Raw genomic sequence first — 110,676 nt, 5'->3', positions numbered from 1 at the left:
TAGAAATCCTTTCCAAAGGCACATGCAAATGCTGTTTTTGGCCAGCTATGTAAACTCTAACATTGAGTGATCTCACGAAATGTGTTCAATTTGTTATAGGCTATTCTTATTTATCTTCTGTCTCTTAATATGAACGTAATCTCAAAGTAATCCGATTACTGAGTTTGAATAATCAAAAAGTGACATTACTGATTACAAATGTGGAATAGTAACTTAGAATTGTAACTGATTACATTTAAAAAGTTTCTTACTCATCCTGCTTCTGGGTAGGTATCCCATTTCTCTTATGTATATGCTTACATTTAGGGCTTGATGTCATCATGGAATGGGATAGCCCGCCTTGAAAATCAGACCTTTGGTTGCTCATGTAAATGTTTTACAATTTTCAATTACAATTCTTAATTGTTTTTTAAGCAAGTGCACATTTTAATCGTTTAGTTAAAATGTTAATTTGCTTTCAATGGCTGAAACCTACCAGAAATGCCTGGGGTCCAGCAGGGGGTGATTCATTTCACAAAAATAAGGCGTGTCTGTAAGAAATTGGTATAACAAATATGAAAACATTGCTTCTATATTTAATAAACTATACAAGTTAACCTGAACTGCATAGTTTGACCTGCTGACAGCGAATTATGCCAGCTAGTTAGCTATCAGTGGCTCAAGAGACACAACACAACTCTTTGGACCATAAACGCAAGCCAGCAAGTCTCGGTCTAGGGCACCTCTCAGTGAGACAGGAACAATAACCAGAACAGAATGGTCCTGACAGTATCAAAAAATAACAAGCGCATGACTGAATTGGATGTCTCCTTTCCTTACTGTCAGTAACAGGCTTCCGTTGTCCCAAATAATGAGATGCGACCCGTACCTGCACCAGTATTCTCCCTAATGTGTCTGGTTACTGAGGACACATACAGCCTCTTCTCACAATGCCAGTCCTCCTCCTTATCAAAGACCACTGGCCTGGAAACGACAAGACATCCACCCTATTCAAACAATCTGTTCATCTGTCCAGCATCCATCGGTCCGAACAAGACCTTAGATCTGACCGAATCAAATCAACACTTGATTTGGTTGAGTGGGAAAATAAGTAGCCTGCTAACATTAGAATAAAAACAAATCAGTGTCTAGAAATATAAACAATTAGGGAAGAAATAATCAGGAGTAAAAAGGAAATTGAGAACAATTCAAAAGGACTAAAATGTACCATGCCACATGTCTATGGAAACGCCTGGTCTTCACTTTCTTGTCAGATGTAATCAAAGATGCCTGAATCAGCTTTATTCTTGTCACTTTCTGGTCAGATGTAATCAAAGATGCCTGTATCGGCTTTATTCTTGTCACTTTCTGGTCAGATGTAATCAAAGATGCCTGTATCAGCTTTATTCTTGTCACTTTCTGGTCAGATGTAATCAAAGATGCCTGTATCGGCTTTATTCTTGTCACTTTCTGGTCAGATGTAATCAAAGATGCCTGTATCGGCTTTATTCTTGTCACTTTCTGGACGGGTGTAGCCTTGATGGCGTTCTTAACAGCATTCTGACAGGATGAATGTTTATGTACAGGGATGGTTTTGACAGCATTCTTCTCCAGAGGTTTCTGCACACCCCTGGTCTCCAACCCTTTGTTCTGAGGCGACGTTGAGGGTCTGAAGTTGCTGTGCAGCTGTACCCCGGGAACCACCACTACTGACCTCACCTGGACATTAGACATGTACAAATGCTGAAACGTAATAAAACAATGTCCGTTAAAATGGAACACTTCAAATGAAGAAGGCACCATTTGCTTCCAGATATTTCTTGGAACCTACCGATGCAGCTAACATCAACTCACTAAATCATAATACTTTCTGATAAGTAATGGAGCCTTAATGGACAATATGCTGATATTTCAATGCTTATTGACAACATCAATCAATCAATCAAATGTATTTATAAAGCCCTTTTTACAACAGCAGTTGTCACAAACGTTATTAACTAAGGGGAATAATCACATAATGACCACATTTAAATGGCTAGAATCGGTTCTCTTATGGTGTTCAAAAACAATAATTGGTTTGTAAGGTATGATTTTTCAGACTGAAGGAAATTAGATGATTACTTGACTGTTGTTCCCCTTTAATATCAGTAAATTAAATTATCTTTTGTTGAATTAGTAACATGCTGAACTACTGCTAAATTGTGCTAACCACTCCAGGAAAATGTTTCTTCTTTGCCAGGATATTACAGGATACTGCCTGTTGCAAATTAGGCATGCATGGGCATGAATGAGACACAATGTCCAAGCATGACCACCTCTTGGTAACAGCAAATTATCCTTTCTCTGTGCTATACAATGCATTGCAGTTTACTTCTGCAGAAGACAGAAACAGCCAAACCAGGTGGTCGTGGAGGATGTGAGGATGAACTCATTGACTGATGTGGAACTGGGTAAGGACCGACTTTTTTTTTTTACCAGGAAGGTATGACTATGAACACATTCTAATTTGCACCAACAATTTGGAACAATTAGGGTTAACTCCCTTGCTAAGGAAATACATTTCTCACCTTGCAGACTCTGGGATTCAAACTAGCAACCTTTTGGTTACTGGGCTTTGGGAACCCTATGGGACAGAGGGGTTCACTCTTTCGACCAAACATGTGGCCTCTGTAGCAACTCCCTCCCTCTGACCAAAGGATGGGCGATAAGTGGGGCTGCAAGGCCTTTGCAGACTGGGACATTTATTTTCCTGATCTAATTCCTTCAATGTAGGACCTGGAGACATAGATATCACTCATACCATCCTCTTTCTCTTTTTGGCTTAGCTCATCCTTGCCCTGTTCTCTTCCAGCCATTATCTCCCCTCCTGCTCTCTCGTCCCCACCCTCATTATGAGCCATGGGAGGCTTTGTTTGGTGGATGTCTCGTTTTCTTTTATCACAGGCCTTGTCCTCATGAAAGTTGTTAGCGCTATCGACAAAGGCTTCAAGGTCCTCATCGCTCCCCCTGTCACTGTCAATGGGCCTCAGGCGGATGATGTCGTCCACATCAAAGTAAAAAACAGGCTCCAAGTCCATTATAACTTTGTCATGGTCATGGCTTATGCTCTTAGACCAAATGTCTGTCTCGTCTGAAGATGGGCTTCTTGAAGGGGTAGTAACATACCGTCTACTGTCTGCCTTTCTTGCTGGAACTCTCTGAACTTTGTCTTTGACTGTATCGTCCACAGTACATGGCACATCTTCTGAGTCAGTTGTAGAGTAGACCGTGGCCACATCTAGAAGGCTATATGAACCTACAACACAAGCCCAGTCTGGGGAGACGGCATTTGGACTGAAAAGCTTTTTGAACTGAGTCTTGTACGTGTCATCAAGACAGGAGTCATCCAATCGTCTCTTGTGACTTGTCAGGGCATTGTTGTTGAACGGATTGGGTGAATTTCATGAGTAGCTACTGCTGCCAGGACTAACTATATCTTTTTCACATATAATAATAATAGCTAAAACTATTATTATTATTATTATCTCTACTTGGTTTCTCGATAACAAGTGTATTAAAAACTGTTTTCAGAGGCTGGTTGGGCAACTCTGTTGCTAGTGATAACAGCTAACAACAGGATGAAGACCTCTTTTTGACATTTTCCTACAGGGGAGAAAATAAACATGTGAGCAGGAAGCCACTAATTGTATACAGACAAACAAAGTTAGCAACAGAAATTCCTAATAAATTACTTGCTGTAATAGCTAAAGCAATATATTTATTTTTCATTGTCTTTCATTTAAATGTATTCGTAAACATGCAACGCACCAACCTTACGGACAAAAATGACTATACTTTTGTGTTTGCTATGACACCAATAATTTGCTTATAATGAACTAGTGGTAATTTACAAACAAGCGGGAAATAGTATATTTCCCCGTACTGAAGAGAATAAGCACATCTCTAGCTATGCAAACATTAGAATGTAGTAACACTTTCCTAACTCAAAGCCCTTTAGAATACACAGTTCATATGGTGATATAGTACCAGATCACTATATACAGTGGGGAGAACAAGTATTTAATACACTGCCGATTTTGCAGGTTTTCCTACTTACAAAGCATGTAGAGGTCTGTAATTTTTATCATAGGTACATATCAACTGTGAGAGACGGAATCCAGAAAATCACATTGTATGATTTTTAAATAATTAATTTGCATTTGATTGCATCACCTACCAACCAGTAAGAATTCCGGCTCTCACAGACCTGTTAGTTTTTCTTTAAGAAGCCCTCCTGTTCTCCACTCATTACCTGTATTAACTGCACCTGTTTGAACTCGTTACCTGTATAAAAGACACCTGTCCACACACTCAATCAAATAAACACCAACCTCTCCACAATGGCCAAGACCAGAGAGCTGTGTAAGGACATCAGGGATAAAATTGTAGACCTGCACAAGGCTGGGATGAGCTACAGGACAATAGGCAAGCAGCTTGGTGAGAAGGCAACAACTGTTGGCGCAATTATTAGAAAATGGAAGAAGTTCAAGATGACAGTCAATCTCCCTCGGTTTGGGGCTCAATGCAAGATCTCACCTCGTGGGCCATCAATGATCATGAGGAAGGTGAGGGATCAGCCCAGAACTACACGGCAGGACCTGGTCAATGACCTGAAGAAAGCTGGGACCACAGTCTCAAAGAAAACAATTAGTAACACACTACGCCGTCATGGATTAAAATCCTGCAGCGCACGCAACGTCCCCCTGTCAAGATGACGGTCAATCTCCCGCATGTCCAGGCCCGTCTGAAGTTTGCCATTGACCATCTGGATGATCCAGAGGAGGAATGGAAGAAGGTCATGTGTCCTGATGAGACAAAAATAGAGCTTTTTGGTCTAAACTCCACTTGCCGTGTTTGGAGGAAGAAGAAGGATGAGTACAACCCCAAGAACACCATCCCAACCGTGAAGCATGCAGGTGGAAACATTATTCTTTGGGGATGCTTTTCTGCAAAGGGGACAACTGCTAAGAGTATCATGACATGGACAGATGCCGGGTGTTTTCACAGGAAGGGAGGGGGAGCAGCATGGTAACAGACAGGGGCGCCATATATGGGGGAAAAGTTAGGACAGAGTGGGCCCAATTAGATTTTTTGTCATGGGGCCCAAATTTCCTGGCGGAGCCCCAGGTAACAGGTGCAGGCGGACTCCGGGGCTCAACCATTTTACGTGGAAGGGGGACTCAAAGATATTGGAGCGGTTTACCGTAGAGGAAAGTAGAAAGAATATAATACTGTTCAATAAAATTAAGAATATATTATAGCAGCTACTCCTGACAACTGGGAAAGGAAATTGTGGAAGGAATGGGAGAAACGTGATAAATATTATAATAAGTACATATAAAAATATGTATGTGTATTTTTACTATGAAGAACACCACATCTTAAAGGTTGCATTAACCTTCTGCACCCAGCAGATGACGCTGTAATCCTTCAGATACAACAATAGTCAGTGAGGGTGAAAAGTGTAAATACAAATAGATTACACCGGCATTAGAGAAGCGGTGGCAAATGTCATGTTCCAGGAGCGTAGTCAAGACCAAACATGACAGCATGGATGTTAGTGGGTCAATATGAAGTCATACAATTTAGGGTAGCAACTCCTCTCTTTTAGAGACTGCGATTCATTTAATATCTCAAATTGGCAATGTTCTTCCCATGATAGGGTTTGGATTCTTATGGGCATTCATTTCTCTATTCTGATTTTATATCCAGTAAAGGTAACAAAACTATATAATCGGAATACAATATTGGAGTTAAGTTATATACAGGAGGATGTCACCTGCAAAGGGAGATCATTTAATTTGGTAACCATGTTTTGCAACATCAAACCTATGGCTTGAGTGAGATGCTTTTACCTGATATAAAAACAGTATCCCAATTGACTGACCACTCCCAATGCAAATCAGTTAATCCACTGGAAACCAGCTCGGTACTAGAATGTGGCCAACCGGGGCTATTGGGCCAAGGTTTCCTATCAAAACCATGGGAAGTACCCCTGACAAGATTGTGAATGTGATATTTAGCAGTGCCTCTTCAACTTGATCGAGTCACATTGCTCGATCGAGTCACCAATTAAGAATTTGATATGCTGCCAAAAACCAATAGGTTTCGATCATCCATCAGGCGTGCAGTACTATGGCAGATGGACATGCGTCATCCATACATTTATTCCCAGCATCCCTTAATTTTCCAGCAGCTATACCTGATTGGTACTTTTGGAGAAACTTATTCAAGGTTTGCTATGAATTATCCTTCCTCTTCATGATGTATTCTTTGTTAGGAACTGTACTACTTATCAGTGGTGGGACCACCCAGAGACAGGGGTATTTACACTGAAGGCAGCTCATTCCTTGTCACCTTGCCTCAGTTCTGCGGAATATTGATGGCTTTGTACCTTTTGAGATGTGGAGATGAAGATCAATTAAATCATATATGCAATATATGCAATGCAATATTAAACAGTTGCCAATTTCTTGTATCCAGAATATGAGTTTGTCCTATTATAAATGCAATTGGACATGAAGAGCTAGAATTTGGAGGCAACATCAACCAATTCTCATATGGCGAAGTGTAAGTGATTTGCTCAGACCAACCCACATGAGTCTCGAATCAGCAAACAGCTGAACTTAAAGACAAGTCACCCATAAAGAACCATTGCGGCAACGATAATTCCTTAACTCACGGGCAGGCTACTGGATTATTGTATAGTGTAAGTGCAGCTACCACCTTTTCACACCGGTATGGTCTGGCCGTCAGAGATTATTATACACCATACTGTTTAGGAAAATCCAGTGGACTTCATTCTTAAAATTAATAGGGCAAGGTAAGCATCAGATCAGGGGGAATCCCACACAAGCGGGATACAGATCAGGCCTCAACGTTAAAAGATTTAGCCACAGGCCCAGTGAGTTTGAAACCCACTGGCGGCAAATTTGTTTTGACAGTCCTTTTTTCCAAAAGTTGTAGGGCGAGATGGGGTAACTAGTCCCCCCTGAAAACATCGTCTACTTGCGGACACAAAAATGTTAATGTTGGGGGAAAAAATGTATGTGGATGATGACTAGGCTTAGGTGAATAAACTATTGTTGTTTTTAAAAAACTTGTTTTGTACTAGGGTAACAGGGGGGCTAGCTACCCCAATAAGGTTTTTACACATGTATTAGAATCAATTTAATCTGTTTTATGCATAATTATTTTGTAATTAATACAAATTACTAGTTAGCAAGCACAAACTGAGCTCATGATTGTACAAATGACATACATAAACATAAAGGGGGTAATTAGCCTCTGGGGGCCATTTACACCTTGTAGAAGGGGGCCAGCTACTCCCAACACAATCATCCGACATATTACTATTTTATTTAAGATGTGGATTATTTATCTGAAGTGGATTATTTATCTGAAGGCTTTAGTACTTGTACATCAAAAATATATAGATCTGACTTAATTGAAACATACAGTGGGGAGAACAAGTATTTGATACACTGCCGATTTTGCAGGTTTTCCAACTTACAAAGCATGTAGAAGTCTGTAGTGTGTGCAAACTAATTACTTAAAAATCATACAATGTGATTTTCTGGATTTTTGTTTTAGATTCCGTCACTCACAGTTGAAGTGTACCTATGATGAAAATTACAGAATTCTACATGCTTTGTAAGTAGGAAAACCTGCAAAATCAGCAGTGTATGAAATACTTGTTCTCCCCACTGTATCTGGAAATCTTTAAACATTTCAAAAAATCTGATCAACTTACATCTGATTTTTTGTGGAAATATGTCCAAAGGTTGTGATGACAGAGAACATTTTTAGTTAAGCAAAATCAGTGGCATTCAGGGAAAGTGTTGGTTACTCCTTGGGGGATTTATGTGAATTACATGGGGGGCAAGTTACCCCCTACTACCCTAATTTAGCAGAATTACAAAATAAAACCAAATACTTTTGTTACTTAACATTTTGAATCCTTTATTAAATCCATTCTGGATATATAAAACATAAAAATATATATATTTCTTTCAACATTCACATTTCTAGTTATAAAAATGTATATAAAGTCAACAAAACATTTCACTTTTAAAGCGCCCCCCCTGATGGCCAGTACGGTCAAGGTCCCTGAAGACGGATTGTCAGCCACCCACTTGGTAATATAATACAACCCTGTTTCTAAAGAAGTTGTGACACTGTCCAATGTCACATGCAAAGAGTTTGGGGAACTCTATCTACGATTCATAATATCATTAAAAGATTTAGAGAATCCAGGGAAATCTCTGTACGCAAGGGACAAGGCCGAAAACCAATATTGGAGGGCTGTGATCTTTGGGCCCTCAGACGGCACTGCATTAAAAACACCCACAATTCTGTAGTGGACATCACTGCATGGGCTCAGGAACACTTCCGAAAATCATTGCAGTGAACACAGTACATCGCTGCATCCACAAATGCAAGTTAACTCTGCCATGTAACGAAGAATCTGTATATAAAAATGATCCAGAAACACCAACGCCTTCTCTGGGCCCAAGCTCATTTAAGATTGACTGAGGCGAAGTGGACAACTGTCCTGTGGTCTGACAAATAAAAAATGTCTTTGAGAATCATGCACGCCGCAACCTCCGGACTAAAGAGGAAAGGGACCATCCGGCTGGTTATTAGCACAAAGTTCAAAAGCCAGCATCCATAATGGTATGGGGGATGCATACAGAACAAAGCCTGGGTGGCTGTGGTTTTTGATTATGTTCCGTGTTTTTCTCCGGCATTGTGTATTGTAGATGCCTTGCACGGAGGGAAGATGGCAGCCGATGACGCGCTCTGCAGACTTTACCACCCTCTGGAGAGACTTGCGGTCTGCAGCAGAGGAGCTGCCGTACCATTCACTAATGCAGCCTCAGGGGATGCTTTCAATGTTGCAGCTGTATTATGTCAAATTTCTTGAGTCTCTTCAGGAAGTTAAGATGTTTTTGGGCAGTTTTCACTGCCGAGTTTGCTTGCCTGGACCAAGTGAGGTCATCTTTGTTGAACACATCGAGAAACATGTCGAGAAAGCTCCATAGATGTGTATGCACATGTGCCACTTCCTGAGGTCCATGATCATCTCCTTAGAGGTTGTTTTCCTGGCACCATGTAGCAATTCAAGAGAACCTCCACAGCCCCACAGAAACGGTTTATTAACGAAAATGGGTGGATGCCATTGGTTTTAAAAACGACATATACTGTAGCAGATACTGTAGCTAGTATTTCGTTTTGGTTGATAGCAATAGCTACTAAAAACATATTACGTATTAACTGATCGAGAGTAACTATAAGGCTGAGACTGAGCGATCCTTGACAGCGCTATATTTTTTCTCATACTGTCTGATAGACATTGAATGTGACATTACAGATTTCCTCCTGTTCTTGTACTAGTAAAATTTGCTGTTCGTCCCACGTGTTGGTTAGGTCAGTGGCTCCCAACCTTTTTCAGGTACTGTACCCCCAAAAAGAATTTGCACTGCTTGGAGTACCCCTGAAGTACCCCCTCATGTTCATTTCACTAGTAAGTCTATGGTGTCTTGAGTGTTTTCAAGTACCCCCTGTGGAAAGGCCAAGTACCCCCAGGGGTCCTAGTACCCCTGGTTGGGAACCACTGGGTTAGGTTATGGACTATTCAGTATTGTTGTACCTCCTACAAGCTTTCATATTGGGAATTGGTGTGGTACCGCTTTCTGACCGGTGAGTAAATGCAAAATGCTTTTTTGTTTTACTGAACAAAATCATACCTAGTGCAGATAGGTAAAATGTTCATATTTAACAATTTCAGCTATTTAAGTAGCTATCTGGCTAAAACATTGCCACCATGCAACCAAAACAAAGAGCACAGAAATGGAAAGACAAATATAAAAGAGAACGTCAAAACGTGTAGCAGTAATGGCTGATTGTGAGGTTATGAATTGAAAATATAATATATTACCTATGTTGAAAACAAAGTGATTTGAATGTGTCCTAGTTATGAACTAAAACATTAAACAAAATGTTAATGACCTGTTTTTTGGACAGTAATATCATTACTATTTATATTTTGGCCTGTGGTTTGGGTCATAAACATTAGATTCTGTCCCGGGCCCTTGGACTCCTGTGGGAATCCATGCGAGCATGTAGCATATCGTTCAGGAATCACTATTCAAGAGTTTCACATGTACACACAAAGTCAATAATGCGCAACCCTGTTGCTTACTTTTAACAGCTGAGGAGATGGTCAAAAGACCGGACAAGATCAATTGAGTGGTGTTGCAGTTTAGCTAACCTAATCTACAGTATGTTTGGGATAGCTTTCGTTGTGCGTGTTGCCATTTAGCTGCCATTAATTGTTTGGGATGTAGGTGTCAGTGAGTGATGTGTGTGTGTGTTTCTTTAAAATGTATTTCTTTTAAAATGTCTCATTTTATGTTTTCTGACCTTCCCCCTTCCTACCATGTTAAAAGATTAATAAGGACGTTTGGCATGTGTCACTTCATATTTACACCCAGTGAAACAGGTCAGAGATGACCAAGTCACAGTTGTCAGTGATTGAGATACTTCTATTAGATTTGGTTCTAAAGCATTTCTAGGTGACATGAGAAAAATTAATTTCTTGAATAACTTTTTTTTTTTGCAATTCATTTGTTTTAAATAAAATACTTTGATTTTTCACTTATGAATCAATAATTCTGGAGGACATTTTTTATGAACAAAACCATATCTCACGAGTAGATTTAAAACATACCTGCAATTGACGAATTAAATTGTTTAATATAAATATCCTATAAAAGAATATTGCTTCAAAGATGAATACACGTTATTGAATTCAATGAAAGTAACAAACTACAATTTATTTAAATAAAATGTCAAAACTATCAAGAAATGTCAGAAATATTAACACTGAGCCTTGACCATTATTCAAACCACCATATCTCTAAAAGAAATGGCCAAAGAGAAAAGCACAAAGAAGATTATAGACAATACAGTGGTACATGTAAAACTGCAATGGTTATTATAACAATCCCCAACATGAAATTATGTGCTTTGGAGAGGGATTAGCGGAGTGTGCAAAAATAGATCTTGCAATACAAAAAATAAGATTGTCCTCTTTATACATAAACATACATATAAACCACACTTTACAGTTACAGTATACACAAGTTGTTCATGTTCAAGCCAATATACCCAATTATTAGAGCCTTTGAGCACAGAGTGGGTGAGTCACCCTCACTCAATATTATTAGTTTAGTTTCATGGCAGACATTCCCTTTTGCTGGTGGCTTTGAATCCATCAACAGTAACATTTAGGGAACATTACTAAATTGCCCTGGATTAAATTGCCTGCTAAAATGGTAATGTGTAATAACAATCGAAGCATTATCCCCGACGCTGCATCAAACACTGACCATGGATGTGTAAACTTTTCATGCATATCTATACTTTTTTCCCCCAGCACCTAATGTGGCATTTCCCAAATGATGGGGTGCGACCCCATGTGGGCCCACCCAATTTGAAAATGGGATTGTGACAGAAACAGAAAATAAATCTTACATAAAACAGGGGTTTTGCCTGTAAACTCCCGTAGCCATACAACGTTGGGTAGCCACAAAATGTAGTTGTATGAAACAGCGGGTTCTGTTCTCTTCCTGAAATTGCAGCTCTAACAGTACAAGCCTGGGTTTCTCAACCACCAGGCCTGATTAGTACCGGGTGGTGGAGAGTCTAATAACAGGACGCAGGTCCTTGATGTAAAAAATATCAATATTAAAGCTACAAATGAGACATTATTTTCAAAGAACAGTGAGAGAGTAAATTGCCTAAGCCAGGGTTGTTCAATCTGGTTCCTGGAAAGCTACTATCCTGTAGTTTCGCTACAACCGAAATTGAATTGAACACACCTAATTCTAATAATTAGCTGAATGAAAACTAAAATCAGGTTAGTCACAACCGGTGTGGGAGAGAAACCCTATAAGAAGGTACATCTCCAGGAACAAGACTGAGCAACCCTGGCGGAAGCAGCAATCTTACATTAACATCACTGATGTATAAGATGGGCATCTTATAGACATTTTAGAACATTAATTAAGTTGGTGATCAGTCAGTAAAATAATTAAAAAAAAAGACCCTTGTTTATTTTAGCAGGCCAGCATCAGAGATGGCAGGGATGCAAGAATGATGAGTTAAAATGTAAAGGTTTTTGGGAGTTAAAAATAAATTTTACACAGCAGATAACACTTTCTCTAAGTTTGGGAACCCATGGTTTATACTAATAAATATTATAACCTTATTCCTCCAAGGACTCATCTTCTGATTTATTCAGAACCCCTTGAAACAGATCGGAGGAGAAAGGACTGGAAGCGAAAAAGAACATCAATGATGTCTTCCTTGATGCATTTCAAAGCATACTTACTTCTGATCATTTTGAGAGACCTTTATAGCTCCAATTTAGAAAGTTTACATAAGTAATAGAATACATCGCTTTTTAACTTTGGAAATAAAAGTTCAATCAAATTGTGACACCAGCAAAACTAATTTTGGAAAAACATGTCAAGCAACTGGTGAAGGGTGCAGTTACAAGTTATAAATTATAGCATCATTTTTCAGCATTTGTATACTGTACATAATTTGGTACACACACACACATACATACAAATAGTGGGCAAATAAAAACAATACAAATTAATAATCTGTTGAATGTAACAAACATTTTAAAAATTATTTGAAAAGAAGCAAATGGTTATATTGCTTTGGTCTGACTTCTGGAGTCTCTTAGTTCAGGTAGGTCTTGCTGAGTTTGTCAGATAGTCTGGTAATGCATCTAACTGTCAAATACCTCTAGATGACGCCACTGAGTGAACTTTCAGGGAGAACCAAACTCTGTTACTTTTCTTTCTCAAATTCCTGCTACTCTTCTGCTTTCACCCACATCCTTCTTACTCTCCATTCTTTTCTCTCTCCCGCAAATGCCTTCCATCCAGTGGCTCTGTCCTTAGAACCCAAACAGGTCGTCTTTTTCAGCGCTGCCTGAGTCCATTTTGTCCCAGTTGGATGGAGATAGGCACTCTTCAGTGTTGAAATCCTGAGGGTTTACCCCAATGTCCAGGACCTGGGGGTTAGTGCGAGACTCAGCGAGTCTGATGGGTGAAGAAAGAAAATAAATTTATACTGCACTCCTGTGTCACTTACCGCATTTATCAGGCAAAAAGACACAACAAAAGATAGAATGACAACACTCAAAACATTAAAATTAAGATGAATGTATTCAACTTGACTACGTGCAACTACAAAAACTAAGTTGACTTTGAGTTACTCTACAGACAACAAAAAGACGTGACAACAAATGACCAAAATCACACGCCAGACTTGTCGTTTAACCTCTCCACATCTGCCCGAGTAACACCAACTGGCTCACCATTTCATCACTCATTCAGTGATGTGGCAACAACGGTGAAATGGCTGATGACATAAAGCAGAAACACAGAACCAAGTTCACGAGGGCATGGACACAATGAGAGAGAGAGAGAGAGAGAAAGAGAACCTCTCCCCCTCCTGGTTTGAGTTATGCATCACCCAGCCACTGCCTCTACATTGGGGGTGTCTAAAAGACTAGGTCCTGGGAAAGGGATGGTTCTACAGGGAGATCCAGCTACATGGTTGTAACCTACACATCCACGCTCTGACAGATGGGCTGGATGTGGTGGTGGTTTGGGGGCTGTGAGAGTCGGGGTGAGGGTGGTGAATGGAGTGACTGGGTGAAAAGGGACACTGCACATCCGACGGAGGATGCCATTACCTGAGTAGGATTCAAAGCTATCCAGACTGCGGCTGAAGGGTGCAAAGGAAATATGAGTCAGACAGCTGTTGTAATTGTCACCATGACGAGCACCACCAATTACCAGTTATTTTTTAAAGTCATCTGGCTTTTTATTTCTTTTTTGTAGAAAAAGAAATAATAGAACAGACCAATCATTGATTTGATTGTTGACTTCTGTTCATTTAATAATATTTAAAGGCATTTATTGTTATACAAGAGACAATATCCAGAGGGATATAAAAAATAAAATAAAAATGTGTCTGGAAAGCTGCAGTAAGCAGCAGATGTAACTGTAATCCTTGTGTTACAGTGAAGACAGTGTGGTCAGTTTTAGTATTCGGAGGTCGACTCCTGGGCACCATATTACTGTCCCTGATGATTAAACCGGTTAAGGGGACTGTAGACCAATCTGTCTGAATATCACCACAGGTGTCCTATGGCTTCCAGAGCTCTGGTACCCCAAAACACCACGCACAGCTTGTTTGAGGGACAACAGCCAATTTGCAAATAAACTCCCTTTCACAGAGAGTTCTTTCCTCTAGCTCTGAGGAAAATTCTGACCTCACTTGACCCCATTCCCCAAGCTAAAGAAAGGAAATAAACATTAACAACAACCAAAATATCCTTGACTGTCAATACACAGGCATCTTATAAATAGCCCAAGTTTAGAAAACCCCTATAGTCCAACCAAAAACTAAAGTTATCACAGTTTATAACTTAAAAAAAATAAATAATAATAATCCATACTTAGTTCTTATAGGTGGTTATTTTAGAAATTCCAGCAGCAAACTGCCCCTTCAAGTGTCATCACATAGTTAAAAACAATCATCCCTACTGGTACTGGCTTTAAGCATGCATCTCTATAAAGGTGAAGTGAGTTTGCAAGTATTGACATTAACAGAACCTTATTTTAAGGCTTGTTTGGAAATAGATGTCAGTCCGTATGGCACTGAATTACTTTAGTTGGACATAGAGATACTTAGTGACAAAACTACATCACAACTCTGTAAAAGTATTGCAGATCAATAAGCACATTTTTATAGAAAGACTTGAACGAGTTCCTACATGGTTCTCAATCTTTTTAAATAGGGGAATTTTTCCTAAGAACTTCTACATACATGGTTATTTCATCCCTGCACAGCAGGCATTTGGTGAGACATTTTATGGAAGAACTGAATTTAAAAAAAGTAAATCACAGTATCATATTGCCAAGTGCCCAAGTACTGTGATATACGTCTTATTGTGAGATCCATGGCCAGCCCTAACAGCCCATCCCATCTCCATGGGGTTCCTACGTTAATCATAGCAGCAGAGATGAGTCATTACAGCGTGCACGCAAATACTCAGTGCTATAATGGCCTGTTGACACTTGATTCCTGTGTCTCTAAAGCACCCTGTCCCTTCTGGCAGACAGCAGTTAGTTATCTGACAGAGTTGCCTAACAGGAGAACAATGAGTCTGGGCAAAATGAAACAACATAAGAGTGGAATTTGACAGAGCGATAAATAAAATCTTAGCAAAGTTTTCTGTTGTGATGTGGCAAACTGAAAGGCCACTGAATGTCATGAAAGAGGATGGACTCTGCGGAGCTCGGCGTGAGTTGCGTTGGCTTAAAATGAGCCCCTGGATCTGTCCAATAAACCTCTGCTTGCTGTTTGTGTGTAACTGAAAACCAGCGCTCTGTGTATTTATCCTTCAACCACTACCAACTGTAGTATTCAAGCTGTAATCCAGGCAGATGAACCTACTGTTAAATCACTGCATGTGGGGGCTTGGCCAATAGAAAGAGAGGCTGAGAAAGCAGAATATAACCAAGTGTGGTGTTGAGGCTGGTAAACTAAACAGAACTTGTTTCTTGGTTACGAATCCCGCATGGGCCCAACGGTGAGCCAACAAAAGGGTGTGTCAGTATTTATGAGACAAACCCAAACCACTGGGCTATTTCCAGAGCTGTGTGTGTGTGTGTGTGTGTGTGTGTGTGTGTGTATACAGTCAAAAGCTAGGACACACCTACTCATTCAAGAGTATTTATTTTTACAATTGTATACACTGTAGAATAATAATGAACACATCAAAATTATGAAATAACACATGGACTCATGTAGTAACCAAAAAACTATAATATTCAACATACATTATTTGTTAAATTTTTTGGAGCAGTCACCTTTGCATACTCTTGGCAGTGAGTGTGTCCAAACTTTTTACTGGCACTGTGTGTATATGTACTGCAAAGTGACTGGATGAACCACAGTGAAATTACCCACCTTGAGAAAGCTTCATCCAGACCATCCTCAAGCTCCTGCAAGACAAAAACAGGTGAGGTCAGGTAAAGAACATACTGGATTATGTAGCCATTCTGTTTTGTGTTTATTTTATCAAACTCATACTGTATAATGTGGCCATTTTGCTTTGTGTCTATTGTATCAAACCCATACTGTATAATGTAGCCATTCTATGTGCCCATTTTATCAAACCTAATGTAGCCATCCCCCACTTTGTGTTCATTTCTAATGTAGCCATTCTGCTGTGTGTTTGCCATCAAACCCATACAGTATTGTAGCCATTTTATTGTTTATTTTATCAAACCCATAAAGATACTCTGGGAAAATATTATGATCTCCAAGCCTCAATTCTCTCGTCCATAAACATGCTCCTCTTATCAAGCCTGTGCAGCTACAGCAGTTCCATTCTCTTACCCATACAGTATTGTTGTTCTCTGTGGTGGGGTCGTGCAGCATGAAAGGATCCGGTTCACTCTCTTCTGTCACAGAGTTGACAAGCGCCACGTTCGCCCCCTCTGCCAAGTCTAGAAGGTTCCCTGTGGCCACTTCTGTAAAACAGAGAGAAATATTTACATTTATGTAATTTAGCAGATGCTCAGTTCTAAGTGCATACATTTACATATTAAATCTCAGAGGAAAGAACTGGACCTATTTAAGATCCAACAGCATTGGTAAAATTCTGTATTAGATCGCTTATTTTCATAATGCCACCAAACCATATTTCCCTTATACATTTTGCAAAGGCACATACTTAAATTGATATTGCAAGATGTTGGCATCCAAGCAATTTGTTTTCTAACCCACTGTCAGACAGACTCATGAATACAATTTTGTATGTATTTGCAAGCCCTCTGAAAGCACAATGACTGACATTGTGTGGGTACAGCAAGGTTTGCCACTGCTGCTGATAACAGTCTAGTGGAAACACTGCCCATGCACACATTGCATCAGATGCAAACATGACGGCTACATAACAACAAGACGAAGAATCTTTTATTACACCTCCTAATGTGTGTCATTAATATGCCCATCTGTTTCTTAGTTACCATCTGGTTGATAAGCGGCCATGGAACAATCCCCAGACACAATTACACCTCATCATGATAATGACTGTCCTGTAATGGGATCATCTCTTACGGCTGCTGTTGACGCAGCTGTTTAATAGGGTTCAAAGTCAGCAGTGTGTGTCTGTTTGTCTTGGTTTTACCCTGCTTGTGAGTAGTGCTTGACTTGGGATGAAGTAGGTACAGGAGCTGTTATTAGACTAGGGAGCTGTTTTTAGACCGGGCATAAGGCCCCCTCCTTTTCCCCTACATCAAAGCAAGGTGGCTAAGAGAGGTTTATCTGCAAACATTAATCATGGACGATTTACAGTATTTGCAAAACATAGTAGTTAGGCTAGTTCAGTTCTCCCGTTTGAATATTTTTACATTGGTGGAAATTGGACTGCCAATGACGATAGCTTGTGGCTGCTTATTGGCTCCCTGGTGAGACAGACTTTTTTAATCTCTTGAAAAGAGAAGTTTCCATCAAGTTCTTTAAATCTAATAGCAGTATTTGTGTCCATTAAGCACCTCATATCCTTCCTCCTCAGCACACCATTTCTCAACATGACAAAAGTAACTGGTGAAGACAGAGGGCAACAAAGTACATAGAAATTCTGGAACGTGCTGAAGACTGCAAGAGATCTGGGATTCATCTTTCAGCAGGACTGGGACATTGATGTCTTTTTTTTGTTGCCACTCCAATTTGCCATAGGCTGTTTGTTTGGGGTCAAAGCTGGGACCACAATCCAATTGGGAATATGTGGAAAGAGCATGAGCATTTTTGCAAAGAATGGGCAGAAAAATTTGTTTTCTGATGTTCAAAGCTGGTAGAGACTTTGCAAAAGCCAGTAGAAACTACGCAAAAGCCAGACGATACTGCTGCCAAAGGAAACTTTACTAAATATTGACAAAAAGGGGTGACTTCTAATGAAATCAATCATTTTCTGTTCTGTATTTACATTCTTTTTTAATTTTCACTGACAAAATTAACTTTACCTGAATAAATCCACTTTGATTTCATCAGGTAACACAGAAAATGTGCAGAAAATCCAAGGGGGTGAATACTAATGATGGTCAGCATGAACGACAAACTCAGCATGTCGCAGCAGTTCCCCTCTATCAATCAACACGGCCTCATTGACATGTACTGCATCTTCCCTTTTACTGGGAAAGCAATTATCAGAAGGTGATTAGTTGTCTGTCCTGTCTGTCTGGGACAGGGAAGGATGCAGCGCCGCAGAACTGTACTTCAGCACATTGGGGATGGGTGTGTGGCTGTGTGCGGAGTTCTTAGGTTGAGACTGGGATGGGATGGGGGGGGGGGGGCGGCAAGTGCTCGGAGAGGATCCGGGGTCTGTGCACCATCTGGCAGGCCTGCCCCAGGGAGTGAGTGGCAGACTGAGCCAGGAGTATCATTTTACTGACCTCTCAAACTACATCTTCCAAGTAGAGGACACAGGAGCACACATTTACAAGCACACACACCAACACACACACACACAAGTGATTGTGACCGGTATGGGAAACAAGCAGACTGACAACGCCATCATGTCTCCTACATAAAGCTGAATAGCCTCTAGCACTTTGCATCTGTTAATACCTCTATATCACAGGAATACCCCATTTCACTATGGCTCAAGGACAGCCAAAAATATTCAACAGGGACAGTTCTGCAATCTCCTTACACCAAGCCTCTCCGGTATGAAAGAGGATTTCCAGGTTAACGGTTTCACGCTCCTCTCTAGAGGGGGTCTGTAAAAATCACAGAACCAGGAATTGCCCAGATCTAGTTGTGATCCAGAGCTGACCCAGGACCACACAGGGATCACAATCTAGTTGGCTAGGGTCCACCTGGCCAGATGAGGGGACGCATGACCAAGCAGATGTTTTCAGGCTACTCTGTATGCATCAGTAGCCAGTTTTGTAGGAAGCCCCCACTTGCCTCCAGGAATTTCAGAATTCTCCAGGCAATGAATTATTTTGCAACAGAACATTTCCATTGGGATCTTTATCCATGCTGAGATAATGGAATCACGTAGTTGCTGCAGATTGGACAGCAGCCAAGTTGAATGCATGGCAGGGGAATTGCCATCAGCACATGTACAAAACCTGTGCAAGGAGACAACTCATGCATTAAGAATAACCGGGCACAGTTGCCATACATAATTGCATAAATAGGTTCACAAGGGCATGCAAAAGATGACCCAAGCTGAGACACCAGGGAAAACTTGTCAGAAACGGTGGAAGTACTGCTGGAAGCCAGGTCAGATGGAAGCATTCTGTTCTTGGGCACATTCTTAGTGGTTAATAGTTGGCAGAATTAAACAAGCAAAGGTTGAGCCACTGTAACAAAACTTAGAACTCAACAACTACTTGGAAGACTTTGTCAATCCCATTGTAGCTTTCAGTAGCCCTACCAAACAAACGCACTAGCAGTGTTTTAAAAATATTTTTAAAACACTGCTAGTGGTTTTTCATGTGCTCCCATATATATATATATATACACACATACACACAAAAAAAATGCACTGTAACAACTAAGGCCACAATTACAGTCAAGGTAAGTGCACTTCTCTATAATGGACAGTTAAATTCAAAGCTAGTAGTAACAAAATCACAATGTTTGCAAGAAAAGCTTGAGGCTTAAGTGAAATGAAGGGCTGAGCTGTGATATCACCTGGGAGGGCGGGACTTTGATTGGCTCAAGCTCCCTTGGCTTTGAAAGGTGTGATTATCAAGTGTACTCAGGTGGGGTGATGACAGCACACTGAATGACTACTGAAAGGGACTAGTAACTTGTGTGAGTGAAGCACAGTGGATTTGGGCTAAGCTGGATTTCTAGACAAGGGACACTCAATATGGATATCAACACTTGCTCTAGGACATAAAAACAGACTCCCCTCCCTGAGGCCCTCTGGCACAGAGACGTTACGTTGGTGACTCACCTCCACCCTTCTGACTGCCCAGGCTGGCCGAGCCCTCTGACTGGAAACTACTGGCTGCTTCCCCATCCGACCCAGACTTCACACGCTTCTCTTTCTCTGTAGGAGGGAGAGGGAGAGACAGGGAGAGACCAATCAGAGAGGATGTTTGTAGAACTAGTTGGTTTGTTTGTTGTCTGTAAGAGTCGTTACATGCATTATACCAAACAGCACATGTTGGACAAGAGGGATTAAAAATACCACTAAGACCACATTAACATGCCAGTCAGTAGCCACTGAAAAGATGACTACCAGAAGCAGGGTTTACACTGCACCGCAAAGCACCGGGCAAACACAATATTACCCTTGCATATACACCCATTACCCTGTGTGGTTAAATGTGACATTCTTTGTCAAATGTCCACACACAGTTGGGATGGCCTCTAGCAAACCAAACCATACAAAGCAGGTTTGATAAATTCTTCAAAGGCCTGGCTGATGACTTACTATAGCTACTTTTCCCACTACTTTTAATGTGAATATTAAAAGAACATCCAAGCTTGTCCCTCAAGGGCATGTTACATTAAGTCCTTTTTATGGTTCCTTAAACATGTCTGGCCCTGCCTGTGAGTCCTGTTCCCCAGCAGAGCCAAGGTGGCCCAGAGGTGGCGGGGGGCGCAAACTATCCCCTGGGTGGCTGTGCCTCATCTTCCCTCCATAGGGACCACTGCACTGGACAGCCCCAAGTCATGGTGTTAAGAGAGTGCCTTCAGGCTTTTAAACAACTCCCAACAGCCAACATCAGAGCTGCACTAGCTAGTTATGTTGACTATAAATACACATCAAATGAGTACATCTCATGCATAGAGATGAGAGCGTATAAGAATGTTTGCCAGATGCGATGTAGAGAAACTTGATAGGGGTGGAAGGGGGAGCCCGTGTCGGTCTGTCTCTTTTTCTCTCCTACTTCCTTTGATATGCACGCGCACACACACGCTCGCCAACCCAATCTTCCACAATGTGTGGAAAAGGACAAGACGTTGCGCCTAGCAAATTACAGGGGTTAGAGCTCTTATGGCTCAGCCTCTATGTAAACTGATGAGACAAAGAGATAGGGAGACAAAGGGAGAGAGGTCGGCACTTTTTTTTCAACTATCGTTAATTTCTGAAATGCAGAGATGCAGGGGAAAAGAAACGGCAAACTCTCAGCTGCCTTGATCTCTGGAAAATAATTAAATATTAAAATGGAAATGATTCAGGAATAAAACACTATCAAAAGGCTGTTAAGATCAACAATCATCTAATATCTAATCAGGCCAACGAACCCCTGAAAAACGTTGCCATACCCCCAGGAGTTGTCATTTCCATAGAAGTCATACATGCAGTAAATTCCATTACATGTTCTGCTGCCCAGTGAAAATCGTGCATGGCTGTGACACAGACTCCCCTGCACAGCACTTTCATTGTGTAGAAATTCCGTCTGTTTAGCCAGGCGAAGAGCATAGAAGCTCAGTCTGTCTTTACATGCACAGGCACACTAGAGCACATAAAATTAAATGTACAAACTAGAATCAGTCCTGCTCTTGCACTACAGGCTCATGTTACAACAGCCCACAGTATTAAAACAGGACACAGGACAGACTGACTGAAGGCTTCCCATCCAGGCCTCAGGGAATGACTCACTGAGCCCCGGTCAACATCCACATCAGCCTTATCCAGACTTATCATCCTGTAATAAAGTGGCTTTACTCAACAAAGCCAGGTAGTCCTTTCTGGCCGGGATGGATCTACAGGGGAAACATTCCTGTTCTGCTCACTGACAGGCTGGACCGTCCCAGTGGCACTCTACTATTTCACATGCCACTAAGGGGTCATCGTCGAGGCCAGTGAGGACAGGGGAATATATGTTGCTACGTGGTACAGGAACTACACTGGGATTCAGCAGCTCCCCTCTATCAATCCTCTCTCATTCTGCTGCTGTAGAGAGGAGCTTCATTTAGCCTGTACTGAGAACAGAATAAAGAGCTGGTGTAGAGGCCACAGGTAGGGCTGTCGCAATTATTACATAATTGCCTGATCGCAATATTTGAGCCAGTTTGCAATACATTTATGACAATTTTTGATACCAAAATAATATGTTTCTAATCTGAATAAGGGTGCTTTACTCCAAATGTAAGAAACGTCTCAACGAATAGGCCTACCAGGTGATTTACGTCCATTTCATTTAGTTAGGATGTCTAGCCCAGGGGTGCAGCAGAGCGTGTGACAGCTCTGCGGAAAGTTAGAGGCACAAAATGTGCTTCTTAATTTCAGTGTGTTTAAATCCACTTTGGAATTGTTTTGCAATGCCATGTTGTGATTTCACAACATTATTAGTTTATAGACAAAGCGTTTAAGACTCCTAGTTGTCATATCAACAAGAAAACAACACAAGGGTGTGTACCTAATTTTTTACTAACTTTGTAAGTAAAATGTGGTCATTTCCATCCATATTTCCTAATTAGATAATGCGCATTAAAATGCATATATAGAAATATCTGTTGTCCCATTGCATATTTAAGCTTACTTTTGAAAATAAAATGATTCATCCTTGTACATGTTTGACTGAATCAACTGAGTGTTGAAACACGTTTTGCTACGTTAGGAATGCCTACATAATAGTTTTAGAATGAGCTATTTCAAACAACTAACCAATGTGCAGCAGAGCTAGAGGTGAAATGTTACATGCACAGGAACATCTTATTGTCATTGCTTTGCGATTAAATTTTGTGAAGAGCAATCATTAACATTTAGGAATTTAGTGTAAGTTCCAAAGCCGAACACAGCTGCACGGCTCTGGGCGCATTGTGTTTCAAAGCCAAATGAAGCAATTATTTGGAGAAGCCGAATTGTCTGATTTTCTCCAGAAAGGTGGTGATCAAAAGCGCAAACACCAGAAATCTGAAGAACCATCACCAGGTGTATTTTGACAATATTATTAGGCTTACACTATGATAAAACAAATCGTTAATCGCAATAAATCGTGTGACAATCGTCAACTAAAATGTCAATCATGACAGCCCTAACCACAAGGTGAAAACATAAAAGACTAGGAGGGAAGGAAAGAAAGAGAGGGAGGAGGAAAAGGAGTATAACAGATACACAATGTGACATCTGTCAAACTCCTCCGGTCAACTGGGCTGACCATGCCTACCTTCTTTGGCGGCCTGCCAGAACTCAAACGCCACTCTGAAGGCCTGGGCCACTGTTAACGTCACTGCCTGGGCCTGGAGGGAGAGAGGGAGAGAGGGAGAGAGGGGGAGAGAGGGGGAGAGAGGGAGAGGGAGAGAGAGAGAGAGAGAGAGAGAGAGGGGGAGGCAGTGAGAGAGGGACTACATTTTGTGACATACAATTATTAACAGAATGCTATATATACAGTATGAACTCTTATGATTATAGTAACATTGTAAAATGCTTTGGCAATATTGTTCAGTTGTAACTTTCACGCCAATAAAGCCAATCTGAATTGAATTGAGAGGAAGGCAGAGAGAGAGACAGAGCCAGCCAGACAGAGAGAGAGACAGAGCCAGCCAGACAGAGAGAGAGACAGAGCCAGCCAGACAGAGAGAGAGACAGAGCCAGCCAGACAGAGAGAGAGACAGAGCCAGCCAGACAGAGAGCGAGCAAGCGAGCCAGACTGAGCAAGCGAGACAGACAAGAGTGAGACAGACAAGAGTGAGACAGACAAGAGTGAGACAGACAAGAGTGAGACAGACAAGAGTGAGACAGACAAGAGTGAGACAGACAAGAGTGAGACAGACAAACACAGGAAATAGGCCTTAAGATGTTGTCTGAGTGTTTTCAGAGAAAAACATCAATGACAGATGATGAGAACTAGAAACTAAGACAGGGAGGGGTCACAGCACATGCCCCCAGAGGAAACTCCTTCTAGAATCACACTTAAAGAAGGAACATGAAACTCTGTTGGTCCCTTCAGCTCAGATAAATGTCTCATCATTACAAGTTGTTTATGTAGCTATGAGGAAGTGTGGCCTTTGGACAAGAGCTAAATTAGCAAGGGGAAGGAAAGAGGAGTGGCACAGTCATACAGAAACCCCCCTGGGAAAGAGACTCACATCCACACATCCAAAACAAACGTTAACACAGACTCACCACTTTCCTCTTGGTGCAGAGGTAAGCGTGGCACTCAAGAGTTTCGTTTTGTTGACTCTGAGCGATGTAGGCAAAGACTTTGTCATGCATCTTGTCTGCTGTGCAGTAGGAAATCCTGCGGGGAGGTCATAGAAAGACACCGTTTTAATAAAACCTCAGTCCAAGCAGGTCGTGCCGGGCTATCGCAGTGCAATCTTCATTAAGCCTTTAAGCCCAGTACAATCAGATTGAGACCTCTCATTTCCACACCACATAAAGCCATCAAATAACACACACACACACACACACACACACACACACACACACACACACACACACACACACACACACACACACACACACACACACACACACACACACACACACACACACACACACACACACACACACACACACACACACACACACACACACACACACACACACACACACACACACACACACACACACACACACACACACACACACACACACACACACACACACACACACAATGAATTTCAACTTGAGTACATCTGCTTGTGGTTTGAACCCAGTTTGAGCCATGAAGACTGTCCACCCAGTCTGCCGGGGCCGTTTGTAAATTAACAGACTGGACCAGGCCTCCTAACTACAGGTCTGGTTTTCCTCAACACTGGCCCATGGAACATGCGTTGTTCCACAGATGTTCAGAGGTATGACGTTGTCGGTGACGTCAATCGGTTTTCAGGGTGATGACGAGAGGGTGGATCAGTCCGACCAAGCGGCAAAAAACAACTCTGAGGAGAACAGCTGTCAAACAAATGATTCAGTGACATAAAAAGCTTTCTATAAAAGCTCACAGACACATGACAAAGGGCTGGGCGAGTTAAGACAGATGTTGGGAGTAAAAGGCACTGTGAAACTGAATGTCTACACAACGATTTGCTATACTGGTCCTCCATCATCTCTGGCAGTCGCCTGGAATGGAGGACTCCCGTGAATGACAGTACTGACCAAAACCGTAACCGGCACCACTGGAGTTACAGCTGTTTAGCAACAGGCTGTCCAGTCTCAGAGAAAGAGGGATATGCAACGGCGTGATAAAGCTGAGCAATGTGATTGTCCTCAGTCTGCCAAGGCCTCCCTGTGTGACGACAAGTCGTCCACGGTCATTGTTCCCTTTACAGAGTCACACAGCTCCCGCTCAAACTCCACTCCTCCAACCCTGTTAACCACTTACAAGCCAGCTGGATCTGTGAAATATGAAAGGGAGGCGTGTATACAGGAGCTGTCGGGTGGCTCACAGAGCTGTTGTAGAGGCCTCCTGATGAAAAGGAGACTGATGAGGAGCGCTATTCAGGCCTCCACCCCCGCCCCCCACCCCCGTCCTTCAGATCCCTGAAAACCCCAACAGTCTTAGGCTCAATATGATGGATGAGGCGGTTTCGAAGGAAAGAGGGGGGGTGGAGTTGTAGTTTTGTTTTATTGCAAGCTGAAAATGATCAACTTGGCCTGACATTTTTCAAATATGGGCAGGGTCTTATTAGACAGTGAAAAGGAGACTAGTAAATGTAGAGGCTAACCTGTAAATGGAGACGTTCTCGATCAGCTGGTTAGAGGCACAGTCGTAGAGGATAATTCCTCGAGGGGACACTTTTAATGTAACTTTCTGGAGTTTCTTGCCGCTGGCTTTGGCCTAGAAGAGAGCAAAGAGAGACATGAAAAACTGTGTGGAAGGCAGCAAGAGATGCAGATTCAGAAGGAGGTGGAATGTTAATAATGCAGTCATGGAATCAATGCTTATGCAATCACACGCCACTGTGCAATCCTGTGATAAAGATCTGCGTTGTCCATTTGCATTTTAGCTACCTGGTCTGGTGCTGACAGAACTAGACAAAACACAGCCTTCACACCAGCAGGCTTTAATCAAACCTTCACGCCCCTAGTCTAAACACAAATCCCTCAGAGAAACAAAACACACGATTTAGAAAAATCCCTGGGGGCAGATAACAGCTTTCTAACCACAATATATAATTATACTGGAGAAATTGGAACTATTAGGCAACTCCACACCACAGAACGAAGGGATGCATCTAGACCACTCGGCAGGAATCACTGCACTTAGCCAAACCAGGGCAAAAGGTTCCCAACAACACACAGCGAAAAAACCAGCAGCGCGTGAAGAGTTTCAGAACACACACCGGACTCAGGAACCCAACGATCACAGAGCCCTGGGCTGCGCGGGCAACAACACTGTGTCACTGTTCACACGCAGGAAAGAGAACGAAGGACAGCGGTGGAGAGACTCGAGGCTGCTGTTGTCATCCAAGCCAATCTCTCAAATCCAGCATTAAACCACTCAACACAATAACATCGCCACCTAGTCTGTGAAGCGTCAGGACCTTGTCTGGTTCCGTCGGCAACAGTGAGCCGCCTGTTACAACACAGCAGCCTTCTTCGTACCATATAACAACCAGGCCACAGATAAATTAGAACTAACTTCATGTGGTTGAAATGCCACAGTAGGTTTGGGGCACTGAATGATGCAGCAGGTTGACTTTTAATGAAGGCTAAGATACTAAGACTAAATAGGAAAGTAAATGTGCTTTGAACAGTGGTAGGGTATTGAAATATTAGCATTATAACACCCACTGACTGGTTGGCATAGCTTTCAAAAAGGCCCTAAACAAGGTCAGGTTATTAGGGCTGGGCGATTAAGTATGTTAACTAGATGAATTATGTTTTTTTCTTTGTGCAATATGCAAATTGTCTCCATCATACTAATCCATTAATATCTATTAATATTTTTTCATGTGCAGGATGCTTTATAGGCAAAACAGCATTGCTTATAGTTGTTGTCAGGACATTTTGTAGCACAGCACTTCTTGGTCACAGCATGAACAATCATGAACAATAATGAACAGCCTTTCACATCTGCGTTGCCCAGGATGAGGACTGAAGAAGCAGTCAATCTCAAAATGGATATCAGTGAAACAAAGATCAAATAATATCCAGAAAAAAGCACTAGTCAAGTTGAGAAGCTGGTGCCTCGAGCAGGTCACAGTCTGCAAATCACTGGCACCAACAAATAACAGATGACATGCTGTATCACCAAACATATGGTTTGTGCCTATACAGTGAAAAATGCTGTTCAATAAACATCTGCTCAATACAATTGACACCAAGCATCAGTCACCAGACCTCAAGCATTTAGCAAAGGAAGCAACACTGTGACCATGTTGCTAAACGCAGTACAGTAACCAGTAAAACTGCAAACGTGTCAGAGTAAAATACCACAATGGACACGCTCAACCATAATTGTTCGATTTAAAAAGATCTACATTGAATATGAAAGTAAATTAGTAAGTATCAGCTACATCGGTAAAAGGTTCCTACAACAGCCTGTGAGCTGTCAATCTATAGTAACGAAAACTGCTGGAAAAAACAAGATATTGCTTTTGGGCAGTACAGCCCAGCCCTAAAGGAAATCTACAAGAGTTTGTGGGGAAGGCTGGGGGCTGGGAGTATAGGTCAGGTGTGTGTGTGTGTGTATGTGTGTGTGTGTGTTGCTGACCGTGGTGACGATCCTCTTGACAGCGGCTGCTGAGAGCTCCTCTCCTTTGGGCTGCTCCACCAGCGTAACGCCCAGGTACTTGAGCTGGAACACCATGCCCTCCATCAGGGTCTCCCGCGTGTCTGTCCAGTTCTCCGGCAGCTCTACGGGAAGAGAGAACAGGACACGGGTCACATATGAGGGGGAGGAGGGGGGGGTGGAGAGACGTACCGCCTTTGTGCCATCTGTCTGGATCTGGTCGAGGTAAAGGAACAGGAACCGGACAAACTGTGCTCCCCGAGCGGAGACAGTGGCACACGTCCACAGGTTGTGTGTTTACCACTGTCACAGTACATCCACGTGGCGGACCTTAAGACCCAGCAGCAGCCCTGTGTGGCTCGTGAGCGCGGGGGAATCAGTCATGATCGTGAACGCCTTAGCGGGCTAATCACCTCGCTGTCCTCTATAATAATGGCGCCCGGAGCTCAACGCAGGGAGGACGCCAAGGAGCTGCTTCCAAGCAGACTTTTTGCGCAAGATGGAGACAAGCGATCGTCGTCAAAGTAATCGCTCCTATTAATGCAGGATTATTATGCACCAGACGCTTGTTGGACGAGATAACCGTTGGCATGACTCAGGCTGTCCTCCTCAACGAGTTAAGGAAGGCTGCCATTGCAAGTCCTGCGTCGCCCATTTCCTGTGTTACTTGAATTGCGTGTTTTGAACCCTCTAGTTTGCATTGTTTTCTTGTTCTCTCAAAGACCTTTTCTCTCCAAGACGGAGAATGAGATTACCTTTGTTTTTGTTCAAAGTGAGTTTTGTTTGTACCCAATCGTAACACCTGTGGTTGCCCTTTTCATCGCATATCTGACTCAATCTCAGTCCTTCTCCCACAAAACGCTAATGTTCAGTTAATCAAATACTGCCTCGTTTTGACATTAATATGAGCACTGTCATTACATTTCAGTAACACTTTTTCCTCCAGAATGCAGTGTAAGCAGCTCAAGGACACTCAATCTCAGTATTCTGTGTCACCAGAAAGCATGAAGCATTCAGTCACAAATCAGACAACAGTTACTAGGTTATACTAGGATACAGAGTAACTAGCTGTAGCAGACATTTGTTCGATTTCACAATTTTTGGCACTGTTCTCTCAATACATCAGCATTTTTTTACTCATGTTTTTTGTCCTGAGATCAAGGTTCCGAATAAATAAATGTACCCCCCCTCGCCCTCAGCGTGAGACCTCTCTCTACCAAAGGAACAAGGGAATCCTCATGCAATACCCCAGCAATAAGCAATACGCACGTCGAAATCTTCTGTCTAGTCACCACCGCAACATAGCTGCTTGTGCGTGACTTCACAAGCTCTAAGCAGCAAGCTTAATTACACTGACTTAATGGGCACTCTTACAGGCCCAGATATGCAAGGCAGGCCAGTACGCTGCAACTAAACCAGCCCATTTCCTGTTTTAGGGTCCAGAGGAATGACAATGATGGTTTTGCACAGCCTTCATTATGACCTCTTTTTTTTTTTTCAGCACTTCCTCAAATCTGTAGAAATGGAAATATAATTACATGAGAAAACATTTTGAAGTCAATTTCTTGTGTTGTGCACACAAACAGGCATATTTAATAGGGGATGTGGCAAGCATGTGTTCCTAGTTCTGAATTCAGAAACTGCAGTAATAAAGTCATTAGGCAGACAATGAAGTACACACAGCTAGATTCACAACAGCTAGGATGCTATTTGCACACTCACGCACGCACGCACACACACACACACACACACTAAAAGTTTTATTGACTTCTCACTCCAGGGACTGGCTTTCACAGAAACCACAGTGCTCGGTTCTGTCAGTCAGAGACCTCCGTGAGACATAGCCACCTGTTCCCTGGCCAGTGCCTCCCCCTTGGGAGGTCTTTAGCATGTTAATGCTGTGGTCTTGAAAGCAGACATGATCATGCAGCCAACTGTAACGGTCACCAGGCTGCCATTAAATTCAGAGCTTTGGAAAGGGCACACCCATGGATGGGAATCCATCGAGGCTACAGCCAGTTCCCCTGCAAAACAATGAAGGCTGTGATTCTCACGCCATCTCCCAGTAAAGCCACAGTCATATTCTACCTGTGTAAATGCCTAAAGTTTAGCCTGGCATATTTTGAAAGAAGCTTATGATTCCTGAACACAGGAATTTTGCGAGCATAAATCTTCAGAAATGTACAGCACTCTGCTCTGAATGTAGGCAGACTACAAACAAAAACACTACAAACATTCTCGAAAAATGGAATCTGTTAATCCAATCTATCCCACCCTGAGTGTCCAGCCCTCAGTAAATACAGGCTTTGTCCTTTCCGTGACCCTAGATCCTTCCATACCTCCGTTTTACACTAATGCCCCCCCCCCCCCCCCACAACACACCCCTCCTTTCCGAATCATCTAAACGCAAGCAGGGTTTCTAGGATAACGAGGGACATGGGATGACCTGTAATGGTCTAAATGGGAGGTAACGTGAGCCTATAGTTACCTGACAGGAGAGTTTGCTGAACGCCCGTGACGGAGGTCAAGAGCCCACAGCCACTCAGGCCGGTTAACGTCATTCCAACACCGGGGCTGCATTAAGGACTAACGGACTTCGTGCACTTTACGGTGTAAAACGCCTGAAAGCTAATGACGCTCTTTATTGCACGGAGGCAGCTACGCCGACAGACGTGTCCACTGTGGTGGTGTAGCTTTTCATTTTTACAAGGAGGTGTAGTCACTTAAACTCATTATACAGGCAAAATGCCAGCAGAGACTTAAACATTCTGAATGTGTGTTTGATAGCAGACAGACTGCCAACTTCCACAGATAATTTAATGAAGAAGGCTAAATTCACTTTGTCAAGAGGGTTCCATGATTTAAGATAGGTAAATCAAAATGGCACTGATCTGATCAGAAGGGTCCTAAAAGCTCTAGGCCATTACATGAAAGGACATTAGAAACGATAATAATTCGCCTGAAAAGGCACTACGTTCACCAGCTGTCTCTTTTCAGGCGACTGGCATATCAGACCTACGAAACCAAGTGGGACATTTCCAGTTAAATGTTCGGTTTAGACCTGTGGGACATTTCCAGTTTCTTTCATCTCAACACAAGTCTGCTGCATGGTTCATTGGGACCAATCCCCAGAAGAGGCAGCGGGGTTGACCAACAGTTCACATGCTGAACCTCAGTATAATCCTGCAGTCTTTGTCTTTCTGAGCACCATGTAAATGGCTCCGCTCCTCCTCTTCCCTCGCTCGACCTCATTTTTGCACTCTCCCTCTAAACTTCTTAAAGGAAACCATAGGAGCAGCCTGCCGCAGGGTAAGAGATAGCCGAGTAGAACGAAATCAAGTACAAAATTAAATAACGTTCACACGCTTTCATGCCTAAAATTGCGTGATAGAGCCCATTCTCAATGTGCCAATTACTTCTGAAATAGCAACAAACACAACCACCCTTTGAAGACAAACTCAATGTTTGAGAGCGAGGTGAGCCAGTCTTATTTTTATTTATTTTTACACACTAGCTTACACTGAGGGAGCTACTTTGTGTGGATGATAATACCCCTCTCCCAGCAGAGGCAGTGGTGATTAGGGTGCACTTAGAAGCCTGCCTTCACTTGCCGGTCAGCCGGGTTGCCTGTAGATGAGCTGGGCGATGGAACCCTGCTGCATGTTGGGAGGCCCAGTGGTTTGGCAGCCAAACTGAGGACCACAGCTGCTCCCGCAGCAGGTGTTCCAAGTGTGGTCGGTCGGCTGTTATTCAAGCCTGGATAATGGAATGGTACCAGGCGTGTATACTTATGGGTTCGGAGGCTCTCAGGGACTGGAAGGGAAGGGTCTGGTTCTGCTCCCACGGGACGACAAAGAACAGGCCTCAGCACAACTTATTCAGGAGACAAAGCACAAGGGAAGGTTTCATTAACCAACGGCAGCAACTGCTCAGGTACGCCACGCACAGGGACTGAATGGTCGTGTTAACGCCGCAGGGGCAGATGGACAGTGGAAGTAAAAATCGTGGTACGTCTCGAACATGCCAGTGTACATTCGAACATTACGGAAATGATCATGCAAACTAAGCCTGTCTAGCATTTTATTCCCTCGTAATGTTAACAAGCCTTATTTTTAAGTAGCATTATCAGGCACCACCCCCACAAATAATCAATAGGCCAGTTACAGAAATAGGGAACGTAGAATCTCAGTGAATGTACAGAGTGTCTTCAAGCAGTAGGATGTGTACTGTCTATGTTATAGTGGGAACCCAGTTCAGTTTCTTCTCTCCCATCAGTCAGAGCAGACGGAGCGGTGCTGCTCTCAGAACCATGGCAGTGAGCCTGGTGTAGGTGTCAGACTTATCCCACAGAGAAGAGAGAATAATACAGAGAGAGAGAGAAAGACAAGTGGAGGGAGAACGAGAGAGAAAACAACAGAGCAAGAGAGAATACAGAGAGGCGGTGGGGGGGGGGCGGGGGTTATCCACTGGTGTTTTGTGCAATTAAAAACAAAGAGCACTCCGTGGACACGATGCACTCGTCAGCTTGAAGACACAGTCCCAGCTGCCTTACATCAGGTTGCAAATCACCTGGGGCTGACCAGAAAATATTCTGGGCTAGAGGCCCGTAGAACAGGTCTGGTGACGACCCTGAGCCATAGTCCAATGTACCTCACTGTCTCGTTGTGAGGGAAAAGCTGAAAATGTCGCATTTCGCTAGAAGTGAGATAAAACCTGTGAATATCAATCTGATTTGAATTGGTGGAAAGCATTCCTTTGGATTGCCGTTAGGCCAGGCAGCCAGTGACTGATGATGGACAGTGAGGTCTCTATGTCTCTCAGTAAAAGTAGTAACAGCCTTTGGCCGCCGTCTGAGCCTCTGTATTCCATTTGACGTGAAACCGGGAGAGATCAGCACAAACAACATGAGCTCAGATTCCTCTGCAGCACCAATGTCAATGTCTCACTCCAAAATTATTTGAGTTGGGTCATTCCGATGTCCTCACATTGCACCTTTGCTAGACCCTAGCCTGCCTAATGCAATGCTTCTGAAAATACAGTCGTGTCAAAGCATTAGCACACTTGTACTTTATTGAAATAATGCACCATTTGTTATCCAAATGTATTTCTTTGGTAAGCAATTGAACAAAAAAACTAAGAAATCATGAAATGGCCTAAACAAAATTATTGGTACCTCCTTGAAGTACACAGATATAATTAAGATTTTAAGCATGAGATTTGTCTTTACTTTGTATGGTGTGTTGCAGGTGGCTGCAAGATGAAAATCACTCATTCAAGCAGTTTGAATAGAGACTAATTATCCTGTTTTGTGTCACTGTGTGTACCATAATGGATGGAGAAAAGAAAACCAGAGAATTGTTTCAGGTCAGACAAGATGTTAGCCAAGAATGGACAAATCTAAAACCTACAAGACCAATCTCCTTGGACAATGGAGCAAGAGAAACCTTGATGGAAGATTGCAGTGATGAATTGTCTGAATGTTTGTGAAAGCATGTCAGTCACAACTGCCACACAGATTCAAGCTGATCTTTAGACAAGTTTCAACTCGCACCATCTGCCAGTGTAAAGGGGTTGTATGGCATAAGACCCACTGCTGAGACAGAAATCAAGCCTGGCCGGAATATGCCAAAACATACCACAATCCTTTTGGGATTTCTCCTGGGGACAAAGGAAACAAAAGTAAAGCTTTTTGGTAAAGCACACAAAACAACGATGAGCACTTTGTCAAACAAAATGAAGCCTTCAAACAATAGCACCCTTACAACAGTTCTACATGGAGAATGTTCAGTGATGTTTTTAGGTAACATTGCTACCTTAACAGAACACCAAGGCATTTTGAAGCAAAATGTCATAACCTGTGTCTGAAAGCTGGGTCTCCATCAAAGACATGGGTCCTCCAGCAGGAGAATTACCCGAAACACATTTAAACCAGACCCAAGAATGCTTCAAGACAAAACGCAGGACAGTTTTGAAGTGGCCAGCAATGAGTCTGCATCTAAATCCTAATGAAGACCTGTGGAGAGATCTGAAAACAGCAAATGGGAAGCACCCTTCAAATGTGAGAGCACTAAAGCAGTTTCAAGATGAATGGGTACAAATGCCAGTACAGAGGTGCAGGAAAGACATATTTAGTGCTTATAGGCTATAGTTAGTGTTTGAATGCAGTTATTTGGGCCAAAGACTATGCTACCAGCGTCTAATAGGGTATGAATTTCGTCAAAGCCATTGTAGTATTATGTTATAGATTGTTAAACTTTTTGGGAGACAACTTTGAGTTTCTTAAGAAAGTGCAAGACGGCCAGATATTTTGCCACGACTGTAAATAACAGCATGGATCCTTTGGGCTCCATGCTGTAAGTCTGTATACCTCAATTATAACTTCTGAAAACCAAGTCTAATAGATCACATTTTGTACAGAACAGAGACAAGACCACAAACCTCTCCTTATGCAGTGACAACAGGGGGTGGGGGGGGTGGGGGGGGCTGAAATCAAAGGGATTGGAGGCTTGACCCTCCCAGGGCATCGACACAGTGAAGTCAGAGGCCAAGCTAACCCTGCAGGGCCCTGGGGCAACAGAGGAAATGAGGCTGGATATTTAGGAGAAGGGGAGACAGAGGGTCACGTCACATCTCTGATGTCTCCATCAACAACCTGCCATTACAGCAGATAATCGGGAATAGAATCCAGTCCCTTAGTGCCAGCACAGCCTACCCTTCGCCCTGGAACCTCAGAGAAAAAGACAGACAGACAAGGAGGGAAAGATGAAGGAAAAAGTGAGACAGTTGAAGAGGACAAGACTGGAAAAAAGGCTCCCACTAAGCCAGGAGGAAACATCACACAACCATTCTGACAGGCCATTAGGTGTTATTCAGATAAGTGGGCTTTTATCGCAGAGGGAAGGAGGGCTTTCATCAGATGCAGCCTGAACAGAGAACAGTAATGAGCCTCAGAGCAAGTGAAGGCGATGAGCATTTAATGATAGAGACAATGAAAACACAAATCACCGCGGTGGATTTGAGACACATCTGAGACAGCCAAAAGGTATTTTTTATTTATTTATTCTATTTTTGGTTTTCATGGACATTACGAAGAATCTCAAGACAGGATCTTCACCAGTTGACAAAGGACTGCGGATGGTCCCAAAAGAGCGTCAACAAAAAAAAAAAAAACTCTTCTAGAGACATACCTCCTAGGCTTCAGTGGTTCACTGTATATACGTGGCATACAAATGTGATGCCAAATAAATGGACCAGTGCCACTAACTGAAAATCTCGCTGCTCCGGGGGATATTCACTGCTTTGGAAATTCTTATATCCTAGCCCGGGTTGGTGCTTTTGCAGAACCTTATTCCAGATTTGCTATGAATGTTCCTTCATCTTCATTAGGTTTCTTGTTAGGAATTACACTCACCTAAAGGATTATTAGGAACACCATACTAATACTGTGTTTTATCCCCATTTCCCCTTCAGAACTGCCTTAATTCTACGTGGCATTGATTCAACAAGGTGCTGAAAGCATTCTTTAGAAATGTTGGCCCATATTGATAGGATAGCATCTTGCAATTGATGGAGATTTGTGGGATGCACATCCAGGGCACGAAGCTCCCGTTCCACCACATCCCAAAGATGCTCTATTGGGTTGAGATCTGGTGACTGTGGGGGCCATTTCAGTACAGTGAACTCATTGTCATGTTCAAGAAACCAATTTGAAATGATTCAAGCTTTGTGACATGGTGCATTATCCTGCTGGAAGTAGCCATCAGAGGATGGGTACATGGTGGTCATAAAGGGATGGACATGGTCAGAAACAATGCTCAGGTAGGCCGTGGCATTTAAACGATGCCCAATTGGCACTGAGGAGTCTAAAGTGTGCCAAGAAAACATCCCCCACACCATTACACCACCACCAGCCTGCACAGTGGTAACAAGGCATGATGGATCCATGTTCTCATTCTGTTTACGCCAACTTCTGACTCTACCATCTGCATGTCTCAACAGAAATCGAGACTCATCAGACCAGGTAACATTCTTCCAGTCTTCAACTGTCCAACTGAGCAGATTGTGTAATACTCAGACCGGCCCGTCTGGCACCAACAACAATGCCACGCTCAAAATTGCTTAAATCATCTTTCTTTCCCATTCTGACATTCTGTTTGGAGTTCAGGAGATTGTCTTGACCAGGACCACACCCCTAAATGCATTGAAGCAACTGCCATGTGATTGATTGATTTGATAATTGCATTAATGAGAAATTGAACAGGTGTTCCTAATAATCCTTTAGGTGAGTGTATATTAACCACCCAGAGACAGGTATATTTAAACGGAAATCATGTGAAACACCTAAAAGGCACCCAGGTGGACTCTAACTTTGTCTTCTAAAGACATTTGGTTGCACCACAACTCATTCAGGTGTGTCATAGCAAAAGGGGTGAATACTTACACAAGCAATTATTTTCCATTTTAAATTCGTAATTAATTTAGATAAATGTGTAGATTTTTTTTTTTCACACCAAATCCATTTTGACTGGAAAATGTGAAAGTCCAAAGATGGGTGAATACTTTTGAAAGCCCCAGTACACTGTTTCATAGCATTCGCCTTTTCCCCAGTCACTATTTTTCATTAGAAGCTTACATAGTCCCTTGTCACATGATGTTTGGGTCACAATCATATGATGACAAAAGACCCTGGAGTCGTGTGCACTCACTGTGGTGCAGCACGATCCAGGTGATCAAGTTACAGCAGTGAATTCACAACACCAAATGTTTCTCATGACGTCTGTCCGGCAAACAGCCTTTGAATAAGAAACCTGCAGTGCGTTTTATAAAAAACAGCCTAACAGTCGGAAGCACTAGTATAACCAAATATCCCTGGATAACACAAGGTATGAAGGTATGAGGATACTGCCCATGTCTACCACCTACTTTACATAACACCATGCAGGCTACGTGGTGTCAAGGCTGATCGGGTTACCATGCCCCTGGTATCAATGTAACAGCAGCGCCATATCAAACAGGCATGAGCAAGAAACTGTCACTGAGAAAGACATAAAAGCAGTCACTGATAGTATCATGACACCATCTTTGGAGAGCTTGACTAGCGCCTACAGCTCTACTCTGCATCTCCGGTTTACAAACACAAACAAGGCGTTCAGGCCAATTAACAAGACCCGCAGCTCCAGCAAGTCAAGCCTGCTGTATCAACAGTTATGCCTTTGTAGAGCAAGAGCAAGCCTCTGATGCCCGAATACACCCTGCATGGGGTCACACAGAGCCGGGCTGAATGCTGCCCGTCTGGCTGAAGCCTGGATAAATGAACAAGCTTGCACAGAGGTCCTGGACTAAGCAGTAACTAAGCACTGATCCCCCAGAAGAATGCATCCCATCAATGAGGCATTGTTTAGACTAGAGCCGGCCCAGCGCTCGTTTCCCCCCACCTGCATACCCCCTACTCCTAGCAAATAGCATATGCAAAGACAAGCACGACATATCTGTCATAAAGTGAAAGACAGAACTTCAATTGTCAGCATGTGGGCATTCATTTCATGGCACACACTGGGATGTGCAGTTTAAAGATAGCAGTCTCCACAGGCCTCCTGCAGAAGCGGGTTAACCAAAGACAGTTAACACAAGCAGGAACACTGTGTGGAGGCCAGGGTAAAGCCTGATTGATCTGTAAGTGCAGTAAACACATCAGATGGACAGACAGACAGGCAGACAGACACACGTGCACACACAAAACCAACCACCAGAGGACTTTGAGTTTAAAACTCTAGCAATAGTTGATCCAGGGTGAACAGGCTTGTGTCGGCGAGATAGACAGGGTGAGATAGACTGTACTTAAAGCCACAGACCGAGACGCAACAGACCATAAGATGAGTATGTGGCAATTCTAGAGATACACTTCCATGTCCACCAATCACTACGCTGCATTTGTTTGTACTGCTGTCAATCTGATTTAAGGGAGTCGTCCCACCACAACACCTCCCCTCACCTCCTGGTCATCTGGAGAAAAAATCTTTTCCAGAGGGATAAGATTCCAATATGGTTATTTAGAGTTATGGAAAGACCTGCGGACTTCGACCCTGGAAAAGCTTCAAGGAACAGAAGAGATTCACACGGCTGGACAACTAACCTCAACTGTGCTGAGGTCCTTATTGCACGCAAGAATGTGTTCTCACACTTTCAGTCTTTCAAAAATAATTGTAACATATATATTTGTCTTTACATGATTTGTTTGAAACAACAGTAGAAAAAGTAGTCATATACTCCACGTCAGGTTATTAAACCAACTCCAGCCTGTGCTTGCTAGCCTCCGTACAGTGGAGAGCCTGGCACAAGCTCTGCCTCCTCACTGGGAGACAGGGGAATTGTATTACTGCTGTGTGAGCGGTGACCTGAAAGGAGGCTTTCTGAGACAGGCTGTTGGACATCGTGGAAAGGGTGTGAAAACCAGCAGAGACTAGGAAAGCAAGGACGTGTGACTTCCACTGACCCAGTCTGCCTGGTACGCACTAATACAAACTGATCCGCCGTTTCTGCTGCTGATTTGCTCACTGACTTTAATTTGTCAACTCAAGCACCGAAGACAGAGTAGAGATAGTTTGCATTATGTCAAAAGCGTTAAGATCAAACTTTACCCGGTCTCTCAAACATAAACACGCACTGTTACAAGCTGTGAATGGCATGTAATGTTTACTATTAGTGGTTAAATTCACCAAATCAGAGTCCTTCTGTGTCCTGATGTGAATGTTCTGTTTGTACTACATTTTTCTGTAACTACTTCACATGAGGTCATCCACATAAATATATAAAAATAAACCTCCTTTTGCTGATGTATACTTAGTCCTATACATGTATAAATGGGTCACTAGTTAAAGGTACTGAGTCCCCATATTTAGATAAAAACAATGTAGGAGAGGGGGATCTGGTATTTGTTTATGGTCATCATTGGACGGCTTCATAAGATTGTTGGGTTATCCATTAATTGTCTATCAGTTTAACCATGTTTGAAAATGTTACCCACAAGGACCTTGGTTTAATGTGGGGGAGGACAGCCTGCCCCTTGGTTAAAACTTAGGTATTGACAGAACAAAGACAATGTGTATTATCGACATAGGACAGCTGGGCAGTAACTTACCAGACCTCTTTTAACTGTAATAAATACAGACTGTTCTTGTATTTTCCTCAGAGATTCCTCACAGGCCTGTTATGATAGGCTTAGGACGCATCTCTCTATTTGCAAATATAAAAATCAACTGTTAATTGTGCCAAGAGAATTTTGTCTCTGTACTTACTTCCATTAAGAATTCCTATCGATGGAATTACCATCACACTGCCAAATAATAATAATAATAATAGTATAAATGTAATGAATTTAATAAAATGTATAACTCAAATCAAGTGAAAAGTACCAAATAAATAGACACAGAATCAGGTGGATTGAGACAATATAAACCTCAGCCTGTGTAAACTACAGCATTTACAGTTGGTATGGGAGAAAGTCCTGAACTGTTGCATAAGCAAGAGTAGTTATCAGCATTTGATTTGATGTGCATCCAAAATAATTCCAGCTGACTGAAGGATGGGATTTACAGATCAGATAAGAGTCTTATCCCAGCCTGTAAGTCCCAACATTGAGACACGTGCTGTGAAGCACTGACCAAATTCACTGGTAGAGTGAAAGTGGAGGACACTGGCCCTTACAATAAGCATTAAACCAGTAGTCAGGTACAGAAGTCAGGTAGGGCCTGTGTTAGGGCTCTGTTACTAAACGTTTTCTTAAGTGTGCACTTAACCTAATGTGCCTACTTGAGAGTTCAGTTGTTGTTGGTGAATGCCCTATATAAAATGTAGTAGGGCTGCACAATATATCGCTTCAGCATAGACATCGCGATGTACGCATCCGCAATAGTCACATCGCAGAACATGGGATTTAGTAAGGTAAACATACATCAGTCCACAATATATAATTAAAAAAATTGAAAAAAAGCATTATATCTGTCTGATATAAGGTAATTTACTCAGATTTATGGGTTATTGGATACACAGTTATTATTATTATTATTATTATTATTATTATTATTATTATTATTATAATAATAAATTATTATTATAATTATAATTATTATTATTAACACGGCTCGAGGAACAGGCAAAAAAGACCGAAATGGAGAATTTGGTTGCAAAAAGAAATGCATTGTCAATTACATGGAAATATTTCGGCTACAGACAGGATGAGGTTGACCAAAAACAGTTACTTTGTCGAGAGTGCCTTGCAATTGTTGCCAAAACACGACCAATTTGTTAGATCATTTAAGGCTCCACCACAAATCTTTGTATGACGAGTGCAAAACATCTCAATGCCGTCCAAAGCAAAAATCCATTTCGGATGCATTTGCCAGTATTAGATCAGCCACACCATATGAGAAAGGTTCCAAACGGCAGAGAGAAATCACAGATTCAATAACATTTCACGTCCCCAAAGACATGGTACCAATTAACACGTTTACCAAAGAGGGTTTTAAAAACATTATGCGGTCACTTGACAATAATATCATACAGCAACAACGGACTTGTGGTCCAGCCGGACAACGGAGCCCTACATAAATCTGACCGTACACTTTATTAATGAGGACTTCCACCTGAAAATCACTGTTTGCAAACTGCATTTTCCCAGAGGATCATACAAGTGAGAACATCGCAACAGGGATGAGAGAGGCTTTAGCTGATTGGGGCCTAGATGAGAGTCGTCTAGTCTGTATTACAACAGACAATGCCTCGAACATGGCTGCACCTGAACAAGTGGAGCAGATTGCAGTGCTTTGGCCACAGACTGCATCTTGACTGCTAATGGTAGTTGGGAATGTTACCTGTGTACAAGCAGAAAGGATGATAAATCTTGTTTGGCAGAAACAAATACATGATTTGTAATTGAAAACCCAAACATTATGTAGTCAATAGCAGAGATATTCCAGACAAATCTGAATTACATAAATTGCTGAAAAAAGACTAGACTGGCCAACACATTCTACCATGTTTCTGTTAAGAAATACTTTGTGAAGATCTGAACGTGGAGGGTTTAAGCAGCAGTCACCAGTTTTATACTGAATGAATACATCATTCAACAGGAAACACATTGCTTTAATATGCCACTGATCAAACATATTTTGCAAATGTGGTTGTAATGTTTTCAAAAAACAAAACCTCAAGATTCTTGACCAGTCATCAACAATGGTGTGCAAACTTAGGAGCACAAATCCAAATGAGTAAGTCACTCGTTTTATTTTCCATAGACTGACCTCCAACAGACTGGACCTACATTTATACTGTACAAATAAAATAGAGTTTAAGAAATCTACTATATGTGTATTGCTTCCATAATAACAATTAACTATGGAAAATCACATTACCTCAAAATCAAGTGATGAAGAAAGAGGTTTCATATTGTGGGGAATATCTTACAATATCTGTGAGGAAAAATAAGGCTCAACCAGTTGGCAACGAGCATTGCACTCTAAAGTGATGGTGACCAGTGCAGAAAATACTTTCCCAGTGTTTCCAGGTCCGCCCTACTACAGCAGGTATACATTGCTACTGAATCTACACTGCCATGGCAAAACAATCTCATATTTTGACTGATGTGTGCTGTCCAAACTCTGCGTAATCGCCTATAGCCTGTATCATCATAGAGACAAACTCCATGGAAGTTTTTTGTTCACATGCTTGGTTGTTTAATTTGAGTTTAAACTGAAACTAGGCATCAGGTACTACAGCAGTCAGTTACAAGCTAGGGAGTGGCACCACAGAGGGGGAAATTCGCACATACTCAACAGGGCTATTGGTTTGGTTACCATGGAAACCCTACCAAAAAGGGTAGCTAAAACATTCATCAATATTTTGGTGAACTTTTGCAAAATACCACATTATTTAGAAACATTACACTGCACCCTCAGTTATTCAGCTTTAATAGAAAACCTTTTGGTCTGTAAAGAAAATATTTTTTAAAAGAAAGTGAAGGCTGGAATATATTTCTACCTGCCACAGTGGCTAGTGAACCAACATTTTAGTTTGTATCTAACTTCAATAAAAAGGAACAGTTCTTAGGGCAATTCCAGTATTCCAGTTGAATAGTTACATTACGAAACAACAGCATCTGTGAAGAATCAGATCTTGTCTTGCTCCTAATAAATTATAACCATAATAAGGCAGGTTAAGTCATTTATGATATTTCATTATACAGTGTGATTTTAAAGCATCAGACATGCTCAGTGGGTGTAGTTGATTTTATAAAAATTTGACATTGCAAAATACCTGTTTTTAAAACATCAACCAATTGATTGGTCTGTAGAACTGCCAACATTCAACACCAGCCATACAACTTTGCTACAACCAAAAAAAATATCCCAGTAGATTTGTCAGACTTCCTTTACAATCCTTCTGACAGGTTACAAAACAACAACAGCAAGCCAGTGAAACAAGCAGGTCGGTCTGCATAGTCCAGAGGCTCACTTCGGAGTAATGATGCACATCGTTCTGAGAGACTTGAGACATACTTAGTAAACAATGTGCCAGTGTTTCACAGATGGGTGGGACAGCCCAACCTGGAGGCCACATTAATTATCTCAGACTTTAATGAGATTTCTAGGCCTTCAACTTTCTCTAAATAGCCTCAGGTGGCGTGCATTCAGACAGCAAAGACCCATTAACATTGCACTGGCTTTCAGTGGGTCAAAAGCCCAAGCTGTCTACCATAGAGCAGAACACTTGACTAAGCACACTGGTATAACAAGCTGACAAAACAGGTTCAACATCTCTCTAACCCTTGGAGAACCCACCAAACACGCAGAAGTAATCCCCAGAAAAAACTAACTAGAAAATAGTGACACAAAAAAGTACATGTTCCATCTAGCATAAAACCTAAGCAGACTCCAGTGATGTTGTAACAGAGCTATTAACCACTGGGGGAATTTACAGCTCCATAAAGGTATCCTGCAGGAAGCAATCACAATTACTACCTGGCTGGCATTGCTTTTTGGATGACTTTGCACAGGGGACACAAATCCATTGCACTGGCCAAAGGAAATGACAATCTGAGACCAAGCAGGGTTAGATGAACTAACCAGCCAGGACAGAGTGTGAACGGCTCTAGTATGTCATGCACTACTTAGCAGACTTTCACCGTACCGCACTGGAAGTACAGCCCACAGATGTTTATTCCTCCATGGCCTTGGGGCACTGCCAATCAAATAAACTGGTCACACAGGCCACAATAAACAGTTGGCCAGACTCTTCTACATAACAGCCTGAGCTTGATCTGACCGCAAGTCAGCAACAACAACAACAACAACAAGCAGTAAAAACACTTATCCTGTTAATTAAACCAACATTTAGGAGATACAAATGGTTTATGCCCATTGACCTTATCGTAGGTCACATCCACTCGGGACTTCCAAAAAGTATTTTTCCGAGTTAAAAATCAATAAGGCAGGAAACCATGTAACAGGCAAGTAAGTGGCCAGCCCTTGAAAGCAATCTCTGAAGGCCAGTCAAGTTAAAGGGACACAGACGTAAAACTGAGAATTGGAGTGGAAAGGAAGTACAGAGAAAAGTAATTGGCCCGAAAATAGGTTGATGATTGATGTCAAATCATTTTTCTGACTAAAAGGAGGCTGTTCAGACAATAGGGCTGGTGAGCTGTGCAGAGTAAGCCTTTGTCAGCAGAACTGCCAAAATCACGAGAGCTGTTTGAAGTCACCAGGAAATGACATAAATGTCACATTCTGTCCTTTGTTGAAGTCAGGCACAGGACGGAAAACAACACACAATTGATGTGCGGATTTATAAAATGTTAGTTTGAATGAAATCTATGGCAGAATCTGCTGTTAGTTACATTACAGAAGGCATTATCTGCAACATACAAAAGTGGTTTTGGGATTGGAGTGTTATGTGACTGTGAGCCTCTTGAATTTTGCTCAATTTCCTACTGTGCGGTTAATGGCTTGTGTGACATTGTACAAATGTTGAAGACGTGTCTCACTTTGAAACTTTTTAGATCCATGAGGAAAATAATTATGAAAAATAGTCATCAGGGATGCATTGGGCAAAAAAAAGGTATCGAACTTGGACGCACATTTTTAAGGTCAAGCTTAACGCACGCATGCAACAAATTAGTTTAAATAATTCCCTCTAATTCTAATTCATTCCCCAATCAATTGTATGCGCGTCAAATTTATGATTACGGCCTTTCCTTATATGAGCAACTACCAACAGGCTCAGAGGTCTTTCTCCAGATACATGCTGTGTTTAGGACCATTTGTCTATAGACAATTAAGACAACCATTACACTGCTTGCTAAACCAGAATTTCAGCCAGAACTGTCTGGGAGCAGAATGCTCCTCAGGCTCAAGTCTACAATTGATCTAGCATGCTCCCAACCAATCACTATACATTGCTAGAGTTCAACTATGTCCAACGTCCCCATTTACTTCTACCCCTGGAGGTCACCCAGGCACAGGTACGCCCCGATAAAGATTAGAATTATGTTTACATTGATGCAGCTACTCCTCAGTGGCATGGTCTTAAACTGCTGCACCACTCAGGAATCCTCATAAAAGACTCAGACTCAAATCTATCAAGCATTTACAAGGGGGTGACGAGGACAGCAAGACGTTAATCAAGGTGCATTTTGGAATGCAGGTGCTTTGCATTGACTCAAAACATTTGCATAATAAGACAATGCTTCTGTGCTGTGGTCTCAGGATGGAAGGAGGCTGCATCACCTAAAGCCCACATAAAAAAAAAATATATACACACCCCAGCTTGCAGCATTGGTGCGCTTCCTGTTATGACAATCTGAAGTAAGTCACTTTCTACCAAGAGCTGGCAACAGCTACCAGTGCACTGATCTACCCGTACATTATTGACATAACCTCATGGACACAGTAAGTGTCAGTTGTCAGTGTTTTGTCCATAAAACGATAAAACGTTGCTGTGAACAGGTTGTGGGTGAGAGGAAATCCGAGTCCATTGCAGGCCAGGGCCAGACCCACATGAAATGTGTATACAGAGGTTAATATAAAACAGGAGGATTCAATGCTGCCATTAAACTATAACAATGGTTTGGGGGCATTATCAGTTTCCACCAACCCTTGCTTTTGGTCACGTCATCCCTGTCATGGGAGATTGAAATCAGGAAGCAGGTCTTTAGCATGCCTTACTATTCACACAGTGAACGGATCAAACCATTGATGAAATGTTAGTTAGTCAGTGGGGAACCATCAGGGCCCTCCTACGCATTCAGACAGGGCCTAAGGATAGATACAATTCTGTATATATTTGTATCCATTATAACTAGGAATTTTGTTTTGATTGATTTAATCTTTTTTTTGTATTTATTGTAATGATCTTCCTATAGAATTTCTTCAGTTTTTGTTGGAATAACAAGGGTTAATATCCAATCAGAATTTCTCTTTGGTAGTCTCTTGGTAGAAATTATTTAGTTAGGCTCAACGCTCATTGGCTGGGCCCTCAGGCTTTGGATAGAAGCCAACTTCATTGACATTTACTTAAATTAGAGCAGCATTTTGGAATGACAGTAGAATCAACCAATCACAAATTGTCTTGTAATAGGTGGGACAATTGTATGATCCCTCAAGGCCCTCTAGAGAGCCTAAGTATTCGTCACTAATTCAGAGCCAATGGCTAGCCTTATGCCGTTTTCTCGCATTTGAGCCTAGCTAGCTGGCTAGCTTTTTGCGGTGAGTGTATGTAACGAGTGTTTCATAGAGACCGACAGGAGAATGGAATGTGTAAAATATAATTTAAACTTAACATCACTGGGTATTTGGTAAAAACAAAAGGTAATGATGTTGCAATTGGAAGTGACATGACATTGTGCGGTGGTGCATTTTTTTATTGTTGCATGCTGGAGATCATCAAATACAGCGCTACTTTTTTCCTCCCTGACACTGTCCATGGTCTTGAAACAATGTGAGTAGTTGTGTGGTTGAATTTATTCCGCCACTTTTTGAGTGACTTTCTTGGCAAAAGTTTCTTTGAAACTAAAGTATTTTTTTCCAACTTGGTTCCTGCTATCGATATTTTCAACGATCCTATACGTTTGCTGCTTCTGTGAGCCACAGCCGAGGCGTGGCTTAGGACTGTTTGACTCTGTCATGAAAGAATTGCTTCTCCTACATAGGTCTGCCAAAGAAATGTCTCAAGTCATGCTCTGTATATACAGGCATCCAGGTTTTCTATCTATATGTATGACGTCCGCAACTGAGGGCCTAAGCTCCAATAGTCACAGTTTGCCACTAATTGTTAGTCATCATGCTGCCAAGTCCGCCAAACAAGCCACAGTCTACGAAGATATAAATACTTTGAGGCCATACAACAGTGTGATCATTGCTGACACTGCATGGCTGTCTTTCACAAACCACTAAAACCAGAGAGCACAGTCAACATAAGAGTCCTACAGATTCACAGCCTTTAGTAGCTTAGCAGAATGATATATAGATACACCTGAAGATGATTTCTGATCAATCAGTTATCGCTCAAATAAATAGCTAGGAAACTTAGCTAGGAAACTTTTCCTCTGAACATGCAGGGCAAGAAATAATACTGCCATGGATTTAATAAACAACATAAAAAACATCAACAATGGAATTTTGATTGCAATTAACACTGCATACTATACTGTACAGAAAGAAAAAACAATACATGGCAGGTTTACAGAAAATATAAATAGATACATAGCTAGATCAATAACTAGCTAAATATTGTTTCTGATTCACACAATGTGTTTGGAGAAATAAGAGAGATATCTCACCTAACCAGAAGTATTCATAAACATAAGGTTATTGAAAGATTAATCTAACGATCCCTCATAAAAAAAATTTGCAGAGGTTGCCGTGCTTAGTTGGCTATAGCCAGGATGTCATCTCTGTTTCAAACTGATGCCCAATGCCAAACATCAGCCAGCTACTTATTCATAGTAAGCTAGAATACACAAAAAAATGCCCATCAATAGAAGCCTGACCACAGTTGTACATTGTACTCCAATTCCACTGAAGACCAAATTAGGCTATGGAATTCGGAAACACAAAAACGTACATAACTCCAAAAATACTGCTAGATACAGAAATTGCTAGCAAGTCTGCCAAAGCTATTTAATTTCATTGGCATAAGAACCTATTTTGTTCTTTCACGGCATAACAACACACTTTTTTTCTTTCATTCATGAATGACATTGATACAACAACTATCAAGAAAGGTGACAACTTTTTCATCAAGTGAAATGAGAGGATCGTGGAAATAAAATAAATGTTGTTCAAAATAGATTCGAACTTAAGTCTTCCATGGGAGAGGCACTGTCTTTCACCATAACACCATGGCATTTCACCAGTCGCTTAACACTATTGAGCATTGTGTTAAACTGACTAACGTTTCTTATTAAGTTTACCTCCACCACAAATAGTATCTATTGTTAGCTGTTGCCAAGGACCGTTTGAACAGCTTATTACCCAGTAATAGGCTTACTGGTATCTACTAACTTCTTAGGAATTATAATAATAATAATTGAGCAAGTGCTAGCGAAACTGAAGATGAACTTTTCCATGCCAGACACAGTCGCAATATAACCTATACAGTTTTATTTAAGGCTCACTGTAACGTAACAACTGTAGCCTATGTTGTAGCCAACAAATGTGTTTGTCTATCCTGACCTAAAATGCATGCACGGGTGTTTACTTCGGAAATCCACCAGAAACAGTCGCACTATAACCGTAAACTGTTTTATTTCAGACTTACTATAATGTAGTGACTGGAGGTTTTAGCCAGCGAAGTTTTCGTCTATACAGAATCATTCATAATGTATACTTCGCTTCGCCTGCGAGGAGATACGAACACGCAACCTACGCTATTTAACAAGGGGTAGTCAGTCAGCCATCAGTAAGAGACATTCGCTCTTAGTCGGCTCAGCTAACGCGGTCCGGGCAATTTTTTTTTAAAATGTTTACGTTTCAAACCTTTCATAGCAATGATGTAGATTCAGGCATTTTTGGAACTTCATCGCGTCTTGGTAATTTACAGTCACCGTAGAATTTCAAAACCGATTATTCTAAAACCCTACACCAACATGTGTAGCATAGCAAATCAGAAACAGTAGCCCAACATGCAAATTAGCCATCTCAATCCCTTAACAGTTTGTTTACAAGCAATAGCGCGATTTTAGTTAATAACAAAAGCATTTGCTAAAAGGCACCCATTTCCGATTAATGTTTTATTGTAAATATCGTAATAACACGGGAGTGCTCTTACATTTGGGAACATACCAGTCATGAAAAAATACCCATGACAGGTAAGATCCAGGCTCTCCCTTCCTCACCATAACACGAACATCAACAAAGCCAGAGCGTGGTGAACTGAAAATCTACATGGGGAAACTATTTCCGCGTGTTAATTTCACTCCTGCTTTTTTATGCATCCTGCTTTTTTATGCATCAATGTATTCAGCCAACAATGCCTTACTCTACGTCATGGCATTTTAGTTAAATATAACCTATTTTTAAAACGTTAAACAACGATGGTTTTGCAGCATGAAAAATACATGTAATACATTTTACATTGATTGTTAAGTACCTAAAATTGTCACTTATACTTTAAACACTGTTTCGCAAAAAAGGATCACCTCACAGTGTAGATTTGTTTTTTGTTGCTCATGCGTTACGTTTCCTGCTTTCATTCATTTCACACACTAAAACATATCAGGCCACCTGCTCGAGTTCCGCTCGATAACAGGTAGCAATTAGCTTTTTCCAGACTCGAGCCGAGTCTAAAATATTAGAACTATTCGTGCTAGTTCCACTCCACGGTGACGTGGCGGATTAATCCCGGCAAAGTCGACGAAAAAAAATACTATGAATCTTATGCAAAGGAACTCATGGTTCTCGGCCAAATATCGAACGTGCCAAGAAAGACTAGTGGCTCTACAGAGTCCGAGGCAGACAAAATTGGCTTGTATGGCCATTTTGGTAACTATAACTCATTGACTGGTTCTGACAGCAAGACAACTGGCAGATTTGTGGGCTACGTTTCCTGGGGAAAGAGCAGGTATGATAGCCAGATCATTGAAGTTATACAGACTTTATACAATTTTTTTTGCACGTTCAGACAGAAACCACCATGCATAAAGTAGCTAAATCCGTTTCTACTTTAAAGTTTACTCTAAAATTTGCTACAGCCAGGAACACATTGAGGAAAACATGACATTGAGTACTGTGCTAGCCTGAAAAGGTTAGATACTTTATGTAAAATAAGTGAAGAGCTACATTTGCAATTTTACCACATAGAACACAGGAGTCGCTAACAATAATTTTCGCTAACCTTTCATCCATACGCTAACTAGCTACTGTGGCTAGTCAACTAGCTACACTTACTTTTATGTCTGCCAACACCCCATGACTGCTTAGCGAGACTGGGGCTCCGAATAATTGCCCTTCCAGCGGACTTCAAAGCGTCCATATCTTAATCCAAAATTGGGGCAAAGAGCCCAACAAGCTTTGACTATTGTCTCTGAAATCACTTCGCTCTGTTTGTCATACTCTCTCCCAAACTTTTCAGCTGTTCCTTCTTTCTCCTGCTTCTAACACAATCCAGAATGGATGGATTATCATGTTCGTCTCCACTGGGCGGTGTTATATATGTAAATTCACCGGATAATGTACATGACGTGCGTTTGTGGGATTGCACGAGCGAGCGAGGTCGCTGCGCAGCTCTATTTGAGGCTCGCGCAAGGCGGTGCAAGCACTGAATTAAATGTCCTTAGATTTTTAACACTGTAGATTACCCAAATATAAATAAAACATGTTTTACATTAAAGAGTATGATTAAATCTATGAAGAAACGTATGGTTAAGGGGTTAATACAATTAGCTTAAGATAGCCTACATGTTAAATTATTCATTATTGTGGGCACAATGAATATGTAGACTAGATACATTTATTTCCAGTTGCCTTATATTCTTTTGTTGACAGTATTGACTCATGTTATAGAGAATGATTGTAGAGGGGCTATACTGTTTTGTCACTATGAGCAATGTGTACAGTAATACATGTTGTATTTTGCTGTCAAATTACATATTAATTTCATGCACTCTTATATACATGCCAACCATTGTCTCCCACCCACTGCTTATTCCAATAACCCTGACAGGCAGCCTATCTTATAAATGGACAGAGAGCTGCTGATAGAAAAACAGAGACAGTTCCTCATGGCAATGTCAGCCTCAACTCTATCATCATAGAGCCCATCTCACAGCTGGTGCCTCCAGAATACACTGTCCTTGGCAGGATATGGGTGACATGCTCACCTGTCTGCAGACAGAGCTGTTTGGAAAGGACTCCCCAAGGGACTCATGGGTGTCACATTTACTCATCCAGCTCTCTGCCGGAACATATTATAATATAAACTCTTCTAGTTATCTATGGTTTAATCTGAACAGTGAAACTGAGCCCCACACATTAGTGTTATGATGACTTTTTGTAATGAGCATTTTTAAATATCTTTAGCAAACAAACATTCATAATGAATAACATCCCCATAAAAGTAATGCTTTCCACATTGGATTTCGTTACCAATATAAATCGTCACCTGTACACATCGTGCAGTAAGGGGGTTGGAATTTAAAAAATCCAGCTCTTCTAGATTTCGAAGGAGATCACATGCCACGGAAATAGTACAATAGTAGAGTACAGCAGTGTGTTATGTTCTCAAGTACGTTAGTATAGTACACAAACGACACATCACTCCTCTCATACGAAGCCACAGATCATTAACCAAAGCTTTGCCATGTAGATTATAAGCAATGCAACTGTCATCTACACAAAGGAGTTGTAACTACTGGTGATGACCTAACAAAACCTATATTCGATAGACACTTTCTGTTAAAATCACTCTTACTAAAGGCCTGGATCTCAAAAGTTCTAAAAGGTTTATGGACTGACAAGTAATGTCAGATCCACAGAGATCCTGGTCAAAGTCTGAGCATAGCCGGCACATTTAAACAAAAATAAATAAATGAACATTTGTTAAGTATCAATTAACAGGTTCAGATGAGTAGGGAAGCATCGCTGAAGACATACAATTTATATAAGATATGTGCTGCCAACTCTTTCTCTCTGTAGAAGAGGAGAACGTATGTGAAATATAATGAGTAATTTCTAATGGAATTTATGTATGTATGAATGTACTACTTGAACAATAAGGCATTATTATTGTTCAAGTAGTACATGAAAATACATGTCCTGACCATCTTCGTAAAAATCAGGTGTTGAGGCAGGCCGGCTGCAGGATGCAGTAACTGGAGGGGCATATCTAATTCATATACCATTTGCAGTGTTTATGGGGAAACAAAACTGACGGGGCACAGAATCGACCCCCCCCCCCCCCCGTGTTGAGGGTAGGAAGACTATCCACATTCATTTTTAAAATTGTCCTAAACATCCTGTTCCTGCACACGTAAATGGTCTCCCTATCACCTACATACTGCCAGCACAGTTGATATCCATTTGTTTTTCATTGCTATCATTTCCCAAAGGTAAATATTAATGTCCAGAGTAATCTAAAAGGGGTATATTTTAATCACATTTGTTGTTTGTAATATTACGTAAAAAGAGACAATGTTGTCACTCCTGACCATAGCCAACAAAATCTTTACCGGGAAACACCTAAATGGTGGGACTAAATATGACTTAAATGCATTGCGTAATGGTTTCATGATGTATTTACTACGTAGTTTGCCAGAATCAGATACAGATCCCATTATAATTTGTCACTTCCGAATGGTAGATGTGCCAAATAGAGGTGTTAACTTGGAACAAGTGCGGTCAAGTCCTTATTATTACAATATGACATGCAATTAATTCATATAATTCTGCAGATTTAGAGTATGCCTTTATATTTAAAGTGGCCAACAGTGCATGTGATTTAAAGTCTCAATGCCTTTTAGTGTGGAATACCTAAGCAACTCAGGTGTATAAAAACAGCAGCAACAATACATATGAGACTATTTGCATATAAACCATGGATAGGTTAAATTAAAATGGTTAATTGAGAGTAACATCTTGAAGATCCGGAAATTGAGAAAATCCAATACTTACCACAGATTTTTTACATTGCAACAGGCAGTCCTTGGCAACACAAGTCCCTTATCTTCTTTTCAAATTTTCACAATGCATTTTAATTTCTCTATAAAAATCCAAAATCCCTAATTAGTTTCAATTTACAGTCCCATCACTTAGAAATAGTTGGCCTTGAGGTTATTCTATTTCTAAAAGCCTTATCTAATTATTATTTCTCTACAGCTTTCAGAGGATCAAAAGATGTGAAGAGAATATAAACGGTTCAATGAAAGAAAAATGGCCAATGGTCTTAAATGTTCAGTTTCTTCTGGGGATTGAGGCCATCAATATATTAACCCTATATCCATCAATTACCAATTAATGTCTCTCAGGTTTGGCTGAACAGCCTACTGCACAGGCAACTAGTTTATTAGCTGTAATTTAATGAGATTGAGAATTTCAAAAAATACAGAGGAGCAATATTTAGATAGACAAACCATGTAGCTTAAACGTGAGCTGAGGAACAGATGCGTTGTAACATTGAGATGGACACTGCCTCCTAGTGGGCATAACTAACATTTACTAGTTATTTCCAAACATCACAGATTGATGTACTCACTGTCTTGTTCAAAGAATTACATCATGAAGAACAAGGAATGAAACTTCTGAGAACATTTGCAAGAAAATAATTTATTCCTTGTAAACCTCACAGACAGCAAGAGTGCAGCCGAGGTCAGACATGACTGAGGGAATCGAGAAAAAAAAAAACGAAAACAAAAATAACTGTATTTTTATACTTTCAAAATCAGAAGACGGAGCAACTGATTAAACTGTAATTTTCACAACATTTTAGGAGCCCATAACATACCTAGCAATCTGGGCAAAAAGCATTTCCATTTACAACAGGTCATAACCACACACGCAACATGACCATTTCGGATGACAGCAAAACCACATTAGACTCAAGCTATTCCTCCCTGCAGGAAATAATAATCATACCAAAAACACTGAGGGAAAAAAACAGTTGACTGTTCTTAACACCCTTGGCAATTACCAATACTGTAACATTCAAAACTGAAAATGTAATTTTCTAGTGCCTCACTAATAAATACATAAACAGTCTACTACAGACTGGTAACCAGTTTGTCAAACATTTCTACCTATGTATTGGCAGTACATTCCTTTCTTGGCACAAGGGCAGAAGTTGAGTATTCAGGAAAAACAACCCAATGAAGAATTTGACACAAAATTCAAATTCTTACCAAAATTAATTATGGAAAATAATTGTCTTGTTTGGCATTTCCGGAGCCTTGTTTCTTGTATACATACTACAAAATCCATTAATGGTCTTTCCCTTTCAAACAGCTTGTGTTTTCTTTTTAAAACAGTGCAATTTAAGTCAAAACAATAAAAACAAGTTGGACAAGAATTAAATCAACAAAACAGAATGTACTGCAGAGAGATGTGTTATCCTTGGATACAGGGCAGAGACCATGCTGTGAGCTTGGGACCTGTATGCAGTAGACTTTGAAGTGGCTAACATTACCATATCAATGCACTGAACAGAAGTAACATAATCATGCTAAAACAGAGAAGAATCCATATCACCAGAACAGCTGAAAAAGTATGAGCTATTGGTACTGAACCTACTGTCAGGGACAAGTCAAGGTTGGGGGTAATATTGTATGTGTGGTTGGAAAGCTCTGCACTTCAGTCCTTTCACCACGGAGGTCCAGTCTCAAGGCACAGTGATCATGACAATGTGAAAGACTATTCTCTCTTAACACTTTTGGAAAGGCTTATGAAAATTAGACCGCTTTAAGGGAAATACATTTCATTTTGCATTTGATACACCTTATTTTGAATATCTTAAATTTAAAACAAAATATCTTTATGCAGCCATTTCCTCATCTTAAAGTTATCCAACTTTTCGTAGCAATATCAAGTAAAACAAAAGACTGCATAATCTATTTTTAAATGTATAACAAAATCAATACTGCAAATCCCAAGAACAGCTAACACAAGGTTAAATTTGGCCTCGGATATTTATGACTGAAAAATAACATTGGCAAAACTGGGCAAGAATCGGTGAGAACTTTGCGCTACAATCTTTCGGGCGTGTTGATCATTTCTTATCTTAATATGAAACTGATATCCGTGCTCAGCGATCATCATCATTTCTATATACTGGAAATGAGGGTGAACACTTCTGCTTGCAGAGATCCGCATCATAGTTCTAAATTAAAACCAATCCCAAGATCTGAGTTCAAGTACCTGGTAAAAGGTGGAGGAGAGAGGAGAACTGAAATGCCTTAGATAAGATACATGCCGAATTATGTGAAGTTTTACTACACATTTACAAGAAAAAAAACGAAAAAAAACTGGGAATTTCTAGTGGACATTTGTTTTTACTACAACAAATACAGCCACACAATACAACATCCTTCTGACCTGGCGAGAGAGGGAAAAAAAGTTCTCAGACACAGACATGCCGAGCAAATCTGGAAGTGGGCTTTAAAAAATCAAAAAACAAAAGGGAGGAAGGAGGCCTGGAGGGAGCGTTCACTTTTTCAGCGGCTGGTACACGGAGGCATTAGGGTCTAGGCCGGAGGGACTGGTGTCCATGAACTTGGAGGAGTAGTGAGGAGCCACAGGAGTCATGTTGCTGCCGTCGGCTGTGTACGAGATACTAGGCATAACGGCCATCACCTCTGCTATCTTCTGCTTCAGGTCCTTGATCTCCTGGTCCTTCTGCAGGATCTGACCTGAGACACACAGACACCAGGAAACTGTCAGATAAGATGTAGATGTAACATCACACAATCAATTCAATAGCAATAACACAGAAGAAAATAGGTGAGATAGAGGCCACGTTGCTAAGGGATTGATCCTGGCTGGACACGGACCTTGTGCGATTTCCAGCTGTCTCTTGGCATCGCCCAGTGCTGAGAAGAGGTCCAGTTTGATGCGGGTCTCTGCAGACAAGCTGTTCTCTAGGTGTTGGGTCTTATCCTGCATGGCTGACAGCGCTGACATAAGCACTTCTGTGTCCTTCTCATTCTCCTTGTACTTGTGGAGCTCCTGGGAGAGGGATCAGCATAAGTAACATTGTCTGAATGCCAGTGTACAGCAGGCATGCATGACTCATATTTGAGCTGCCTTAATCAAGAAAGTTGTTTTCATCGACAGTGTCTTCAACGAGGGGGGGGGGGGCATGAGGAAGGGGTGTGAGCAACTCCACCACAGACTGTTTTTAGTCATGTCAAACGGGTCTTCAACAAAAACACAAGTGAACCTTGAACCTCACCTGTACTTTCATCTCTAGCTCTCTGATCTGGTCTTCTTTGAGCTTGATGTCCACGGTCAGTTTCTTACATTCGGTCTCCAGCTCTGTGATGCGCCGCCTCAGCGTGTCTGTGCACTCCCCTCTGCGGAGCAGAGACACAGGGCTAACACCTACACTGACAGCAGGGTGCAGCTGGAACACCACAGCCAACCAACAGCAGGTTATCTAATAACATGGGAATAATCTGCAGTGGGCAAGGCACCTGGACGCTGCTGCAAGCGCCACAGCTCTGGCAGCAGTGGCCTCCTCCAACTTCTTGCGTTTCTTCTCATCTGCAAGCTGCTTCTCTGCGGCGGCGCGGGCCTCCTGCTCCACCTTCAGCCTCTTTTCCAGCTGGCCCACGGCCTGTTTGTCCTTCTGTTTGGCCTGGACAGCGTTGTGGAGCCTACACACACACACACAAAAATACAGCCCCACATTAGTCAGTAGCCAGGGGGACTCCATCTGATGTGTATGAGTGTAAATGCATAGGGTCTACGTCACGTCTTTAGTTGCATCAGACAAGGTACTGGCCATAATGACTCTGTGGGGTTCTCTCATTGGTAGAAGTAGAGCTATTGGATATAATGACCAGGTCCCGCATTAAACAATGGTAGGCGTGGTTCTGGCAGAGCAACAAGCTTAGCTCAGCTTTGAGCTGCACCACTTGGGATTTGTTCCTCATGAGGAAGATCGCTGAATTGCAAGAACATTATACTGCGTTCAAAACAGATCTCCCTTCTACGCCTCATGGAAAATCATCTTTTCGGTAAACCTGGATTAAAAAAAAAACTTGCTAGCGGGGAATAATTCCAACAGACAAAATCATCAACCACCTATCATTTTCCAGGTAATAGACGTGAGATGATTTAGGACACAGACTTAAACCAAATGAGAATATCCCTGTATGCACGTGGCAAATGCATTGGGATGACCTTAACGAATGCTTCTTATGTAGCGCATACACTACGACTCAGACATGCTATCAGAGACCACTTTTGTGCCATTATGTCCATCCCCATGCGCGGGATGTTGGTGCTCACATTACACAATGATTTACAGAGCTGATCCTGCCCACGAGTTCCTTCTTTGTTTTGGTCTTGCGAGTACCCACACGCTATGACCACCTATTTAGACAGGCCTGAAATGAAAAATCGGCATGTTTTATTAACATTACATCGTTAACCTGCTCACATTGAGTATCTGCTTCTGTTACCTTCACTATAATGAATCTTTATTATCTCCATCCTAAACACTGCCTGTTGTTTTGATAAGGCCATTCAAATTCATCTCTGGGGTTTCATTACTGACCGGACAAGTCACCATTACAAGGGATACTCAATGTTTGTTTTGTTACCAAAGTTGTTTAAAAACTGTTCATCTTTCAAATAAAATAAAATCTATAATGTAGAATATTTGACACGACATGTTAAGCAAGCTAGCTAATGTTAAGAGCCCAGTGTATCACAGAGAAAGACAAAGAAACAGTGGCCTCCCCAGGGATTAGGTACTGTGTACTCCTCAGTCACAGCTGGGTCAACTGATTGTTATGAGTCCCTCTATTAAGATGCGACTCAACCTACTTTTAGGCTCATGGGAGCAGATACCCAGGAATGAAGCAACAACACCTGTTCAGCCAACTTCACCCACAAAACCCCCTGTTTAGATTTTTTTTTGTCTACCCATTTTCCCCATTATACAAAGCATAGGCCTAAGGCAGCTATAGGTACAAAACAGTTTTCCTAATGTTTGTTTATAGCCCCGGTCTTATACTGGGGGTTTTCTTGCTTTACCGGTTGGACCTTTTCGTATACTGATCCAACAAAACTATTTTTGTTGTCCTAGGAAATTAAAAAGAAAAAACATTGATATTATGCTTTGTAATAATTTCAAGCATCAGCTTCATTTTACACTAACACGCTTGTTTGATTTATAAAAAAAAAAAAAAAGATCGCATTTGCTTTGCCTCGTACGATACCATATCTGGGTCATGCTCGAGAATGCACTATGAACTATGATTGGTCAAAACAGACGAACCATCGAATATTACTGGTAAAAAAAGACAACGCTGGTACTGTACCACACTGAGGGGAGAGTAGCGCCACTGACACATTTATAATGCGAGAAGATGCGAAAATCAAAGCGGGAAGAGTGACGACGACGACAAGCAAACGTTTTAATAGGATACTATGAATTTAAATGGGGAAATTGACTACTGTCTTTGTCTACTGACCCGACGTTAGGTTTTACTGGCCCCTGGCCAGCTAGACATCCTTAATGTTGAACCCAGTTGTGTACAGGAAACTCAACCCATCACACAAACTTGATTATCAGCAAGCTTATGAAACTAACTAAAATCTCAATGGTTGAAAACTAACTTCAAAGCATACAAAGTCAATCACGTCTGATTTGTCCACTTCTCCCCGTCACTTTTCCCACCTACCACAAGCATGTCCGTGGCCCACCAGTCTCAACATGTGACCAGAACCAGCCTGTGACACTCACTTATTCTGCAGTAGCTCGTTCTCCTGTCGCAGCTGGCCGAGCTCAGAGCGGATGGAGCGTTCAGCACTGCCCAGGGAGCCTATCTGACTGCGTAGATCCTGCTCCACCTGTCTGCTGGCCTGCAGGTCTGCCTTCAGCTTCTTCACATCTTGCTCCAGCCTAAAGAGGTAGGGGTGGAAGTAGAAGGATGATGAGAGGATGAGGTAGAGGGGAGGGGAAAATAACTTTATGATAATATTTCCATGTAGTGCAAACAGTAGCTCTGGATCATTCAATGTTCCTTTTTTCCCCTCACGTCTTTGACAAAGCTTTATCTTGGTTTCATGTGCACAGTTTTTTTATTTTTTATTTTGCAGTGATCGACAGTATTTATATTCTGTATATTGCAGGTGCATTAAAAAAAAAAAATGTACATAGTGGAAAAGCAATTTCTTCCCCCTGTAATTCAAGTCAAAAACTGACACCTTCATATATTCTAGATTCATTACTCAGAGTGAAACATTTCAAGCCTTTTATTGTTTCAATCTTGATTACGGCTTACAGCTCATGGAAATCCAAAATCCAGTATCTCAATACAGAAATATTAGATTTTTTTTTTACAATACATAAAAGGTAATTAAAGGTAAGCTAATTAACTCCCTGAGGCTTGAATCTCTCAGTCTGGTTTAGTACACACAACCACAATCATGGCGAGGACTGCTGACTTGACAGTTGTCCAGAAGAGTCATTGACACCCTCCACGAGGAGGGTGAAGCAAAAGAAGGTCATTGCTGAAAGAGCTGGCTGTTCGGAGAGTTCTGTATCAAAGCATGTTCATGGAAAGTTGGCCTTATGGGAAAAGTGTGGTAAGAAAAGGTGCAAAAGCAACAGGGATGACCGCAGCCTTGAGGTTTGTCAAGCAAAGGCGATTCAAGAATTTGGGGGAGCTTCACAAGTAGTGGACTGAGGTTGGAGTCAGTGCATCAAGAGCCACCATGCACAGACGTGTCCAGGAAATGGGCTACCAGTGTCGCATTCCTAGTGTCAAGCCACTCCTGAACCAGAGACGTCAGGAGCGTCTTACCTGGGCAAAGGAGAAAAAGAACTGGACCGTTGCTCAGTGGTCCAAAGTCCTCTCTTCAGATGAAAGTACATTTTGCATTTAATTTGGAAATCAAGGTCCCAGACTCTGGAGGAAGAGTGGTGAGGCACTGAATCCAAGTTGCTTAAAGTCCAGTGTGAAGTTTCCACAGTCAGTGATGATTTGGGTGCCATGTCATCTGCTGGTGTTGGTCCACTGTGTTTTATCAGTCCAGAGTCAATGCAGCCCTCTACCAGGAGATTTTAGAACACTGCATGCTTCCATCTACTGACAAGCTGATGGAGATGCTGATTTCCTTTTCCAGCAGGACTTGGCCCAGTGCCAAAACAACTGGTAACTGGTTTGCTGCCCATGGTATTATTGTGCTTGATTGGCCGGCCAACTTACCTGAACTGAACCACATAGAGAACCTATGGGGTACTGTCAAGAGGAAAATGAGATACACTAGACCCAACAACACAGACAAGCTGAAGGCCACTACCAAAGAAACCTGGGCTTCCATAACACCTCAGCAGTGTCACAGGCTGATTGCCTCCATGGCATGCCGCATTGATGCTGTCATTTGTGCAAAAGGAGCCCTGACCAAGTATTGAGTGCATAAATTAAAATTCTTTGCAGGTGTTATGAGTTAGAGCTCTTCTCAGGTCGACATTTCTGTATTATGTTTTATTCTAATATTTTGAGATTCCATGAGCTGTATATGAAGGTGTCACATTATGTTTGGAATTATGAAAAGAAAAATGTCCATTATATTCAAAATTGTTGTGATGCACCTCTGTGTGTGTGTGTGTGTGTGTGTGTGTGTGTGTACACTGCTTTCAAAGCCTCAAGCTAACAGCAGATTGTGGTGTTGCAGAATTACTAAAATTCATACCAAATCCCAACATTGACATGTGCAATATCCATACTGCATGAGCTCCGTATTGATTGCAGTGTTTCAAAACGGCACTATGCTGTGTTTAGTTATAACGGACTCCCCTCTTTCCCCTCCTTGTGCCGCTGCTTCTCCCATAAGTGTGCAAGATGTTCTGTTGGGTACAATGAAGTAAAACAAACAACACAGCTTTCTACGTTGTTTCTTCACATAAATCGGTCTCATTTTAATGATTCCAACAGTTCACCAAAGTGTTTGATTCTTACATCAAATCACAGTATTTTTGTATAAAAAAATAAAACATGCCAAAATTGTGCAGGCATTTCAGTGACGGTTGTTAGAGGTTTTCAACATATGTTATTTGACTTGGGCACATTGGTGATAATTGACACCTCATGCTGTACATTTTAACATAAAAAGGTTTCCTTGCTATGGTTGGGACCTTTGATTAAAGTTCTCATCTTTCAGCCTTTCAGCCTTAAAATGGGTTGCTTTTAAATTAAATCTCTAGGCCTTGGGTCTGAAAAAATATAAAATAACATTTCACAGTTAATCAAGCAGATGCTTTTATCCAGAGTATGTGTGCGCATACATCTATTTTACATTTTCTTAGGCCATCAGAACCCACAACCCTGGCCTTGGAAGTGCCATACTCTACCAACTGAGCTATGCAGGACCCATGTACAATTTAATATCTTAACTGCAGGTTCCAGACCAACATCTTCCTTATGTAGACCCAGTGACATTAAATTGGTTGCATCAGCCCATTATCTGGTCACAGCGTCACACTGTCCCTCACAGTTCTTTAGCAACCCAGTAGTAGGCAGTTGAAACCAAAAAGCTTTCTCCCAATAGTAAAAATATAAATGCCACAACATGGTGAAAATTGCAGGTTTTAGGCTTAGTACGAAAAGAGACAAAGTGTGACTAAATGGTCACAGTCTAGAACCTTATAGGTCCACAACAATGGCTAAAGCACACCAGAAGACCACTTTGAGGTAAGGGAAAAAACAAGTATATGAGGGTAGTTAACTGGTCTCTGAAATATGTTATGAAGTTTGCCAAAACACAATGGCCACTGTAACGATCCTATTAACCTTCATACAGTCAAGTAGGCATAGGCAACTTTGCAGTTAAATTCAAAATACTTTCCATCTACCCAACGGGTATCTATGCACACTGCAGTAGAGACATCAGACAGAGACAGTTTCCTATTCAAAAGTGGCAGGCAATACAAAATGCATTATGTCTTATGACAAAGTTCAGATAATCTAATTACATTCTCTGAAAAGTTCAGCACACTTGGTTGATTTCCTAACATAAGACATTTAAGAGAAGATCAAGAAAAAAAAGTTTTGTACCGAACCATTGAAAGTCATATTACTGGAATAGTACAGACATTTTGGTGTAGAAATAATAAATCTAAAAGTATTAATATTACCTAGCTCTAACATGCAACACTGATCCTGACTGCAGTTTACCTACACTACATTCTCCACCACAAAAACCAGCTGAATAACTAGACACACAAAGCCATACAAAACTCCATGATTTCATTTTGAGCCAGAATCAGGGTCAAACTATAGAATGTGAGAGTCCAACTTTGTCACTTCAGCTTGGTGATACCACAGTGGAAACAGATCTACATAACGTTCATCTATCTGAAGACTGCACTGCAGCAGGGTCAGTTTGAGTTCAGGGACCAGCTCAATACTCATGATATCTGATAAGGGCAAGTATGTCATTCAGCGATCATGAACTAGCATGTTATAGATACTTTGGCCAGAGAATCGGACTACTGTGCCATCCAGGCATAAGTTACTTCTGTGCTGTGTGTATGTATATTGGGTCTATGTCAGTCTAAAGAAATCAGATTTATGGTGATTGGCTGGGTCAAACTCAGTCCTCGACTAAATGGGTTAGGCAAATGGAGTAGATGAAAACACCTGTTACAGTGCCTTTGGAAAGTATTCAGACCCCAGTTTCTCCACATTTAGTTGTGTTAAACACTTAATCAGATTTTATTTTTAAATTGCCATCATTCTTTGCATCTGAGAAGCATCCCCATAACATGATGCTCCCACCATCATGCTTCAGCATAGGAATGGTATTAGCCAAGTTACATCGTTTTTGGCATTAAGGCCTTATAGTTAAATTATGGTGTTATCAGATCAGAACATTTTTCCTCAGAATCCTACAGGCAGGTTATCATTCTTAACGGTTTCAAACTTCTGATTATCAATGATGGAGCCCACTGTGCTTCTGGAAACATTAAATGCTTCAGCAATTCGTTTCAGAACCTCCCATAGACCTATAACTTAACACAATTCTATCTCAGAGGTCTATGGAGAGTTCCTTGGATTTCAGGGCTTAATTTTAGCTCTGACAAGTACTCTGACGTGTGCCTTTATACAGCTCAAGAAAAAAATAAGAGACCACTTTCCTTTCCAATAAGGTTTTGAGTGAGGAAAAGAAGCATTCAATTTGCATTGGTCTCTATATTTTTATCCTTCTGTTCCTCACTCAAAACTTTCCTTTTCAACTTTTTTGGAAAGAAAAGAAAAATGTGGTCTCTTAATTTTTTCTAGAGCTGTATATCATGTCCAATCAACTGAATTTGCTACAGGTGGATTCCAATCAATCTCATGAATGATCAAAGGACAAAGGATGCACACGTGGCTCTGTTTGGAGTGTCATGGCAGGGAAAAGGAAGTACTGCAGAGCCACAGCCAGAAGAGGACTGGCCCCCCCTCTGAGCCTGGGTCCTCTCTAGGTTTCTTCCTATATTTTGGCCTTTTTGGGGAGTTTTTCCTAGCCACTGAAATTCAACATTACTGTTGTTTGCTCCTTGGGGATTAAGGCCGGGTGTTTTTTTTAAAAGCATTGTGACAACTGCTGATGTAAAAGGGGCTTTAGAAATTAATTTGATTGATTGATATACCGAAGTGGTATTTATAGTCCTGTCACATGGGAACAAAGATTATTTTATATTTAGAAATATAGAACAATGCATGTTTTCAGACAATATAATTTGAACTACTGTTTGCTTGAAGAGATTATAATGAATTGGAGGTTATTATATTTGGGGTGGTCTGGATTTGCAAAATAAGGTTCCCCAAAAATGTTGTCAGATTCAAAACGTGTCTATTAAGTGCTCTTACCGTACGAGTGCCTCAGGTTTGCTAAGCTGATTGTTGGGAATGCAGTTGTCAGTTGGGTCTCTGTGGGAACTCACTGCTGGGCTTCGCCCCATTGAACACTTCTGCTTCTTTTCGTTCTTCCCTGAGGAAGAGGGAGGGGCTGACATAGGGACACTGCCATTGGTTGTGCCATGGCCACGGGGCGAGGAGTTAACGGTCACGTTGCCGCTGGCATTCTTGTAGTTTTTTGAGGAGGAGGATGAGGAAGAGGTGGAAGAGCAGGAGGAAGAGTTCTCTTCTTTTAGCAGCAGATTATCTGTGCTGCCCACCAGTTCTGTGGTCAGTCTCTTGTTGTTCATATGGTTTTCCATGTACTCCATCTCCTGGAGTTTAGATTCTACCGATGATGGCAGGATATTGTTGTGTTGCTTTTTAGACTCCCGGCCCTCTTTAACTTTTTCTCTGTACTCTAGCTCAGGAAGCGGTGCAGACATCTTTTTACTGCCAGGTGCACCATTCTGTGAGATGGATGTGGACTCCACCTCAGATACACCTTTTGCTGCTGCAGCTGAATAGAAGGTGAAAAATAAGAGAGTTAAAAATATAGTGTAGTAAAATACACATTTGACCACCAGCGCTTGGACTGTGGCAGGAACATTTACTGCAGTGTGTAAAACTAGCAGTGTCATCATAATACACATGCGTCTTTTATCATTACTGAATGATAATGTATAATTTATACCTTAATCCTCCAGCCCTAACACAGCATCCTGAACTCACATTTTGTGATTTGCATTTTCCTTCAACTTCAATATATATATATTTTTAACAAAGCAGCCTATGCCTACCTGGCAGAATGACATCGGGATCATCAATCTAGTGGCAAATTATTCAGCAAACTCCGCAATCACTACTGAAACTGCTGGGCAATTTGTTTAAAATGGCTACATTTACAATACTGAATTTAGATTTGAATTTTTTAAAGAGGTTTGAAAGGGGTTTAATCAGTGCTGTAGACTTTGAACATACAATACATTTTCTATACAAAATATATTATAATAAAAAAACAGTACTATGCTTTACAATTGGATCATCTGCTGCATACGTTTTAAGACAACTGCACAGCAAACAAGATAGACAATATTGGTCTATGGGAGGCTAACCAAGATGAAAGTTTCTCTCTATAGCCTTGTTATAGCAGACCAAGGCTGGCCAGCTTATTGCTAGTCATTTGTTTACAATTTTCACTACTGAATCATTACTTCTATAAATGTCATTCCCTAAAATGAATAAACTAAGCGGATGGGTTTGGGGCCCTTTGTTTACTGGACAGGCCAGTGTTAATGTCAGACCCTTGAAAAACAGTTTTTAATACGTTCCAAATCAACAAATTCTGGGCTATTATAGTCAGAATCTCATTCCACTCGAATCCACTTAAAAGCTAATTATTAAAATATGGAATATTTTGTGGGGGAATATAGAGTGGATATAAAAAGTCTACAAACCCCTGTGAAACCCAGGTTTTTGTGATGTAAAAGAATGAGTCAAAGATAAATCATGTCAGAACTTTTTCCACTTTCAATGTGACCTCGAATATGAACAATTCAATTGAAAAACAAACTGAAATCTTCGAGGGGGAAAAAAATGAAAAATAGAAACCTTACAATAACATGGTTGCATAAGTGTGCACACCATCTTATAACATTAACCAATCACATTCAAACTCATGTTAAATAGAAGTTATAACACACCTACCATCATTTAAAGTGACTGATTAATCACAAATAAAGTTCAGCTGTTCTAGTAGGATTTTCCAGACATTTTCATAGTTGCATCTCAGAGCAAAAGCCATCGTCCGCAGAGAGCTTCCAAAGCATCAGAGGGATCTCTTTGTTGAAAGACATCAGTCAGGAGGTGGATACAAAATTATTTCCAAAGCCTTAGATATACCATGGAACACCGTGAAGACAGTCATCATCAATTGGAGAAAATATGGCACAACAGAGACATCACCAAGACCTGGACGTCCCTCCAAAATTGATGAAAAGACGAGAAGAAAACTGGTCAGGGGAGGCTTCCAAGAGGCCTACAGCAACATTAAAGGAACTGCAGGACTTTCTGGCAAGTACAGGCTGTGTGCTACATGTGACAACAACCTCCCCTATTCTTCATATGAATGGGGTAGGGTGGCAAGCCTTTTCTTAAACAGAAAAACATCCAAGCCTGGCTGAAGTTTGCAAAAAAAAAACATCAAGTCCCCCAAAAGAACACGGGAAAATGTGTTATGGTCTGATGAAACAAAGGTTGAACTATTTGGCCATAATTCCAAAAGGTATCTTTGGCGCAAAAACAACACTGCACATCACCCAAAGAGAAGCATGGTGGTGACAGCATCATGCTTTGGGGCTGTTTTTCTTCAGCTGGAACCGGGGCCTTAGTCATGGTGGAGGGAATTATGAACAGTTCCAAATACCAGGCAATTTTGGCACAAAACCTTCAGGCGTCCGTTAGAAAGGTGAACATGAAGAGGAAGTTCACGTTTCAGCATGACAACGACCCAAACCACACATCCAAATCCACAAAAGCATGGCTTCACCAGAAGATTAACATTTTGGAATGGCCCAGCCAGAGCCCAGACCTGAATCCAATTGAACATCTGTGGGGTGATCTGAAGAGGGCTGTGAACAGGAGATATCTTAACAATCTGACAGATTCAAGATGTGCCATGCTAATAGACTCCCACCCAAAAAAAACAGTGCTGTAATAAAATCAAAAGGTGCTTCAACAAAGTATTAGTTATGCAACCAGGTTATTGTGAGTTTTTGTTTTGTTTTCCTCAAAATTTCAGTTTGTTTTACAATTGAATTGTTCATGTTATAGGTCACATTAAAGGTGGAAAAATATCTGACATTATTTATCTTTGTTTCATTCCTTTACATCACAAGAACCTAGCATTTTCAAGGGGTGTGTAGACTTTATATCCACTGTATAGTCAATTATTTGGCCATATCGCCTAGCTCTTTTGTGTTGGTGTGTGTTTTTCACCTTCCTCTGCCTCCCTTTCCTGTCTCTGAAGCATCTGTTGCTCTGGAGGCAGGGCCTGCTGTAAGAGCTGCATGTAGAAGTCGTTTTCCTTCTGCACCTCCTTCTGTTTTCGTAAGCGCATCTTATAACTGACGTAGCTCTTGAAGCCAAAGCCTAATGTCACCACGGGATAACCAATACTACAAAGAGAAACAAAGTTTTTAAAAAACTCTTCCTGTCCTGAAGACAAACAGGTTCATACCTTTAGAAGAGCATAGTTATTATGAAAAAACCTTCATAACATATCTGCAGAAAGTAAAGCTAGAGGAATTACTAACATAGACATCCTGCATTATAACAGCAATTACAGCACATAACACAGCCTAGTAATCCTTAAATAAAGTGTCTTCCAAACAATAACACTGATGTAATGCTTAAATATTCATACATTTCTTAGGAGATGTATGCTTTTTCATAATTCTACAGACTGAATGAAGCCAGCTTGTCCAGTAATATGTCTTTCTCGGTGTGAAGAGTAAAGGAAGAGCTTGAGGATTCATTCCTCGTGCATTATGCCTAATAGGCGGAATAATATTGTTTTCTCAGAGTCAAAGGCAGAACAATAATCTGCTTGATCTGTGGGTCTGAGAAGGCATCTTAGTCCATTTTCCTTAAACGTCCATGTGGCCCTGTATGGGTGGGTTTGTAGAGCAGGGGGCTTGTAAAGGTTTGATTCCTGGGGCCACAGACACATAACGGATGCACGCATTACTGTATTTTGCTTTGGACCGATGGTTTGAATCCCAGAACCATATATATGTTCTATCCTTGAGCATGGCACCTAACCGTTTCTATAAAAAAACACAAATGTCTCAGCTAAATGGGTCTGTCAAACTCTGGGAAAGTAAAAATCTTAATTTAAAAATCCAGCAGAATCAAACAACTCACCAATGTGCTGCAAATGGTCGACACAAGTCGACATGGAAGTTCTTCAAGTCTTTAAATCTGATGGCTGCCTCTATGTACACAAAGAGTATCCAAAGAGACACTGTGGGGAGACAGACCCCTCTCTCTGTTGAAGCAAAAGACAGACTTTACAACAGCAGATAGACTGCTGGTCATGACAACCACATATCTACATTCAGAGACACAAAGGGGTTGTTATAACAACACATTTGCATGAAAACAGGATACATTAAGGCCTATTCAGTTAAAAAAAGGAAGCTTTAACACTAATGTTAAGCAAAGACACCTCCTACAAGAACTGTCAACACAAAAGCAACAGGGGGACTCAGAGGTTTAGGTGAAAAGTAGATGCAAGACAACCACAAAAGTACAGTTTTTCAATGATGCATAAAGTTGAAATCTACAAGAGCAAACATGACAGAGTGTTGAACGTGACAGCAAGTCTCTCCCCTTCAGTATGTCAGACACCTCATTGTACATTCAAACAACACACTGGATTCATAGCCTGGTCCCAGCCCCTCTGTTACACAGCAGCCGTACAGAGACCCAGTGGGTAGAGCAGAGAGTAAATTTTTCCTGTCCATTGTGACCTGGGCAGAAATAACCACAGGCAGATTTACCAACACAGGACAAGGAGTTTTAACGGTGTATTAATACTCCAATGACGTCCAGGGGATCTGAATGCTGCCTGGAGTTACAGTGGTGGGTGGTGTAAGCAGCAGGCGCTTGGGGACTTTGCACTGCTACGGCACTCTCTTCCATCTGCTGTCAACCTGACACCCAATCTGACCCGTCCTGGTCAACGAGGGCTACCACTAAACTGGACTGACACCTGGTGCATACACGCTTGCTCGCAGACGCCAAAAAGAATTCGGAGAAGCCGGCTCTTTTGTTAATAACATAGCACAGTGTGTGAGAGTGGCGTAACCCTTGCAACACTTTTCTCCCCAACCCTGTTACAATAAAAACACAAACCTTTGTGTGCCCATCAATGTAGGCACCTCAAATGGAGCAGCATGCGCCTGGTCTACTTTTGACACCTGAAGCCTAGTTTCTACTCTCTGTCTACTCTAGCTGGTACCTCTTCTGAAAATAGTTTTGTGGTAAGACTTAGATCCTGTGAACTTTCAGTGTTGTTTTCATAAAGTTAGTTTTAAACACTGCCATACTGGGATGAAAGGGTCAGTATAACCACATGTTAATTCACTATAATTACAAAGGTGTTTAGAACATAAAAGTCCAGGTGAATATAAGGGCTTACCTGTGTGCCACACATACTGCACCCACACATAGGTGCTGGCAGCAAAGAACAGCCATTGTACGGGTATGAAGAGCAGGCATATGATGTCAGAGGTAAACGCCACGCACACAAAGAACACTGAGAAGGCCTGGAAGAGAGAAGTGAGGGTAATTAATTGGAACTGTTGTTTGTATCAAAAACACATTGATACAAACAACCAAATGGGTCAAATTTCTTCAGTTGATATACATTGCTGCAACACAACTTTATGTTTTGATGACACAACTTTGTGTCTTTGATTTATTAGCTAGCCAGCGAAGCAGTAACAGCTAATCGCTAGGCTTAGTATTTCTGAGCATGAATTAAGCATGCGTAATCACACTGTTTGTTAATTTAGTTAGCTACCTCTGCTTTTTAGAAGCAAACAGTTGGAATAATTTGAGATCTGCAGAAGAACCGCCAGCCCATACGTTAACCAGAATTGTGTTCAGTAAAACTGAGGGTAAAGGTCATGCATTAGTGCCTTAAAATCAGTGTGTGAGAATGTAGCACGTGAAAATTTCACCTCAGCATCAGTACTTCATTTATATTTAGTCGGGGGAAGAACATTACCCAAATAATCCTTAGGTCAGTTGCAAAAAAAAAAATAGAAATACTCATGTATCAGCTTTGTTGCTGCCATGACATTTGGCTAACTTTCAGGAAAAGTCTGCATATAGTTCACACCAGCTTATAGACTTGGTATGACAGGTGTACTAGTTATCAAACAATAGAATTCCTGAAAAACCCTTCTAGTTGTAGTAACAGTTGAGTCTGTTGTTAGTGCAATTACATTTTCATTCAATAAGTATTATTTACCTCTTATTTGCATCACGTGCACAGAACATTCAGATAGCCAATCCGACTAGTCCTACAATGGCTAGCAAGACTAACCAATGGCAGATATAATGAACCAGATGCAGAGAAGACAGCTAGGCAGACACTCACCAGACCCTGGTACCTGAAGGAGTCGTACACACTTCTAATGAAAAGCCAGAAGGGCCACAGGTACTCAAACCTGAACTCGAGCACAAAGTCTGCCAGCAGGACCAGTGCCCAGACCACCAGGAACTTCAAGTACAGGAAGGTACTGGAGAGAGGAGAAAAACACAAAAACTAGTGGATTTTAGCATGTGAAATGTACAATCTTCTTTAACAAAAAATTTATTATGGGTAAATATTTTTAAATGAACACATAATTTAAACAAAATCTCCTATACACAATGGCCCATTGCAGAAGCCTTCACAGTTACATTTTTGCATTCCCCAAAATAGTAGATTTTATATTTTCTGATTTTATATTTTCATATCGTATATGAAACCTGCTGAAATTACAGAAAAGGTTGATAGAAGAGACACGCCCACTTAAGTTGCCATTTAACTGGGTTACCAGGTCATTTTGTTGTTACCTATCCGCAGGTAAACAGTGTACCAGTTAAATGCAAGGGTCTGTAGTGATAGCTCTTCTATTATTAGCCTATTTATTTTTGCCTTAGTTTAAGCATATTTGCTTAAACTAAGGCAACCAACCATTTGTTTCTATGATGTTTCAATTAACCATTTGTTTCAAAGATTAAATCCTTAGTTTCAGGTTCCTAGTCGACCACATAAAAAAATGACTAATATAAAACGTCATTCTTTTGCATTACTGTCTTTTTCAGTGATAAAGACATGAATGTTTAATGATAGTGTGGAATGCAAAAAAGGTCCCCTTTGAGCATCTTTATCTCCTGAATGTTTACATTTAGCTAAAAAATAATTATAAAAAAAAGCTCAATGCAAACAATTCTTTCACAGGCAAACATTTATGGAAGGGTATTATTCAAATCAAAAAGTGTGCAAAAAATATTTTCGAACTCAAAACAATTCACCATGTTAAAAAAGTATGGGATAGAAAAAAAAAGATTACCGAACTACTCCCCCTCAACAGATTGCTAGATGCAGACTACCAGTGTGCTTTTAACAACATTATTTGCATCAACTGTTCGCCTTCAAAATAAAAGTATAGAGTGGAATCATGCCATAGACAATGCAAAAAGACTGATACGCTGCTATACTTTCAAATAAATAATAATTTATAAAATAAACCTAATAAATAACAAACATGACTTTTGGCATCGACACAAGAGGTTGACCGATTAAGATGTTTCAACTCCAATATTTACTGGAAAACCAAATGATACAAATTCAACCTCCCAATTATAATAAAACAATTCAATAATTTCAACAATACTTAATGAACAATAAACATTTAAGTGTCTTAACATAATAAATTAATTAAATCAATTTGGACTCAAACAAATGAGACCAAATGTATTCTGTATTTTAGAGCCAACAAGTTGAACATTTTGATAGTTAATTAATGACAAATTGGTTTTGGTGCCGCAGGGCACATGTACAGTGCCTGTAGGTCCAGCCTACTTACCAGAAAGTATTTTTTAATTTTTCTGGTTTTGCCAGACCAAAACTGAGTAGGACTCCGGCAGGGCTGCCCTTTGTCACCGGTTCTGTTCGTAATTTTTATGGACAGAATTTCTAGGCGCAGCCAGGGGCCGGAGGGTGTCAGGTTTGGGGACCACACGATTTTGTCTCTGCTCTTTGCGGATGATGTTGTCGTGTTGGCCCCCTTCAAGCCAGGACCTTCAGCATGCACTTGGACGGTTTGCAGCCGAGTGTGAAGCAGTGGGGATGAAAATCAGTACCTCCAAATCCGAGGCCATGGTCCTCAGTCGGAAAAGGGTGGCTTGCCCACTTCAGGTTGGTGGAGAGTGCCTGCCTCAAGTGGAGGAGTTTAGGTATCTAGGGGTCCTGTTCACGAGTGAGGGAAGGATGGAACGGGAGATTGACAGACGGATCGGTGCAGCTTCTGCAGTAATGCGGTCGATGTATCGGTCTGTCGTGGTGAAGAAAGAGCTGAGCCAAGGCGAAGCTCTCGATTTACCAGTCAATCTACGTTCCTACTCTCACCTATGGTCATGAGCTTTGGGTCATGACCGAAAGGACAAGATCCTGAATACAGGCGGCCGAAATGAGCTTTCTCCGCAGGGTGGCTGGGCGATCCCTTAGAGATAGGGTGAGAAGCTCGGTCACCCGGGAGGAGCTCAGAGTAGAGCCGCTGCTCCTCCACATCGAGAGGGGTCAGCTGAGGTGGCTTGGGCATCTGTTTCGGATGCCTCCGGAACGCCTTCCTGGGAAGGTGTTCCGGTCCCGTACCACCGGGAGGAGACCCCGGGGAAGACCTAGGACACGCTGGAGGGACTATGTCTCCCGGCTGGCCTGGGAACGCCTCGGTGTCCCCCCGGAAGAGCTGGAGGAAGTGTCTGGGGAGAGGGAAGTCTGGGCATCCCTGCTTAGACTGCTGCCCCCGCGACCCGGCCCCGGATAAGCGGAAGATGATGGTATGGTAAAACTGAGTAGGTATATATTTACATTCCAAAGAAAATACACTTTAGAAATCAACCATTGAGACATCTTTGCCGTAGCAATAACTGACAATATCTTTAACCATTTTCATAATTCATAGTTTGGGTTGTTACTGTCTTGCAATGTATAAGGCTTTATGACACTTAATAAATCCAATGAGATGCCTAACATCTAGTACAGACTGCTTGTGTGTTCCATTATTACCAGTAATGTAAATTCTTTACACCAACAAAGGTGCCAGCCTAATCTCAGTGTATAGGCTTAGTCGCAAACAGCGAAGCGCATCATAAGCATTGCAGTAAGCACTGCTGGCAAAGGTATTAAAGAGCTGCCAGAATTAATGAAGTGCTAAACAACCAACATTGATTTTGCACTTTTTAATTAAATGTATTGTGCAGTCAGTGTGCATATTGCTGTCCCATAAACACATAGCTGAAAGCTACACCCAAACATCATCTTCGGTGATTGATCATCTTCAGTTTCTGATACTGCACAACATAATGCATAAGTTGAAAAAAATCCAACTTGTGAGCTTTGCAACCTAGTCCGACAAAGTAGTTTCAGAGGTGTGGATTTCACTCCGGCGCAACAAGCGCCTTGACGCATTTGGTTTGTCCCAGGTCTTAGCTCAAATTGCGGGTCTTCGACAACAAATGTTAAATGAGCCACATTAGCAGCCAAGACAGCTATCATGGGTCTCTCATCCTCCTTTTTAAATAAAGTGGATATAAAAAAAGTCTACACAACCCTGTTAAAATGCCAGGTTTTTGTGATGTAAAAGAATGAGACAAAAAAGTGTTCCACTTTTAATGTGACTTATAATGTGAACAATTTAATTGAAAAACTAAATTCTTTGAGGGGGAAAAATGAAAACCTTACAATAACATGGTTGCATAAGTGTGCACACCCTCTTATAACTGGGGATGTGGCTGTGTTCAGAATTAACCAATCACATTCAAACTCACGCTAAATAGAAGTCATTACACACCTGCCATCATTTAAAGCGACTCTGATTAATCACAAATAAAGTTCAGCTGTTCTAGTAGGATTTTCCAGACATTTTCTTAGTTGCATCTCAGAGCAAAAGCCATCTTCCGCAGAGAGTTTCCAAAGCATCAGAGGGATCTCTTTGTTGAAAGATATCAGTCAGGAGGTGGATACAAAATAATTTCCAAAGCATTAGATATACCATGGAACACAGTGAAGACAGTCATCAAGTGGCGAAAAATTGGCACAACAGAGACATCACCAAGGACTGGACGTCCCTCCAAAATTGATGAAAAGACGAGAAGAAAACTGGTCAGGGAGGCTTCCAAGAGGCCTACAGCAACATTAAAGGAACTGCAGGAATTTCTGGCAAGTACTGGCTGTGTGCTACATGTGACAACAATCTCCCGTGTTCTTCATATGAATGGTAGGGTGTAGGGTGGCAAGACAGAAGCCTTTTCTTACAAAGAAAAACATCAAAGCCTGGCTGAAGTTTGCAAAAACAAACATCAAGCACGTGGGAAAACGTGTTATGGTCTGATGAAACAAAGGTTGAACTTTTTGGCCATAATTCCAAAAGGTATGTTTGGCGCAAAAACACTGCACATCACCCAAATAATACCATACCCACAGTGAAGCATGGTGGTGGCAGCTTCATGCTTTGGGGCTGTTTTTCCTTCAGCTGGAACCGGGGCCTTAGTCATGGTGGAGGGAATTATGAACAGTTCCGAACACCAGGCAATTTTGCCACAAAACCTTCAGGCGTCCGTTAGAAAGCTGAAGATGAAGTAGTAGTTCACGTTTCAGCATGACAACGACCCAAAGCACACATCCAAATCCACAAAAGCATGGCTTCACCAAAAGAAGATTAACATTTTGGAATGGCCCAGCCAGAGCCCAAACCTAAATCCAATTGAACATCTGTGGGGTGATCTGAAGAGGGCTGTGCATAGAAGATGTCCTCACAATCTGACAGATTTGGAGCGCTTTTGCAAAAAAGAGTGCGCAAATATTGCCACATCAAGATGTGCCTTGCTAATAGACTCCTACCCAAAAAGACAGTGCTGTAATAAAATCAAAAGGTGCTTCCATAAATAATTAGTTTAAGGGTGTGCACACTTATGCAACCAGGTTATTTTTTTATTTAACAAAATTCCCCCTCAAAGATTTCAGTTGGTTTTTCAATTTAAATGTTATAGGTCACATTAAAAGGTGGAAAAAGTTCTGACATGATTTCTTTGTCTCATTCTTTTACATCACAAGAACCTGGCATTTTAACAGGGGTATTTAGAATTTTTATATCCACTGTAGTTGCAAACAAAAAATCCACCTAAAAATATTATAGAATTATTGCAGTATTTATTATATTTTTATGATCATGCTCAGCAGCCACTCGTGGTACTTGTCCTTTTTGGTTTAAGGATCTTTTTTCCCTCCAAACATTTGACCCGTAATGTAAGGACTTGTCTGCAAAACGTTGTAGGTTGTCACAGAGACACAGAGTCCAGAGATTTTATAGACCCTGACCTAATTGCAATTATGTAGTTTAATACATCTGCAGTTTGTGAAAATTATTGCATTTAGTAAAGGAATATGCTACATATTTTTACCCTGATCTACTCCAAATATGGCATGATTTCAATGTTTGTTTCCGTTGCACCAGTTTCAATGGTATACTTTTATTTTGAAGGAGAATAGACGATTCTACTAATTTGCTCAAATGTTGTTCATAGCATACAGCAAGTCTGCAGAGGTACTTGCTGTCAGACGCAGATCATGCAGTACAGATGTGCACAAATTATTTTGTGTAACTACAGTGTAGGCCTAAATATCATATTTCTGGTACCCTAAAACGTATATCATCCGATAAACATGGTATTTGTGAGGACAGTTAGAAGTTTATATAAAGATAGTATATCCACTCAGTTCATTTAGTTAACGTTAATGCATTGACATTCTCAGCTGGCTCGATAAGTGCAGTTATCTGAATGATAAATTAAGTCATGGTTTGTTTGACCAACTGAATTGGTAAATAAACTCACTCTGAAAAGTGGAGGTTTAAGCTGGGCCATACCTGACCGAAGTCGGTCCTCAGCCAAGCTAACAAGCGATTTTAGCAAGCTCAGGTTAGCTAACCAGTTAACGTAGCTACCTCCAGTTCTAACTAACATAACTAGGCTAACTAATGTAATTCAGACACGAATATTGGAAACATTTTGTGCTTAATAGAGATACCCTAAAGCAGGTGTTCGAAACGCAAGTTGGTGTCTAGACTTAGCTCTTTTAAAGCCACCCTTAGGCTATGTGGCTTGGGGCCTATACTTGTTTAGTACCCTAATACACCGTTCCATTTAGCTAGTGTTAGCTGAATTAGCAAGCTATACTGTGCTGCTCATAGCACAGCTAGCTCGCAAAGTTAGCCAACGTTGACTACTTTCTGCTAGCTAGCCCATTTTCTTGTGTCAGTGTGACATTTTACATTAGACACAGTTGTTTGCAAGCAAACATCCTAGCTGTCAACCCAGTCCTGCAATGAAGGATTGTTTTAAGACACCATTTAAATAGTGAGAACCTTGACATTGCTAGGTTATCGTTTACCTGCCGTATATACCCTCAGTGATTCGGTTCCGTTTTAACGGCCGTCGGAGTTTGCTGCAGTCCGCATTGCGCCGCTTCATCCTCTACCCCTTCGCTTTGGCTTTTTAATTCCAACTGTAATCTTATCCAGTTTTCTTGCGTGAGCAGACAAATACAACAATGAAGTCCCTGTAATAATATATCGTTGTTATTATTATTTCTACTGGAAACAAAGAAATAAATAAAAGACTCTTCAAGAACCTCCTCTTTTCGCTCGGCGCAGGCTCAATAAGCCGCGCTATAATTTACGCCTGTCAGGTAGTGAGCCAGCCTGGTATAGCCAATCACTTTATTTACCAAAGCCTCTTTTCTTGATTGATGCAAAAATGTAGCAATGTATTTGCTAATTGCTTTGTCATTTACGTCGTCTCCCCCAACTACGAGAGAGAGGGCGGCATAACACCTCCAGACTATAAGAGGCTTGTCATTCGGTCAATACTATTATTTGAGACAAATCAAATTCCTATCGGTTAGCCATGGGGGCGGGGCCACCGGCATAAGTCGCCTTCAAGTGACATCGGAATTTGTGGTGCAAGTAAGGAATAAGAGTGGTGCAAGAGTGTGTATGTCCAATATTCCATGGCAAATAGATGCTCTTTGTCACGGCAAATTGCGGAGGTCCCGTGGCAATTTATCTCAAACACCCGAGATGCCTTGTTGTTCTTATAAACCGGTTACTAATAAAAAATTTATGAAGCACTTTTCATGTTGGATCTAACAATTATATTTTACTTTGACATTCAAACGCGTAAACACAGAATTTGTTTGCTGTATTTTATATAAATATTCACGAATCATTGAAATGCATGGCTCATTGAAAAATATAAAAATAGTCAGCCACTGAACTGCATTTATTTGAAAACCCTGTAGCTCACATGCCAAACAAATATGTACTATGACATTTGGCCGAAATGCCTATTGTGTTTCTGAAAAGGGGGCTAAAAGCATAAGGATGTAGGAGGAAGCAGGAGGATATGGATCTATATTAAATATAAAAATAAAACTGTACCTGCACTGGTCGTGCAAGTTGCTCGAGTGCGGCTGAATCCCAATAATATGCTTTAAACTTTCTCCTGTAGTGTTCACTACGTCTGCAATTCAAATAGTATGAGATTGATTAAGACATGGATTGGTATGCGATTCTACCACATTTCTCAAAAATTATTAAAGATGTTACGAACGAATAATCGACTTTCATAAAGGGATTCCAGTTATATTCGTTATATTTATATGCATTTAATGATAGCCTATGCAATACGCAAAACTGTTTAGGGATAACAGATCGGGACTAAAGGTGTTGTCTGTCTTGAGGATCTAGCTCCCTCTTCAGAGCAAAGGCAGCATTACATATGCATTTCAGTATATATTAGTTTTTCTCGACAAGTATCTGTCAATACAGAAACCACAATAACAAAACTATTCATACAGTGTGCATTACAAACATGCGTCGTTGCAAAACAGTTAATTTCACACCCAAAACTTAAGCATGTTCCACCAAAACACCGGCAACAATTCTCACTCATAACACACTGACCTAAAAAACACTAACAGGGATCATTACATAAATTACGAAGTTTTAGCTTGTAGGTTTTTTAAATAATTTTTCACATAAATCAGTGTTTGATCATAGAATAAGAAAAACACCTCCCTTACTAATTACTGTACTAAAGTATATGGAACAAGAATGAATCACAAAATCAGAAATTTGAAGGAATATCCGTAATTTTTTCTACATCTTTGCATATAGTAAAATTTACGTTTGAAAAATAATAAGGTCAAACAAAAAACGAGTTTACCCAAATTCCAGGACTTCAACAAAAACAAACAAACATCAACAAGTATAGTATAATCACTAGCCTCTGTGTATTGTAGGGGCTAATGAGTGGTTTGTTTAACAGTAAACCATCACTGGACAATGCTGCACACATTATGATGTTAGCTCCTCTCTGGCCTGGGACATCCATGGTGGCTCTCTATCCAGTCACATAGCTTCCAATGCGGCGTGTTTTTGCCAGGTTGAATCCAGCTTCACCCACAAAGATTAATTTATGTGTTGTTTGACTGGCTTCCATCTCCATTACTCTCTAAAAAAAACTGTAAATCCATAGTTTTACAGTACCTTACATTATGTTTAAATACCCTGTTTGGTTATTGAACAGACATCTTACCAGGATATATTGATACAGGAGTTCTTTCACACATTCGCCGTTTCTCTCGAAGGGTACAGTGTACAACACTTGGGTTAGTTTTCAGTTAAAACTCCAATCAACTGTGTTTGGATTGACTAAATATTCTAACATATTTAACATTTTCTAACAAATATCAAACATCTGTTTTAATGTGTTTTTAACCGTTTTGAGAACACTATGTAAGGATTTGAGAAAACGTGCTGTGAATGTGGTTGTGGGTGGTTGAGTTAGATTCGTTAGATACCCCCCTAAAAGAAGAGCGGTCACACCACCCCGCCCAAGTAGCTTGTGCTCCCTTGACCAAAAGCGGGGCATTATTGTTGAACTAGAAGGGGTATCGCAGCGCAGACACATTTGGTTATTGTATACGCGCGGATATGGCTCCGCAATACGCACCGAGTCTCCGTTCTCGCATGCCGCCACTGCTCTTGTTCCTACAGACTGGATTCATCGTAATATTTTTTTGTAAGGTTGACATGGAACAATATTTAGAAATTAAACAACAAGTGTTCAGAAACCACTATTCAGGTGAGTTACAAATCATTTACGTTTTGGAGAGTTGATGGACTGGGATGAAATGCAAGAACAAAACTTGATAAACTCATCTCCTGAAGATCATCTTTATTTCTGTGCTACCGCTTTTTCACTGTAATGCTGCGTGTGGACAGCAAAGAAATACCAGTGTTACCCAGGGTGTTTTTCTTGTTAGGGGCAAAAAATATATTTACAACATTTTTACTTTCGTTCTGTGCCTCCGCATGTTTGCATATTACTTGGAATTAGAGACAGCATACAGATAATTGAAACAAATATTACCCATGGGATTATTTTTTAAATCCCAAATAAACATTTATAGAAAGATATGCCACCAAACTGATAGCCTGATGTAAGGACTGAGCATCCTAGAGCTCAAAATTACAAATTATACAAACAGGAGTAAATAAAAGTTTTTGATGCAGTTGAATGTTGAAAATGGATGCATTAATACAGATTTTCACGGTAACATCAATAAGACCTTGTAATTTTCCAAATTGTTGCTATTATGAGAAGTTGTTATGAAAGCAAAAGAGACAGTCAAAAGAGGCTAGGGAGGGGCTGCCGACTCTGGTTTGAAGTGATAAGTGACTTCACTGGCACAGCCAACAAGGTTGCAGATAGACTAATAAAGCTTCCTGTTAAAAATTCTTAATCTAATCTTTCAGAGGTCTGTGATAGCCTAAATAAAATGTGTGTCAGCCAACCCAACATAATTCACTTCCATACATCACCTCTTAGGGCAATAAGGGCAAGTCAGGCTTTCTATGCTGGCAGTAGGCTGGTAAAAAAGTTAAATGATACAGAATTGACATCCCCATTTTCATTCCCACTTGACAATAGTATGTGTCCTCTCTCTTTCAGAATTCCAGGATGTTAATGGGATGGTGATTCTGGGTTTTGGCTTTCTGGGCACATTTCTGGTGCGGTCCAGTTTCAGTGCCATAGGATTTAACCTCCTTGTTGCAGCCATGGCTGTCCAGTGGGCAGTTATCCTTAATGGGTTGGAGTCTTTGTATTACAGAGGAAAGATATGGATAAATATGAGGAGGTATTTCAAAATCCTTCCAAGTTTCAGTGTATGGTAAACAAAGGCATAATTGACTTAAATATTTATCTTTCTTATTCATTCAATACTGAGCCATAGTGTAGTTGAATCTAAACATTGCTTTTTGAGATTTGACAACATTCCAAAATGTAGGTCCCAGTTCACGTTTTTAAAGATTGTGCCGCTTTCCTGTGTCTGGGCCAGCTTGGTTGTTGCAGAGATGTGCACAGCTTCCTCCCTAATTGCCATAGGTGCAGTCTTTGGGAGGACCAATCCTGTTCATCTCCTTCTCATTGCCCTGATGGAGGTTTCAGGCTTTGTGTTGAATGGTTGGCTACTCCAAACATTCCTACAGGTAAGTGTACAGCTGATAAAAATAATTATCATGATGATGGGTTTTTGACTGTACTCATGATTTACTGACACAGGTGCGGTTTCTGAATTCCATAATGCTGCTCCACATCTTTGGGGCCTTCTTTGGACTGATGTTGTCATGGGTCCTCTCCCGAAAGGGATCCGAACAATATCACGAGAAAGAGAAAATTGACCGCAAGACAGGTCTGTTCTCCATTATGGGTAAGTTGAAATGTTATCGCTCTACTAATCAATTGCTTTAATTAGTTGACAAAAGAGCTGTACTTTCAGTAATTGGACCATTGGCTTCTGGTTGGTACATCTCTTTCCTTCCAGGGACTCTGTTCCTGTGGATGTTCTGGCCCAGTTTTAACTCAGTCCTGGTAGAGTTAGATCACCCTGACAGGGGAAGGAAACTGATGGCTGTCTACAGCACCTACCTGAGTCTGGCAGTCAGTGCGGTCACAGCTGCTGGCTTTTCAGTTCTCACCAGTCCCCAGGGGAAACTCAACCTGGTAATTACTTATATTTGAAAGACATGGTTGAAAGGCAGGAATAGTGATAATAAAGTAACAAAGTGTGTAATAGTAATAACTAGTATGGTGACTAGAATAACCATTTCATAATTTAATAGATTACCTAGATAACCTTGGTCTCAGTGGATTTCCCTGTATAAATAATGGTGAAATTAAAACATCTCTTAGTTTCACATCCAGAGATGTACTCTTGCTGGTGGTGTTGCAATTGGGGTTGCCATGTCAGCTGCTCATCCGCCATGGGTCGCCATGGTGACTGGGTTTGCAGCTGCACTGATATCAACCTTGGGATCTCGATTCATTAAGGTACTAATAAATTAGTTCACAATGTGCCCATGAGCTTCATAAATGATTTTCCATCGTATAAGAATAACGAGAAGTCTGTGTTACTGCTCATGTCTTCTAGCCAATGCTACGTTTTGCATTTGAGTGCCACGACACCTGCGGAGTCCTTGGTGTTCATGGTCTGCCTGGGATCCTGGGGTGGATGGTTCATCTTCTCCTACAGATCACCAACTCCGATGATCTCACAACGTAAGCGGCATTCAAAGCAATTGTGTTTTCAGGATCTGAAGGGATTCAAAGAGCACTGGGGCCACATTTTAAATGGCATTGCACTGTAATAGAGAAAAGTTGGTACATGCAAACAATTTAAGATGAATACTGTAGAAAGGACGTTTAGAAATTGATATTGGATGTCTTTTAAAATTGATTATGTATCTTTTCAGGGCTGGTCGATTTGCTTTGTTCCACATTTGCGCCCTCCTTATCACCCTGTGTCTAAGCATGGTTCTAGGACTGATAACAGGTGACTTCTCAATAGCCAGGGACATTCTACAGCACTGTACATGTTCTCGGGCAGGAGGATTGGAATTTTAACCACAACCTGTTTGTCCCTGCTCAGGCATCCTTCTGAAATGGAATTTCTGGAAGCCACTTCAGGACAAAAAATGTTTTGATGACCAGGCCTTCTGGGAGGTATGTGCTCCGTAATGACTGAAATGCTCTGTTTGTGTCAAGCACTGATAACACAAAAGAAGATGAAAATGAATGCCTCTACTGTTATTCTCTCTCTAATCCAAACCATCATTTTGCAGTTTCCCCACCTAGCAGTAGTAAAGTGAGAGGCAGGAAGAAAAGGAGGAAGAATATAAAGTTTCAAGAGCAACACATAATTACAAACTATACCATTTCTTTGTGTTTCTTAGAATGTGAAAGTTGCACTATAATGTGCAATTTTTTTTTCAAAAAATTTTGAATAAAGACTCATCTCACACTTGGATGTTGTACTTGATTCTGTTTAATTCTGCCGTGGATGTGCAGGTAAAAAAAAAAACATGTGGTTATTTCACAAGTACTGTAAATATATAAGCATTGCAGTCAAATACATAGACAACAGAGATGTGGGTCAGAGCACAGACACCACATAACTCTTACTTTAAGAAAAAGACAAATTGACCACATTCATGGTTCAGTTCTTCCCAAAAGTAAAATGAATTGTAAGAGACTTATTACAAAATTATTTCTCCCATAGATAGTTTTAGTCCTGCTATTTCCCTCTGATGTTTGTATATCAATGACCATGCTTACATCCACAGTTTTCAGGCGAGGTAAGTCATGTTGTAAAACATCACGACAGGTGTGATGGAAACAGGACGTGCATATTATTGTCAACAGACTATTGGTTTGTTTGACATGTTGGGATGCTTTGATGTCAGTAAAATCCATTGAGAAAGAGGACAATGGAAATGCCTTTATACAGATATTTTGATAGAATAACAATAAACAAAAATATATATATATATATACACATTGCCCTCAAGAATTATTGAACGATTCATAAAGGTGAGCAAAAACAGCTATAAAGAAAATGTTTATACAGGACTCCTTATGCATCAGATGGGATGCATTCTTAAATCTACCTTCATTGAGTTCCCAGGCACCAAAGTCGCCACAAAAACTACAATTAGACATAACTTCCATGCTTACAAGCCATTTGGATGTCTTGCCATAAGAAAACCAAGACAAACATCAGCACTTGAAGTTTGCTAAACATCAATGGAATGGGTTCTGAGGTCCAGATGTCTTGTCTTGAGTCTTCAGAAGTCCAAGTACTTTGTTGGCATTGAGGTAATGTATGATTGTAGATTTGGCTACATTTCTTCATTGTCTTTTTTCTGCCCATCTCTACCAAGGGGTGCATAAATTCTTGAGGGCACTGTATTTGTTTTAACCCTGGGTCATGTGATGATTTTGTTCTGTTGTCCTCCCAATGGGACTTGGGGAAGCATGCAGTTTATTAGGCTACAGATTAAATAAGTCATGAACTTCACAGGGTGGTGAAAGTGCATAGAGATGAGCATGATGGTCCTTTCCGATGATTAGGCCATCTAGGGTCTTTTTCTGATGACAAGACTATGGATGGTTTTGGTGGTTGCCATTTGTAAATATTTATTTTATCCTTAATAATCCCATCATTTAGGGTTAGAGAGCAGGTGGCATTAGCAGTTTTGAAAATGCTCTGGAATCACATTCACCACTAGAAATTCATTAAATAAGAATTGCACAAAAAAGTACCACGCGCACTACACCATCACACACTGCTTTTTGTTTTTAACAGTTTGGTGGAAACACACCTCTAGTGGGATAGTGCATGTTTTAATAATTGACAATATTCACACAAAAACCTGTCACAAATTGTGGGGTGGGGGTGGAGGCTATTTTCAACCTGATGAAAAATATTTTTTATATATCATTTGAGTACACAAATTGGTATTGTAAAAGAATCAGCACCTACTGTGTCTTTCCATGATGTAAAATTTAAGATGGTAAATTATTGTAACAAAATGGCTCCAAACAAAATGAAAAGAAAATAACATTGTACTAGAGATGATAAATTGCTAATTGTGCTTTTTAATATTGGAAATTGTGTATATGTACAGCAGATTAAACTACTGATAAATTAAACATGTTAATCAAAAAGCAAATTTTTTTTGCAAAAAAGTGAATATTTAGTAACAAGTAAAAGAAAGGTAGTGTTTTGACAGTCCAAAGCCTACAGTTGTATATAACAGTGGACAGAAACAATGAGAGAAACCATGTTTGCCTTACTGCCACAAGTCTTCAGTGCGTCCAAATTTAAACACCAAGCCCCTGCAAGGAAAGAATGGTTGTTTATTTACACAGTATCTAACAAACAGTTATTTATAATGTAGTTAAAAGTATTAAAGTTTAATTTTAGACTAATACATTTATTAAACATATGTACTACTAGGCCAGAAAAGATTCCAAGGTCACTTCTCATCATAAACTACAGTAAATACTGTGTAAATGCCATTTAATTAAGGTCAAATAGTACCTTGAAAAATACTTACCCAAAAAAAATGAATGCATTTTGGAAGAAAACTGCAATACCAGGATACACAATAGCTTTCTCTGTAAAATATATATATATATATTTTTTTTTTTACAGAAATGTACATTGAAGTAATTAACCACAACAACTTACAGAGCATAATTTGTTTGTATGTGCTTGGCACATAATAGTAATTACATGGCGAGTATGTATACAATCTTCAACTGGTCGAGCCAGAAAAGGGACTGGCCACTACTCAAAGAGTCTGGCTCTTGTCTATGTTTCTTAGGTTTCGACCCTACTAGGGAGTTTGTCCTAGCCACTGCTCATACATTTTTTGTTTTGGCCTGTTCTTTTAAGGTTCCTAGACTGGTTATCTGAACAATCACTTAGTGACAGCTGCTGATGTAAAAATGCTTTATAAAATAAGACTGATATGCAGGACTTACTGGGCACCACAAAGCCTCCAAACAGGATCCACATGGAAGCGATGAGAGAGCCAAATGCCAGCATGAAGCCAATGAAAAGCCAGACACGAGCTCCTGCAGCCAAAGTTCGAAAGAGGTGGAGGGATTAATTTGTGTCTTAAACTCAAGAATTTGTGGGTGTGTGGACACCAAGAGCAAACCAAGTGGCAAGGTGCATAAAGGAATTCAGAAACGGCATCACAGTTTCAGCATTACTAAGGTTTGAAAACAATGGCACACAACATTTCACAGTGAATCAGGACCGTGTGTACTGCGTACTGTACTGTGATCATTTTGAGGGGCATCATTATGAACCTTTTCCATTAGACACAGAATGGTGTCCATTATTTTAATGTAGGATCAAAACAATCCCAACACTTTATAGCTAAATCAGATGACACTGTATTAGTCAAATGCTTTGTTAGCAAGTATAGACTGACAGTGAAATGCCTATGTATGGCATAGAGTCAATGGTGTCAATGACTTTGTCAATACAATCTCTGTTTATTTTATAATTTAAAAGGGATTAGGTTCTGAAACAAAAACTTGTGGAGACTAAATATGTGGCCAATTTCAAATTACTTTTTGAGACAATGCGAGTGGGTGCCAATACTATTGGCACCCACAGAAGCAGACAGCTCAGAGCTGAACTTATCTAGATCATTCTGCATCTAGGATTCTTCCATCTCATACATATACCTGTCTGTCCAATGCAACCTTCACTGTAGCTGTCTCCTCTCACTTGGCCATTAGAGACAGCGTTGATCCTAGGTAGAACAAAAGAGAGGCTTCTATTTATTTTCCAGTAGGGTTTAAAGAGACTGACTTAAAATTGGACTGACACATAGGTCTATAAACTTACATGAGAAAGGCCAAAGTAGCGATGACTCCACAGGTGTGATAGGCATGATGGAAAATCGCCTCGTCTGGATATTTCACAGCTGCATCAATGATGATCCACCAACCAGTGAAGAACTACAAGCATAGGGATTATGATTTAGGAATACGCTGCCTTCTTTTTACAGCCATAATCTGCCTTCTCAGATTACAGCCATATAACATTTCCAAACGTGACAATAGAGCACAACATACCAGGACTCCAGCAGCTACAGATGCAATGGTGTTTCGCCTCTCGCCCCAGTCCACATTGCACTCACAGTCTCCACACCGGATGCCATCCAAAAACCCTGACATGTTTCTGAGCTGAACAATCAAGAAGCGGGGTTATGGAGTAGCTTCTTAACACTTGAGAATTTACAGGTGCATCTCAAAAAAGTAGAATATTGTGGAAAAGTTATTTTTTCCCCCCTGTAATTCAAATCAAAAAGTGACACCTTCATATATTCTAGATTCATTACACTAAGTGAAACATTTCAAGCCTTAGTTTTAATCTTGATGATTACGGCTTACAGCTCATGGAAATAAAAAATTCTGTATCTCAAAATATTAGAATAAAGAATTTACAATACAGAAATGTTGACCTGAGAAGAGCTCTAATCAGCTAATTAACTCGACGACCCTTCAATCTCTCAGCCTGGTTCAGTACACGCATCCACAATCATGGGGAAGACTGCTGACTTCACAGTTGTCCAGAAGACACTCAATGACACCATCCACGAGGAGGGTAAGTTTATCATTCATCATTAAAACATTTTGAAATGCACCTGTACTTGGAAGTATTTCTCAAAAAAGTCCACACCTGTTTAATCTGGTGTGTTTCACAAATTATATTTTATTTAGGTACCTTATTCTTTGAGTATACTGGCTGCTAACTCAATACATTACCTTTTTTCACCAAACCCCAAACATATTGGACTTCTGATCAAACCACTGGTTAGGTTTTATGTCAGAGAACACACGAAGACCAACACACTAAATGGACGAGTTAGCGTTTAATACAGAGGTAAAATTGGTTTCATATTACGACATTCAAAAGCCATTCACTGTTACTGGATTTCAAAGTTGAAAACAACTTCCATTCCTTACGGATTACAAGGCATCTTTAAGTTTTCCTGGTTAAAGAAGAATTACCCAACTCTAACTAAGGAGTATGTTGGTTGTAGCACCAGTATTTTTTAAATATAAATGTACATGAAAAGTAACAAACATTTAAGCTAGCTAGTTTTCAACACAGTTGAGCAAATCTCTAACCCAAAGGGGAATGCTAACAGTGCCAACTGACATATTTAATAGCCATTCCTCAAGCTAAAGTGTAGTGAAATGCAACCTTTTATGTTCTCATAACGTAGATGCTGTTGGCTATGGTTAATGTTAATGCACTAAAGGTGCACACTGCAGCAACTGTAGGCCTTGCTAACTCACCTCTTGCTGTGCTCATGCTGTGTTTTGTAGATCAATCATGGCTAGGGGTTAGCATTCAGCGCTTGGCCTTGTTGAATTACTACACACTAATAGTGACTTCTGAGCCAATCAGAAAACTGGTATAGAAACCGCTAGTAAAAGAAAAACAAGGGAGGACTTATTTCTTTTGAGTGATGAGGGAAACCATGAGAGAACATGTCGGGTATGAACTTATTGCTTGTTATTTATCAGTGTTTATTTTGATTAGCTACAGTACATGGGTAGTAATTGTCACTGCATGTAATCGAGAGAAGCTATATACTAGCTACCAGTAGCATAGGCTAATTGAGAACAGAAAATGTTTAGGTAACTGCGTTTTCTACCCTACCAACTCATCAGACAAATAGCATGCATACCCGTCTGGTGCTTAAGCCTGTCCTTCTCATTTTAACATGTAGTTACGTCATTTAAAAAAAAAAAGTTTTACATCTTCCAATGATTAGCCATACAGTATACCCTAATAACTTGACACACTGAGGCTAGTACAGCATGAATCTGACGGTTTGATGATGTCATCCCAACAACAATCTACACATATAAAAAATGTTTCCTTATAATTTTAACGGAAAACTGTTTAAACGTTAAAGATGAATAATTCAACTCTCTAACTCAAGGATTAGGCCAATAAGCCGTCTTCAGAGGAGGTGTCAGAAAAGGTCCACTTTACAGCTGACAGAGATCACACAAAATGTATATGGTATATCACAATCAATTGGAGTCCTTAAAAGTTCTATCAAATTGCATGAGTGGGGGGAGAGCAATGTAACCCTCTGACGCTGCCAACATGCTAGCTCGACCCTACTTTCCCTGAGAGTCAAAGGATTACTTCAAGTAAATTTATGAACTTAGACATTCCTTGTTATTCGCATTCTAGCAATTTTCCTTTTTATGTGAATACAATGATTGCTAATGTGGACTTGGTCTGGGGGAGATGGTAATGTGGTCTGGGAGAGATGGTAATTGGTGCCTAAGCGCAAACTAAGCGCCTCTTAGTTGTAAACTCTAGTTGTACAGAAAGCCTCGACTCTGAATTTGATGAGCTAATATTTAACTTTGGTGAAGTATATCACCCGCTAGCTGGCAAATTAGCTAAATTAAACGAATAGCTATTTATAAAAGCTACCAATAAGCTGCTATCACCTAAAACAAGTTAAGTTCAACCCAAATGTAGTAAAAGTGGGCCACACCTTTTAAAAACACTTTTCACTTTTCGGGAGGTTTGAGTTAGTAGAAAAAAGTAAAGTAAAGTAAACCTTGTTATAGGAGAAAGCCCGAAAACCCACCAATGGAGTTTGTGAAGAAGGTTGAGAGAGAGAATTGAATGGCTCTACGAAACAGATAAAAAGCCACTGAGACAGTCAAGGCCCTTAAAGGGCATCAGACATCCACCCTGGGTTTTTCCCCACACACCCTAAAATATTTCAACACGGACTGACAACAACATTCGCTCACGAAACATCCATCCCTATAATATGCATGAAATGTACATTGTTTCTCACATTTAAACAGACCAACAGCTCGTCTCCGTGGGCCGTCTAGCTATAAAACCAACTTTACCTCGATGCTATTTATATTTACAAGAATCCAACAGCTTAGTATGGGGCAGAGGAAACGTTGGCACGCCTCTGCTATTTTCTGTGTCGACTTAGCATGCGCAAGCTTTCAGTTCTAAGGAGCTAAGCTTTCAGTGTGGAGGATTTAGACAAGTAATATCCTATAACTGCTTTTTAAACTGGTCAACAATATAGTGGGATGATACAGTTCGAGCTGCGTAAACACAGAGCAGTTCCCTCAAACACGAAGACTGCGTAAACACAACATAAGTTCCCTCAAACACGAAGAATCAACAACCAGTCGAACAAACGTATTTCTCATTAATTACACTAAAATATGAAAACGTAGGACATGCATCGATAGCGAATTATTGTTCAAACAAATAGAATGTGCTATCCTCATATGTGAGTTTGGTCACACTCTATTGTTCATGCATCAGGGAGCAACAGCGCTTGGCTAAAGCCTTAAGGACCCTTTTTTGATTAAACACAAGAGCCAGTAGCCAAAAAGACAGCAATATCTAAACAGATTTTTTTATACTATAGAAATGATGCTGTCATAGAATATGTTGTAAATTAATACCTTTTCTTTTTGATGTTCTTTATAGACCCCCCCAGACGGTGTTTTACTTTACTTCCGTTTCGAGAGCTCAGCCAGGCGCCTGCTCAGTACACTCCCCACGCCTCTTTGATGTAGGAAGTGCCAGCCTAGCATCAGTTACGCATTTTTTTTAGCTCTCCATAGACAGAATGTTCATTGTGCATGAATGTTCATGAGATTTCATATTGGCTCATTGACATCTTAAGTATCTGAGGATACATTTAACAAGTAACATATTGTATCTAAAAAATATAGGAATTATCGTCATCCCAGAGGATTCTTGTAAATAAAATCAAACAGAAAAACATATATATTACAATACCACGATTTAAAGTAAATCTCTGTCCTCCATGACACAATAGAGCTCTTTCGCCCCGCACACCAAAGTCTTAAGGATGAGTTTGCAGAGAATAAACACACTATCAAACATGGTGGTAGAGCTTTGATATAATGACTTTATATTACTTCCACTGGTCCTATGACATAGTCTAAGATCCCAAGTTTTATCCATACCTAATTTACCGGTCCTTAAATGCAATTATACCTTAAACACCTCCCTCTTTTTATCCAGCCCCATTAAACACCTTTCCCTGCATGCAGTCACTTAGTCAGAGGCAGCGAATAAACTCCTTGAACTGGACTGAAAAAAGAAAATACACCAGAGATACACCAGAGATACACCAGATCCTTTCTTAGAGCCTATTGTGGAGCCTATCTCTAACCTTTTTAACCTGTCATTCCAGAAATTCCCAGTGCTTGGAAGGCAGTTAGTTTGTCCTTTATTTAAAGGGGGTGATCAAGCTGATCGCAACTGTTATCGGCCAATTTCTGTATTTTAAGGTCATGAATGATGACACAAAGCCTTTGACACAGTAGACCATTCAATCATTGTGGCCCAACTAAGTAGCATTGGTTTATCTGAGCAGTCCTTCAAAAGAGTCCAATGTGTAACGTCACAACATCTGATGTCTCAGCCCCTACAAGGGAGAACCCTAAGGCTCGATTTTGAACAGTACACTTTTTTCTATTAACACATCACAGCCTGTAGGAATCTCTCTCATAAGCAGTATTATACTCCATTGGTCCCTGTCTGGATTTTGTGTTAAGCGCACTACAGTAACGTTTTCCAGAAGGCCAAGGTTAAATCCAGCGGCGAACCGTATTGGAGCGAGGCCCTGAGTTGCGGAAAACAATCTGACATCATACATATAGATAGAGAACTTGGAAGCCTGTGTGGCTCACGTACATGACGATGTAAACCAGCAGCAGTTTTAAAGGGTGTAGAGTGGGTAATATGAGGAGGAATAAACTGTGAGTCTGGAAGTGTGTCCTGATGCTCTGGTTGTGTCTAACAGATGGCAGCAGGGTGAACAGACCATAGCCTTGGTGGCTGTAGTCTTTGACCATGTTCTGTGCTTTCCTAAGGCATTGTGTGTGGTATATGCCTTGCACGGAGTTGAGATTGCAGCCTATGATGTGCTCCACAGACTTCACCACCCTCTGGAGGGCCTTGCAATCAGCAGTGGAGCAGCTGCCGTACCGGGCAGTAATGCAGCCTGAGAGGATGCTCTCAATGGTGCACCTGTAGAAGTTGTTGAGTTTTTGCAGGCATTCAAACTTTCTGTACCCAGTACAGTACTTCCAATTGCAAAGTCACAACCTTTGTTTTTACCACACAACCAGTGATCTAAAGTTGAAATAATATTTTACACATTATATTTAAAATGATATGAATGAGACAGCAACAAAAACAAGCTGTTGAAGAAAACAAAAAGTCCACTCACCGTTATGATTATCAATTAAAAAGTCCATTCTCTTGTCCTTCTTTATAAAATAACCAATGGCAGTTTTATATAGCTTGTCTGAAATAAGTTATTTTTTGATTAAGATCAAAGCCAGGGCTGATACTCCGGCCATTGCCATTGTTACATACACTCATTGCAAAAGGTTAGCCAGCTAGCTAGGCTCAAGCCGTGAGAAAACAAAATTGGCTCTGAATTAGGGCCTTGAGGCATCATACAATTGTCCCACCTATTACAAGACAATTTGTGATTGGTTGATTCTACTGTCATTCCAAACAGATGCTGTAATTAAAGTCAGTGTCAATGACGTTGGCTGGTGCCTTCTATTCACAGCTTGAGTGCCTAACCAGTGAGCGTGGGGCCCAGCTAGATTATTTCTACTAAGAGACAACCAAAGAAATATTCTGATTGGATATGTAGGAAGGAAGATATATAAGGAGAGCATTACAAATGAGACATTTAAATCAATTAAAAATGATACACTGCTCAAAAACATGAAGGGAACTTAAATCACCCATTGGGTCTCAATGAACAAAATATACAATGAATAAAATTATAAACGCAACACTTTTATCATGAGCTGAACTCAAAGATCTAAGACTTTCTCTATGTACACAAAAGGCCTATTTCTCTCAATTATTGTTCACAAATCTGTCTAAATCTGTGTTAGTGAGCATTTCACCTTTGCCGAGATAATCCATCCACCTCACAGGTGTGGCATATCAAGATGCTGATTAGACAGCATGATTATTGCACAGGTGTGCCTTACGCTGGCCACAACAAAAGGCCACTCAAATTTCATCACGGCAACTCATAATGTGACCCAGTAGTGTGTATGGCTCTGACAGGTGGTCAGATACCTGCACACCAGTAGCCCGCTGGAGGTTATTTTTTAGGGCTCTGGCCACCTGTTCCCTCCTCACACAACGTAGCAGATACCGGTCCTGCTGCTGGGTTGCTGCCCATTCTACTGCCCTGTCCTGCTCTCCTCATGTTAAGGGATGTCTCCTGGTATCTCCTCAATGCTCTTGAGACTGTACTGGGTGACACAGCAAACCTTCTTGCGACAGCATGTATGGCTGTACCATCCTGGAGGAGCTGGACTACTGTACCTGTGCAACCAGAATGGGCAGCAGGTACAGCTTCATGCTATCAGTAGTGACAAGGACACTAGCAAAATGCAAAACTAGAGTAGAATCAGTCAGGAAGGATAAGGAGATAGCAATTGTCTGTGGCCACCACCTGCAAAAGCATTCCCTTTTTGGGGGTTGACTTGCTGTTGTCTCTGCAGAGCACCTTTTGTCACTGTCATTTACACAGGTGACACTGATTCACAATCTCTTATGCTTCCTAACCGGACAGATAGATATCCCTGAAGTTTAATTGACTTGGTGTTATACTGTGATGATTACGCGTTCCCTTAATTTATTTGAACAGTGTATAAAAATACACTCACCTAAAGGATTATTAGGAACACCTGTTCAATTTCTTATTAATGCAATCATCTAATCAACCAATCACATGGCAGTTGCTTCAATGCATTTAAGGGTGTGGTCCTGGTCAATACAATCTCCTGAACTCCAAACTGAATGTCAGAATGGGAAAGATAGGTGATTTAAGCAATTTTGAGCGTGGCATGGTTGTTGGTGTCTGAGTATTTCACAATCTGCTCAGTTACTGGGATTTTCACGCACAACCATTTACAAAGAATGGTGTGAAAAGGGAAAAACATCCAGTTTGCGGCAGTCCTGTGGGCGAAAATGCCTTGTTGATGCTAGAGGTCAGAGGAGAATGGGCCGACTGATTCAAGCTGATAGAAGAGCAAATTTGACTGAAATAACCACTCGTTACAACCGAGGTATGCAACAAAGCATTTGTGTAGCCACAACACGCACAACCTTGAGGCAGATGGGCTACAACAGCAAAAGACCCCACCGGGTATCACTCATCTCCACTACAAACAGGAAAAAGAGAATACAATTTGCACAAGCTCACCAAAATTGGACAGTTGAAGACTGGAAGAATGTTGCCTGGTCTGATGAATCTCGATTTCTGTTGAGACATTCAGATGGTAGAGTCAGAATTTGGCGTAAACAGAATGAGAACATGGATCCATCATGCCTTATTACCACTGTGCAGGATGGTGGTGGTGGTGTAATGGTGTGGGTGATGTTTTCTTGGCACATTTTAGGCCCCTTAGTGCCAATTGGGCATTGTTTAAATGCCACGGCCTACCTGAGCATTGTTTCTGACCATGTCCACCATGTACCCATCCTCTGATGGCTACTTCCAGCAAGATAATGAACCATGTCACAAAGCTCGAATAATTTCAAATTGGTTTCTTGAACATGACAATGAGTTCACTGTACTGAAATGGCCCCCACAGTCACCAGATCTCAACCCAATAGAGCATCTTTTGGATGTGGTGGAACGGGAGCTTCGTGCCCTGGATGTGCATCCCACAAATCTCCATCAACTGCAAGATGATATCCTATCAATATGGGCCAAACACAGTATTAGTATGGTGTTCCTAATAATCCTTTAGGTGAGTGTATATACTGATTTGTATCTATCCTCAGGCCCTCTCTGAGGGAGTAGAGGGCCCTGATGGTTCCCCACTGGTTAAACCTAGACTTGGTTTACTCCATCATTATTCATGTTTTATCTGCAAAGCTAACTTTAAATCAGATTTTACCCATGCTAGTTTTGGGAGAAGTAATTTACAGGTCAGTGTGAAAGCATGCCAAGTGTTCTCTACCTTTTGATTTGCCAACAATGTACCTTATAAGACAAATCACTGCACTCTGAAAACCTCCATAACCCAGCCATTATTACATACCCAAGGTCCATTGGTTAAATCTTATTTACAAAACCCTCTGAGGACTCCCCAGCCATATTTGAGATGTACTGCATCCCTTGACCGCCACATACAACACTTACTCTGCTAGTCATGTTCTATTAAAAATCCCTACAGTGAACACATGTATATGGTTTGCTCCTCCGTTCAGTTTGCCACAGATAGCAATTGGAATGAACACAAAAAAAATGTTAACTATAAAACTAGCTACCTTTTGCCACATGACCAAGTTGAAAGACAGTCAATATCACATTTACTGACACATGGGACTGTTTCATATGACGTGCCTTTTCCTTGCAGTTCTGAAATGCTGTCATACATTTTTTGTTTGTTGGATGGGCAATTGTCTGAATTTGCATGAGAAACCCACGTGAGGTCACAAGTAGGCAGTCATATTAGTCGACTTCACTTTTTTATTTCTCAAACCTACCCTTTGGGAAATTATTTCAAGATAAAATTGATTACAATATGCTTTAATATGATTAAAATTCTGACAAGTAATTCATGACATTCACCTTTATTGACATGTTTTTCAAAGGTTACAAAATGTTGCTTATAAAAAGAAATAACACTCAATAGTTTCCATGGTATCACCAAACAAACCCAAGTGTTTTATAGTTGTTTTCACATTGACAAGATGACTGAAATTGTAAAATATTTTAAATGAAAGGAAATATCAACTTGATTATAATATCTAATATACTATAATAGTTGCTGTTTGAACTAAAGTCACAAGTAACTACACTACTAAGCCAGTGTAAGAGTGAAAACAATTTTTGCATAAAGGAAAAACGGGATAGACACCAGTAGGCTTCCAAGACGATATTTCTAAGCAATTAAAAGACTCCAAGCAGCTGCAAAGCCACAGAAATGGAGAGAATGATGACACCCAAATATCCAATGTACCCATAGACACCGTTCATCCTCTTGGCTGGATCTGTGGGAGGGGGGGAGAGAGCACATTTTCACACAACAACTTTTGTACTTAGCACCAGCACAGGCACTCTGCAACTTTTTGGGGGCTTGGGAGTAGGCCACAAACTATGTTGTAAAATGTACATATTTTACAACATAGAGTGGATTATTAAGAGTTTTGTAATCAACTTGGCCGTCAGTATATATCAAACATAAGCACGACACCAACAGGTAGTCTCACAAATACATGTTTTCCCTGCAGAGTTAAGCCTTTTCTTTTTTTTTTTACTCTCACCACAACATGGGAGTTTCATCCATCTCAAAAATACATTTGTGAAAAATTCTAAATAATATAGAAATATTTAATTACATACAGTTTGGCCAAACCCGCAACCCGCCTTGACCCTTCCTGCAGCCCACTAAGAATTCTTATGATAAAGCACCTATAGGAGTTCAGTCCTTTTTACTCATCACCTGTGACCCAGTTTGTAAATTCATCAAGAGAACTGGTAAGACAGGTGTACAATGGTCTCACCTCCAGTGTAGTAACCCCAGGCGTAGGAGAACCTGCTCGTGACCCAGATGGCTCCCAGCACAGATGCCGAAATCTGACACAAGAAAAGTGAGAAAAACAGACGGACGGAAGAGCAACAGCCCATAAATGGTCAAAGAACAAAAATGCTGACTCACTATTATATAACCAGTAGGGTGTGGCCCTTTTTGATGTGCTGTATTTGTGGGGGTAAAGGCAGCAAAGACAAGTCTGTCAATGATCAACTAGAGAACTTGGTCTCGACTCCCACATCGTGTACACATTTTTATATATACTGGCAGGCAAATAACTACTGGCACTCCTGATCTTAAAGAGGTGCATGAAATCGCAGAATTAAATAAATTATACAAATGCAAAACTAAACGACGTGATTGAAAACAATGGCAACAATTTCATATACAAAACAGAAAATACAATAATTTTAATTGTCCAAGGAACAGGTCACACAAGGTATGGACCATCCATCACAATCCAATGAAATGCTGATCTGCCGGTTTCACAACAGTACAAAACCTATACAAAAAACAATGTAAATATATATAGTAATAATGTCAGACTGATTATCATCATGGACCAGGCTGTATTTATTACAGTGATACAATGTTCTTTAGAAGCACTGGACAGTCACACAGACATACGGTCCATAGTACACTGTGTGAGAGATAAACGAATGAACAGATCTTTAGTGCACCTCTGTTCAGCAGTACCTTGCATCTACCTGGGGAACCATGCAAACACCAGTGATCCCACGTTTTGGTGGAAGCAAATTATAATTAAATACAAATAACTTCCACATCAGAACCACAAACTGATTACGCAGACGAACACAGGCCCGCAAAGTACTTAAAAGTCCGGACCTTGTTAGAACTAAATGGGGCTAACTGCTGTACCAGCATTAGCCACGTTAGAGTTTACAGCATGGGAGAACGATTGGCTAGATTTGAAGCCAATGTCTGTGAAAGAGAACGCAATCAGTTAACTCCGGTCACAATTTAGGTGATGTGTTCGTGTGTGTTTCTATGGATACATACCGGATAGACAAGAGCGGCAATGGTCTGAAACACGAGCCACTGGGGGTAGATCTCTAGCGTGTTCTGGTGAGCCCTTTGGATGCAATTGAACACCTGATTCGTGTCACTGTACATGGTAGGGTACTGCCAGATGGAGGAGATGCATAGTCAATGGGAAGCACACCAATAGTATACAGGTGCTGGTCATAAAATTAGAATATCATAAAAAAATGATTTCAGTAATTCCATTCAAAAAGTGAAACTTGTATATTATATTCATTCATTACACACAGACTGATACATTTCAAATGTTTATTTCTATTAAGTGGGATGATTATAACTGACAACTAATGAAAATCTCAAATTCAGTATCTCAGAAAATTTGAATATTACTTTTGAATGTTGGCCAACTGAAAAGTATGAACATGAAAAGTATGAGCATGTACGGCACGCAATACTTAGTTGGAGCTCCTTTTGCCTGAATTACTGCAGCAATGCGGCGTGGCATGGAGTCGATCAGTCTGTGGCACTGCTCAGGTGTTATGAGAGCCCATGTTGCTCTGATAGTGGCCTTCAGCTCTCCTGCATTGTTGGATCTGGCGTATCGCATCTTCCTCTTCACAATACCCCATAGATTTTCTATAGGGTTAAGGTCAGGCGAGTTTGCTGGCCAATTAAGAACAGGGATACCATGGTCCTTCAACCAGGTACTGGTAGCTTTGGCACTGTGTGCAGGTGCCAAGTCCTGTTGGAAAATGAAATCTGCATCTCCATAAAGTTGGTCAGCAGCAGCAAGCATGAAGTGCTCTCAAACTTCCTGGTAGACGGCTGCGTTGACCTTGGACCTCAGAAAACACAGTGGCCCAACACCAGCAGATGACATGGCACCCCAAACCATCACTGACTGTGGAAACTTTACATTGGACTTCAAGCAACGTGGATTCTGTGCCCCTCCTCTCTTCCTCCAGACTCTGAGACCTTGATTTCCAGAGGAAATGCAAAATGTACTTTCATCAGAGAACATAACTCGGCAGCAGTCCAGTCCTTTTTATTCTTTAGCCCAGGCAAGACGCTTCTGACGCTGTGTCTTGTTCAAGAGTGGCTTGACACAAGGAATGCGACAGTTGAAACATGTCTTGCATACGTCTGTGCGTGGTGGTTCTTGAAGCACTGACTCCAGCTGCAGTCCACTCTTTGTGAATCTCCCCCACATTTTTGAATGGGTTTTGTTTCACAATCCTCTCCAGGGTGCGGTTATCCCCATTGCTTGTACACTTTTCTTCCACATCTTTTCCTTCCCTTCGCCTCTCTATTAATGCGCTTGGACACAGAGCTCTGTGAATAGCCAGCCTCTTTAGCTATGACCTTTTTGTGTCTTGCCCTCCTTGTGCAAGGTGTCAATGGTCATCTTTCAAGTCAGCACTCTTGATTGTGTTGCCTACAGAACTAGACTGAGAGACCATTTAAAGGCCTTTGGAGGTGTTTTGGGTTAATTAGCTGATTAGAGTGTGGCACCAGGTGTCTTCATTATTGAACCTTTTCACAATACTCAAATTTTCTGAGATACTGAATTTGGGGTTTTCATTTGTTGTCAGTTATAATCATCAACATTAAAAGAAGTAAACACTTGAAATATATCAGTCTGTGTGGAATGAATGTATAAATTATACAAGTTTTACTTTTTGAATGGAATTACTGAAATCAACTTTTTGATGATATTCAAAATTTTATGACCAGCACCTGCAGATGTTCTCTGAGCTTTTGCACCAGCGATATATACAGGCGAGTGATGAATTAAAGGGGAAAAAATTAATATATGAGTGGAGGAACCGAAAGCAGAATGCAGAACATTTGATAAAGATATTATGAAATCACAATAAAACGTCTTTACACACAAAAAAGGTTCCTTGGCCGTCCTCATTTGAGATTATTTCTCAAACCCCAGATAAAAACCCTTTGGGATATGTAGAAAGTCAAAAAACATCAAAACAGGTGCAAATTATTCCAAATATATTTGGTCTACTTTCTCAATATAGGTTTGGATATAATCTTATAGCTTTAGCTTAAGTCGATATCATGCTGCAGCTCTGAATATAAACATGACCTCCATGAATGTGGGTTCTTACATTGCCGAGCAGTTATTCGATTTTCAAATCATCATTTGACAGTACTGTATTTACTTACCTTCACATCATATTTCTTTCTGGCACCTCCAACCTTAAAACCCAGGTAACTCAACATGAACCAGCTATACAAGTATGTCAATATGACATATCCAAAACTTGATGGCAACAGCTCTAGAATATCCATTGCGAAAAAATACAGCAACACCCGCAATAGCTGCCAACGTACTAAATATCTCCTCGCTGCAAAAAACAGTTAAAGATACTGATTATAAGTAGGGTGGAGGTTACGTATTGTTCTCTCGCGATAATACTTCCTTTTGCTGTATATTTACGGTGAACCGCCAACCACTGTTTAAAAGTGCACGCCGCCACCTACTGTATTGGAGTGTGTCATCTATAACGTCTTAAAAACGTACAAATGAACTGAGGGGAACTGGTGGAATTGTTGAAAAGGGGCGCTGGCGTCGTTAGGCCTGGGCGTTTGGGGCTATAGCCCCGGATTCAAATTGACCAAAAAAATAATAATAAAGAAACAGCCCAGCCTTATCTATTCATCTAAAATTCCGATTGCGCATTATGACATTGTAGACGTTGTGTACATTCCACATTTTCCGCATGTACATTCAAAACCCTGTACTTTCTGTCTCGGCCGGTGTTACACGCCCCGAATGTATTGTGATCCTAGCGACGCCTCTAAATTACCATAGATAATTTAGGAATTTAAATGGAGTTTTAGAATCTTCCTGAATTAGTAGGCCTATATTCCTGAATGAATAGGACAGAAAGAATGCAAGTGTGGTTCATCCGTTCGATCTTACACTAAAAATAGAGTTCTAAAGTTTAGTTGAGGTGCAATTGTTTAAAGAAAAACTAAATCTTAATAAAACAATACATGTTTTTCTCAAAAACAGGTGTCATGCTTTTTGGCACTCTTGCATTTAGTCCTTTGTGTGCCCTCTCTACAAGATAACCACTGAGACTCCTATTATGTTAAATTAGGTAGAATGCATATCTAGGGATCTATCAACATTGTCAGAGAACATAGAAAAGGAAAACAGAAAAAAGGTTAATAAGATAGGCAATGGCTATAGGAGGGATAGTGTTTTGGTAATATAAAGAGGGATATTAATGCAAAAAAGTATTAATCTATGCAGAATCTCAAAAAATCCAGCGCATACAACACAGTAAAACACCCCAGCAAGCTCTACAACTATCTCCAAAACTGCAGCCCTTGTGGGGTGTTTCCGGTCTGCAGTGGTCATCACCTCTCAAAAGTGGTCCAATCCAATCGAGCATCTATGGGATGTGCTGGACAAACAAGTCTGATCCATGGAGGCCTCGCAACTTACAATACTTAAAGGATCCGCTGCAAACGTCTTGGTGCCAGATACAACAGCACACCTTCAGAGGTCTAGTGGAGTGCATGCCTCGACAGGTAAAGGCTGTTTTGGTGGCAAAAGGGGGACCTACACAATATTAAGCAGGTGGTCATAATGTTATGGCTGATTGGTGTATTCTAACAAGCACACTGTGCTAGACGTAGAAAAACACTACATTACAGAAACACTACAGACAAGACAGAACTGTCCGATCTGAACAACCATTCAGTGGTCCTAGTAGTCTGGGCAGAGTAAGAGAACATGAGTAAAATTGAAAAAAGAGACAATAGTATATGTGAAATATTTAACAGCATAAATAAAATGATGAGATTGTTAACTCCATAACATACTCATCTTCAGAATTGATTGTGTCACTCTTCTTACTCTTAACTTTTTCTTCTCCTTCAACATTTGTCCTCTTTTCTTCACTGCCCTTCTCTATACCTTTCCACCTCACTCTTCTACACTCCTTTTGCTTCACTCTTTTTACTCCTGTCATTATTCCTTCTGACTCTCTTCTCCTTCCTCTTCAGTATTTAATAATATCTATTAGATAAAATACTTTGGTTAAAACATTCCCATTGCCATTTTGTATTTTATCTCAAAAACATTTGGAATAATAAATTGGCAGGCTCTGTAATCATGTCTTTACCATTCCTCCTCCATCTCCTTCACTCCACTTTTCAAGTCTTCCTTCTCTCCTCCCTCTGCAGTTACAGGGTTGGGTAGGTTACTTTTTTAATGTCATCCATTACAAGTTACCTGTCCATGTTTGTAATCAGTAACGTAACTTTTTGATTACTCAAACTCAGTGATGTAATCTGATTACTTAGATTACTTTAATATTAAGAGGCATTAGAAAACAAATAGAATTAGCCTATAACCAATTGAACACATTTTGCGGGATCAATCAATATTAGAGTTTACATAGCTGGCCAAAACCTGCATTTTCATACACTTGCATACACTAAATCTGCAGTAGTCTGATGATTTGCTCCACAACCAAAAACGTTGTTAAAACGTTGCAAATGCTCCAGGCACGCAAATGCACATTTGAAATCGTGTTTTTAAAACATGATATAAAAAAATTTAACATTCAAAGTGTCATGATTATTTCACGCAACTATTATTTTTCAATTTTTATTTTTTTAATAATTATGACACTTTACAGATTATATATATATCTGTAATCCGATTACAATATTTTAGTTGGTAATGTAACAGAATTATTGTATTTTTGTAATCAGTTATGTAATGGATTACTTGTAATTATTATAAAACTATCATCTACAAGTAAAGATTCTCATAATTAATTGTGCATTCATTCAACATAATCATATTTTCAAAATAGCCTGTCCACTGCATGTTTACATGGAAATGTTCTTAACGTAGTTCCCAAAACAGTAGCTAGCTAACCTAGCTAGCTAACTCAGTCTACATAGCTAACGTTAACTAACATAACCTATTCTTGCTTGAAAAGACGTTTCTGGTGATGTTGTGGATTACCTGGATACTTTCTAGCTTCTGGCTGTGTTTTCCACAGCAGTTTCTCTAAAACTAGTGTGAGCAAAGAGTAGAAGAGTGAATGAAGCCATAGCAAGTAGCCCCTTCTGTTGGCCTAAACAAGCATAACACCAGGCCTTTCTTGAAATTCACACTGTAAAGAACACAGTATAAGGAATATGGATAACCCTATATCAATAATCAACAACCAAACAAGTACATAAGAGAAATTAAAGCATTTAAATAAAAACAAATTAACAAATAGCCTTACATTACAATTAGGTTACATCGAGACAGATTGTAAAGGGATGTTATATAATGTTCCAAGTCAGCTAGCAAGATATTGAAGAGAGGCTTTTCCCCCCATGAAATGCATTTTATGCCAGGTCAATCGTGCCACATGAAATATTATTTCAAGAAAACACGCACTGTCCCCGGAAAACGAGTACATAAGTTCGCCCTACATCAGCAGTATCAATGTGTTCTGGTAAACCGGAAGTTCATTAATTTCTAATGGAATGCTAAGCTAGTTGTGCATCATTTCGTTGCAGAGGCAGTTTTAGTAGAGCGTTCAGTTTGTTGTATACGTTTGGATTTTTCGAAGGTATGCATCATGTTGTATGCGGATCCCCTTAGCGGAAGTGGTACCAACAGGTGAAATTTGAATTACGTACCCTGATGATGCATGCATAAAAGTTTGATGATGGCCGCTGCAGGTGTGAACGAGGCGTTACCCGCCACGTCAATTTGCTCTGGTAGGACGGACGTTCTTTCATTTCTAACGCTTTACTGGACTTGCATCATTGCATTGCAGACGTAGTTGAAGAACGTTCTGTATGTTGCATGTGTTGGATTTATCGAAGGTGTGCATCGAGTTACGGAGTAACCCGCTTGGCTTCCGCATACTAACGTGAAATTTGAACTGTTGCACACATACAGTGGGGAGAACAAGTATTTGATACACTGCCGATTTTGCAGGTTTTCCTACTTACAAAGCATGTAGAGGTCTGTAATTTTTATCATAGGTACACTTCAACTGTAAGAGACGGAATCCAGAAAATCACATTGTATGATTTTTAAATAATTAATTAGCATTTTATTGCATGACATAAGTATTTGATCACCTACCAACCAGTAAGAATTTCGTCTCTCACAAAGCTGTTAGTTTTTCTTTAAGAAGCCCTCCTGTTCTCCACTCATTACCTGTATTAACTGCACCTGTTTGAACTCTTTACCTGTATAAAAGACACCTGTCCACACACTCAATCAAACAGACGTCGACCTCTCCAAAAATGGCCAAGACCAGGGAGCTGTGTAAGGATATCAGGGATACAATTGTAGACCTGCACAAGGCTGGGATGGGCTTCAGGACAATAGGCAAGCAGCTTGGTGAGAACGCAACAACTGTGGGCGCAATTATAAAAAAAATGGAAGGAGTTCAAGATGATGGTCATTCTCCCTCAGTCTGGGGCTCCATGCAAGATCTCACTTCGCGGGGCATCAATGATCATGAGGAAGGTGAGGGATCAGCCCAGAACTACACGGCAGGACCTTGTCAGTGACCTGAAGAGAGCTGGGACCACAGTCTCAAAGAAAACCATTAGTAACACATTACGCTGTCATGGATTAAAATCCTGCAGCGCACACAAGGTCCCCCTGCTCAAGCCAGCGCATGTCCAGGCCCGTCTGAAGTTTGCCAATGACCATCTGGATGATCCAGAGGAGGAATGGGAGAAGGTCATGTGGTCTGATGAGCTTTTTGGTCTTAACTCCACTCGCCATGTTTGGAGGAAGAAGAAGGATGAGTACAACCCCAAGAACATCCCAACCGTGAAGCATGGAGGTGGAAACATCATTCTTTGGGGATGCTTTTCTGCAAAGGGGACAGGACGACTGCACCGTATTGAGGGGAGGATGGATGGGGCCATGTATTGCGAGATCTTGGCCAACAACCTCCTTCCCTCAGTAAGGGTATTGAAGATGGGTCGTGGCTGGGTCTTCCAGCATGAAAACGACCTGAAACACACAGCCAGGGCAACTAAAGAGTGGCTCCGTAAGAAGCATCTCAAGGTCCTGGAGTGGCCTAACCTGTCTCCAGACCTGAACCCAATAGAAAATCTTTGGAGGGAGCTGAAAGTCCGTATTGCCCAGCGACAGCCCCGAAACCTGAATGATCTGGAGAAGGTCTGTATGGAGGACTGGGCCAAAAACCCTGCTACAGTGTGTGCAAACCTTGTCAAGAACTACAGTAAATGTATGATCTCTGTAATTGCAAACAAAGGTTTCTGTATCAAACATTAAGTTCTGCTTTTCTGATGTATCAAATACTTATGTCATGCAATAAAATGCAAATGAATTACTTAAAAATCATACAAGGTGATTTTCTGGATTTTTGTTTTAGATTCCGTCACTCAGAGTTGAAGTGTACCTATGATAAAAAACGACAGACTTCTACATGCTTTGTAAGTGGGAGAACCTGCAAAATCACCAGTGTATCAAATACTTGTTCTTTGCTTATCTAGGACAATGTATACAATATTCTTCTTTGTGTGTTGATAATGGAGATCAGAAAAGGACGTAAGAAAAAAACCGCTTAGGAGCTGATTTGGTTTTTACTTTGAGTATGTTTTTAGGTTTTGAACCCAAACATTTACATGTATGAGGAGGGCATCCCAAGCCTTAAAGTAACTCCAAAACACAGACCATCTCATTCTGTGTTTGTGTTGTTTACAATGCACTTACATGAACATGATTTACTTACATGCTACGTAGATGCCACGGGTGCCATGTCACAAGAATTTAATTGTGCAGATTGACTCTTATTTGGTACATTTGATATACTTGAAACTTGGATGTCTATTTATTTTTTTATTCCTTGGGATATCCTTAAGAAGTATTTAGTGCCACACACTTATCTTTAACCCTAACCACACAGAATTCAATGGCCCAGACTGCAGCCATTACCACATCCATCACTTCCAGGTTAAAAACCAGAGTGCACGGCTTTCAGAATGAGCAGGAAAACCTCTGGTTGCTTGGTCCTGTCAGAAAAACAGTCCAGCCAACCTTTTCTCACACTTTGCTTAACACTAACTCACCACATCACGCTAGTGTGGTAGAGCACATGGATAATGTAATTACTGTTTATAATTGGAACAGCCTCAGATTTCATTGTAGATGTTTTAAAGTGAATCAAATTAGAAGAACAGAAGATTTCATTCAGGTGGGGTTACTTTTTGTGGTTTCCAAAGTTTCTCAGTGAATCAATAGAGACTTTCAAAGTAAATTCCTTGTTCATTGATTTGCCAATATTAAAGTGAATATCAGAAGTCTTCCTCCTTATCCCCTTCATGGCCATTCAGTCATCCCGATCATTGCTAACTTACGTCTCATTCCTCAGCTCTCCATCTCATTGCATGTGTGGTAAGCGTTCAGGCCCAAATTGTGGATGGCTGCTGGACGGTGGTGGCGGATAAGGTATGATTTCCATTTTCTGTGACGGTCTCATTAATCAGCTGTTACACATGTTGACCACTTAGTGTCAGGGTTGCACCACTGGTGTGTGAGCGCAGTCTTCCATGATTCCTGAAAATAACTTAAGTCGTTTCTAAGCACAACAACAATGTAATGTTTTCTTAAAAAAAAGAAAAAAGGCCTAGCTGTTTATTTTCTGGTCAGTACTGATGATTTGCCCTTCTTTTGTTAAAATCTTATATTGTTTACTTGAAATGTGTCAACAGTGGAGGAACACAGCCAGCTTACGTTTTGTGGTGTTAATTAATGATTTGCTTGGGCTCAGATATCACTGTGATATATCTGCCATTACCCAAAACTCACAGACATACATAGAACAGTGCTTGTGAAGGAGGGGTTAGGTTTTGGCAGGTGAGCTGAAAACCACCTTTGTTCAGGGAGAAAACTTAGACGTGCGCCAGTTGTCTGCTAACACATGACTGAGCTTCTTTGAACGTGTCCTCTCCTGAGTTACCTGATCTAACCTAAAGTCATTATGGCTTTTAAAGATGGCTAGCAGTCAGATTTCCTTCAGGTGCATATTACTTGAGACACTTTAAACCTATTATGGAAAAATCTAGGCTTAATATTTTTAATATAACTGAATAATTTACAATGTTTGTCAGTGGGGAAGAAATACTGGATTATGACTATTGTGCATACTAGAATGATTGGCCCAAAATGAGCAAAAAAATAGTATAACATTTTGTTTATAATTAGCTCGTATTTACACAAAAGAATTGGGAAAATCAAACCTTTGTTCAAAAAATGTAAAATTTATTAAATAAATACATTTGTTCATCAATTGTTTATCAGTGTCATGAACAATCCACCTCTGGATTTACTACTCTGCATCCTACACTTGTCATGATGAAAGCACTGAGGGCTTCTATGATGTGTGCTAAGGTAGAGAACACAATGAAAAGGATATAAGACTGTTAATCCATGCAGAATCTCTCCAGATCATTAATAGTCCTTGATCCTCGTTATGGACTATTCATCTTACCCAACAGGTTTTCAAGGTCGGGGGACTGGAATGGCCATTACAAAAGCAAAAAATGTTGGTCAGTAAGTGATTTTTGTGAGGATCTGTAGGAATGCTTTGGATGTGCTAAAATATACAACAACAACAACAACAACAACAATAAAAAAATTGTTTTAGCTTCCTGGCAGAACATTTTTACCTTCAAATCCCATGGTACTTTACAGAATCCAGGATGACATTTATCCTAACCAAATCGCTCCACAATATCACATTCACCACCTCAAAGAAAGGATTAGGTTATTGTCTGCATGTGTCCCTTGTTTTTATGCCAAACTCACCTCTGGTGTTTGTGGCCAAAAATAGTTTTTATTTTCATCTAACTGTAGAACCTGGTTCTAATCAAAGTTCTAATTACATTTAGCAAACTCCAGGAGCTGAGGTTAATGTTTTGAAAAGAGTAAAGACTTTCTTCTGGCAAGATGTCCAAACAGCATGTTGGCATGAAGGTGTCATGTAAATATACACTAAAAAGGCAAGGGTCTCGTATGATCGCTTCAGGGTTCTTTATTGAAAATGTGTGAGGTTTTTCAGAGGAAAATAGAAACAGATATTTCAGTGTTCCTGTTAATGGTTCCTCAAATAACTTTGAGGAAGAAAACCCCACAACGATCAATCCCAAAAGCGTCTTCAAAAGGTTATTTGAGAAAACGTTAAGAAGGGGTTCTTTGAAGAAAGATTCCTCCAGGAATCTTTTCTTTTTAGTGTCGCTTTGGGGACTCCCAAGTATCACCCAACTTCAACAATTCTCCAACTATGATCCACAGAAAAAATGACACATCGTAAACCATGGTTCAAGAAGTGAGGCAAGATACACTTGGGCCCTCTTTCAGGCAGATTAATCACAGCTCCAGCTGATTTAAACTTCTTCAATATTGTCTGAAAAGTGCAGAAATAATTTTTCAATATTTTACAACCATTGCCGAATTAATGAAGGTAAACAAATATTTGTCACGTTTTGTGTGCATCTTTAATGCAATTTACTAAATTAGCTCCAGAGGTGTAAAAAGTACAAAGTAAAAGTACTTGGCTCGGTTCACCAGTTTAGGGAAGTTCCTAAATAACTGGTGATCAAGTAAATAAAAAGGAAGAGTGAATTATCAATTAACATCAATTGTTAGGTAACTCTCTTTACCTGGTCAATTAGCTCTCAATAAGGAACTTTCTAAAACTGGTAAACACAGCATAGTACTTTGTGTGCAAAGTTATTGAAGTAGCTGATCTGAACTGAAAGTTGGATTGTTCACAGGGAATGAAATGTTGGAAGTGAACAGGACAAAAGTCTTTGTTGTTTGAATTGTACAACACGTGTACCATTTTCTGCCTAAATAATTATGTTTTAAAGTTCTAGCTTAAATGGTGCAGGTTACCACACATAAGCAGTAATACTTCAAATTCATTTTTATTAATGGGACATTTGCAGTCACAAGTCTCACTTTATCTCTAGGCTTAGGGTTTGAATATGATAATCCCACTCAATATCCGAGCAACCGTCTTGCTGTTTCTACGGAATGCACCATGATAAGTGACCATGGATGTCCAACAACGTTGATCCTAGTCTCAAACAAATGACACCTATTTGTAATTTAATTAGACGGCATGAGGACAGTCAACCTTGTCATTTGTGTTTATATGACTTAAAGACGCATTTGTTATTGCATCACCTTGAAAATATACAGGAGTATGTAATATAATCAGTCATCTCAGGCCAGATTTTCAGTCTCGCCATGACATGAGTATTTTCTTCCTGCTTGTATGATTTAGCCACAGGGAGTTTCAGTCACAAAGGCTAGGATTCATTGAAATGTTTTCTCAATTATATACAAGCGTTTTTTTAACAGCACTTTTTGCTTACGTTGTCACTTACTGAATAGAAAATGTTATATAAAATATAATTTTTGGCACCTGCACTCTATCAAACAGCTCATCATTCCCCTTCTGTCAAGTTCTTCATAACGTTATCTGAAGGATATAAACTGCATTCTTTCCTGAGTGGTCATGGAAGGACCATGTCATCATGTAAATCCTAAGTTAACTTTGATATAATGTTTATTCTATTACTAGTTTTCCATAAAGGCAAATCCTACGATTATTACTCTTATCTAAACAATCTCCAAAGAAAATAACTTCCAAAAACAGCAGTTTTGCTAACCGATCACATTCTTTTCTCATTGTATTAGTGGGAAAGCTTTCATGTGGTCTTTGATGAAAACAAATGCAACGTGAGACCTGTGAATTACAGCTTGTTCAAACAGACTGAATCCCAAAAACACTAAGTGTGCTCTATTTATGTAGGCAGCACAATTCTGATTTTCTATTCCAAAAATGTGTACTTTTCACCAATCAGATCTGATCTGGATGGAAAGATCTCATGTCATTAAAAGAACAATTCGTGGAAAAGATCAGAATTGGGAAGCCTGTCAAAACGCATCCATATCAGATAGGATTAGTGTACCCCCCACACTCTGTACTCGTCTTCCTGGAAATTATTCTTTCACAGTCTTTGTCAACCCATGCAATCTTATTAGCATACCCCATAGGTATTATTCAGAACACATTCATGAATGCCGATTACCCAGATGTCTGATCACATTGGGAAGGACAACGATCGAACCTATAGAGGGCGCGTTGATACAGAACACAAGAGAAAAAGAATAAGGGGAATGGGTGAAGATAGCATGGGAATCTGTTGACTCTCTTTGATCTCATCTTAGGTCACAAGCCTCTCCTAGCTCATGTCATTACCCTTGGGGGCAGTTGGCTTAACAGAGATGTTGGTGATAACTTTTAAATTGAATTGCCTATTCGTTGTTTTCATCTCCTCGTGCACCTATGCTAACACATTCTTCTGCTGGTTTAACTGATAAACACGGTGTACCCTTAAGGTAAATGATAGTGTATTATTCTCACGCTCACAACAGGCCTCCCGATCCAACGAAGACTGAACACAGTAGAGGGCAAGACACACAAATAGGCTAGATTAAAAAATAAAACATACAAGACATTTTATTTAAAGAAAATGTGTTGATACACTACAATAAACACTGACGTTCTGGAATACCATTAAAGGAGCGTCTTACTCAAGAGTCCAGCATTTACACTGATCAAAGTCGTGATGGAATCAATACAGAAAGTCCTTTATGTATAAAAATGTATCTTAAACGCCAGTGTAACAATACCAACGTATGGCGCTCTTCAAATCTTACAGTGGAAATACAACAAAACAGCATCGTTGATATTGAAAAGCTGTGTTACCACATATACCAACAAAAACTGCATTCATGCTAAACGCTGCATGTCGGCTCAATCGTAAATTAACATTACGACTGTTCAGCCGAATAGACCCCGTCATTATAAATACGTCAGCATTGTGACCCACTGAAATGGGATTTCTATGTACATAACCGGTCCTGTGACCATGGTGACTAATTAAAGGCTTCAGAGGAAATAGAAGCGCACACTCGGACGGACCAGTTCAGTTAGACAGCTGTGCCTCTTTCCAGATTCTGCTTGATCTCAGCTGTGTATTTGCCGTAGAACCGCTCTGCCTTCTTGTTGAATTTCGCGTTCCTCTCGTTGATGTAGTCGATGTCTGCGTCATCGTTGTAGGCCCTGCGGCGGCTGTATTTGGCCCGCTTCTCAATCCTGTGAAGGACCGGATCATTGTCAAGTAAGCAAAACACACACACACACGTAATGTTTTACTATCCTTGTGAAGATCCCAAACATCATTCCCCCTTCAAAATCCTATATCGCTCAAAATGGGCACACTAAAAGACTGTTCAAGCACAGGCATTCACAATACGAAATACAGACAATTATTTTTTTATCAACTGAAAACAAAGGTCTAGGGCAAGAAGTTGCCCTGCTGATCCTTAATGAATAACAGAGGAGACCCCCACCACACACACCTGGCTCATGTCAAGATGGACCATCTACTGAGTTGTGGTTTAAAGGAGACTGGAGCTCGATTTTGCAAAATCTTCTACTGGAAAACACAGATGCTCACACGGAGCCTGAGATCAGGGCTCATAACTAGGCCACACTCCCCAGCGGGTGATACCATTAAATAGCCTTATCGGCCAGCTCTATCAGGCTCTTAACACTAGGGCTCATTCAGTGGGAATCAGATATGCTCTGGCTCCATGCACGCAAAGGTCTGCCTTTCCCAATTACATAGGGCTCGCACTCTTTCCCAGAATAAACTTTTGGACTACGGATAGCGCATTGAATGGAAAAAAAATCGAGGGGACAGGAACTCTGCCTGGTACTCTTACTGTTTCTCCACGTCCTCCACCATGCGGTCGATGCCCTCCTTTGATGGGACGTGGGTTCCGTGGATCAGGCTGTTGGACGTCGGGTGGAAGTCCTCGCCACTGGGAAACAGAGCAGGACTGTGGGTTAACACTATAGTCGTCATAATGATCCTCCCCCACGCCGTGCGTCTCTCTAAACCAAAACGGCTTGGTGTAGTGGACCCTTCACAGCTCCATGTGCTAGCACTTAAAGGGAAAACCTGCAGGTACTGAACTCATCTTTGGCTGATCAAGGAACCCCATCATAACTAGAACCACACTGTGCCTCTCTGAGCGTACGCCTCATATTGACGCGTTCAAGATAAAAATCATTCTGTGACCACGTTCAAACTAACCCAGGGACAGGACTTCTGCATGATATGTAAGTGAATGCTTCGTGGCCACGTGATTGGTCAAAACCGCACCAAGGGGGGAAAAACACAATATTTTCTGAAAGTTGCCTTTTCGAAGGTCACCCGGCAATGTTCCACTCAGGTTTGACTTGAATACAATGGGAAAGACTAACAGAAAAGAGACGGGAGGTTTTCTACTCCGGCTTACCACTGCTCTCGCTGCCTCTCATAGCCATCCATGTCTGGTTTGATCTGCTTGGTGAGACGCTGGTACTGTCGTAGCTGGGCCTCCGCGTAACCTGCGGGCCAATGGCAGCAAACAAGAGAGCTCATAATTACCGGAACAAATGACAAGCAGGCGCAAAGCTCTGGGACGAAACCTGCCTCTGGTTAGGAGAGATGAGGAGGCGGCTTCCCCCCCTTTCAAGACCCTCTGGTGATCATTTTCTCCCCAGAGGTTTCATTCAGAGACGTTTTGATACAACAGATGGCAGCCATATTTGGGGAATGCAACAATCCTTTTCGGCAGATTAAATTGGAGGCAGTTAAAAATGATTCATCCCGAGGGGTCTTTACACGCACCCAGAATTCCTCTGTACAATGTGTCACTGCGGTGGAGTGACAGCACCACCTCCAGTAGCCATCAGCTACCATGTAGATTCTGCTGCATTACACACTGGTCTTTATGAAGGTCTTCCCAAACCACCAGGCTCTACAGCACAAAATAAAACTCCACTTCTGTCACCAGCGCACCTTTGACATTTTAGATTATATAGTGATAAAAAATCCTCGATTGCCTGATGCTTAAAAAAAAGAAAAAAGTAGGGTAGGGCAACCAAAAGTAGAGTAGGGCCACCATTTCTTCACATTTTGTGATACTTTGTAAAAATGTGTAATTTAAAAAAAAGTGTGTCACAGCAGGTGCAATCTGCTGGGTTATTATTAGTGTAACAGTAATTTGCATGATCGTAATGAGTCATGTAAAAGAAGTGCCTGCTCTCTCACCCTTGTGCCTTCTCTACCCAATCACACAGTCGCTGATGGGGGGCAGGACAGGTCTCCACTGCCTGTCACTCACTCACACAGGCACTGTTTGCAGTCTTTAGGCATTCTATCAATGGATACACTTAAGAACTGTATAAATTGAAACTGACTTTCACATCTCTTCTTAATGTAAATCCACACATATTCTAATGC

At 40.7% G+C, this 110,676-nt stretch overlaps 6 protein-coding genes across 14 annotated transcripts in view; 1 reads left to right on the top strand and 5 right to left on the bottom strand.

Annotated features, from left to right (window-relative positions):
- Nucleotides 1–10,825: 10,825 nt before the first annotated feature.
- Nucleotides 10,826–49,484, bottom strand: ldlrap1b (low density lipoprotein receptor adaptor protein 1b). 8 transcript variants are annotated; one of them, XM_034297477.1, is made up of 11 exons: nt 49,211–49,484; nt 27,756–27,898; nt 25,765–25,877; nt 24,221–24,335; nt 23,262–23,334; nt 20,093–20,188; nt 16,516–16,649; nt 16,084–16,118; nt 13,671–13,830; nt 13,418–13,461; nt 13,023–13,139 (listed from the first exon to the last, which is right to left on the bottom strand). In XM_034297477.1, exons 1-10 carry the CDS (start codon nt 49,293–49,295, stop codon nt 13,429–13,431), a joined length of 987 nt encoding a protein of 328 aa, XP_034153368.1. In that variant the 5' UTR covers nt 49,296–49,484; the 3' UTR covers nt 13,023–13,139; nt 13,418–13,428. The 8 variants fall into 8 exon arrangements, with proteins under 8 accessions (XP_010877554.2, XP_010877553.2, XP_034153367.1 ...); XM_034297480.1 differs by having other exon boundaries at nt 13,799–13,830; nt 49,211–49,483; XM_010879252.5 differs by lacking the exon at nt 13,418–13,461 and having other exon boundaries at nt 10,826–13,139; nt 13,799–13,830; nt 49,211–49,483.
- Nucleotides 49,485–52,566: 3,082 nt separating this feature from the next.
- maco1b (macoilin 1b) lies at nt 52,567–75,347 on the bottom strand. Its single transcript, XM_010879249.4, has 11 exons — nt 75,095–75,347; nt 69,035–69,176; nt 68,069–68,195; nt 66,790–66,913; nt 65,863–66,041; nt 62,839–63,385; nt 57,723–57,881; nt 55,441–55,623; nt 55,200–55,320; nt 54,799–54,973; nt 52,567–54,657 (listed from the first exon to the last, which is right to left on the bottom strand). Exons 1-11 carry the CDS (start codon nt 75,172–75,174, stop codon nt 54,455–54,457), a joined length of 2,040 nt encoding a protein of 679 aa, XP_010877551.1. The 5' UTR covers nt 75,175–75,347; the 3' UTR covers nt 52,567–54,454.
- Nucleotides 75,348–77,618: 2,271 nt separating this feature from the next.
- On the top strand, nt 77,619–81,074 carry rhd (Rh blood group, D antigen). 2 transcript variants are annotated; one of them, XM_020054390.3, is made up of 10 exons: nt 77,619–77,850; nt 78,721–78,907; nt 79,109–79,259; nt 79,333–79,480; nt 79,637–79,773; nt 79,963–80,100; nt 80,201–80,328; nt 80,523–80,602; nt 80,699–80,772; nt 80,892–81,074. In XM_020054390.3, the coding sequence occupies exons 1-10, from the start codon at nt 77,700–77,702 to the stop codon at nt 80,916–80,918; spliced, it is 1,221 nt and encodes a 406-aa protein (XP_019909949.2). In that variant the 5' UTR covers nt 77,619–77,699; the 3' UTR covers nt 80,919–81,074. The 2 variants fall into 2 exon arrangements, with proteins under 2 accessions (XP_019909949.2, XP_010877550.2); XM_010879248.3 differs by having other exon boundaries at nt 79,595–79,773.
- Nucleotide 81,075: 1 nt separating this feature from the next.
- Nucleotides 81,076–88,234, bottom strand: tmem50a (transmembrane protein 50A). The gene is made up of 7 exons (XM_010879245.5): nt 88,114–88,234; nt 84,709–84,819; nt 84,479–84,591; nt 84,316–84,383; nt 83,599–83,691; nt 83,169–83,229; nt 81,076–82,947 (listed from the first exon to the last, which is right to left on the bottom strand). Exons 2-7 carry the CDS (start codon nt 84,808–84,810, stop codon nt 82,902–82,904), a joined length of 483 nt encoding a protein of 160 aa, XP_010877547.1. The 5' UTR covers nt 84,811–84,819; nt 88,114–88,234; the 3' UTR covers nt 81,076–82,901.
- A 5,057-nt stretch (nt 88,235–93,291) lies between these two features.
- Nucleotides 93,292–97,701, bottom strand: mgst3b (microsomal glutathione S-transferase 3b). Its single transcript, XM_010879244.5, has 4 exons — nt 97,453–97,701; nt 95,290–95,412; nt 94,241–94,313; nt 93,292–93,727 (listed from the first exon to the last, which is right to left on the bottom strand). The coding sequence occupies exons 1-4, from the start codon at nt 97,576–97,578 to the stop codon at nt 93,627–93,629; spliced, it is 423 nt and encodes a 140-aa protein (XP_010877546.1). The 5' UTR covers nt 97,579–97,701; the 3' UTR covers nt 93,292–93,626.
- A 10,120-nt stretch (nt 97,702–107,821) lies between these two features.
- Nucleotides 107,822–110,676, bottom strand: part of syf2 (SYF2 pre-mRNA-splicing factor) — a 4,909-nt gene continuing 2,054 nt past the window's right edge. The window contains 3 exon segments of the mRNA NM_001303655.1: nt 107,822–108,476; nt 109,109–109,207; nt 109,688–109,778. Coding sequence (NP_001290584.1) covers nt 108,311–108,476; nt 109,109–109,207; nt 109,688–109,778 — 356 coding nt within the window. The 3' untranslated portion in view covers nt 107,822–108,310.

This window comes from Esox lucius, chromosome 15, assembly GCF_011004845.1.
Source record: "Esox lucius isolate fEsoLuc1 chromosome 15, fEsoLuc1.pri, whole genome shotgun sequence".
NCBI lineage: Eukaryota > Metazoa > Chordata > Actinopteri > Esociformes > Esocidae > Esox > Esox lucius.
This window is presented reverse-complemented; position numbering and strand designations above follow the sequence as displayed.

Excerpts from the sequence above, each read along its gene's own strand:
- ldlrap1b (XM_010879250.5), bottom strand. The coding sequence starts at position 49,295 with ATGGACGCTTTGAAGTCCGCTGGAAGGGCAATTATTCGGAGCCCCAGT. Across the intron at positions 24,336-25,764 it reads GAGAACGTCTCCATTTACAG|GATTTCCTACTGCACAGCAG; the intron begins GTTAGCCTCTAC and ends ACCTCCCCGCAG. Across the intron at positions 20,189-23,261 it reads CTGGCAGGCCGCCAAAGAAG|AGAAAGAGAAGCGTGTGAAG; the intron begins GTAGGCATGGTC and ends TCCCTCCTACAG.
- maco1b (XM_010879249.4), bottom strand. The coding sequence starts at position 75,174 with ATGAAGCGGCGCAATGCGGACTGCAGCAAACTCCGACGGCCGTTAAAA. Across the intron at positions 69,177-75,094 it reads ACTGAGGGTATATACGGCAG|TACCTTCCTGTACTTGAAGT; the intron begins GTAAACGATAAC and ends TCCTCTCTCCAG. Across the intron at positions 54,658-54,798 it reads ACAGCTGGAAATCGCACAAG|GTCAGATCCTGCAGAAGGAC; the intron begins GTCCGTGTCCAG and ends TGTGTGTCTCAG.
- rhd (XM_010879248.3), top strand. The coding sequence starts at position 77,700 with ATGGCTCCGCAATACGCACCGAGTCTCCGTTCTCGCATGCCGCCACTG. Across the intron at positions 78,908-79,108 it reads ATATGGATAAATATGAGGAG|CTTGGTTGTTGCAGAGATGT; the intron begins GTATTTCAAAAT and ends TGTCTGGGCCAG. Across the intron at positions 79,774-79,962 it reads CCCAGGGGAAACTCAACCTG|TTTCACATCCAGAGATGTAC; the intron begins GTAATTACTTAT and ends AACATCTCTTAG.
- tmem50a (XM_010879245.5), bottom strand. The coding sequence starts at position 84,810 with ATGTCAGGGTTTTTGGATGGCATCCGGTGTGGAGACTGTGAGTGCAAT. Across the intron at positions 84,592-84,708 it reads CTGTAGCTGCTGGAGTCCTG|TTCTTCACTGGTTGGTGGAT; the intron begins GTATGTTGTGCT and ends CTATGCTTGTAG. Across the intron at positions 83,230-83,598 it reads TGGAGGCTTTGTGGTGCCCA|AGAAAGCTATTGTGTATCCT; the intron begins GTAAGTCCTGCA and ends TATATTTTACAG.
- mgst3b (XM_010879244.5), bottom strand. The coding sequence starts at position 97,578 with ATGGATATTCTAGAGCTGTTGCCATCAAGTTTTGGATATGTCATATTG. Across the intron at positions 95,413-97,452 it reads GAAAGAAATATGATGTGAAG|TACCCTACCATGTACAGTGA; the intron begins GTAAGTAAATAC and ends TCCATCTGGCAG. Across the intron at positions 94,314-95,289 it reads TTGCCGCTCTTGTCTATCCG|ATTTCGGCATCTGTGCTGGG; the intron begins GTATGTATCCAT and ends TTCTTGTGTCAG.